Consider the following 142,106-nt stretch of genomic DNA (forward strand, 5'->3'; position numbering starts at 1 on the left):
GTGTCAGTGCGCGGAGTGAATCTGATGTTATCCGAAACAGAACATATTTTAGAGAATGTGGTATTGTTTTCTTTATTAATGATGTGTTATTTGATGTAATGTTAATTTTAAGACCTGACTGGTCCGATCCAACGATGAATCACATATCTGCAGATACACGTAACTGCAGTCACACATTACTAATCTTTAAATAGCTGCGCTGTTGACGTTAGCACAATTTTGGTTGTTTAATGGCACAGTCACTTTGTGATGCCTCAAGACATCAGTGCTCCACTAATGTGCCTGACCACACCTCACTTTAAGACCAACACACCCATGGGCGCACAAACTAAATAAGCTTCACAACAGAATTTGTTTTACAAAATTGTCTTAACTTTTCCCCCCCAAGCTGTATGAAGGCTTTAAACAACTAAAAGAAGTAAGCATTAATAATTCAGCCACGAACTTCACACTGATCTCTGTCGCCAACCTGTACTGTAAATTTGGGCTGATACCTCATGAGTGTGGCAGCAGCAGGCCAAGCAGTGGCACTTGTGTAATCACAGAAGGTCCAGCGGGCAAATCTTCGACACCCATTTGTTAGCTGACTCAGCAGCCAGTTGGACAGGAAGCTGGCAGATTGGTTGGTTGATTTGGGGGTAAGCAATGAGGCCGCTGAAGAAAGAGTAGGAAAGTGTCTCCTCTGTGATTAAAGACTGGAGCTCCTGACATGCATGATAGCCCTGTGACTCCTGTGACCCAGGCCCGGGAGAGATAAAGTGATGGCTCTCCTTCTTCTCTGCTGCAGCTGTAATTCACCAGCCTCTGGTGAAACCCTTTAACAACTTCTCTACAGCCTCTGCACCCCATCCCAACTGCATCATTCACTGGGCTGGACAGGTGTGCAGGACGCAATATGAAAGGAGAAAGAGAAACAAAAGAAGCAGAGGTTTTGTATTGATTGCAGTGGATAGACCTGCAGTGAACAGAATATAGATACAAAGTTCTACTCAGACAGCCTTGCTGATGAAATAGAAATCTTTACAGAGACAATATGATAAAAGAACAAAAGTAAATAAGCCTGCTTATAAGGCGATTACATATAATCCCCCGGACTTTACTGCAAATGGTTGGTCTGTTACACTGGAGGGTTTACTGTGCACGCAATAAAGCCTCTTGCATATCTGTCAAGGCTGGTCATTAATTCAGATGCTGTTTAGGAAATTAATTGCACTGTAAATGTTGATCAACACAAACGACCATTGTCTCAGGGAGGCCATCAGTAAGCCATTTATCATCTGTTCCTCTGCTGCCCAGTCCAGTAATCATTACTGCTCTGCAGCTGGACTGCCAAAAGGTGTTGACTCCTTTAGGTTTGCTGTATGATAAAGTAGGTATATGATGTCATGTTGTATATGATATGCAAGTACAGTGGTAGGATATAGGATGTGTAACTGTGTATGAGGTATGATATGGATGGATTGATATGATATGGATGTTTTAACATATTTTTCTTGTCGTAACTTTTATCTCTTCACACTGTCAGAATAGAATGCTTTGCAATGCCCAGGTTTCCTCGACCAAAAGTAAATGGTTGCCATTGGATTTTGGATCGTAAGTACAGAAAATGAAGTTTATGTTCAGCAAAGTAAAAAGCTAATGATAGGCTATGAACAAACTACATCACCCACTAGCTTACAACAGATTTCACTTGTACAGCTTGATGAAGTTTGTAGTCTCATTTAGCCCTTTGTTAGCAACAGTCTTTTTAAAGACACGTACAAGCTTCAAAATTCAGTATCGTATATGAAGTAAAAGTATTTATCTCACAGAACATAACATTAAAAATAATTAATTACAAGCCTTCATAATAACAGACATTATTTAGGGCCTCAAATCAAAACTCCTTTCAAAGAACCCATTGACCTTGACTTGATGGGACCGGAAGTGCAAAAATGTTAGCTCACTTCTGGGTTTTGGGACTCATTCCTGAAGCGCTCCATTTCAAATCAGCAAATTCGGATTTAGGTTAACTTTAATCTGGTGAAAAATCTGGCAGTGGCAAAACTCTGGCAGCTGCTCCTTTCAATATATAACTATTGTACTGTGAATTACTATGGTGACCAAAGTTAATGCTTTCACTTTAATTTCAGCTGGATTTTAGAGTATAACACCCCTTGGCAATGCAATGATACCTGTGTGTTGATGCAAAGTATTTGTTCATGTTTTTGACAGTTGCGCTTTAGGAAGACTGCGCACCAGAGAACACAGACATTTAAATGCATGAAAAAGAAGTTAGCTCCTGTAAAATATAGAAAAAAGGGGCAGTTGAAAGCTCACTGCAGTCGATGATTGAGCCCTGTACCTTGGTGGAATACTTATGGTAGTAATCTTGCTGCCGATCCAAGAGGAACGCAGCAATGATGGAATAATGCATTATATTTTGGAAGGGGAGAGAGGAATTGACAGGTGTGCATACCCTGACAAGTAGAATGTATCATGAGGGACATTAGGTGAGTGAGAGTGGAATGCAGAAGAAGCCAAAGCTTAAAATATCAGTTCACACTCTCCCCACGGTCTTACCAAGGCCCATAATTCCCCTGGAAATGGATCACATCACTGTTGTTTGCTCATTAGAGAGAGAGGGATTATGTACAATGTTAACAACCACATCAGCTTACTCCTGTGTGTGTTTTTTTAAAGACTTGTTCATGCAGTAGAAATTTATTTTAGGTGGTCGGGTGATGGGAGGATGATCCATCATGTGCTGCTGTTAATAAAATTACAGCTCACACAGGCTCGTACATCCCCTTGATTCATCACCTGCTGCCAGCAGCTTCCTGCCACACCCGATCAGTCTTGGCTACTGAGAACCTCCAGTCTGAGACAGACTTCAGGGAAATCAAAGGCAAAAAACTGTAATGGGATTTTGATTAGCAAACGCTTTGCAGTGGCAACGCTTCTCCCTGATGTGTGACAGTCGTAAATGAGTGGCCATCTCATGCCCGACGAAGCGGCCGGATGCAGGAGCAACTGAGGGCCGAGCTGGCTTGGCTGGTGTTCAGTGCCTACATCATGGGAGGTCAGGAGGAAGGTGGGCAAGGAGCAGAGGGAGGCAGCTGTTGCAGCCTAGAGGTGACCTACAGGACGGAATGGCACATCTGTAACAGCTGACAGGCCAATAAGGGCCCGATGTCCCATCATCATTATCAGCAGGAGGACGCATCACGGCAGGACGTCTGCACAGGATCACACTCAGGCTGCATTCAGTTTCATCTGCTGTTAGCAGCGGGGCAACTGCCGTGCAGCTGGCACTTATTCCACCTACTGATTCTCTCAAAACCTCTTTTTACTGCACTAATAAATATACCATGAACATTATCATATCTGGGCAATTTTGTTAGTGAAATCAGGAGCAAAGAGCAGCAGTTAGCAACAAAATACAGCAGCATAAAATTGCTATTAGTTTCTCCCTCAACGGCGATGTGTCATGAAGAGTTCAGTAATTATGGGCAGGGATGAGGGATGTTAAAAGTACTATAAAGGCAACAGCCTGTTGTTGCCTTTATAGTACCCCAAGCCTACCCTAACCCTTACCCTGCGCAGCATTTGTTATGGGCAATAATGGCAGCAATTGTCTCGTACGAAAATGAGACAACAAAATGATGGAGAGAAGGGAGATTATTCCAACCTCGTGATACCATCCTGATCTCACAAGCTCCATTGTATTTTACTCGCAGATCAGTCTGGTAACCGGAGGAAGAGAAAATCTGAAGAAGTCCGACCAAACCAATCAGCGTTGGATTTGAGGCGGTACGAAGTGTGACGCAACAAGATGCGACAATGTTGGCTTCCGCGGATGAGATGAGCACAGCTATTGAGCAAGATGCTCACTAACTCTTTTTTCTCTGGATCCTTCTGTTGAATATGGCTGGGCACCTGAAATTGGGCCTTTGATCTGTAAATTCACGTTACACAAACGGAAAATATCCTTTAAGTCCTCTCTGTTCGTACGTCATACGCTTTGTTGATATGATCGGTTGATTTGGCCTGTGGTGATAGATAGATATCGCCAACCATGATTTCACACATGGATATGCATCAATCTATCTGGCTGAGTCAGGTTAAGATTATCCATCCTGAACATAACGATCAGCACTTGAGAAGTTGATCCTGTACAATGTTTCTATGAAGAGATGTTGCTGTTGAGTCATTTAAATTACATTTTTCAGTGCTGTGGACACCACAAACATAACTCGGTGTGTATTGGTGTGGTGCAAGAAACCTTAGATACATATTAATAATGATATGCCATTTTAAGTTTAAATTTACAAGGATAGTAATCCTTAAAGCCCAGGATGGCCTCAAAAAATGGTGTTCATAGCTTGACTGTGCATTCCAGAGTTGATGTTATACATGCTGTATTAGATAATAAATCCAGGATGGAAACTCAGCAAAAAAGTAAGCAAAAAAGATTGATAGGTTTTATAGGTTGCCAACGAAATGTAGCTATCAAGTAGTTTTTGACAGCAACAGCCGACTTGAAATATATGAATAGCAAATATTGAACATGTTAGGCTAGCACTATAGGCAATACTATACGTGAAACTCCCCAGCTTGGCAACTCCGAGCTCCCTGAGAGCTGTCAATCAAAGACCAGTGGCTCCTCCCCCAACATGTCAAAATCTTTCCCCACACGCAGTAGAAAACACTGCCTCTCGTACAAGTGTTTAATGTGTATAATGTGCACCGTGAGCGCCGAAATAACACTCCAGCAACAAAGCTGCCTTTCCCAAAAACAAGAGCGGATCCTCTTGAGCTCAAGGGATTCAAATCTGCTCAAGATGGTTAATATCCATCTGTCTTCAACCACTTGTCCCTAACAGGGTCGCGGGGGCGGGAGCCGATCCCAGCTGACGTGAGGCGGGGTCCACCCTGGACAGGACGCCAGTCTATCACAGGGCACATAGAGACAAACAGAGACAGACAACCATTCACACTCACATTCACACCTACGGGTAATTTAGAGTCATCAATGAAGCCAACACCTGCATGTCTTTGGACTGTGGGAGGAAACTGGAGGACCTGGCGAAAACCCACACAGACAGTGCCGCCGATGGTTAATATATTCATGAGAAATCTCACACATCTCTTGTGAGTCATTGTTTTGTGCCCTGGATATATTAACCATTTCTGACTCCAAACACATTGGCAACAAATATGAAGCGACACACTGAATTGAAGCATCTGACCAGATTCAGACTAGCTTATATTTTTAAAATTGGTAGAAATAAACCATTTTGGGACTGTGAACTAAGTTAAAAATGTTTGGCTATGAATAAAAACTAGTTTATTTTAATGTGTGGACACAGGTCCCCAGGCAGGAAAGAAGTGGCAAGGGACATCTGGAGGGACATGAAAATAAATCTGGGTATCATGTGCATATAGATTAATATTGATATCATAAAGCTGCCATAGAAGAAGCTGTTGCAGCCTTTTGCTTTGATTAATACTACGGCTGTTATAAATAAGGAAAGATGGAATATGCAGGTAAAGGTAAACTCTTTGAAATAACCTTTGTCTTGTTCTAACAACTGCTCATTCTGACTCTTACTTTGTCCCGTTCGATTTGAGAAAAGTGGACACAGACAAAATACTGTATCATGGGAAGAAGCATGACCTTCCTTCAGCTCTTCAAAATAAACTTCATCATAACAGAAATTGGTTAAAATCGACCTTCTGGATTCACTCTTGTAGCTAACTGCATATACTCTTGGGGCAACTACTTACCTTGTAAATAGTGCCAGTTATGTAATTTAAGAAACGTGATATTATGATATAATTTCATAATTTGTTATCATGTCAGCGTTATTAAAAGCAGTTTCAATGTCTTTGAAATCAATGGCAAATTTCAGCTTATATAGCGCCTTCCTAGTCTTCTGACTACTCAAGGCGCTTTCACAGTGTTTGTCACATTCACCCGTTCACACAGACATTCACACTGATGGCAGTGGACATCTACATACCATCTAATCTAACCATTCACAGCACATTCACACACCCATGCACAGCACGGGGAGCAATTCGTGGTTCAGTGACCCCTGAGCCACAGTGATCCTAGGAATAAAAATTGGGCTACTTACTGTGTCATTTTTTTATGTCCTGTGATCTACAGAGTTATTGAGGATAACATGTCGCTGTATATATATATATATATATATATATATATATATGTAATATTGTAGACAATGTGATCACACCTGACCTACCGGTAAATACATAGGGTCAAACAGCAGTAGAGTTTTTACTGCGTCAGCCCCTGATGAAGCTTTTAATACTGTAGAGCTGGCTCATAGCAGATCATCATTCTGAGATATTAGAGAAGAACTGAGGTGAATACAGTGGGGAAGGGAAGCCAGGCAGCTCCATTTATAGTCTCATTATTGGGAGTGAGTCTCTGTTACGCTCTCAGAGATGACTGGAAACGGCTCCCAGCCTCTCTACACTCACTGTGCACTGAAGCATGGCGGAGCAGCAGGCTGCTGGCACCGGGATGTGTTGCAAAGACGAACTTTAAGAGAGGGCTTTTATAGTTGCTGTGGCACAGTGTGGGACAAGACAACTGTCAAATTGGATCTATGCTTGTACCCAGGGGCAGAGTGGGACACAAAAATCCACCGGGACAATTCTGACTGCACCAGCCCACCACCGGCCCACAATGGGCCCACAACTTGCCCAACCCATCCCCTTCACCAGGACTTAACAGAAATATGAACACTAGATGGCAAAATCACACAATCTACAATAAAGTGTAGGTCTAAAGATACCCAGGGGCAGAGTAGGGCACAAAAATCCACCGGGATAATTCTGACTCATCCAACCCATCCCCTCCACCAGGACAGGGGTGTGTGTGTGTGTGTGTGTGTGTGTGTGTGTGTGTGTGTGTGTGTGTGTGTGTGTGTGTGTGTGTGTGTGTGTGTGTGTGTGTGTGTGTGTGTGTGTGTGTGTGTGTGTGTGTGTGTGTGTGTGTGTGTGTGTGTGTGTGTGTGTGTGTGTGTGTGTGTGTGTGTGTGTGTGTGTGTGTGTGCAGACACTGCCCCCACTGAGGAGGAACTATGAAGAACTCAAATGTTTTGATAATTCTAAACAGTGTCAAAGCTTGAGCTTACCGTTTTCCTGTCCACTCACCTGCATCACTAGCTGACGCCTGGTTGTTATAAGAAATCCGGGATTTCTGACCATTGTGATGCAGTCTCCCTAGCCGCTCATTCATCCCCATTCGTTCATTGGATAAATGCAGAGCGATTATTGGAGCGATATGCAGTTCCCATTTCCCATGAGGCTTTTCTCCGACCATTCTACATTAATTTATGAACAAAAAAACAAAATAAATCGTTGGCCATTTTATATTTGTGGTCATGAAAGTTATGTAACGTCTGAATCAAAATGATTAGATCAAGATAGGAGGCTAAACAAAAATCAGTAGGCTGGATTATTAAAGAGTGAGTGTGACACTGTAGCAACCATGAGTGAGATGTAGGGACACAATAAGTGTAATAGATAATGATTGGACTCACCATGTCTATGGTTTATAGAGATTTCTAAGATTGTGCTTGATTCTGAAAAGTCTCAACTCAATGGGCCGGTCATGAACATCACTCATGAACATCGCATGGCTGTGCGGGACAGTCTGCCTGCTGGTTTACTTGAGCTTATTAGCCGCCAGCCGACGGGGAAATTTCCCGGTCTTCCCTGCTTTTACCTATTAATGACGTCAGCGACAAAAAACGATGGCTAAATTAGTTGCCAACAAATTTAAAGGTGCAGTCGGCAAGTCTGACAGATGGAGTTGACTCAGTCAAATTTGGAATGTTTTCAACTCTCATGCCCCTCCCCCTCTACCATCGAGCTCCTCAGCTCTCTCCAATCGAGTGCTCGTCAGAGCGTGTGCACCAGATTCCTGTGAATGCGCCTGTGTCTTCTCTCATCAATAAACAGCATGGAGTACACGCTACATGGTGGTAGGCTGGCTAACTTACTCATAGATAGCAACTGCTAACATCATTTAGCATATGCTGTGATATTGTAACATGCGCAAGTGGGGAGGGGAGGTTTGTGGCATGTGCACAAACTGTTTCTGACAGTAAGCGCTGACCTGAGTGGACAGGATGATACGGGCGCTGTGGATTTTTGCAATACAAACAACAGGCTCTACATGCACATAGAGGCGTGTTTTTTTTCTAAAAGCATGTGATTTATGTCGGAGCATAGTGTCGTGTGAGTATGTATGAACTTAGTTAGAAGTTATGCTGATACATGTTTTGCTGTCATTTCTGGTCACTCTGCCTCCTTCCTCTCAGTTCAGTTAAGTTCAGGAGTAATAATTAACCCCTTCAACTGAATGATTTAGGTGCGTGAGTGAATAAGGTGAGAATCTGTTCACGCTTCTTCAATTGTACAGGTTGAAGTTGAAGGAGAGCTATTTCCCCAGATTTGTTTGTATTAAGATAAATTAAATCAGTTTGTTTGTCAATGTCTTCTCATTTCCTTTCATTAAGGCAAAACAATGAACACAATGGATAGGTGTAACACTGCTATGCTAACCAGGCTTGTCATAACTCCTAAATGGCTAGCAAGCCCATAACCCAGTGCATCTCCCTATGTGTTGCATTAGACAGGAAAGATGTGACTTGGACATCTCAGGGTGACTGCAGACTTGCCTAACTGAGGGGCGTATGTGTGTGGTTGACTCACCACAGTGACTCACCCTTCTCTTGGGTCCAGTTTCATCAATCCGGTCAGCCCGCTCTTTGACGTGGATGTTCAGTTTAAAAGGTGCATATACAGTGGTAGTTGTAGTGGTGTGTGAGTAGAAGAAAAAGATCGCCAGCTCAGACTTTTGTCTTCCTGTTTGTGGTGTGTCCGGTCCGGCTCAAAAGCACCCCAACCTCTCCACAAAGGTGCCACTGATAAGAGTAAGTGAGATGTCAGTGATGACTTATCATAACAAAAGGCTTCTTTATTGTTGCCTCAACAGGCCTTCAAATGAAGCAACACAAATCTGTTTTTAATACTTGTTTTGCAGTGAAATGAAATAACTGTTTCTCAGACATTTGACAGTAATTAATTTTCCTGATAGGCCTAATGAAATAAAATTGATAAACAAACAAAAGCACACTTTGAAACCTTAACAGTTACAATCAACTGAACTCTAGGACAGCAAGCTCATTGTGTGCAGTTACAGTCTAAGGATGGATTCTAGTAATTCATTGTGTTGCCATTAAGTCAGGTGATGTTGGATCATAACCCGGAGAAAAAAGAAAAGGGTGTGTTTGTCTGCTATGATGACCAAGAAAAAGGAAAGAGAAACATCCATTTACACAGTCCATTTATATTTCATTAATTGTAATTGCGTTATTTAATTTGAAAAAGTTATTTGTTACATTCCTAGTTGCCGCCACAAGTAATGAAATTACAGCACACTGCTGATCAGTAAGAGTATTCTGCTGCTGGGAGAGAAGAAGAGTAATGGGGGAGACAGCCGCTACAAATCAATATGAGAAAGCAGATGAATAGATTTCCAATTCCAACACTCGGCAGTAGCTCTGCTAATGACCCTGAGGACTGTAATCCAAGGTGTTGGACATGGGAATGCACTCACAGGGCTAGGTGCCATGATCAAATCATCGCCCACATGTCCTCCTCTCTTACTCCGCTCACATTCCTCAGAAACATTTCAAACAGCCATTAATCTCCATCTCCTCAGCTGACATGCCATTTTTTTCTTCTCTCTCACTAAGGGAGGTGATACTTACATAGTAACTGCCTTTGTTTTATATGGACAACAATATGATTTCATTCTTTGCATCAGATTACATCCATTAAAAGAAAACCAACTAACCATCAGCCTTGCTGTGGAAGAGGAGAGGCACACTTCCTGTCAACAAAACTGTCCACATAGTAACCCTGGATTTGCAAGACTTGCTTCCCAACTATCTTTACTAACCTTAACAATTTTAATCCAATGCTTAACCTTAACCATTCAAGGTCTAACTTTAACCATCTAACCTTAACCATTCAAGATCAATGTCTAACTTTAACCATCTAACCTTAACCATTCAAGACCAATGTCTAACTTTAACCATCTAACCTTAACCATTCAAGATCCATGCCTAACTTTAACCATCTAACCTTAACCATTCAAGATCCATGCCTAACTTTAACCATCTAACCTTAACCATTCAAGGTCTAACTTTAACCATCTAACCTTAACCATTCAAGATCCATGCCTAACTTTAACCATCTAACCTTAACCATTCAAGGTCTAACTTTAACCATCTAACCTTAACCATTCAAGATCCATGTCTAACTTTAACCATCTAACCTTAACCATTCAAGATCAATGTCTAACTTTAACCATCTAACCTTAACCATTCAAGATCAATGCCTAACTTTAACCATCTAACCTTAACCATTCAAGATCAATGTCTAACTTTAACCATCTAACCTCAACCATTCAAGATCAATGTCTAACTTTAACCATCTGACCTTAACCATTCAAGATCAATGCCTAACTTTAACCATCTAACCTTAACCATTCAAGATCAATGTCTAACTTTAACCATCTAACCTTAACCATTCAAGATCAATGCCTAACTTTAACCATCTAACCTTAACCATTCAAGGTCTAACTTTAACCATCTAACCTCAACCATTCAAGATCAATGCCTAACTTTAACCATCTAACCTTAACCATTCAAGATCAATGTCTAACTTTAACCATCTAACCTTAACCATTCAAGATCAATGTCTAACTTTAACCATCTAACCTTAACCATTCAAGATCCATGCCTAACTTTAACCATCCAACCTTAACAATTCAAGGTCTAAATTTAACCATCTAACCGTAACCATTCAAGATCAATGTCTAACTTAAACCATCTAACCTTAACCATTCAAGATCAATGTCTAACTTTAACCATCTAACCTTAACCATTCAAGATCAATGCCTAACTTTAACCATCTAACCTTAACCATTCAAGATCCATGCCTAACTTTAACCATCTAACCTTAACCATTCAAGATCAATGTCTAACTTTAACCATCTAACCTTAACCATTCAAGATCCATGCCTAACTTTAACCATCTAACCTTAACCATTCAAGGTCTAACTTTAACCATCTAACCTTAACCATTCAAGATCAATGTCTAACTTTAACCATCTAACCTTAACCATTCAAGATCAATGTCTAACTTTAACCATCTAACCTCAACCATTCAAGATCAATGCCTAACTTTAACCATCTAACTTTAACCATTCAAGATCAATGCCTAACTTTAACCATCTAACCTTAACCATTCAAGATCAATGCCTAACTTTAACCATCTAACCTTAACCATTCAAGATCCATGCCTTACTTTAACCATCTAACCTTAACCATTCAAGGTCTAACTTTAACCATCTAACCGTAACCATTCAAGATCAATGCCTAACTTTAACCATCTAACCTTAACCATTCAAGATCAATGCCTAACTTTAACCATGAAACCTGATTGATGGGTCACCGATTAGATCTCCTCCTGAAATTGCTCCCCTGGTTGTCCAGCTCTGGGCTTTCAAGTGTAATCCCATCCGCTGTGACATTAGACACTCGGGATTAAGGGTGCCAAACACCGGACTCTCACCCAGGAGAATTACCAACACTAACCACGTGTTCCCCGCGTTTAAAACAAGCGAGTGTGTGTTTGACAAGCCAGTGCATTATTAAGTGATGCCAAAGGGTGCTGACAAAGCTGTCAATGTGATGAGGTGGGATGAGGACAGGTTGGATACATAGATAAATAAATAAATATAAGAGGAAAAAGAAAGCATAATAAGAAAACTGAACTTGACAGGAGACTGAGCATGAGCAAGACACAGGGCCATGGGTAAAGTAAAGATCAAAAACTGCAGTGTCATCAAGATGGAGAAAAGGGAGGAAAAAGGAGGAACTTATTTTTCATTTCAACCCAACAACTTTGTGTCTTCATGTCGATTTTGAGAATCATTAAGAGTGATTTCAATTATTGAATTCTTTTTCCATACTTTTGGCCATCGTTGGTAACAATAACATTGCACTCACCAAGTTAATTGCTGATGTGGCAACACTGAAACAGACAGGTTGTAAACGAACTCAGGTTAGCTGAGGCAGAAATGAGTCTGAGGTAAACATCCGTTACACTTAACAGACCACCTTCCTGCTTCATGTTTGACCTTTTGCATTTCATGTACTTTTGTTTGCATTCAATTCAATTTCCTTTGAGGATAAAGTGGTTTAGATGGTCGATATAAATTGTTGGTTTGTTTACCACCTTACCATCAGACTGCTTGGCTTTCTGCCCCATCACAATTTTAGCAATGTCAGTATGTACCAAGATCTTAGCCATTACAACATTGAGTACAGTGTTATATGACAAACTATGAACATGAGACAAAATTTATAATAAACCATAATGATCTTTTACAAGGTATCTTTCGAAAGTCTATATACACTGTGGTAAGTATTATCAAGATTACCTGATACAGATTCTCCATGTTTGTAACTGCTTTTTGCTTTGGTTGGAACCTGGTTTCTTTCCTACATGAAACACCCAGTGTTGGTAATTCCACTGTGGTTGCAGACTTTCATAAATTGAGAATGAACGCAGCTTGATTTTCACATTGCTAAGCTTCCTATTCTACCCCTGAGAATGAGAAGAAAGGTACAGCAGCCAGATTCTCGTCTCTCCAGTGAGTCCCCGAAATTCCTCTTCCCTTTTTCATCGCCCTTTTTCTTCCCCCTTCCTTCCCTCAAATCACCCCCTCCTGACTTTTTGCCATCTGTCTGCTTTGCTCCTGGACAGCCTTCTCCACAGGAGACTTCAAACTGCTTATCAGCCCTCTGCTCTCCAGACCATGGGATTGTGCACAACAAGCAGAGAGCAGGGAGCTCAAGATATGTGTGAATCATCCAGAGTCTCTGCACACATCAAATAGATTATTAATGAAGAGGAAGTATGAAAGCTCAAAAGATTAATAAGAAAGTTTTTTTCCAGAATGAGCTTTGCTTGTAAGATCTTGTTGCTATATGGTTCTGGACTTTTATATAATTCCTACTTCTGGGCAGTTTTTCCACAATGTTTATATACATCTGGATTTGAATAGTATGATTCGTAAAATATGTTATATTCTTAGTGTCTACATATACTCATCCTCATCCAAAGAGGCAGACTTCTTTGGATCAATTCTAAAATTAGAAATTGCAAGAAGAATTGTAATAAACACTGTTGAAATCTGATGTGTATTTGATTCATTGTGCTATACACTGTGCATATAATTATACATCTACTGTAAATGGTTAAACTCATCATCCCAGGGCCTTTTTGGCAAATACACTCATCAAATAAGCCGGAGATTTCGCGGAGGGTCGCTAACAGTAATTAATGTAATGTAATGTGGCTACCACGGATTAGCTTGGGGCAGTACGGTAAGGGCATTTAAACCTACAAAAGCATCAACAACGTAGTTAGTGAACCTAGAGTTTATTAAAAGAGTGTTTTAAAGACTTACCTACTGGCCGCTGTACCAGCTCCTCTCATAGTAAAGTCCATTCAAGTGGATTACCAAAGTCAATCCAAAATGAAGGAGCCCATTGGTGCTTTGTTTTCTGTGTAAGGACTCTTCTCATGCTGCTGCAGAGGTTTGCTGTTATTTTCAACAGTATTAGTGCCCCGAGCTAATCAGTGTTAGCTGCATTCGGCTGTTTGCGACTCTCCCGGATTTCACCGTTAATAGTTGTTACACGAAAAAAATGGTCTTGATAGCTTATTTGATCAGTCTATTTGCCGAAAAAGACCCTGATGATTTTACGCCGGAATTTCACTTCGAATGATAATGCCAATGAACAAATAACTCAGTCAAATAAATTATTATTAAGAATGCTGGCAGGGACAGAGGGGGAAGTTGAAACAAATTGGGGAGAGGGTTGTCATGTGAATATGCCTGTGTTACTAGTGACATTTTATTAACTAATAAATTAAGTAACTTTTCCACAGTGCTGGGCTTCTGGTGGTTTAAAAGAAGAAAAAAAAAAGCCAATTTATACAAATTGTGATATACATTGCGTTTCGTTACCCCTTATACTTTCGAATCGCACGCCAAACCTGCGAACCATTCTTGAACTATTTCCCGAATTAGTCACGTGGTACGGCCGAACCTCACGACAAACGTCAAAGACTGAAGACTGATCATCTCAAAAATCAAAATCTTCCTTGATTTCTCGACACAGAAGGACACACCATAGTAATCAGACCTTGTTCCTAGTGTTTAGGACCCTGCTCTATCCATGTGCTGACTTTTTGAACTGATTTCTGTGTACACAACCTGATTCCAAGCATTACATTTATTCTGTCATTTAATTATGCTGTTACGTGTACGGTAATTATATTCCCCTACACTGTGTTCATGTAATCTATTCTTCTTATGTTACCAGACAGGTGTTCATCTTTACGGAGGGATAAAGAACCCTGGCTAGATATTTACTATCGTGCTTCAGTGTGTGTGTGTGTGTGTGTGTGTGTGTGTGTGCCTGTGCCTGTGCGTGTGTGTGTGTGTGTGTGTGTGTGTGTGTGTTTCTGCATCAAAGTTTGTTTAAAGACTTGAATTATCTTTGTAGTAAATGTGGCATCGTTGTAGATGTAGAACTACACAGTAGAATGTACTGTTATGTCCTTAAAGTGAAATTCCGCCATAAAATCATCCCAGGGTCTTTCTCGGCAAATACACTCTTCAAATAAGCCATCGAGACCATTTTTTTCATGTAACAACTATTAATGGAGAAATCCAGGAGAGTAGCTAACAGTCGCTAACAGCCGAATACGGCTAACACTGATTAGCTCGGGGCAGTACGGTGAACGTCTTTTTTAACCACTAATACTGCTCATGATAACACCAAAACTCTGCAGTAGCATGAGAAGAGTCGTTACACATTAACCCAAGCACCAACAACATAGTTAGTGAACCCAGAGTTTATTAAAAGAGTGTTCCAAAGACTTACCTACTGGCCCCTGTACCAGCTCCTCTCATAGTAAAGTCCATTCAAGTGGATTACCAAAGTCAATCCCAAAGGAAGGAGCCCATTGGTGCTTTGTTTTCTGTGTAGGGACTCTTCTCATGCTACAGCAGAGGTTTTGGCTAATCAGTGCTAGTCGCCTTTGGCTCTCTGACTATTATTGACTCTCCAGGATTTCTCCATTAATAGTTTTTACACGACAAAAATGGTCTTGATGGCTTATTTGATGAGTGTATTTGCTGAAAAAGACCCTGGGATGATTTTACGGCTGAATTTAATTTAAGATCAAATGTGGTCATTACTTCTAGCAGTAACTACTATAATGCATTATTCTTTTTTAAGTGGCGACTTGGCAGTGACAAGGGATGAGTAATTAGTTGACAAAAGTGTTTCAGCTGCTGGCTGACACCACTGAAGGTTTCAAACAACCACCAGAACCATGACAACTCCTATACAGCCATAAATGTGCACAAGAAGGATTAAGATGATGCATGCAAGATTAACTGCAGACAGATAGACAGACAGACAGGCTACACACACACACACACACATGAAGAGAGTCTTAGTTATTACTTAAAAGTGACCATGTAGTTTGCATAGGCTTATTTTGTATATGAAATATTGTTTGGACCTATTTTTATTTGATCATGTAAATTCATTTTGTATCCGGGCGACACGGTGGGGTAGTGAGAAGGTTCCTGGTTCGTGCCCCGGCTGGGGCCTTTCTGCGTGGAGTTTGCATGATCTCCCTGTGTCTGCATGGGTTTTCTCCGGGTTCTCCGGTTTCCTCCCACAATCCAAAAGACATGCACGTGTTAATTGATGACTCTAATTGCCCGTAGGTGTGAATGATTGTCTGTCTCTGTGCGTCTCTATGTGCCCTGTGTTAGACTGACTTCCTGTCCAGGGTGGACCCCGCCTCACACCTGATGTCAGCTGGGATCGGCTCCAGCCCCCCGCGACCCCAACAGGGACAAGCGGTTGAAGATGAATGAATGATATTTGTATTGTGATATCTAGGTCAATAAGCTAAGAAGTCAAGTAATAAGTAACACTTAAATCTTCTATCCTGACATAGGTCATGTCATATCCTGATAACAATACATATCACAATGTAGCATGTTTTCTGGTAATTCAATAGTCTATATGAAACAACCACATATATCTACTGAGTATGTTTCTCATTATATTAAGAACTTTAGCGTAAGATCACATTACATGCAAGGATCAGGACGTTAAGCATCATCAGGATGACGTAAATTTCATTGTAACGCAGTTCGGATGCTGTCTGTATGACATTGCAACAATAGCAACGATACAGAACATTGTATACCATAAACATTTGAATTTCATTTTGTTGATATATAAAATCATGGGTTATGTAATGCAGTTTATGTTATCACATTGAACTGTGGGGTAATGTGCAACTGCAATCTTCAAACGATACTCCCTCAGGTATTTCCGAAAACATTTTCTAAGTTTGAGTGGCTGTTATTGTCAATTTAGACAACGAAATTTTGTATCACAAAGTCTCCCATAACAGTGTCTCTGTCATGATAAATGACCATATCTGGCAGTTGAAATAAAAATTAAGGATAATAATTAATGATAAACTTTTCCACTCAAAATGAGGAGTTGTGTGTAATCTATCCTTGACATTATCCAGAAATACCTACCACACAACTCACACTAATCATCTTCAACACTTTGAATTTTGATGGGTTAGTGTGTCATATTCCTGGCACTTTTGATTTAGCACACCTGTACACAGTGTGACATTCACTATTTATACAAAACAAAATCATTGCTTGCCAAGATGCAATCTCTTGAATGTAATTAAATAGCTAAGTCCTGAGAAGCATGGCATATTTATTCTCTCATATGTTGTGAAGGCTGCCACAGGTATGGTTCATTAGGTTATGATTTACTTCTTTCCACTGACGGCACTGACTGTGGAAAAGCACAGGGAAACAAAGCATCAAAAACAGGTGACCGCTCTGCTACATTTTAGTGAGGATGAGCACGGGCGCTAAAGAAACCTTGACCTTTCTGTTGACACCCTCTCTAATGTGGCCTGAAAGCTAATTAGGGGAATGATGGATGTCTTGCTCTTTTATTATGTTGATTCATCCACCAGATCTCAAACTGTATGTCAAGGTTTCTTTTTAGAATGCTCCATCATGGCCACTTTGAGTATAATGATCTTTTATTGTGTCTTTAACCGATGCCTGCAGGAAATTAGCTTTTTTTCCCACTCTAGTAGATCTAACATTGAGTTTTCAACACTGATCAACAGAGAAATATTGTTTATTGGCAAAGTAAAAGCAGATCTCTACAAAGTGATCTAAAATCAATACAAATATGAAATAATTTATTAGGCCGTAATGAGATATTTTACATTGGACAAAGTATGTCTTCTGCGATCCCAGTGTGAATGGGGGTCGGCAGGGGCGCCGCCAGTGATTTTGGGCCCCATGAAAAAACGTCACACTGGGCCCCCCAACTAGGCACCAGCCACGCCAACCAAGTGCCATTTTTGTAATGGGACGTCCAGAACATCCAGAGATGGATCTGGAGAAGGCTGGACCGGGTCCCTCCGGAGATACTGTGGGAGGTGAGGGGGTCACTTCTGTGGGCCATCCAATCTCTACACCCAAAGCGAGAGCTGTGTCCGGATCCTCGGCAGTAAGTTGGATTCGTTCCCGGGGGGGTTGGCCTCCGCTCATCTCATCAGCTTTTTGCAGATGATGTGTTCCTGATGGCATCGTCGGTCAGTGACCTTCAGCACTCACTGGATCGGTTTGCAGCCGAGTGTGAAACGGCTCGGATGAGGATCAGAACCTCTAAATCTGAGGCCATGGCTCTCAGCAGGAAACCGGTGGATTGCTTACTCCAGGTAGGAAATGAGTCCTTACCCCAAGTGAAGGAGTTCAAGTACCTCGGGATCATGTTCACGAGTGAGGGGACGATGGAGCGTGAGTTTAGCCGGAAAATCGGAGCAGCGGGGGCGGTGTTGCAGTCGCTCTTCTGCACCCAGCTGAGCCGGAAGGCAAAGCTCTGGATCTACCGGTCAATCTTCGTTCCTCACCTATGGTCATGAAAACTGGGTCATGACCGAAAAAACGAGGTCGCAGGTACAAGTTGCCGAAATGGGTTTTCTCAGGAGGGTGGCTGGAGTCTCCCTTAGAGAGAGGGTGAGAAGTTCAGCCATCCGTGAGGAACTCAGTGTAGAGCCGCTGCTCCTTTGCGTTGAAAGGAGCCAGTTGAGGTGGTTCGGGCATCTAGTAAGTAGTAATAAGGATGAACCCTGGGCGCCTCCCTAGGGAGGTGTTTCAGGCATGTCCAGCTGGGAGGAGGCCTCAGGGAAGACCCAGGACTAGGTGGAGAGATTATATCTCCACACTGGCCTGGGAACGCCTCGGGATCCCCCAGTTAGAGCTGGTTAATGTGGCCCGGGAAAGGGAAGTTTGGGGTACCCTGCTAAAGCTGTTGCCCCCGCGACCCGACCCCGGATAAGCGGTTGAAGATGAGATGAGATGAGATGAGATGTTTGCTAAATGACTTCAGGGTTCAAGAGTTAAAATATTGCCCAAGAAAAGGAGTTTCAAGAAAACCTTTACTACAGGAAACTGTTATAACATAAGACATTTTCTGTTTCACAATATAGCTTTATTTTTGAGATATCACAACAATTATACAATGCTATGTACAGGATATTGAAATTATGTCAAAAAATCAGCAGCTCTGACAAAAAAAACTTAAACATCATAAATTCAGGATAAAGTCATAATATTCAGGGATCCCCCCAGAAAAGTTGTTTAGCAGGGTGGCAGGTGACCAACAGACATGTGTATTATATTTTCTTAATGAAAATAGACCTATTTGTTAAAAATGAATCAATTATTAATCAAAACGAGTGCCCAATTCTATGTTTTGATTAAGATGTTGAATAGTATTAAGATGTTGAATAGTAAGGTAATAGTATGGTTTTAATAAATAATATATTAGAGTTGGAGTGCAACTGTATTGTATAATTACACAAAATCCCAACTAATGACACCTTATAATTTAGTGTAAATAAAGAAAGTTTACCTGAACTAATTACAGACTCACCTGAAGGTCCTCCAGGTCCTGCTCTCATTGGAGGATTTGAAACATTTGATAATAACCTGGAGGCAGACACATCTGGATCTAGATATTCTGACTGATATATTCAGGATTAGGCTCGATTTAAATTTGCTGTTTTCACCTGTTTTCACCTGTTTTTTTTATTGTATTCATGTATTTTGGCAGCTCATTCTGTTTGTCACAAACGTTGTCAGTCGTGCTGCTTTCTGTCTCTGGACACTCTGAATAAAGAGATGTTTAATGTCAGCAGCTCTTCCTGTTAAATAAAGGTTAAATAAATAAAAATTCCTTCAGCCTCTCAAATTCTTTGTAACGGTAAGGCAGTAACATTAACGTTAAGTGGTCAACAATAAGCCTGTAACGTAAACTTGCCTTTAGCTGACATTAATAATTAACGAGTATTTCTCCCGGTTTAACGGCGTTAGAAGCAGATGGAGGCAGCACCGGCAAAAAAACATTTTTCAAAAATATGGAATTTAATGAACGGCATTCTGTGATTCATTTGTTTCGGCTTTGAGTGACGTTATTAAAGCCAAACAATATGACAAACAGTAATGTAACTGCAGCAGCAGACCGGGCAGAAGTTAGTTTGAAGTTGTATATTCAGATAGGATGGGACCAGAGTGAATATCCATCTAATATCCAACTTAAAACTAACTTCGGCCCGGTCAGCAGCAGCAGCAGGTGATGTTCTCTCCTGTCATCTGTGGAGTGTGGCCACTCACACATCTCTGTGGGAGAGAGGACTTCCTGCTCCTGATGTTAATGCTCCAAAAAAGACATACATAAAAAGATTGTGCACAAGTCTCAAATCTCGAGGCCGACTCGAGTCTAAAGTCCCATTTGTGTGCAATGTAAGCGTGACTCAGAGACTCAAACTCGAGCCCTAATCTCTGGTTCAAGGGAGTGGAAACTTCTGCAAACAAGTATTTTATTTTTCTGTAATTCGATCTTGGAAGAGATCTGTTTTCACTTTGACATTAAAGGGTTATTCTCTGCTCAGTGTTTTAAGGCAATGTAACATGAACATTTCCATGGGGGTGGAAATAGTCTTACAGGGACTGCAGACCTCGGCTTTAAGCCTCTTTCCAATAAAACAACATATGGAATAAAAATGGATGAATTATTGCTTTCATTTGCTAACAGCCAGTCTTCAGGTGTGACTCAATGGCCCATCACAGACCACTGTAATCCTGCTCATAACAGAAAGCCCTGCATTGAATTTCCCATTCAGAGATAAGGCTCTGCAGCCCAGAAACTCAATAACAGATGACAGTGTCCAGTTTCCAGTAGTGTGGAAAATGAAAGCTGCCTGTGGAAGTGAGAAAAATCCGCTTCCTGTCCCCTGAGCCGGATGGGGGTGGGGGGTGGGGGGGAGTGTCACTGTGGCGCCTGAGAGCCACTGGTGCATTAGCATAGCGACAGGTTCCTCTGCGGGTCTGCCTCTCTGTCTGTCTCCTCTGTGTTTGTCAGTCTGTGTTGGCCCTCTGAGACGGCAGGTCAAGGCTTCCCCCAAGGTTGGACATGAGAAGATGGAGCTGACAGACATGACCCTGCTGCTCCGGGAGGGGCACAACTTTTTTGGCAGATTTTTGAAATGTCACAGTGATGCATGGTCCTGCCAGCTGCTATGATTGAAGAGTAAAACCCACCTCCGCCTTTCTGTGTCAATGAGTTACATTTATTTTTTTCCCAGACTTCTGTGTCATTTCAAAGATGCACGGGCAAGTGACCCCCTGCATAAACTCTCTAAAGAGGAGGGAGGGCAATTTCTCTGAAGGGTAGACAACAGCACAGTCAAGGTCAAACGTTCTCCTCCATCTTGTTTGCCAGAGTTCATACGTCTGGAATGGCTTGAGTGTCTTTTCTACTTGACTCTCTCATATGAGCAATGGGGGCTGTTTAGAGAAGTACGGTGACACTACTTGCTGTAAGCTTCTCCTTCCCTAAAATTAAGCTCATCAGGACATTCAGACCAAATGGAGCTGGTAGATAGAAGAGATTAATCATGGATGGATTATTGAATGGGCTTTCTGGGCACAGCCCCAAGAGCACAAGGGGTCAGGGGGCTCCTGCACCAGAGCCCCTGTTTGACGTGACTAAATATTTCTTGTTGGAAAATCATATAGCTCAGTTAAAGCAAGGATGTCTTAATCAACATGTAGTTAACAAAGACATGCACAATTAATATAACAACCACAAAGACTACAGAGAGATACTACAACCGCAAAGAGAAATAATACTAAGAGCGTGATCACACTGTCCTTTTGGCCGCGGCCAAAACCGTTTTTTCAGCTAAAGTCTAGTACCTTTAAGTAGTGTGAGCGCACCCGCTCCGCGCTCAACTGGGGCCAGCTGGCCCTCCACGGCCCGCTTGAAATAGGTGGGCTTTAGCGGAGCCGTTTGCACATGTACGAGCACGAGCGTGCGCACGTGTACGAGCACGAGCCCTACGGCAGTAGCGTTATGTCCGCCTGTTCGGACATGTAAATAGAAGGACGGACCATGCGCGGATATTTAACAACAACAACAATGGTGGTGAAAGGTTCACGTTGTGTTTACTGCAGATTTGGTCGGATGAAAATATTCAAAAACAGTCGACAAGACGCACAAAAACTCCGAGGTCTATGGAAAGATTTGTAAACAAAGCCACACACACGCGATCAATGCGTGTGACGTGTTACGGCGTGATGGCGTATGGACAGCAAGAAGCATTGGCCGAGGCCCTGGCATTGTGAGTACAAACGGGGCTGGGGCGCGGGGGGGAGAGGGAGGGGGGACAAGTACCCTAAAGTCCGGGTCGTGGTCCGGGAGGACAGTGTGATCACGCTCTAAGAGACTCAAAGAAATAATATGTGACAAAACAAACACAAAGAGTCTCAAAAGTAGCAAGCCGTTAGGCAGGAGCAGAGCTTAGTGAACAGGCTGGGGTGTAAGCTTTGACCCCATCCTGGATGTAGGAAGGGCCCGAGCCATTTACAACATGGCAGGCAAGTACCAGTGCCTTGAATCAAGCCGCCAATGTAGGGTGCGGAGGAGCAGTGTAGTGTGGGATAACTTAGGTATGTTGAAGACCAGCCGGGCTGCTGCATTCTGATGAGCTGCAGAGGTGGGATGGTACATGCAGGCAGACCAAGCCCCCACCACAGCAACTTCCTGGTTGATCCAATAAGGAAGTGACAAAAACTGCAGTTCTGTCAACTGATCAGCTAGGAGACGGAACATGTTCAGGTAGTTAGGCTAACGTTACTTAGTTACTTACATGTTTAAGGTGGTAGATCATGTTCATCTAACACAGGGGTCTGTAACCCACGGCTCTTGGGCCGCATGCGGCTGTTCAGCCCCTTTTTCAGTGGCTCCCTGTAGCTTTACCAAAAAATTATATAAAAAATGTGTAAACAACGTGTTTTTTTGCACAGTGGACAAGGGAAAACATTTTATCTTGGAGTTCAAGGTGATATTGAAAAATTATTACGTGAAATTAAAATGTGTGTCACATAGGTTAATTGATGAGTCTGAAATTGCCCGTAGGTGTGAATGGTTGTCTGTCTCTGTTCGTCTCTATGTGCCCTGTGATAGACTGGCGTCCTGTCCAGGGTGTACCCCGCCTTACGCCCGATGTCAGCTGGGATCGGCTCCAGCACCCCCGCGACCCCGACCCCGGGATAAGCGGTTGAAGATGAATGAATGAATGAATCCTTGGTCTACGGCCCAGCGCCTTTTCCTGCAGGTGGCTAATCTTGAGTTGGTGATCCGCACTGTTGGTGGATTAATCCCCCCAAAAAACTTAGCGAAGGAAAATAGTGTTGCATGGACATATTAATTTGATTTCCCATGATGATGGCTTACCTGTACGCTTGATATGTGGCGAGAAATTAGCGAACAACCACAATTTTAGGACAGGTAATAATAGGAATAAAATGTCAACAGTAACTATATATAAAACTTTATAAGCTGTGACATCAAATATGTTTTGCGGCTCCGGACAAATTTTATCTGGTGGAAGAGGGGGCAAAATGTCTCTTTTGTTAGTAAAGGTTGTAGACCCCTGGTCTAACATTACCTACATATTTTAAGGTGGTAGTTCATGTTCGTCTAACGTTACTTACATGTTTTAAGGTGGTAGGTCATGTTCGTCTAACGTTACTTACATGTTTAAGGTGGTAGGTCATGTTCGTCTAACGTTACTTACATGTTTTAAGGTGGTAGGTCATGTTCGTCTAACGTAACTTACATGTTTTAAGGCTGTAGGTAATGTATGTCTAACATTACTTACATGTTTTAAGGTGGTAGGTCATGTTCGTCTAACATTACTTACATGTTTAAGGTGGAAGGTCATGTTCCTCTAACGTTACTTACATGTTTTAAGGTGGTAGGTCATGTTCGTCTAACATTACCTACATGTTTTAAGGTGGTAGGTCATGTTCGTCTAACATTACTTACATGTTTAAGGTGGTAGATCATTTCCTCTGACTTACTTACATGTTTTAAGGTGGTAGGTCATGTTCGTCTAACATTACCTACATGTTTTAAGGTGGTAGGTCATGTTCGTCTAACGTTACTTACATGTTTTAAGGTGGTAGGTCATGTTCGTCTAACATTACCTACATGTTTTAAGGTGGTAGGTCATGTTCGTCTAACGTTACTTACATGTTTTAAGGTGGTAGGTCATGTTCGTCTAACATTACCTACATGTTTTAAGGTGGTAGGTCATGTTCGTCTAACATTACCTACATGTTTAAGGTGGTAGGTCATGTTCGTCTAACATTACTTACATGTTTAAGGTGGTAGGTCATGTTCCTCTAACTTACTTACATGTTTTAAGGTGGTAGGTCATGTTCGTCTAACATTACCTACATGTTTTAAGGTGGTAGGTCATGTTCGTCTAACGTTACTTACATGTTTTAAGGTGGTAGGTCATGTTCGTCGTGGACGAGTGATAGGCAAAGTTTTTCTCTCAAAGTTTGCATGTGACCTTTTTGGGGTCATCCTTGGTCTTTTTAAAGTGATCCCATAATTTAGACGTCTTTCCCGACATGATTGGCTATTAATTATTAACTGTCTAAACACGATGTAAGATCAAAGGACTGAGTCAGTGAGTGTCACAACTTCCTGTATTTGACCCTTCGAATTAAAAGCCCTCCAGCCGCCAGTCACTTTCACTTATTTTTCACTTTTCTTTTTTTTTCCTGCGATCATTGGTCTAATGGGCTAATGGAATTTTGGTCGGCCAATGATTTTTTCTTTCGACCAGTGCTCGGTCGACTATTTGGGGGCAGCACTAGTCACATCTGGACTCTTTGATAATCAGGCGACAACGAACCAGACTGGAACACACCAGCATACATACCCTCCACCCATCTGCCACTTCCAGTCCAGTCGGGCAGTACCTCCCCACTGGTTTCCATGTGTCAGTCAAACACAAGTATGAAGGCAGAGAACCTTGCTTTCAGTATACCTACAAACCAGCCCTGCCCCCCAGGTGCCTAATTATAGGGGTTCCCGATTAACATATGGCTCCGTCAGGATGGATTTCTTTTGGATTTGTTTTTATGCCAGATCCCAAACCCACATTGCATCTTTATGCAGCTTGAAACAATACCTTTGCCAACACTGAACTGAACACCTCTACCTTGTATCGGTTTCATAGAGAGTCTCTCTCAGCCATGTCTCAGCACTGTAAGGAGAAAGCAAGGTCAGGTGGTTAAGGTGTTGCTGACACATAACAGATGTAGCTAATTTGTTACATGCACTCTGACCCTCCTTTGCACTACCAGACATATCGTAGGAAAGGTAATGTGAGCATGATTTCAGACAGCCTAAAATTCGAATATATATTAGCAGCTCTGTGGGGCTGTATTAAGGTCGTACACGAAGTCTGACGCTGAGCTGACAGAGAGTAGGAAGTGCCTGTTGTCTCAATGCTGATAAGTTGGTGTAACACACCTCTCTGGTATTTTTCTTTTGTTTAGTTTTCTATGTTAATATTCCATTGTTTATTATTTATTATCAATACTTTTTTAGGCATGTATTTTAAATTTGTCTTAGGTTATGTTTTAGGCTCTGAAGGCCTTTCTTGCCTATATGGTTTTTGTATTTTAATTGAATTGAATTGTCTTTATTGTCATTGTACCAGTACAATGAAATTTACAGTACAATCCCTTAAAGTGCAGAAATAATTTAACATTAAACATTCAAATTAAAACATTTAATGGTGTTTGTACTTTAAATGTCTTGGTATGATACATTTTGGTGTATTTATTTATATATGTATATAAATTCATATCATTATTTTCATGTTGGCACTTTAAGATGGTTGACCACATGAACTTTCATGGATATTCATAAGGAGGGAGGTGTCTCCCCACTTTTTTCATGTCTGATAAAGGGCTGGGGCCCCAAACGTTACATGGTGTGATATAGCATTAAACGCTATTAGGAGCAGACTCTGGTGTGCGGACTCACTGTTGCTTAAAATGCTTATCATTTTGAATGTGCTTGCTATTTTTACATCAATGCTAATAAGTTTAACAGCACAGTATATCATGCTTCATGCTAACAGTGTGCATTCTACGTGTCCACGTAGGCCTGTGGCAACTCTGATGAACTAGCAAGCAGTGTGTGGGAAAGGGCTGGTTTCAGTCTCCTTAGAGCAGCTCGCCATCTTACAAAGTAACCAGGAGAGCTGCAGATAAATAGGGTGTGTCCAACAATGAAGTCAACTGTCACCAGGTTGAGATTAACACCAATAACTGGGAGGGATCCGAAAGTGTTCTCTCATTTGAATCACTGCTTTTTTTCACAAAATAAATGTTTTTGTTGAAGTGCATTGATTATTTAAAAAACATGCTAGTACAGCAGTGGTATAGACACAGAGGATATTCCATCAAATTAAGGACAACAAAAAAGAAACAGTATTTCAGAATAAATCTGAAGTATTTATTTGTTGTTCTCTAATTCTGATCTCCACTGTTTGTCAGTTATCTTTCAGTTACATATCTATTTAAGTTTTTTTGGTCCTCTTTTCTGTTGATTTTTAACTTGTCTCTTCCCACAGATCAGCATCCCCCCAAATGCATGCTGGGATAGACAGAGACAGAGTGGATGGATACATCTCTGTCCTTTGGAATATCTGCTGATTCACAGAAACACTCCTATGTTCCCCGGTCTGATATTTTTTCCACAATCAGTTCCGAATTCCCCGCAAATAGGCTTATGAGGCTTATGTACCCCTAACCCTGCCCCTCACCCTCACCCTAACCCTTACCGTAACATCTAGCCCTAACAAAATGCTGAATTAAATAAGCGAAGGTAGAAGCTGATACGGGGAACATAGGGATGACCCCTTAGCATTTTGACATTAGCATTTTGTCATGAGGACTTTCTAGTTGGTTGCTTGTTTTGCCTGGCTCTCTGTCCCTGGCTCCAGCCCCGCTCACTCCTATCTAATAAAAGGCTTGAAAACTGCCAAAAAAAATATTATAATAATGTTTATTATTCTCTAATTTTGCTCACTGTCTTTTTCACAAAATAGAGTTTTTTGTTGAAGTGCCTTGGTTATTTTAAAAAAACATGCTAGTACAGCAGTCGTACAGCCACAGCGGATATTCTAACAAATTATGGACAATAAAAAATAACAGTATTTAAGAAAAAATCAAGTGTTTATCAGTTGTTCTCTCATTTTGATCTCCACTGTATTGACTGAACTCAATTCAGACAGATATGAGTCGCACAAGGTCATACTGTTTTGACATACACAATCAACTGTCTGGTCATTTGAGTCATTATTGAATATTGGCAGGGCTATTCGATAACAAATGGCATTGGTGGTGTTGGAAACATACTCGGATACATCTCAGGCATCTGATTTCAAACCTACATATCTAGATTGCCTAGAGATCTCTCATTGAAGGATAGAACCACTTCCTTTTGATTAATACCTTTATCTGATTGGACACAGACTTCTGAGTCCTTGCAGACTTTGGAAAGCATTCGTAAGATTCTTGATGCAGCAGACAAAATTGAATAAAGGAATATCACTTTGATCTATCGTGTGATAGTGCCTTTGATAAGACCTTTTTCTCCTGCCATGAGTACTGACCACCGCACACCACAAAAAAAAACAGAGAGTACGTGAAAGGCAGAATTAAGTTGAGAACAAAAAATAGGCCTAAATAAGTATACAAACAAATCAAAATCCAGGAGTTTACATATGATTAATTTTACACATCCTGTGTCTTTCCACACTGTCAATTTAGCCTTATAACATCTAAGACCATGAATTATCACCTTTGCATGCAATAACTATGCCTGCAAATTTTCAGCATATAAAATATTTCTCTGGCATTTACATCAGAATATGAAGAGATGAAGTCAGCAGGCCTCATCAACTCCTTAGTCCGGTGCCAAATGGACTGTCGTACTGGCAGCAGCCCAGGGCTCTCGGACACTCCAGCCTGTTCTCTGTCCGCACACACACTTCCTGCTGATGATATTGCACACCTCAGCTGGCTGACTAATGAGAGAGCACTTTGAGTGGCTTGGCCAGCAGAGATGTGCAGAGAGTGAGATGGGAGTCAGTGGGCTTGAGCACCTCTAAAAAGAGTGTAAAATCACCTAAGTTTCAGACAATGTTTGTCGATCCCGTGTACAAATGCCTTTATAACAATAAAAATGTTATTGTATGACGCTAGTATCTCGCCATTGTAATCCTGGCGCTGGAAATCTACACAAAGTAAATCCAGGTTATGCCCGGACCTCTTGTTTCTCTGGAGGATGCATTACAGCCAGGCTTATTCATTCTATTCTCCCTCAAGTGTTGTATTGGTATGAATATTGCACAAACACTTGTAAAGCACTGCAATCTTCACATTTGGATCAATTTCCCTCTTCTACTCCTTGGACACAGTGTCAGTGTCTGAGATACCCCCCCCCCCCCCCACCCCCACCCCCCTTCCTCCCCTGCACCATTGGCATAAACTGCAGGATGTCCGCTGCAGCTTTGGGCCATCTCATTCCTCAGACAATCAACACTTGACCAGATGGACATGAGGAGTGGCCACTCTGCTCCATTGCAGATTGGATACATAATGGCCCATTGCAAAGGGTTGAATTAAGGAGGGAATTTTCCCCTTATGTAAGGTGGTATTTGTATTCAGACCCAGCAGCTGCTTTTTTTCTATGTATACATTTCTGTGATTTCGCTTTCTGTAATAAATACAGCTCTGTGACATCTTGTGCAGCTTGTGGTCATTAGTCTTACTGATGTTTAAAAAAAATACAAAGGTGGAAAAAATCCAGCTTGTTGGCACTTTCATTGCAATTCACCGTATTGAAGTAAATAGAAGTACCTTGAAGGCAATCTGCATTCCACTCCTCCAGTAATGAATCATACCCTGAAAGAATCTTTTTCATTGTCAGTAGCTGTGAGATATGACTATGGGGTGTAAGAATGTTATTTATTCCTGTGCCTTTGTCAGGGACTCTCCCCTTTGCCGATCTCTGGCTGAGAAAGATTTTCTCACAAGCCCCATTCAGGCAGAACAAAGCGGGGCACTAATCATTCAGAAATGGCTTGCACGGTCCTCGGGGATCCGACAGGGCTAAACGCAAAATTTGTTAAAAAGAAATAGTTTTGGAGTCTCCCTCAAAGGTCAAGCAGATGGATTAAGTGATAAAAGTCTGATGAGATAGGAGTCAACTAAGCAAAAGCAATATACCTGGGATGGAGGCCTTGTCTCTTCACGACCTTTTCGAAATCCCTCAGGAGGACAGACAGGCTACCAAATGAGCGCTATCCAGTGTGACCTTAACCAAAGTATTCTGCTACTCCCAGTTTATCAGTGGCAAACTAGATTATCTTATGGGTCAGCTGATAAGACTCTTAATTCTGCAAGGGGGTTGAGAATAACAATCTCCTTCATGGTCCTCTCCATTCCACCTCGGATGGCATGAAGCCAGTAAGGAGCAAGAACACTGTTCTTTGAAGATTTCACCTCTTACCACTAAGATAAAGAGCTCTCTAACAGCCCATCCACACAAAGTAGCGTTTTCCTGTAACCGCACAACTTTAGTATCGTTTTGTCCGACCATCCACACAGAGCCGGCGTTATCGGAGCCTGAAAACAGGATCTTTTGAAACCAGGTCCCAGAGTGGAAAGATTTGAAAACGCCCCCCATGTTGTTGTGTTCTGGATGGTGAAAGCTCATACTTTGTTAAAGGATGGCATCATGGCCCCACCTCCGACCTCTAACCCCGCGGCGTCCCATTACAACAACAGTGCTGCTGCGTGGGAGGAGAGAGACGGACCCAGAGACTGTTTACTGAACTGGACTCTGAGCCACATGCATCGGGAATGAAGCACAGATTTTTCCCTTTTCCCTGATGCTCTGAATAAGGAGGTTAATTGGTTGCTTGTTGCTTTTTATAAATAAAGTTTCTAAGAAGGTGTGAAAAGTCTCTGAATGTAGTGAGAAATTGCCCGTCTGTGAGTGCTCTGGGACCGTGAAGGGGCTCCCAGCAGCACCCTCTGCTCAGTAAGGACACTAACTACAGAGTGATTGATGCAATAAAAACAAAACAGCACAAAAGTCTCCACTAACACCAGAAACAGGGACACATTTCTCTCTAGGATGGAGGAGGATTTGGGAAGTCTCCAGATTTGAGAGAAACTCTCCAGTGTTTGTATTCTCCACAGCGTCTCCCCGTCTCTTCTTCTCTGTTGTTGGTGTATTTCCGTGGCAGTTACAGCTCCACATCCAGGCCTGGCATGTGAACTACAGCCTTTTGAGTTAGTTTCAATGGTTTTGTATGGACGCAGATATCTCTTAAGCCGAGGCCGTGTGGATGGATAACCTTTTAAGAACAACAAAGAAAGAAAAATAGTTTTCGAAATTGTGGACGTACCCTCAAAGCTCCTACTATCAAGAGATCCTTAAAAGAATGTAAAGTTGCCAATTAAAGCAGACTCTTCATGTTGAGACCATTGTTTGTTTTGGTGAAAGTGGTGTTGCTGCTGCTAATTGTGGCACAAACTGTTTGGCACATTGTAGGGTCATGGAACCTTTACCAATATGATAGCAGATTTCTATGCAACAGAAAACGAAACTGACCCTTTTAACACCATGCTGTCATGGTGCTTTGTACAGAAAACAATCCTGCTTCTATGTTACAAGGGAAAACTGGTACTGATCAGTGACGTGCAGTGAGGGTTGGGGTTGGGGAGGCACTGACTCACAAGTCAGATTTACAAACATACAGTAGGATGCCAATAGGATAGGATGAGAGAATAGAAGCGAATAGGATGCTGAAAACCATTTTAAAACACCAGAGCCACTGTATATTGCAGTATATCTTACCTTAACTTGTACATGACTTCTTGCTTTGACTGAAAGTCCAGCTTTGAAAAATGTCTTAGTTTAGAAATCAAATCCTCCATTTTCAGGGCGAGAAATGACAGCTTGTCGCTAAGCTCTACAGCGTCGCACAGCACACTTGTGTTTACTTTTTGCACACAGGTCAGAGTTCACCGTGACCTGGCTGGTGGCAGCTATAAGGCTGCTCACTATCGCTGCCTTCCTTGAGGCAGAGGTACTGCCTGCCTCAAGGCCGCATTTTCCCTGTGGATTTATGTCTTATCAATAAGATGTAAATATTACACACATACGTAAAATACATTACTGAACACCATGGAAAAGAAGATGTAAACTTTTATTACATAAAAGTGTCCTCAACCATCATATTGGAAACATACACAGAAATGGGAACAAGCACGCGCCATTTGCATGCGCTCAATCCAGTTTGTTAGTGATTGCGCAATCTGGAGGGAGGCACGGCTGTCCATGCCTCACCTCTCCTCCCAGAAGGAGACTCCGTTTATTTAAGCAGGAAATACAGAATTTTCTGCGATTTTTACTATAAAGATGGTCTAAATACATTAAGAACCACACCAAAATCATAGTCGAGAGGACAAATATTAATACTTGTGTTATTTTATTATTTTGTTTCTTTTTCCTCTCATGATGACAGGGGAGGCACAGCCTCACCTGCCTCCCCTCACTGGTACTGATCCTTGTAGAGAAATTGTTCTCTTTTTGCTTTGCAACAAACAGCTTACCAACACCAATGTTTAAATATGGGTCTATCGGATGAATGTGGAGATTTCTAACCTCTAATTGTGCAGTAAGCCGATCAAACTAGACTGAAATATCCGTTGTAGAGCAGGGCAGAAAGGGCCATCCTTCACCAACACTATACTTTAATGATGCTTATTTTAGTGGCACACATTCCTACATTATCAGTAATAGTACTTTGGGGATCTGACAGCACAGCAACATCACTAACGTGAAGTCAGACAAGGAAAGACCCATGAGCATTCAATTGATCAGGCAGGTTTTAAACATAGATTGTATGAAAAATGAGCGTAGCCTCTCCGTCGGGACCCGTTCTCTCAATTCAATCCAATCATATTCGCCTCTGGGAGTCGCCATCTTGTCAGACTTTGACTTCTCCTCATTTCCTCTTACCAAAAAAGAGAATGTATGTGACGTTGGGGGGACTGAATTGGCAACATTAGCCCCACCTGCTGGGAGCTAGGCTAACAGAGCACGTTACTAGATAATCGGGATTAGGAGTCAATGTTGAGATTATTTTCCGAGGCTGGGAGACATTTTTTTTTATGATTGAAATTGATGATTTAAACAACACAGTACCATGCCCACAGACTGTAAAACACCGACCCTGACAGCCCGAATCTTCCCTCTGCTCCAGATTAGCCTCTATTGTATGTGTCATAGATACTAGGCTGTATTCAAGTCATGGTGTAAGTGCGGCTACTTAATTAGCATAACAGAGCTAACACGTTGTGTTCCTAAGTTCCAGTTGATCGAAGGCCAAATCAACTTGTAACTTATGGTAACACCACCACACAAATGACCGTAGTCCAGGTCGAGACGATGGAGTTAGCATGCTAATCCTGACAACTAGCCTCCGAGGAGAGTTGAGGGCCAGAGGCTAGCTGTCACTCAAGAGACCACGCCCCTAATTATTCATTAACTTTAAACTCCAATAAAATAAAAACTAGCCTGGTACAAAAAAATTCATCCCCCTCAGTGTTGTCAGGGAGATATGACCTGAAGATACAGACTAAAATGTTCTTTTGTACCAGGCCTTAAACAGGTTTAATGATGCTGTGAACAGCCTGTTTAACATGGGGGTCAATGAGAAACTGCTCTGTTATGAAACAAGCCTGTGCATGTTCTTATTTGTCCACGTCATCGTTATCCTCAAAGCAGTTTCAGTCAAAAGCAACTGGACTTGGTTATTTGTCTATGAAGACGTTTCCCCTCTCATCCAAGAGGCTTCATCAGTTCATGTACGCATCTGACCAGGCTGGGACTGGACCAACTATCTGGTGTGGTGAACCAGGTATTTAAGAGTGACAGTCGCTGGTGGGAAATAGGTTTGGACTTCGTTAGTGCTCTATAGAGTCTTAACAACAGTCGTTGGAGTCACAGGAAGACATTTGTGAACAGTTGTTCTTTGAGGTTAGATTGTTGAATCTCCTGGGAAGGGATGAAAGGGCAGCATTGTAAATTGGAGATAAGTGGTGTCTCAGACCTCCTCCTCTGTTTAGTGATGGTTTCTCTACTTTTACATATATGGCTTCTTTTACTTATCTTTCAAACCATCTGTCCTCTCTGTCCAGGATGTGGACATTGTTGTCATCAAAGGAGTGGGCTTTTTCCTTGAGGTGAAAGTGAGGTGTGAGTCAGATGTCCAGGCCTGAGGAGTTAGCTCTCCTGTGTTGGGCCATGCGTTTATGCAGTGGTTGTTTTGTTTCTCCAATGTAAAGATCATTGCATTCCTCGTTGCATTGGACAGCATAAACCAGATTACTTTTGTGGGTGTGTGGTGTTCTGTGCTTGGGATGTACTAGTCTCTGTCTGAGTGTGTTACTAGGATTGAAATACACAGCGATGCAGTGTTTGTTGAAGATCCTCCTGAGTTCCTCTGATACCCCAGCCACATACGGGATGACTATGTTGTTGACTATGTTGTTTCCCTTGTTTTCTTTTTCTTTCTCAACCACTTTGGTTTTCTTTGTGGAATCAGCTGCCGTTTTCACAAAGGTTTCAGCTGGGGACCTCTCAGGTGCTTGCATTCTTCCCCTTGGGATATATGTATATTATTATATATATATATATATATATATAAGATGGCGTGAAGGGTCTAGAGCAGCGGTCCTCAATAGGCGGCCCCCGGGCCGCATCCGGCCCGCCTGCCGCCTATTTCTGGCCCCCGAACAATTATTCCTTCACCATGTGTTTTGGTTTGGGTCAGCACGTGTGCACCGGGACTTGTCTTCATGCCAACGATACACAGACAGCTGGGTCAATCACTGCTGCGAGCGCAATTTTTAAGTTTCACTTTCGCTTTTGGAGAAGCTCGCATGATGATGTTTTGCCGGCTGCAGGAGACTCGATTGGACGAAAATGGCGTGTTCCAAGTTCAGTGCTAAAAGGAAAGTTGACAGTGAAAATCGACAGTTCAAAGAAGAATGTACTGAAAAAATTTCATTCATTCTACCTTCAAACAGCACAAGACCGATGTGCTTAATATGCCAGGAGACGATAGCTGTGACGAAGATTTCCAATTTAAAACGTCATTATGAGACGAAACATAGGCATTTTGAGGAGACATTTCCTCAAAATTCTGAGGTTAGAACAACGAAAATAAATGGACCTCAATAAATGGACCTTTGAGTCATTAAAAAAATTCTTTGTGGCCCTTTAAGATTTGTATTTGAGTACCCCTGGTCTGGTTCAAGTACTTTGAAATTTTTAATAATGTACTTAATTATTTTGCAAATGAGTAGTTAGAAAAGATAATGTAGTTACTTTATTACTACAGCTGACAGTTGTTATCATTACTGTTGGATGTTGGTTTGAACAAAAAACAAATCTGTTTTAATGATAATGGAGGATGTAACGTAAAAGACACGACCACAGTCACACTAACCAGTGTTATACACAGGAACACAACTGAGTAACACGGACATGCCAGTTAACCTCCAATTACAGCGTCTGCAATAGCTCAATAAAAACAGTGAACACAATGACTGTATTTACAATAATGACTGCAACAGCTAGGAAAATAAGACCCAAGTTGGGCTCAAAACGGATCCGTCTTTACGGGATCATTATTCGATGGAGCAAGAATACATGTTGAGCAGGTGATACAACACTCTTGTTCTACTGCCACTGGCACTATAGAATACTACAGGAATGAGTCCTAAAACCCAAAAGTCCGTTAACATTTTAGCACTTCAGGTTCCCACAGGTCAAAGTCAGTTCCAACTGCTTCACTCTTGGCCTGGCCTCCCTGCTGTTTTTAATAGCTCCAGCAAGCAACGCCATTTAATAGTGTTTATTATTTTCCAGTGTTCATTATTTTCAGTTATATTATTTGGTCTCTTTCTTTCCAGATTAACTGGGTCTTTTCTGTTGAATTCCCTTGAACTTTATCAGTTATAATATTTTGTTGTTATTAGGGATGCTCGATATTGGCTTTTCTGCCGATATCCGATATTCCGATATTGTCCAACCCTTAATTTCCGATACCGATATCAGCCGATACCGATATATGCAGCCTTTTTACACCAAAATTCATCACATATCACCTATTATGGAATTAACACATTATGCCTAATTTTATTGTGATGCCCCACTGGATGCATACATAAATGCAACACGGCTTTTCAAATGTAAACACAGTCTGTACAAAATAAGTTATTGAAAAAAGTGCCATTCATTTATTTGTTTGTGTTTTTAGAGAGAATATTTTGCCTCAAACAACACTACAGACAACATCACAACAAGGAAGATGCATAGCTTCAGTCCAGAGTAGTAAACAAACATAGTCCTCTTTTTCCAGACTGAGTAACGACTGAGCCGTAACTTGGCAAATAATACAATCAATAAATTAGCAGTCAAGCTCAACATGCTAACCTGTATTGGATCTAACGGATACAGCACCAGAAATTAGCTTCTCGACGTGACTGTAAACAATGCTGTGCAATTCGGGTAAACACTGGTCTGAGAAATACCTGTGACTGGGCGTTATACAGACATAACGGGGCTCGAGGAACTCCACACGTTTGGTGAATCCGGCATCCTGAACGATAGAAAAAGTTTGTTTCTCGGTGTCGGCTGTTGCTTCTTTTCATCACTTTGCTGCACAGATGTAGCGTTTAACTCCGCATGATTCTTCTTGAGGTGGATGATCAAATGTGATGTATTAAAGGAAGACTCCTTGTTTCCTCCTCTCATAACTAACGCCTTGCAGTCATTGCAAAGCGCACATTTACTGTTAGTAGATGACACTTGGAAATACTTCCAAACCACGGACATCTCATGCACCGGGAGAGCTGAAGCTTGTTAGCCACGGTTAGCAACCTACGAGTGAAGCGTGTTGTTGTTGTTATACGTCATCAAGCACGCGCCTGTAAACGGCCCGTGTTGCATTCAGGTACACTCGGAAATGCTGAAGCCTACAGAACTAACATCGGTTGTAAAAACCTGATACCGATAATTCCCGATATTACATTTTTAACTCAATATCGGCCGATAATATCGGTAGGCCGATATTATCGGTAGGCCGATATTATCGGACATCCCTAGTTGTTATAGATTTCCGTAGATGTGAATTTCGATATGTTATATTTGTCGTGCTGTGATTAAAGCGAAATTGTAAAATCATTCCGGGGTCTTTTTCAGCGAATACACGCATCAAATAAGCCATCAAGACAATTCTTTTCGCGTAAAAACTATTAACGGAGAAATCGCGGACAGACGCTAACAGTAATTAATGTAATGTAATGCGGCTAACACTGATTAGCTCAGGGCAGCACAGTGAACGCATTAAAATGTCTTTTTTAACCACTAACACTGCTCAAAATAACACCAAACCTCTGCAGTAGCATGAGAAGAGTCCCTACACATTAATGGACTGTTAGCGACTGTTAGCGACTCTCCCAGATTTCTCCGTTAATAGTTGTTACACAAAGAAATTGTCTCGATGGCTTATTTGATGAGTGTGTTTGCCGAAAAAGACCCTGGGATGATTTTCGTCTGGAATTTCACTTTAATGCTGCTCAAATCAGTAGTTTTATTTTAACAATAGATTAAATGACTAGGTGCAATGTGAAAGAGGTTTCACAAGGTGGTGGAGCTGAATGCTGAGCCAATTTTGTTAAACTGGTGCTGTGATAAGTAATAATGATGTTACACTGGAATTTCACTTTAAATGTATTTGGGTCTTACTTTTGGCCCACTATTATAATTGAGTAATTTGGGGTTTTTCCTGTTGTTTTTTTTTTTTTTTTAAGATATATTTTTTAGCAGTTTTTTAAGCCTCAGACATGCAGCAAAGGGCCCATTATTCGTGTTGTTTGTTGGACAGGTGCTGAGGGCCGGCAACCTGGCCGTGGTGTCTTCTCACGGTTTCCCCTGCTTGGTGTGCTGTGTTCACGGGTGGTGTTTTGTTTGGATTCTATACCCTTTAGATTTTTATGCCGCCGTGGTAAGCCCCAGTCCTGTCCTCATTATTTTTTACTGCTTGCGCTGTTGGAAGCCTTTAATTGTGTGAGCATTTTAACATTATATTTAATTCAATTAATTAAAACTATATTTTGAAGCTTAGAACCCACTCTCTGCCCTGTGTGTCGAAGAACGTGTGTTGCCCTTTTCTATTCATTTCTATTTTGTATTATTATCTTATTTCCCGGGATGATATTCCCCCAGGTGGCGTTGTCACTGGTCTCCTCCCCTGGATCTGGCCACACTAAGATAGCCTCCACAAAGATTCAACAAAATGTTTATACACTGAAGTTATATATTATACACTAAAATGTCTCCTTCACAGAATTATGAAAACAGCAACACTCAACCCTGTAAATTTTATCTCTGCTCCCTGTCTCCGTTTCTGACTATAACAGCAGAACACTGATTGGATTCTGCATGCTCACACCCAGCCTCATTTTTGTGTGAGTGTTTGCATGTGCATGTGCATGAGAGTGTGTGGGTGTGGACACAGGCCCCGGTGTCTCCTGTTTCCCACTCTTGTCTGCTAATGAATACTGGTGGAAAGAGGAGCTCTAATGGAATTACACTTTGATGATGTTTGCTGTTTTTACGATGGTAATTAATTAGATCAGTGTAATCTCCTTCTCCCAAAAATCTTCCCACATGAAAACCATAAGCACCGCACAGTGCCGCCCCCGGCCCCTTGCACATCATGAAAAGCAGTAATGGCGTACTCCCTGGACAAAGCGCTCTCCCTAAATGAAGTGGTAACGGAGGATTCTCAACTGCTGGGAATGTTCACAGACCAATTACCTGATGTCTCCATATACATTTTAATTTCTCTACTCCAGACTCAGCCTGCTTAGTGCATCCCAAAGCACCTCTTGAGTTTGAGTACTGCACACAAATCCACATTCAAATGAGGTCTCACCAAGCTTTAATTGTAGCTTGGTGTTTTTTATTGTTAGTTGCCAAAAAAAAGTTGAGGTTGAGGTGGTTCAGGATCATCTAGTAAGGATGCCCCCTGGGCGCCTCCTTAGGGAGGTGTTTCAGGGACGTGCAGGTGTGTGTGTGTGTGTGAGTGTGTGTGTCGGACGTTAGAGGAACAAGAGGAGTAAAAAGTTATATGATGCCACTGACGGGCGAAGAAAGAACATGCTCCAGATTTTTCTAGGTCCGCATGTGGTTGAAAACATTCTGGATAATGTAAGTACACAATGAAGGAAAATATACAACATAGTAGTTTTTAGACATTTAAATACAAAATGTTACATATTATATCTTTAAGTTTGGCAAGCCCTGATCTATAACATGAGAAATCTTTATTGTCATTGTTTTTAAGGACAACAAATCGCAGTTTAGCAAGGATTGGCAATATAAATGTTAAAAATACTAAAAATACTAAAGTTAGAATCAATATAAATATATACACATATACACAATGTGGTACCACTATTTACAAAAGGTGCAAAAGTAAGTGAAGGGTGAGGGGTCAACTGTTTTTTAAATCAGTTGGTTCTGGATTGGATTGTTTCATGTTAATAAACCCATAGTGAGCTACTTATATAGCAAAAGCAGTAGTATTGTAAGGATACAGATGACAGTGGCTTCACAGGGAAAAGTAAGCCTTCTGCTAAGATGTCTTATTTTTATCTGCTTGCATTATTTGTTCTTTGTTTCAAACACTTCCCAGATAAATCGGGCTTGCTCTCAACGGTTGTCTCTTCAGATAACACAGGATAAATGTGATAAAAGGATTGACATAGTAGCTTTCTTGGCACTGAAACAGATAGCGACTGCAGCCATCCATACGGTGTGAATATATACATATATGCATAGTGATTCATGGTCTCCTGTTTTCAATTTGCATTTACAATGTAGCCGTCAAATAGATGGTCACCGGTGAAAGTGAAATATCTGCCCCTGGTTCATGTAGTCGACATTGTGAACACTGCGCCAAGGCAGGTGGAAACAAACACTGCAAATGAGTCACATGGTAAGAACGACCTTGCTTTATGACTTAAGTGCTTTCCGCCTTCTCCTGTCGGATCTAACACTTCCATCTATCAATCTAATGATGTGGCAAAGGGCCAGGTTAATCAAGCTCAATTACTTTTGCTCTCATTTGAAACTGACAGTGATGCAACATTGCCCCAGCTGCAGCAGGTTTAGGGGTGGACATGCTTGAGGTCAGGATATTGGACAACTGTACCCAAGTAAGACACACTATTGTCAGTATTTTTCAGAATGTATCGTATCCAGAGGTAACTTTTGTTTCTGCCTAAGAAAACAAATGACTAATGTACCTTCAGATGTTTGAAAGGATCATTGAAGTATCCCTCCTGAATTACTTTTAGGAAAAAATAACCTGAAATCCATTTACATTGACATTAAACCGATAAGAGTGAAGTAAATCTTAACAGTAAATCCTCACATTTAAAGTTGTACTCCATAAGATTTGAGGGTCGTTGTTTCTAGCAGCCTCTGTGGCAGTAAGATGTAACTGCAGGTGAGCCTGTTCCTTGTCACGGTCACTGTGTGTGGGTTAACTACTTTATAAATTTAAAATGTTTTACTATTATGTAAACTTTATTGAAACACATTCACCTCTCTACCTCCAGACTGTTACCTATATGTTCCCCAATGTTTCCAATTACAAGTGAACGCAGCATAACGTTGGTAACGATTTATCTCATGTTGCGTCCTGTGCGTCAGTATTACGGGCCGGGTGGGAACTCGTGCAATGAGAAGCGCTCCACGCTTAGTGAAAAAAGAAATTGCAATTAATTGCGTTATTTTTTTTGTCACGTTATTTTTTTGTCGCGTTATTTTTTTGTCGCATTTTGATTAATTAATTAATTAATCATAATTAACCCATTAAAGTCCCAGCCCTACTTAAAAGACAATTAAATAGATCTTACGGAGAACAACTTTAACACATTGAAGCAGGACAGTTTGGCATTTCCCCCTTATTACGAACTTTAAAGGAGTGACTTGAAGAAGCCATCAGAGCAAGCAGCAGAGACTGCAATATGCTGACTTTGAGTCATGCTAAGAGTCAAACTCCTACATTTCCAATAATGCGACTGGCTTGCATCTCTCTTAGGGCCCTCCATCCCTGCATGTATTCAGATGAATTTAGATGTCTATCTAAAGTCTGACTAGCAGTTAGATCTAAGCCAAAGTCAAAGTCTAGCTTTGTGAAACCAGCCCCAAGCATTTTTCACTCACACGTCGCATACATCAGATACACTACACACTGTCTGCCCCAGCTCCATCAGGCTGAAGGCTCAGCTGCATGTTGTGGGCGTAAACCTGACCTAAAGTGTTTACTCACGTTTTAACAATACACCCGATAATGCAAGGCTGATGCCCAATAAAAAAAAAAAAAAGACTGCAAAGATAAGTTAATTCATATTTTGAAACCTGGTTAGTGCTACAGACTCTCCCCTCACTCTCACCCAGCAGCTGGGAGGGAAGACATGGTAACACTGAGGAGCTGCAGTATTTATTCATGGGCAAACCTAAACCTAAACCCCTGGTTCTCAAACTGTGGTACCAGTGGTACGGTGGTACTCAAGCTCTCTCTGGTGGTACTTGAAGGAATCTCCAAAATAAAAAAAAGGAAACATTGATGACTAAATTATTATAATACTAAGAAAACCCCTCTTTTCTTTAAATGTAATTTAAAATAAGTTTGTCATTTCCTGTCATATTTTTGTTTCTGGAGATTTACAAGAAATTTACCAAAAATGTAGCCCCCCTTTGCAACCCTAGCTGTGAAAGGTTACCTACAGTGTCTCAACCACATTTTAAGAATGCAAGGAAACTGGAAGGAAGGAAATCAATGACACATCTTGGTATGTTCGATCAAATAGTTCACTTATGTAATTAGAGCCAAATTACGAGCTAAACTGTGACGGCAGATAGTGAGCAGAGGTCAAATGATTGGTTTGAAAACTCTGACATGTCAGTTCTGATGCTGCCCTTTCATACAGCGTGGATGTGGCTGGAGACAGTCAAGCTGAATAGTATATTTGAACATTGGTGTCAGTGGTGGGACTGGAGAGAGCCGGATATTTTCTGAGGTGGTGCGTCATGTACAGTGTGAGAACCACTGACCTAAACTGTACATTTACTGACAATCTTCTGTCTGTCATTGTCTGCTCTGCTGCTGGACACTTTGAAATGTATGGACCAGTCGGAACTACATAGATGGTCTCTTCAGTGACAGATAAACACTGTCGGACCGCAAGCACGATGCTCATGTGATGTCTGCGGGCAAGACAAGGGGGCTTTTACATCATGGACCTGGGCCTGGATCTGAGTATGCTTGAGCGCAAAGTCCAGTTTGTTTTATCAGTGTGAACACTGTGCATCATACCCACGTTTCTCACGTAGGCATGGAACGTTGATCCGTGAAAAGGAGGTCTTGAGCACAATGTGTACGCTTTGCATCAGATATGAAAACCAACTGCACCAAAACGCAGCGGACAGCTATTTAATGTACTTACAAGGAGTTTTTAACCAGTCATCAAGCAGTCTCAGTTATTTGGAGATGGTACTAACCGAAGGCTAACACTCAGCAGCCAGGGCAGAGGGAACTAGCTGTAGCACTGGCTAACTAGCATTGGATGAGTCAAATACCCATACAGCTAACTAATTGAAGCCAACATGTTGTGTTGTGTTGTGTTGTGTTGTGTTGTGTTGTGTTGTGTTGTGTTGTGTTGTGTTGTGTTGTGTTACAAATTTAATGGTGGGGTGGACTAGCACTGTTCTTCTTCGTGGACAAAACAATCATCCTGAAAATACATTTATAAGTGAACTGTTACATTTCGGTACGGTTCACATCAGATATGAAAACCAGCTGCACCAAAACATGGAAGTAGATTGCTATTTAACACAGCTGCAAGGAGTTTTTAATAGAGATGCACCAATCCGGTACCTGGATCTGATATGGGCTCTGATATTGACTAATTATTCAGATGAATGAGGCTGATCCAGAATTTTGATCCAGTCATTTCTTTTTGATTAATCTCATACACAGAAATACAGTTAAAGCAATCTAATCACTTCAATTCTAAACACCATAGGGTTTTAAATTACACAATATCTTACAAATATCTGTTTGCACTTTACATGGAAGTGCTATTTATTTATTTTTGCTGCTAATGTTCACTTTGTTATTTGAAAATAAATAATATTAAGTACATCTATATCTGTGTTCATTAGTTACCTTTTGCTTAACAAGGCTAATTGCTTGTGTGAAGCCTGATGCCTTCACTCACATGGACAGGTGTACGCTTCATTCATTCAACAGTAGGATCAGATCGGTATCAGGTATCGGCCGATACACTCAGCCCAGGTATCACTATCTGACTGGATCAGAAAAAATGGATCAATGCATCTCTAGTTTTTAACAGGTTATGAAGCAGTCTTAGTTTAATACTGATGCCCATATATCAGATGGCAGCGCATCCCACCATATCGAGACCCAGATCAAGTACGCTGCCAACGTTGGAGCTCTGGCAGGAGGTGGAGAAGAGCAACACACCCAATAGCAGCTGCTTCTCCTCTGTCCAGGAGTAGAGCTTCAGGATCCGTCTGCCGTGCACTTTTCCACTACATAAACAAATGTCATGTAGATGATGGCGCAAGTTGAAGAATATTTAGTCTATATTTTTAATACCATTCCCAAGTTTGTGTGTGTGTGTGGGGGGGGGGGGTGGGGGGGGTTGGGGGGTGGTAATGTTACTCAGGCATCAGGCCAGTCAATTGTACCTGAAGTGCAAATGGCCTAAAATCAATTAATAAATCAATAAATGCTTATTCTTAAAATACCTTTTGAGAGTCCTAACCAGCCAACTTTGCTGTGTCATGATTCTCTCACCATCAGATCATTTTGCCATATGTGAACAGCTGCCAGCTTTGGCTAAAGCACCTAACAGAAAGACACTTTGCTGGTAGGGATTCAGTGGTCTGACTCCATGTTTATGTCTTTATGCACTCTCATTTTTCACAATGAAAATCATTTTACAGCTTTTGGTTTCAGCTGAACTTTTATTACACAAAGACCAATGTGATTGATTGGTTACCTTGGTTATCTATTCTTCTAACTCTTTTTGAATCACCCAAAGCCTCATTTTCCCTATTTCTTCATGCACAGTCTTTCTTTTGTTCTCCTTCTGTTGTCCCTGGACAATATGGCTTCATTACTTAACTAGTGACCCTTCCGATTTGCCTTTTGCTGCTACGGTCTGCAAGTAGAGAGCATCCTGAGGCTCCGATCAGCTGGTGAGATCATTAGTGAAAGGGCTCCTGCCTTCCTGCCTGTGCACATCAAAACAGCTCCGCCTCTGTCCTTGAGGAAGGCACGACAAGCAGAGCATATGGGTCAATAAATATTGCATTGCACTGCAGGCATACCTTAAAACATAAACACATTGAGTTGTAAGCACCGGTACCAGTCAACAGATGTTAGTACATCTTCTAAGCTATGCTTGTCATTGGAAACAAGACATGTCAACAATGCAGTCAGAAGTGTTATGAATTTGTTATTTGTATTGCTGTAGTTTGAGTTTTTGTAGGTGTAGCCACAGGAATGGTCATGTCGATCACTGTTTTTGTGGCTAAAACACAGAATGTATCACTTCTACTTTTATTTGAAGAGAGGGCAAAGCAGATAGGTCTTTCATACTACACTTTTTTCATACAGGCTTATCAAGTTTGCATGCAGAAAGTAGTATCTTAGAGCATCTTTGGAAAAAGACGGAAAACAGGGAAACAGCCAAGGGCCAGTTGCCAGGCAACCAGTGGAGACTCAAGGAACTTACTAGATCCTGGCCAGAGTCTGAAATATCAGTTTCTAACTGATTTTTTACAGATTATACAAATAAGATGCAACCTATTAACTAGGGGGCTTTAGAGATGTTGTTAGGTATTTTGTTTCCTTTGGACAGAGCCAGGCTACCTCTTTCCTGTCTTTGTGCTACGCTATGCTAACTACAGTAGCTGTTGGCTCCAGCTATATATTGCTATTGATCTATTGATTGATCTATACAAAAAAGCATACTTTCCAAAATGTATAGGCTACTATTCCTTTAAAATCACAACCAACACCTGCCATAAACAATATGAAATGTGACCAAATAAATATATATCATTTATAGATAATTTAAAGAAAAAAACAGGCTGTAGCATATAGAGGCAAATAAGCATAAAATCTAAATTTAGGTAATTCGGTAGGGCAGGTAATTAGTCATTTAAAGAGTGTCGGCGAGGTCTCAAAGTGCAGGAGAACCAAATGAATCAAGGAGCAGAGGTTAGACAATTGTTGCTTCCAAACCATAAGCATCACCTTAGGTAATCACTGTTCCTCCCACTCTACTTGCTACATATTTCCAATACTTAGTATTAATGAAGTGACCCATAGTCCTACCACCTGCAACACTAGAAACATAACACCATCTGATACAACAGGGGGCGGAGACTGAGAGTGGATGGATGGCACCAAACAAACATTCCGATTGGTTGTTAGCCGTGGTATAATTCCTGTGGTGGCCCTTAAGTGCACATCACAACTGCAAATAGAAAAACGCAACAGCAAATAAGAAAACAAAAGGGCAAATAAGAAAACAAAAGGGAACATTGGAAAATCTAATCAGAGGATGGAGCCTCCTGATTGGACAGACAGACTGTCTGTCTTTTAACAGGAAGGAGAGGTTTTTGCAATTATTAAGAATTATTTTGATGTAGGGCATCCCTGCGATGTGATGGTTGATATGTTGTCAACCAACCAAAACATCAGAATGAGTATATCGGACTGTGTGGAAAGTATTTTAGCGAGAACACTAGCTATGTGTTAAACGCAACCTTTGCTGAAGTACCTGCCACAGCAGGTAGCAGAATATCACCTATAATGAAAATGTAATGTGCTCTATATGCCTATACACTGACAGACAAGTAAGAACCTCTGTGTGTGTTTTACCATTAAATCCATCAAATGCTCTGGTTTTTAAGATATTAAATACTGCTTTATGAAAGAAAATACATATATAATATGTAAATAAATCCACCACTGACTCTTCTGTTGTCAGAGCTATCAAACTCATACATACTGTATATTGACACCAAATATATGCTGGTAAAGGTACCTAATGCTGGGCTAAAACCGACCCTGGCTACACATGCTAGTCCCATCTACTGTGAAAAGTATTTGATGCTGCTGGGATCAACAGAAAAAAATGACTTTGCACGGCAGGGCTGCTTTTTTATTTTTTTATTTATTACACTGGGGGGAAAAAAATGCCTCCTATTGGGCTCTTAGAAGCATTTTTTCAAAATAAGGCACTGATTGGATAGATAAGGGATTAATTTACCCAGTCAGCTGCGATCATGTGGCCGGGTTCATAAGGTCAGTTTGGTTGTCAAATGATGTGTAACCAAGGGCGCACTCACCCTGTCCGTCCGTATCGTGCCCCGGGCTTTAGGGTACTTGTCCCCCCCTCCCTCTTTCCCCACGACCCAGGCCCGTTTGTATTCAAACCTCGGCCTCAGCGAATGCTTCTTGCTGCCTATCGCTGATTGACGTCATCGCGATGCGTCTCTTTGTTTACAAATCTTTCCATAGACCTCGGAGTTTTTGTGCGTCTTGTCGACTGTTTTTGAATATTTTCATCAACCAAATCTGCAGTAAACACTCCACCTCCGCATCACACCAACGTGAACCTTTCGCCGCCATTGTTTTAAATGTCCGCGCATGGTCCGTCCTTCTTTTTTCTATGTCCCAACAGGCGCACAGAAAATGACGTCAGAACCGCCGTAGGCCTTGTGCTCGTGCTCGTGCTTGTACACGTGCTCACGCTCATGCTCGTTTATGTGCAAACGTGCTTTACAAAAGCCCACCTCTCTGAAACGGGCCGCGGACGGCAAGCAGACCGCAGCTAGGCGCTGTACGGTTGCATTCACACTGGTCAAAGGAACTAGAACTTAGCTGTGAAACCTGTTTGGGCACGGTATGGATGGACAGTGTGAGTGCGACCTCACTCATTGCGTTTCCATGCCCATCAGTGACCCGAAAATGGCCTTACCCTGGTTAAGGGAATAATTGGATTATTGAAGTTCCTTATGTATACATGAGAGGGGGTTGAATGGGAAATTGACGGAGTTATTCTTCCTCCGGTACACTAGGCCTTTACATGATGTTTGAGAAACCAGAGTATTCCCTTAACCTAAATATAATTGGGTTTTTAAACTGTATGTAAACACACTGACTGTTACAGTACAAAACAGAATATTGAATATTACAGAATAATACAGCTGAAAAATGTCAGAAGGAAATGTGATAACAGAGCACGAAAGCCCAACGGCTGAAAGAACAGCGAGACCAAGATCTACATAAGAAAATTTCTAAATTGACAGGATTTTTCAAGGTTGCGGACTCTTCTTCTGTACTTTTTTCGGATGAAGCATGAAACATAATTAATAATGTGGGGGCCCCAAAGAAACAGTAGCAGAGGGGCCCATGACCGCCTTCACACTACCCTTGACAAGCATCCCCTGCTAACCTTTACTAGGAAGGTGCCATATGCATGAAACTGTCTCCACTTATCAGCGTCAGTCTTATGACTATACTCTCAAAAGTATTTGATGTTGGGAGAAACGGAAACAATTCTCCCGCTGGGATAGTTTAATTTATACCTAGTGGTTACACATATTTACCCTAACTCGTCTTTTGGGAAATGGGTACATAAAATCATTGGGAGCATTTACAGAATTTACTGTAATAAAAAACACACTTTGAACACTGAACAACATCACAAAAAACACAACTTTTAAATGTCGTTCTAGAAAAAAAATCTATTATATAATTAATCAAACAATAAAAAAAAAATATATATATATAATGAGTAAATACTTAATTAAATAATGTGGAAACTAAAAAGGCACTCGGTAGTGTGCAGACATTTGCCATTTCAACATGTTAGAGAAAAAGGGAAAAAAAGCCCTGGATCCTACTGAAGTACTCCTCGTCCACTCGAGGCCTGTGGACACAGTCCTGACGACACCTCTGACACACATCACAGCAAATCTGGTACAACAGGGATGTGCATTTGTATGCAAGTTGTACATCGTAAAGTATCTTTAAATATAGGATAACTCTAAATTAATTTGCTGCTAATATATTTAATATTCCTTCTATTTTTTTGACGTTCTAAAGAACATAAATGTGTTCTGGCTAAAAAAGTATTTTCTACAGCACAATGGAAAGTAAGGAATCCTACATGTCAGCAAAAAACAAGCACAACATTAATGATGCCTGTTTTAGTCGATTCCGATGATGTAGAAGATCGTTGTAATTGCCATAACAACCATGGGTGCAGATGCTTTCAGTTTCTGAAAAAACATGAATTACCCGTTCTGCTATATCCTGGTCCTCCATCCCACGACAGAAGCACAGGCTGCTCAGGTCATGGGTAAAATAAACATTATGGAACAAAAACGTTCAGATTAACACAGTTTGCATTGCACAGTTAATTCACTGGCTTAAATTTGCATATTTATGAGATAACAGGCAACAACAACATGAAGTGATTGACAATGTTGAGCAAAAAGGAGACACCAGATTTTCTAAGGAGGGACGTGGCTAAGTCCAGTCTGAAGCTGCCGAGGTCCTTCTGTGATGGGTCCAGATTTATTGCCTGCCCTTTTAAAATGTTCTCTGCAAACTGAAGAGAACTTTGATCAGTAGAATGGAAAGAGCAATACATGGACTACGACTCTCCCCCCACCCCCATTGATTACATACAAATCAAACTATAAAAAATATATCAAATTATAAGTATTATATATAGTGTGCGTACCGCATTTAATAAAACCTACATCCAGATGTCTGAAAGCAGGTCAAGATCGTCACTGTAATTTCTACTAAATATGAGTTTGTTGTTTGTTTGAGTTGTAATGTTTACTTCAGGCCAGGACACCACAGGATGAGCCATCTTGTTGAAAGCTATGAGGGAGAGTGCTGCATGTCCGCCTTGAAACACTGCAGCCTTTTTTCCTCATGAAGGCTGAAAAGTACATAAATAGTACATTTGTGAAAACTGTTGCATTCCATTTAGAAACTCAGAGGATACAAGAACGACTACATTTTAGAGTCAAATTTACCTTGATTACGTCTTTATCTTAGCTTTGGATTGCCCGAGTGGATCCAAGAAAAGGTTCTTTTGTCATGCGGGCACATAACCTTTTATTATTCACATGGAAACACAACATCAATTAGGAAAAACCCAGGTATTAGTGATGATAGTGAAATGATATAATGTAGGGTATTGTGTAGACATTTTAATAACAGAGCATGTATGCATAGCCAAATTTATCTTCTAAATGGCTTATTATGGAGAGTGTACACATCACTATAGATAGAGCTTGAGGCTGGGGCTGCAGGTGCTGGAGAGGCTGGGACTGTTGTGGAGGGTGGGGTTGCGGGTGCTGGAGAGGCTGGGGCTGTTGTGGAGGCTGGGGCTGCAGGTGTTGGAGAGGCTGGGGCTGCTGTGGAGGCTGGGGCTGCAGGTGTTGGAGAGGCTGGGGCTGCTGTGGAGGCTGGGGCTGCAGGTGCTGTGGAGGCTGGGGCTGCTGTGGAGGGTGGGGCTGCAGGTGCTTGAGAGGCTGGGGCTGCTGTGGAGGCTGGGGCTGCTGTGGAGGCTGGGGAGGCTGGGGCTGCTGTGGAGGGTGGGGCTGCAGGTGTTGGAGAGGCTGGGGCTGCTGTGGAGGCTGGGGCTGCAGGTGCTGTGGAGGCTGGGGCTGCTGTGGATGGTGGGGCTGCTGTGGAGGGTGGGGCTTCTGTGGAGGCTGGGGCTGCTGTGGTGGCTGGGGTTACTGTGGAGGGTGGGGCTGCTGTGGAGGGTGGGGCTGCAGGTGCTGTGGAGGCTGGGGCTGCTGTGGAGGCTGGGGCTGCTGTGGTGGCTGGGGTTACTGTGGAGGGTGGGGCTGCTGTGGAGGCTGGGGCTGCTGTGGAGGGTGGGGCTGCAGGTGCTGGAGAGGCTGGGGCTGCTGGGGAGGCTGGGGCTGTTGTGGAGGCTGGGGCTGCAGGTGTTGGAGAGGCTGGGGCTGCTGTGGAGGCTGGGGCTGCAGGTGCTGTGGAGGCTGGGGCTGCTGTGGAGGGTGGGGCTGCTGTGGAGGGTGGGGCTTCTGTGGAGGCTGGGGCTGCTGTGGCGGCTGGGGTTACTGTGGAGGGTGAGGCCGCTGTGGAGGGTGGGGCTGCAGGTGCTGGAGAGGCTGGGGCTGCTGTGGAGGCTGGGGAGGCTGGGGCTGCTGTGGAGGGTGGGGCTGCAGGTGTTGGAGAGGCTGGGGCTGCTGTGGAGGCTGGGGCTGCAGGTGCTGTGGAGGCTGGGGCTGCTGTGGAGGGTGGGGCTGCTGTGGAGGGTGGGGCTTCTGTGGAGGCTGGGGCTGCTGTGGTGGCTGGGGTTACTGTGGATTTACTGATTTTGTGGTGAATTCGGGGCAGCGCCTCTTTTGCAATATTTAGCTGGTCAACATGAACTTTATTAAAGACAGCCCCATCTTCTACAAGCAGATCAGCACTTTCCCCTGTAGTGCCACCACAGTGAAAGGGCCAAGGAAGTTTGCCTCCCCTTCTCTGCTGACTCCGTGCATTCTGTCTGCACACCTTGTCCCCTATTTTTAAGGCAGGTTTAGGAGCACCCTGCTTCAAACGTTTCCTTGCCTTCTCCTGCTGCTTGCTCATTTTGTCCTGAACAATATTTTACACTTCGCCAGGGCGCTTTATGTCCTCTGACCCAGCTTCCTCAGCTGGGAGGCAGAGACAAACAAAGACAGACAGCCATTCACACTCACACCTACGGGCAATTTAGAGTCATCAATGAACCTAACACCTGCATGTCTTTGGACTGTGGGTGGAAGCTGGAGAACCCGGAGGAAACCCATGCAGACACGGGAAGAAAATGCAAACTCCACACAGAAGGGCCCCATCCGGGATTTGAATCAGGAGGTAACTGTGCGAACCACCACATCACCAGGCCATCCTCCACTGACAACATGCCCCACATATTCTCCAATGCATTCATACACCACTGAGTACACCTACACAACTCATTGTTTTCCTTGTTTGCACAATTTTTTCATAAATGTAACTTTTGTCCATATCACGTTGGTGTACATCTCCCTTTTCTGTTCAGTCTTTGAGCCAGTCCTAACACTGACTTACCCATTTATCTACGTTAGCTGCCATCCCAGGCCACAAAAACCTTTTCAAAAGTGCATCTCAGGTTGTTTTTTTTGCCCGGTGTGTGCACCTGAGGAGCTGTCATGAAAATCCCTAAAAATGTTGTTGGCTTTGATGACCTCCCCAGGATCTTTCAAATAGAGAGCGTAGTAGAGAAGAGTGCTCCATCTAGGAAATAAATTGTAGCATAGGCCTACATTAACATCAACAAGTGCGTGATGTCTATATTTCACATACACATCCATAACTCACCTTCAAGGATAAACTTTGAAGCCCTTCATCAAACTTTTTTTTTCTTTCTTTGTAACATATAGATTTATATTTTTTAAAGATTTGTTTTGGCAGTTTTCAAGTCTTTATTATACAGGACAGACAGGGGGACACATGCAGCAAAGGGCCTTGTGCCTCGAGGACCTTCAGCCTCTCTACATGGGGAGGTTGTGACTCAGTGCCAGAGTGAGTTGTCCTCCATTCCAGAGTTCAGCGGTTCAATCCCCTGCTCCGCATGTCGAAGTGTCCTTGGGCAAAACACTGAACCCCGAATGTCTCCCTTTGCTGCATATGTGGTGTGAATGATTAGATTAGATTAGATGGTATGTAGATGTCCACTTCCTTCTGTGTGAATGTACTAGTCCATACACTGTGCCACCGGCTGCCTCCTTTCTTGGAAATATTAGGCAAATATTTGAACCTTCAGTTTTGTAATCAATAGTTTTATACAACACTGGATCCATATTGTTGTCAGTATTGATTTCCAGGGGCTTGAAGGTGTTCCCAAAAGTGTCGTCACTTTGGAGTAGTGTCATTAGAGAAATGGGCTAATTTAGGCTATAATGAATATATTTAGCATCACATACTGTTTAAATGTATAGAAATTGTAATAAAATGACTTAACTAAATATGGCTACATTACCTTATCTTGATTGATCATAGTATTATGTAATTATGTAAAATAACATAGTAACAGTAAATAAAGCAAATGCAGTTAATATGTAGGATACTTATGTTGCCTACATTTCAGTTTATTTCATATGCAAAGATGCAAGTCAAATTCAGTGTAAAATGAAAAAATCCAAAACCCTGCATAAACTGATTAATTTTCATGAAAGAGGTGTGTTTGTCCCAACATCAAACACTTTTCACAGTATACAGAGATGGGACAAGTGTAAGCAGAGTCAGTTCCATGCATATGGCACCTTCCTAGTGAAACTTAACCCTTCAACATCACTCAGGCAAAAATAGCCATTTTTCATTTTTATTTATTTTTTTAAATTTTGTGATCCTTTTGGCTGTGCTATAGTATGTAGCATAAATCTTGGTAAGAACTATTGTTTCTAGCCAAAGTTTTGAAATCCCACGTTTTTTACTCTGACATGTCTTTTATAGTCATGTGATGCATTTTGCTCCCTTTGGTTCCCCTCGTGGCTGAAGACGTCCAGCACAAGACACTGCTAAAATAATCATCATATATTATTTGATTTTTTTTACTTAAATCCCTTAATCCACTGGGTTTCAAACTGTGGTACCTGTACCACTGGTGGTACTTGAAGAAACTTCCAAAATAAAAAAATGACTTGATGACTAAATTAATCTAATACTAAGAAAACACTTAATTTACACTTAATTGAGCATTTCCTGTCATATTCTGGTTTCAGTATCAGCCTGCTGTGTAGTCCTGTTCATGAGTTAGGAGCTAAACTGCGATGGCAGATAGTGAGCAGAGGTCAAATGAAAACTCTGACATGTCAGTTCTGATGCTGCCCTTTCATACAGCGTGGATGTGGCTGGAGACAGTCAACAATAACTGATCCTCTGATGAGGAAGAAACCTTCCTGTCTGGAGCTGAATAGTGTATTGGAACATTGGTCTCTATAGGTACGCTCCCACCCTGAGCTGCAACGGCCTTGCAGATCTTGATGGGATGTTGCATGTTGTATTCCATCACTCTACTGTCAGCTTAAAAAAGGCAAAACATTCCCAAAAAGAAAAAGAACTAAAGAAATAATATAAAAAGTTGCCACGACCTATTTAGGACGTAGCCATCGTCCATCAAAGTCTCCAGCAACATGCAGAGAGATTCAAGCCAGTAGCAGTTTGACACCATGGAACAGCAGTGTAACCCTCAGCAGACCTTTTCACAGAGGAAAAGTGACACAAGCCTCCTTAAAAACTGAGAAAACCTACATGGAACGCAGCCATTGTTAATCAGTAGTTCCAGATGCAGTGTTCCTGCCATGAAGTGTTCCTTTGGTTAGTTTACATCCACCCTATCAGGACCCTTTGAGCTCATCATGACGCTGACTGTTAAAAGCTCCACTTCAGAGGAGCATCCTGACTGAAACTTCTGCTGGTCTCTTCTGCCATCTAGTGGAAAAAAAGCATCACTATCACAAAGACAACCCAAACCAATCAGAATAGATTTTTTTTAATTATTTTTACAAATAACTTATCTGTTACAAAGACAGTTTTCCCAGCTAAAATCAAAAAACACTTTAGATATCCAAATTATTATTATTTTTTCATTTAATAAAACATGAATAAACTGCCTCTTCACACCAAGGTGCAGATAAAGCTGAAAACTGATTTCTTTGGATTGGAGAAAAAAGAGAAAGTATGGTGTAAGTGCTTCAGAGACAAAAATTCATCTACTTTTAAATGGGTTTAAACGATACTAAAAATTTTGGCTTTGAAAACTCAGACGTGAGAATAGGTTACAAATTCAATAGTTCTAAAGGCACTGATGCAAGGCAACATTTCACAAGTGTGGAAAAAAAAACTACAAAAGTAACTACTCCACAGTTAAGGTACGTTAATGACAAAAAGTAAACTTTAGAAACACCCTCATCAATAAAAGCTTAGGAGGATGAAATGAGCCAAATAAAAACAAGAGTATACAAAGTAGACAGTCATGTTGTGGCCAGGTGTATAGAAGGCATGGGACCCTTGTGAAGAATTCCACATCGCAGGAAGACTTTAAACAGAAACATATTCACTTTGATTTAGGTTACCTCAGACAGCAACATGGAAACTTTGAAGCCAATCAGCTGTGGATCTGCAGTAACATCCTGATTGTACTGGAAAATGAGTGTCTCTTTTCACTGAGGTGTAGTTGTCCCCAAAACATTAAACCTACATTCCAGTTGTCAGATAAGATGGCAGTTTGTAATTTTGCTTTTTGACCCCTTCCCTCCCCGACAGTCCTGACGTACTTGGTGTCCTAAAAAAAAAAAAAAAAGGACTTCTCCATCGCCTTCCTCTTTGCTGCGTCTGCAGATCGTAAATCAGCAACTACGCAAGCGATGAACAGAGTGGGCAGACGTAGCTTCATGATGACTGCAAGGGTTTTTACTGCTCTGCTCCTCTCCTTCTGCAAGGCTTCAACTCTCACAGAAATCAAGTCAAAAGCTTAAAAAGGGAGCATGGTGCTTATTTGTTTGAAAGAGGGAAACAAAACAAGACAAAAAAAAGTTAATAAAGTCTATAAAGCTATACTTACAGGAAATACAAGTGATTCATAGTGTGAGGAAGAAGGCTTTCAAGGCACATTCTAAAATTATGTACAGTAAAAAGCTCAAGGGGAGTTTCTGCCTCCGTGTACTGTACACAAAGCATGCAACTTATTAACTCATGACTGAAGAGACAGAAAAGGGATACTGAAGGGGGAGGACAAGGGGCACAACGCTGCCGGTCCCCCCTTTGACGTCCTCAAGAAACAGCAAACAAGTCCACAATTAGTCTGTTAGTTTCCCTTCAGATGGAGAGCAGTGGCTGAACACAGTTCCCAATCCCGCGGCCATGCCACCACCCAGGAAGAAAATCAAAAAAATGTCATCAGCAAAAGGCACATTGGCACCTGTGTTGTTTGCATGTGTTGCGTGTGTTGTGTGTGTGTGTGCGTGTAGGTGTGTGTATGTGTGCCATCACACTGCAGGGCCACACTCATAATACTGTAAGTGGGAGCAGCGAGGTATCCCCAGGGGTAAAGAGTCACCCGACGAGCCCGCACCATCCGAGTCTCTAAGGTGAGGTATCATCCGACTCTGCCAGCCTTCAGGAAAAACACAAGCTGTAAACACTATCCAGTCGAGCCTTCAGTGGACAGCGTTCTACAAACCTTAGAGGGGAGGGAAGAAAAGAGATCAAGGAAAACAGGACGTGTGATGCACGGTGGCCACGCCCCGCCCCTGTTTTCATACAACTAGTGAAAAGAAGAAAAAGAGAGGGGCCCCTTTCTATTCTGGTCTGGTAGAAGACAGGCGGGCAGAGCAGGGGGGGGGGGGGGGCGGCGCGTCACAGCCTCGTTGGCTCAGAAGTGCCGCGGGAACTCGCACTGTTCACAGCGGTTGAGGGCGGGATGGTTGAGGAAGGTGCAGGCGGTGCAGCTCCACTGCGTCCCCTCGTCCTCCTCCTGGTCAGCGATGGGCTTCACAATCTTACTGCCCGGGTCTGTGAGGAGGAGGAGAAGAAGGAGGTCAGGACAAAGAAGAAGAAGAAGTGATAAGAAAACATGGACATCCACCCTATGATGCTATCTTTAGAACTTAAATGGTCTAAGTAACACTCACATTAACAAATGAATGACACTAATACAGATCATAAAAGGACTTTAAGGCTGTTGTGACCTTTAAACGCTTATTACAAGGGCCTTAATATAAATAGTTACCAAATACGTTCATGCTTTCATCCATTTATAAATCTGAAATACTGAAAAAAAGAGAGGACTGGGTCAGCCTCCAAACAGGAGAGCGAAAGAGGAGAAGAAGGACAGAGATACCAACCAAGTAGGAGTGGAGGGGAAGGGCCAGAGGAGGGCTCCATCATGAGCTCAGAGATCACAATCTATCTACACTCTCTCCTGTCTGACCCAGTTATGATGGAGCCAAGCAGAGAGCAGGGGATGGATGAATGGATTGGGGGAAATATTATGGCGCAGGTAAGAATGAAAGAAGAAAAGTGCCGAAATGAAGAACTCAGTTATAGTCATAAACAGGGTAAACCAGTATCTTAGGCTGATAATGTAAAGATGGACTACGTTTGGATAAAAAACATTTAAAAAAAACAATAATAGATTTGGTCTTTTTATTCAACAGACATTAGAAATCACCTCATTTTGCAGATAATGTGTGTTGTGTGGGAGTGATTCATGTTGGTTTGAATGGAAATCTTTTATTGTCTTATGACAGTCTGTGTCATCTCATCCCCCTGATAGAAGGGAAAGTTTTAGTGGGAAACAGTGAGTACGGAAATGTCAGCATGTCGTCTTTTTTTTCAAACCTGCTCGTATTAGCCTTCAAATTTTCAATGACGACTGTCCCTAATGGGACGGGTGATGGATCAAAGAAATGACCAAAAAAACAATAAATTGATATGCACACCAAATAGCTGATGATTTCAAAATTGGCCTACGTATTGGTATAGCTCTGATGAAAACCTGAACATGAAGATGGTACTAGTAACCCTTTCAGTACCTTTAAGGTGGTTTTACCTATGCTGGCCTGTTATCCAGTGTATTTTAGTAAATAAATGTACACAGTATAACACCTATACAGTACCTTTCATATAATAAAATGCAGCTTAAAGTGCTTTACAAAAGAAACAAATCAACACCACAGGTATTAAAAACAATACAATGAAATCCCTAAAAAAAGAAAGATAATGCCAGTAATAAAAACTATTTGTTGGTAGTGAAACAAACATTTAAGAAATATAAGAAGCCATGTATCAGATGGTGATAACAGTGATGTTAGTGGGATGAATTTAAAGTGAAAACAGAAAAGTAGGTTTTGAGCGGTCTCACAACTATCAGCAGAAGTAAACTACTACGTCTGCCATCCCTCCATCCCACACACTATGGATCAGGAGCACTTTATTTGATATGAAATTGGCAAAAATGAAACATACACTTAGAGGTTCATCTGGCAAATTTTACGAGATCTGGCAACCTTCTTTTGAGATACGTGAAAGAGAAATCAGAGCTGCATTTAGGTATGTACTGTACTTTTCTAATGCTTTTTAAAATTGGTTTGTCAGCTTGCTTGTTCGTTTATGTATTTGTTGTTGTTGTTTTCTTGTAAGACTTTCTCTGTCCTCATGTGTATATACGTCCTCTCTTACAACCCATTCGGCATGCGTTGACTTAGATTTATTCATTCTTTTTATTCTTTTCTTTTTTTATTATTATTATTGTTATTATTATTTAAGTATCTGTTCTGAGTGTTTCTGTATGTCTTTGTTTATTGCGCTTTTTTCACAACAGAACAAAGTTAAAACAAAACAAAACAGAAGTTTTCGTGGTGGCACAAAAAGCACAAAGCTGCTTCACCATACGTTGTAGAATCATGTTGGTACATATCCGTCAAGAAAAAAGCTAAATATCCTTCAAAAAGAGGTTAAAGATGCACTTTCCCAGTGGTTGGCTCAGGGTTTATGATTCAAGCTGTATTGTTTTTATATATTTCTCTAATATTTTAAATGGACTAGGTGCTGCACTTATGTAAGGTACAGTGTTTCCCCTACCTTATATTAGGTAATTACCTAATTATTACCTTTTGTGTTTAATACTGATGTAGAGAAGATGCAGACTTAAGTTGCAGTCCTTAAAAGCTTAGATAATGCTGGATTAAGAAATAATTCATATTCTCATGCATTTGTTTATTTGTGTTTTATTTCAGAAACTGTACATGCACTGACAAGCTTATTCTCTGTACTGCTTGTATTTACTATTACTGGGAGTTAAAGACTTAAATCAACTAATGACTAAGTGACTGGGACCCTCTGACTGGAGCCCTGCAGGGGCCACAATCAAATCTCACTCAGCAGTTTCAGGGGCCCAACAGCACCAGATCACAACAGAAGTCATTTAAGGATACAGGATATCTATAAAGGATACTTTCCTATAGAACAGCTCTATATCTTGTCCTTAAACAAACTAAATAGCCGTCTTTATGTTATTTATCTTATTTACATGACGGCATGTGCTTTGTGTCTCTATATGGTTTCACGTTTACAATTCCCCTCTGCTCTCTGTTTCATGCACGGAGGAGTTCCGCCCGATGTGGACAAAAATATCTGCATTTTGAAAGAAATAACCATGCAACCATGATATTAAACTTACCAATAGATAAAGTACCTTTGGGTTTGGGTGGGACAGGACCAAGGAATCCAATGTTGTCATAAAAATTATGGATTGCACTGGGATTAAAGTGTGGTCCTGTAAACACATGGAAACAAGTGGATTAACACTTAACACAGCGCAGTGAAATCAACAGCTGCAGTAAACACATATATACACAACAGATACATTACAAGCACCACAGTGATGCAAATGTGTGACCATGTTCAGAAAAGCTATCATCAAGACTCTTTAATGCCTGAATTGATTGAATTGCTTCACATGAGTATGAGTAACGTGACATCACATCCACTTCTACCAAAACAAGCTTAAGCGAGAAAGCAGAAAATAGCGAACGCCAGACGGCCCACAATCCGCTCCTGGTTGTATACATCCATATGATGCACTGGGATACAACCTGCACCCCCATTTTAAATCCATCGTGTGGTAAACACTACACAGACAGTAACATGTACATGCACTTTGGGTTTCATACATTCACATGAAAAGCAGCGTTACACTAACCAAGTCCCCACCACAGCCACTTCCTGGTTGATCCAATCAGGAAGCTCCAAATCTGCAGTTCTCTGAGTGTCCACTAGGGGAGGGTTTCATAACAGAGCAGTTTCTCATTGACCCCCATGTTAAACAGGCCGTTTTCACAGCATCATTAAACCTGTTTAAGGCTTGGAACAAAAAACGTTCTAGTCTGTATGTTTAGGTCATATCTCCATGACAACACTGAGGGGGTGACGTTTTTTGCGCCAGGCTAGTTTTTATTTTATTGGAGGTTAAAGTTTATGACAGCTAGCCTCTGGCCCTCACTTCTCCTCAGAGGTAAACGTCAGCCAGATGGACGTATCTCCCTCCCCCCAACGTCACATACATGCACTTTTTTGGTCAGAGGAAATGAGGCGGAGTCAAAGTCTGACAAGATGGTGACTCCTGTAGGCGAGGACGATTGGATCAAGTTGAGAGAACGGACCCCAACGGGTATGCTACCACATGTCCATTTTTTATACAGTCTATGACACCAACGCTGCATACAAAGGTGGACAGGGTTCATATTGTGGTGACGGTGGTGACACAGCGCTGTGGAGACCACTGAAACAGTAATACAGCTGACATGAATGCCCATCTTGCTCGACTGCGGTTAAACCAGTAACCCTAACCATCACTCAAATCTCCAAAAACAGAAAATCAGTAGACACTGTCACATCCATACACTTCTATTAAAGTCATTCATGTGGTGCAGATTGAGCTGACGGAGAGCAGTAACAGACTCACTGAAGTTTAAGAAAATACATGTGACAATGTCTGGTTTTCAAAATAAGTGTTATAGGGTTAAATCAATAGAAATTAAATGATTTATATTTCTACCTGTGTCTCTTATAAAGTAAAAAGAAATAGCACTAACTTGTGAGGGAAATGTCTTTATTCCTTAATTTTTTGGTTGCTGGAAAAACTGTGTGTTACTGTATCCATTTGGAGATATTCCAGAGTAAAGGTCTATATCTGTAGCTAAAAACAGCTCACTTCATGAACACAGGACGTCTCTGACTACATACATGCTAAAAATCAAAAATGTTTACTGAGAGATTTTCCTAAATAAATGTCTCTGTGTGTGAAAAGGTGTATAGTTCAACTTTTCCCCATAGTCTAGTGTTGAAAAGTGAACAAAAATTGCAATGAATTGTACTATCAAATCGCAAACCTTGTAGAATCGCAATACATATCAAATGGGCAATTAGATGGGCAATGGACAATTGGAATTGGGAGAAAAGCATGTCGTCCCACCCCTAGTTGTGTTCATCATTCCCAGAAATTAATACTGCTACTACTGTTAAACATCGGACCTCCCACAGACATGTCTTTACTCTTGTACAGGAGCCAGGAGCTAGTGATGGTCAACCAGAATCATTTTAAGGATTCGGGTTATTCTGAGTCACTCACTAATTTGAGCCGGGTTGTGTGAGTCACTTGACTCACTCAAGTTAAATCCACCCCATCGCGAGTGAAACTTGTTCCTCGTCCACTGTTTCCAACTACTGACATTAATAATATATGGACTATTATCTTCAAGATTCAAGATTCAAGATTCAAGAAGCTTTATTTATCCCGAGGGAAATTATTGTGCAACAGTTTCGATACAAAGGCGGAAAAGGATCAGAGTAACAATAAGCATAAACATAAATCAAATCAAATCAAAATAAAGCTAACGTCAGATAAATCAAACAATGAACCAAGTGTGACAGAGTGCAACAGACGTCGTGGTTAAGCGTAGGTATATACAATATACAACAATACGCAGCGTGCAGTTTAGCAGCAGATTGAAATAAAATAAGTACAAACTAAATAAGTGAGAAGGAGCGATAAGTTATAAGTGTTAAAAATGTTAAAAATGTAGCAGCATGTCCTACAGAACTAAGTGACAGTATGGCACAGTGGAGTGTAGCAGCATTTCGTACTTAAGTCAGTTACAGTAAACCACAGTGAAATGTAGCTGCATGTCCTAAAGCACAGTAAGTGTATCAGCAGATAGTTACAGTAAAACAATAATTAATAAATAAAGTGATGTAGTGGTGATATAAAGTGACAGTGTCGTATAGCAGCATTACTTACTGAAGTAAGTGACAGTACAACTGAATAAAGTACAACTGAATAAAGTGATGCAGTGATGGTATATAGTGACAAAGTGACATTTTCAGGATACAGTGTCTCCACTGTTCCTTACCTGACTGGGGGGAGATGAATTATAAAGTTTGATGGCCGCCGGAAGAAAAGACTTCCTCCGGCGTTCAGTATTACACCGGGGGAGAATGAGTCTATGGCTGAATGTGCTTCTGCTGGAGGTCAGCAGCTGGTGGAGAGGGTGGGAGTTATTGTCCAGGATGCTGTGCAGTTTAGACAGCATCCTCCTCTCAGACACCGCCACCAAAGAGTCCAGTGTGACCCCCAGGACGGAGCCAGCCTTCCTGATGATCTTACTGATCCTCTTTGCGTCTGCTGCCCCAGCACACAACAGCCGTGCACAAACAGAGTTTGTGATTCAGTGAGTCTCACTGATCCACTCACAGTGACAGGACCGTGCTGGAGCCGGGTCCGGCCGAGTAATAGGCTACATTGACGTTAATTTGAGGTTTAAAGAAGTGGATTTTAAACATTTTAATATCCTTCTACCCAAAGCACAGTCAAATATTGCTTTAGATCAGATCCATGAGTGGTGGACTAATAACTTGAGGAGGTGTGGCTCTCCGGGTGCAGCAGGCTCTTGTGATCCGCGACTCAGACTGACCGTCAATCAGCTGATTCAGCGTCTTTCGGATGATTTGTCATGTACCTGGATGTATCCTGCTCCGCGAGCCATGACTCAGACTCTGAGTTACAGGACCAAGCAGGAGCAGACTCAGCCACCCAGTGAGTCTCTGACTCTCTCCAGCGGGCGGCACTCGCCACTCGAGTAATAGGCCACAATAATGTTGATTTGATGATTCAAATTTGGACTTTAAACATTTGTAGTAGCCTTCTACCCAAAGCACAGTCAAATATTGCTATAAATCAGTTCCATGAGAGGTGGGCTAATAACTTGAGGAAGTGTGGCTCATTTCTCCCGGTGCTGCAGGCTTTTGTGATCCGTGACTATGACTGACTGTCAATCAGCTGATTCACCGTCTCATTGGCAGATGTACCCGGATGTTTCTTGATCCGCAACTCAGACTGAGTGTTGCTCACTCTAGTTGACCCCTAGTCAACTTGTTTCTGCAGGTTACACAACATTTGGCAGCACATGTAAACATTTCAAGATGTTTGTGTTTGATGCAATTTCTCATTCCAACAGCAGAAAATTTGTGAGGACACAACTGACTTGAGGGAGCCGGTTGACGAGTTAACTGCTCATTACTACCAGGCGCTTTTTTGACTTAGAAGGACACTGTGACTCTTTCCTCGCAGACCCAGATACCACTTCAGCTTTCTTTTCCCTAACATCTGCTGACGACAAACTCAGCATTAATAATTAGAAAACTGACTGGGACTTTAAATCCCAGGTGGTACGAGGTCTGTGACAGCTCCTATTCATTCATGCCTCCCTTCACCTGTGTGTAGCAGTTGGTCAGTGGCTCAGTTTCTGTCAGCAGTGGAGTGCTGCCGGGGGGCCATAAATCCCTTGTTACCAACCAGCAACAGGATGCAATTCAGGAAGAGCGAGTGGTTAACAGCACAATGGCAGCACCATGAGTGTGTGTGCAGAGAGGATGTGAGCAGCTGCACACCTTCCTCACTCAATTACTTACTTTTAACTTTATTTTACAACACAGACATGTACATGAGCTACATGCAGGCTCAAAGCATTGAAGAGTATAGTGTATATCAGAAAGAAAAGGAGAGATGCACAGAATCATACCTCTTGTTTGAAGGAGATCAATTTCTTTGGTGAGGCAGTCGATGTCGATCTGCAGTAACCTGTTTTTGCACCGCAACTGCTTCATTTCCTCAATCTGAAAAAGAATGAGACGGGAAAGGATCAGCCTGTTGGCTGTCACACACAGGCAGCTCTACTCAGCCGGGCAGATCCGAGAGTGTGTGGGGAGGAGAGCTGTGTGCTGTCTGCAGTGCTCCACTCTCTAGGGCTGGCTCCTCTCTCTAAACAACACTGAACCGAGCAGCTACTGAGCTCAGCAACACCAACTAATTAACCTTCCGCAGCCGCGTTCCCCCTCTGTTGGATAACTGGAATAGCCGGCAAAAACAGCTGACTCAACGAACAGAGGTAAACTTCACATAAACATGAAGTTGTGCCAAAGATAAATAAGGAAAGTTCACTTTATGTCTTCTTCTGGACTCTCCAGAACAGCTCCAGAATGATCTGTGAAGAGAATCTGACACAAACTGTGTGCTCTGTCTGAAAATATGGAAGTGTATGAGCCAAATCATAAACAGACCCTGTAATCAACATAGTTTCTTAGTGTAGGAGCATTGATGTGCCCTGAGCGGGAACCAAGGATGTTTTGTCTGTTCAGCCTTTTTCTGGCAGTAAAAACGAACAACAGTTATAAAGAACATCACTGATCTGCTAATAAAGTCACAAGTTTTAAACTGAACTAAATCCGGCAATGCAATATGTTGCTTTCCCTTTTATACATCACACCTATACCTTGGTTATGTCATACTAAAGCTGATGGTTACTTTTGTCTAGGGCTGGACCTGAATATTCAACTATTCTATTTCTTCATTGGGTAGGTATTAGGTTTTTAACTTTGTATTCAGATATTCAGTTTTTTTCAGAACAATTCTTAAAAAAAATGTCTTTTATTAAACTGAAAGATGCGTGTAGAAGCACAGTGTTTCCATCTTCGGCAGCTATTTCACATTTAGTCTTAAGTGCTCCTAGCCAAAATGCTCATTAGTTTTAGGCACATTTGGGCCCTTTTTTATTCCTCGTAGATTTGGTTGATGAAAAGTCAGTACATTTTAGACAATTAAGCGATGTTTTCGCTTTGTATTTTGTTGTCCTTAATGCCATTAAAACCTCTGACGCCCACACGTAAAGGCATGCACAGAACTGACTGGATTCTTCATGGTTCATGCTGCTGCTCCCCCATCTAACCCCCAAATTAGAGTAGGCTGCAGGGTATGTGGAGATACTAGTTAAAGTGAAATTACGGTGTAAAATCATCCCAGGGTCGTTTTCATAGAGTAAGTAAGCAACCAAGACAATTTTTTTGTTGTAACAACTGTTAACGGAGAAATCGCTAACAGTCGCTAACAGCCGAATGCAGCTAACACTGATTAGCTTGGGGCAGTACATCAAAGGCATTAAAACGTCTTTTTTAACCACTAACACTGCTGAAAATAACAGCAAACCTCTGCAGCAGCATGAGAAGAGTCTCTACACAGAAAACAAAGCACCAATGTGCTCATTCCTTTTGGATTGACTTTGGTAATCCACTTGAACGGACTTAACTATGAGAGGAGCTGGTACAGGGGCCAGTAGGTAAGTCTTTAAAACACTCTTTTGAAAAACTCTGGGTTCACTAACTACGTTGTGCTTTGTTTTCATCATGCTACTGCAGAGGTTTGGGTTATTTTGAGCAGGATTAGTGGTTAAAAGAGTTTTAATGCCTTCACCGTGCTGCCCCGAGCTAATCAGTGACTTAGTGACTCTCAGGGATTTCTGAAAAAAATGTCTTGATGGCTTATTTGATGAGGCTATTCGTCTAAAAAGACCCTGGGATGATTTTTTTGATGCATTTCCTGTCTGTATTTCAACTATCACTATCAAATTAAAGCAAAAAATAATCTAAAAAGCTCCCAATGAAACAATATTGTTAAAATCACTGAATTAAGCTTACAGAAGGAATTTGGGAGGCCGAGTTGGATCTCTCCAGCCGTCTCCTGGTCAGGTCGTTCTCCATCTCATTGACCTCCTCTTTTAGCTTCTCCAGCTTCTTCTTCTTCAGCTCCAGCTCGTGCCACAGCCTCTCCATGCGGGCCTTCTGATGGACTAACAGCGCTGGAGAACACACACACACACACACACACACACACACACACACACACACACACACACACACACACACACACACACACACACACACACACACACACACACACACACACACACACACACACACACACACACACACACACACACACACACACACACACACACACACACACACACACACACACACACACACACACACACACACACACAAATTTGTTTTACTTTTTCTAAAACGTTTCAATACATTTAAATTGGTTTCTCCTGTATTCATTCTGCAGTGGTGGTGCTGATGAACACCGTTATATCTCTAATAATTTAATATGATTAATATCCTCTGCTCATGTTTTACCGAGTAGCGAAGCCCATGGGCACGGACTCTGGCACAGACGTCTCCTTGCATGCCCATTATAGAGCAGCAGAGCGCTTCCATTAGAATCAACAGCTGCTGTAGCGTAGCGGGACAGGAAGCGACTTTGAGAGTAACGTCTTTTCTTTGTAAATGAAGGGTTCATGTGGCTTTTGAAACGCAACAGAAAAATAACTTAAATATTTGAATTGTTTAGATTAATCGATAAAATGCGCCGTTATTTTGAAATTCCCACATTATATTTATTCTTCTTTATAATAAATAGTATAGTTTGTTTTTCATTTAAATGTCTGAAAGAGCTAATTCTTACAATTGTTAGATCCTTTCTTAGTTGTTTATTTTGAGTTGATCTTAATATCACTAATAGATCACTACTTGCTAAATATCAATACTATTGTTTTACATGCTTACCTCCTGCAAACAAACAGTAGTATGTATCTTTTCGGATGCACTGAGCTGTAATTACCAGGTCACTTCCTGAGAGCCTCCTTTTATTGATATTTTTATTGTTTTAATTATGCATTATTTTTTTCTCCTCCTTTTTTCCAAGAAGCAGGTCTGTTTCACTGGTTGGCCTTGAGTTGTGATGCAAGTTACGTATATTTTTTGTTTCTGTTTTTATTTGTAAAGTTAAAAAAAAAACAGATTTTGAACAGATTTTGAATCACTTAAAATATTAATTGAAGCATTACTGAGCATTACAGAGCACATTACAGAACAGCCTTGGTCACTACTACCCTACAGCATTGTGGGGTAGAGTCCAGTCAGTATTTGGATACTCTAATATTTTACCAGAAATAGCATGACTTTCATGTACTATAAGCTTCATACTATGATTTTGGACAGTTTTTACTAAATAAACATCTTGCATACTGTTTTAGCCTTCTAAACAGCACGTTAGTGTGGAATTTTGGCCAACCTTGTTTGATCATGAAGCCTAGTGTAACTCTGTTTATTAGTTTATGCTTTATTAGTGACGTGAATGAACTACGCTGCAGACTAAATTCTACCAACAGTGAAAGAGTGACGGTTTACTCATGTCAACGGGTCTAGCGTGGTCAAATGTGCAGGACGGCATTATATACATGTGCTGTATGAAATGTCTTTATCCTATAGTAACTGCGCTGCACTTTTATAAACAATAATAATCTGGTCAGAGTCGCATCACTCGCCTGCGTCCAGGCATCATTTCACTCCTTCTTCCTCTCCTTGAAGTTCTCACAGAATCGACTACTTTTTCTCTTTTGTGATTTATTCGTTTTCGCTGCGGCGGCCCGCCATGGCCTTACGCAGCAGAAACACTGAGCTGTACATCAGATGAGTGCCAGCTCTCTTCTTTACTCAGACATCAACACGACCCTGATTTCCACCTGATTAGACAAACTCGTCCATCGCCTAATTTTTCCTAAACTAATCCACCAAATTGAGCTGACAAATAGGTCATGCAGTTAGAGAATAACAATTCACTTTATATCTGCAACGCCTGCTTTTAATTGTTGTTCAGGAATTTGGGGAGGCAACAAGTCACATAATTGTCCCTATGTTCACTGAATGATTGAGTACACATCTGACTAAATTCATTCTTTTTCGAAAACTTGCATCTCTTAACCTAAATTTAGCTCACACAATGTAGTCTAGCTGTGTGAGGGTACCAAGCCACTAAACCCACAATAACAAACATATAAAAATTGAAAAAAACCCCAGTGTTCAGCAGGAATACATGCAGAATCAAAAGGGTAATGCCTTGTATTTGACTTAACTGACTTAAGTCTGACTGCATTTGAAACGGGCCTACACTTGACAAGAGTGAACTCCAGTTTCTAAAGGCATTCTCTAGGTATGTTACCTGGGGTTTGAGAACTCTGATTTTACCCGGGGTACGATGTTTACATGGTGTTTGAGAAACCTGGGTATGCCCTCAAGACGATTATAATCAGGAGTGTAGGACTGGATGCATAGTGTCTAGTGGATGACTCAATCACATGGTACATGACTTAGTCATCGTATCGCCCTCTAGTGTTGGGCTACAGCAATTTCTGAAAATCTGTTCCTCTTACAGTATGCAGTTTGATATTATGTTTAATTCAGTGAAACGTGTGATTATGATTGTAAAAACAAAGGAAAATAGGAACTCACAATTTCCCTTCTTTTTTTAGCTGGTCAAGCACTTAGTGTTGTGAAAAAAGTTGAATATCTGGGCCACATAATCAGAGAAGACCTATGTGATGATGATGATGATGATAACGTTCAACGTCAGTGTTGTAAACTCTATGCACAGGCCAATATGCTTGCAAGGAAAGTCTACAAAGGATGTAAAGATAGCCTTGTTCAGATCATCTTGTACTACTCTGTACACGGCACACTTGTGGTGTAAGTACAGTGCTGCAAAAATGAGAAAACTGTTGGTAGCTTACAACGATACGTTTGGAATATTACTCAGGCGCCCAAGATGGACAGGCACGAGTCATATGTTTGTATCTTGTAATGTGTCCACTCTTCTTTCTCTTTTAAGAAACTACATGTATAAATTCAAGTGTCGACTTAACCAGGAAAGCAATGGCATCATAGCGGCACTAGCTACACACAGTGATACCAAATACTTGTCAGGTCTTTGGAGACACTGGAATAGGTGTCTGTACGTGTTTTAAAATTAAGATGGTGTTTTTTATCTTGTATTGTATGTGTTCTTTCTTCTTGTATTTATAATAGACCCAAGTCCGTAATAAAGACTTTCTATCTAAAGTAGGGGCGCAGCAGCAGAGGCAGCATGCTCGGTGTGAAACCCCTCTGAGTGGTAGTCACGGCAGTGCAGGAGCTACAGTCGGTGACTCACACATAATACAGTCAAAAGCCCAAAAAAGGAAACAGCAGTGTGCTCTGACACGATTGACTCACACTACAGAATCAGGGGTCGTCGGAGCGACTGCAGCATTTAGTGCGGAGGACTCACACCACTGTCATCACACCGGCCCTCACTGAGCCAGGCACCTTTGCTTTTATACATTCATAGAGACGGACATGCACTGTTCCACTGAACATTAGTGACAGCAAGTATACACAGTTTGGCTGAAGAAATACATTACAGTCAATGTTATGGAAAGAGACTTTTAAAATCACACAGTATACGTTATAGTAAAATGTCTTTCTTGGCAGGAAGCAATGGAAAAAGCATTTAGACCCACTGCTGGTAGCAAAAACCTGCAGACAATATCTCTCAGTTCAAATGGGTCTAAAAACTGCTTTTTTGCCCCATCACTGTGCACTCTTTAGCCCCTTGACATTTGCTGAACAACTGAAGCAAACAGCTCTAACAAAACAACAGAGACAGTCTTCATTTTTGTCTGTTAGTTTCAAAGCCTTCTGTGCTAACTCCATACCTAATGTATCTGCAAACTTGAGTGCATGAGAGCTGATCAGCTTCAAGAAACTGGCCAACTCCACTTCACAATGCCAGCTATAATGTTGAGTATTGTAAAGAATAAATAATCCAGAAAGGAATTAAGTATTAACTTATGAATACTTCCAATTTTTCTAGGAGATTTATTTATTTATGTTTACCCTTGCTGTCAAATTTCTTTTGCTGGTTTTTCTATGAGGGCATAAATACATGATGTGTGATTCTGGTCAAATGAATGAATCTCAGCATTGCTCACCTTGTGTGTACGCTGCATCATCAGAGCCCATGCTGAGTCTGCGAGGCTCACTCGGTCGCTCCCTGTGTGGCGACAGCGGGTCTGAGAGATGGAGGGGGTCTGGCTCCACAAAGTGGTGGTCTGAGGGTAGGCTGAGGAGGTTGTTGGGATCAAAGGTAGGGGACACGACTCCGGGGGACACAGCTGGGGGCTTATTGGGGGATACTGTGATTTTAAAAGTATATTTGGTGTTGGGCTGAGTCACCACCACACGAGGAGAAGAAGCTGTGCCTCCCCCTCCTAAAGAGGCACGGGACTTTGGTGGATGGTGGTGGATGTAGGCGGGGCCCATGCTCACTTGGCCACCCATGTTCCTGGCCCCTGAGGGCCCCTGTAAGGGAGGATTGGCTGAGATGTAGACTGTGGGAGGGTTCCTACCCCCACTGTCGTCACTGGAGGCATTGGCAGAAATGTAAAACTTAGGTTGGGAGCGAGAGCCGGCTGACGCCACGACGGCCTCCTCAGAGGGAGTGGTAGCAGCAGTAGGCGGGCTGGCAGAGATGTAAACAGTGGGCTGGCTGCGGCTCAGACCTGGGCCTCCGATGGAGAGAGGGGTGCTGGGGACAGTAGCCACCCCGGTTGAAGAGGAGGAGGAGGAGGAAGGGCAGGAGGATGAGGTGGAGGAGGACCGGGGCCCACTGCTTGTCCGCAGCACGGCAGTTGTGGTTGCGGAGTTGCTCCTCTGGGGAGATTCAAGTTTGATCTCTATCTGATTCTTCCGGGGGCCGGTGGAGATGTTCTGGATGTTGTACTGGCTGATGGTAGACAGGGAGGTGGGCATGACAGAGGAAGAGGAAGAGGAAGAAGAGCATGAGGAGACACCAGAGGAAGAGGCCTGGCTTCCAGTGGGAAGAATGGAGGGCGCCTGGGGATTTGTGGGGGAGCTGATTGGCATGTAGACATGAGAGGTCTGGTGGCCCTGGGTCTGGTGCTGTGAGGTATGTGAAGAGGCGTGCTGAGGGCCGGACCAGGAGCTGGACAGGGAGGAGGGGTGTGAGATCTGGTAGATCTGCTGTTGGGGCTGGGAGGTGGGGCTGTACTGGGCCCTGCCTCCCTGCTGCTGGTTCTGCCGGGTCGTACCAGACTGGCTAACATAGGGCCTGATGTAGATAGAGTTACCCTGTGGACTGCTGAGGCCCGACTGTGGACCGCCGTGTATGTGCAAAGAAGTGGGGGTGCTGCGGCCTGTCTGGATCTTGGGGGCTAGCGTCACCGTAATGGGGTTGAAGCGTGGTGTCTGCTGGACACCCATAGTCGTTCCTTTGACACCCAGAGGGTAGAGTCCAAGGTGCTGTGGAGGCTGCTGTTTGCGTGTGGGCTCCATCACACCAAATACATTGATGCTGGAGGGAACCTGCACCGGGGCTGACTGGGGCTCCTGCTGAAAGAAGTCACTGTTTGGGGGCTGGCCTGTCTGGAGGGGCCCGTCACTCAGGCTGTGGGCCAGAGTCCGACTGCCATTCATTCTCAGGCCGTCTCGAACCGGGGCCACGTGCACATTCTGAGACTGCGGGCCCAGGTTCAGCTGGGTCATGTGATTACGAAGCCTGATGAAGCTGGGGTCGTCAGAAAAGCTGAGGTGTCCTTCTTCACTGTACAGGTAGCCCGGACTCACCTGGGACAAGAATTCACAGCAGGCGTCTAAATTGTTGTTGTTCTGAAGGAAAGAGAAAGAGAGGAAATTAACTTATTATTATGCAATATTATTGTGTCAGATGAGAATCTTGAAAGAGGAAAAGACGATAACATTCATTCTAGTTTTTAAACAAAGCACAAACTAACATCTGTAACTGGCTTTTCATATTGGCAGTGTGCAACTCCTAAAAATGATACATACACTTTTGTATAAATGATATATACAAAGGTTTAAGGCTGTGACACACCAGGGGGGTTATGAATAAACAACACAAAAGTGTGAAATACACGCTTATGAATATTTCTCATCTAAACTAATCATGCCAGCACTCATGCAAATTTGCTAAAGTTGTTCAATCAAAGGTTCAAAATTTCAAACCAGCTCAGCATCGAGGGGGGGGTGACAGTAAATGTGATGTAAGTGGAGGAGAGAGAGCAATCAGAGCAGAGATCAAGTTTATGTGTGAAGACATCAAGTGAATGTAAAGTACAGTTTGCCGTTTGAGCATAAATAAATGCTGCAGCTCCCCCAGACCAGTGGAGTAGTTTCCCCAGCTGGTAGAGATACACTGATCCAGGTATTGTATCGGTGTATCTCTACCCCCCTGTGCTTTCCGTCCACAGTCGGGAAGCCAGACCAGGAAAAGCCAAACAAACTGAAACAAACAGCTGAACAGTTTTGAAGAAATAACAAAATAGATTTCTTTAAACATCGCCCCATCCTGCTTTGTGAACAACTGAGTCTTTCAGGGATGCTCCTTTTATACCCAATCATGACACTCACTTGTTTCCAGTTATCCTGCTAACCCGTGGAATGTTCCACACAAGTGTTTTTTTGAGCATTCCTCAACTTTCACAGTCATTTGTTGCCCCTGTCCCAGCTTTACTGGAACATGTTGCAGGTATCAAATTCATAAACGGTGCATTTATCGAATATTCTGCACTTTTAGATGTTTTCAGAGGTTGCTTTTGTTACCCCCTTCACACAGCAAAACATTTTGTTGCACTTATTTCAACAAGCATTACTATTTGCATAAATTTAGGTGAAATAAAGCCGCTGGGTTCTCTCCCCCATCTTCTCTAGTGACAGACAGTAAGTGAGTCTGCTGCACCCGCCCCCTGCACAGGAGCACAGGCTTTGACTGAGTCCGGAGGAATGCGAGGATAAATAGCGAAGATACATCAAAATACCGTTAAGCAGAGCCGATACCGTCAGAGCCTATCGATACTGCAATCTTTCAAAATCTTTGAGCAAATTTGATTTTCCTCTGGTAAACAGTTAGCTATGTAGTATGTGTCTAGGGCTTTTAATGTGAAAGGTAAATATGCAACAAGTGTATCTGTATGCGCTGCCTTTGTCAAGGTTGAAGGAGTAAAGATTGCTGTCTGGTACATGGACGTGTAAAGAAGTCTGGTAGCAGACTACGGAGAGTCTGTATTGTTGTTTTATAATCCTCATTAGTAAACAACATAATGTGGTTGATGTCTTTATTCACGGTGCAAAAGCTCAGAAAAATTGACCTTGATAAAATCGCTTTTCCCCCACGTTAATATTCACATTCTGTGAAACACAGACAATAAAAAATCATGAAAAAAAACAACAGTTCAAAAAACATATTGACGTTAGGGGTGTGCAATAATCTACGATAGTGCCTTAATTGTTGTTTTAACGATGTGTGAAATCATGATATGGAATATGTCCCTCATTTTGCAAAAAACAATCAGAACATGCCTTTTTGAGAGGCCACACATTCACTGCATGATCAAGCCTAGTAGGACAGAATACTGCTGGTGTTGCCAGACTTTCAGCCAAAATGTTTGGGTGGCTCTGTCAGGGTTTTGTGTGTGCCTGGCTTGGAAATGTGATGTCAATTTGGCAGCCATGACTGCGGTGTGTGCGCATTGAGCACACATGCTGTGCTTACGCTTCACAACAACAACAAACCATGCTAACGTAACTGCATGTATGGCTGAGTGAACAAACAGCGCAAAGAGACAAAATGCAAACTCTACTAGCCTCGGAATCAACATTGTTTCATTTATTAGCTAAACCTGGATCATCCTCACTCGCATGGATGTAGTTTGGCTTCAAAAACACAGATGTTGCTCAAAAGACGCAACATCTGACGCGGCCCGACAACTAACTTGTTTCACCATCTGCAAATGAACCACGCACAAAATAGTCAGCGGTCTACCATGACCGTCCAGCTAAGGTCCCGACAAGAAAACACACTCAGCAAACTTTGGCAGCGTCGCTCAGCAAGGGAGTGGTTTATGACAAGAAGGGCAACAGATGGTGAAAAATTAAAAAAAGCTGTCACTAATCTTTGTGCAATATTTGACACTTGAAGCCTGGATTTGGAGAGTTAGTTTTGTTCTTGCTTGTGCGGTATGCTGCGCAATTCACCTTGAAGCACAGCAGTTAAATGTGTATCCACGTTCCAATGTCCATGCCTTGGTTTACGTATACTTGTACTGCTTGATCTCAATACTTGCACTGGTGATTTCAGTGTTTTTGTATTGTACTTCCTTGAACGACTCAGTTTTAAGTCAATAAATAAGAACAGTTTTTTTGTCAATATTAGCATTAACATCTAAATATACAATTAAGAACAAGCTAGTACAATAGGCCTTTGATGCTTCTACAAACACAATTTTGAGGGATGCAAAATGTTGTCAATTATCGTTATCGGCAAAATCCCCCAAAAATACCAGGATATTGATTTTTGTCAATAATGCACATGCCTAACTGACATGCAAATGAATTGCATGGAATAAAGGCCCATGGTGTGTAAAGGCCTTTAGAAAAACAAGGCACACTAGCTAAATGTATGGCCTGGTTCATTTGTTGCACGAGCCAGGAAGACACGGATCTACAGCCAGTAAAATAAAAGAGGAGCTGACAGGAAACACTTAACTAATGTAGAGGTACCTTTAATTCATCATTTGCCCTCAGATCTTTCCTGGCACTTCTCTCTCATGATTGTATATTTGTTGTCTGTGTATTCATTTCAATCTTCCAGGTAGTAAAATTTGTGGACTCATTGAGTCCCCTGTTAAAACAATTCTTAACAGTAGAGTCCAGCTGATACCGATAATGTGCTGCTACCAAAATTTGTTAATGGAATATCGGCTGGTTGAGGTCAAGCATTACTTTGCAATAATCATTCTCGTCATCCTCTTTTCTGGTGTCAGATGTTTCAACTTGCCCACCTGCAGAACACACTGGGAGACAACACCCTCTGGGACTTCAGGGAACTTCTGGCGCAGGTCATGCAAAACCTGAGTGTCAATCTGGTGGCTTCCCTGGGCCATTCGTATGTTGCCAGGTCAGGACTGCTTGTTCTGTTCAGCGCACTAGGGCTTCAGTCGTGGCAGCAGATCGCCTTCATCTTAAACATCTTCTAAATTCAAACAAAGACAAAAAGGAAAACATCTGATGAGAAAGTTATCTTCACATGACCTCTGTGAATACAACATACACATAGAATCCAACACTTCTCTAAACTACTCTTCAGATAGTCATATGAACTGGAGACATCTGTGTTTTGTTATCATTCAGTGAAAAAGTAAGCATGTCCAAATGGCAGGGAAGAAGCCAATGTGGTCCACTTGGAAAGACTTCCGTCAGACATTTGAGGCTGTCGATTTCTTTATGCCTCGCACAGTCAAAAAATTTATTTCACAGATCTTCAATGAAAATGAGATGCTTTTCATTTCAGAAGCCCTCCTCCACATAGCTTCTTAATAAAAGAGTATCAGGAGGAGGAAATCACCTCTGAAAACAGATCTTAACATCAACATTCACTTATTAAGGACAGAAGGGGGGCAAGCAGTGGTCTGCTCTGGAGGAAATGCTCCACTGTTAAATAAGGATTATGTTCCGATATTGACAAATTTGCTGGATCGGGTATCAGATTATTTGCCAGATCCATGGACCGATCCATAGTTTGCCATGAGTGCCACGTAATGCACCGCGCCTGTGCAGCATGCTGGTGGACTAACAGCCAACACCAGCAACAACATAGAGCAAGCAAAGACTCAGCTGTACGAAGGTATTTCACCTACTTCAGTGAACAGATATGCAGAAATAAAGATACAAATGTACAAATTATAGTGTACTCACAACACTAACAATAGCCTGTGCTGCGATTTTATTTTATCAATAGTAACGAAAAATGAAAATTATCAAGAATGCTAACTTACACTAAAAATGCCATAGGCATGCGTGCCATAGACATGGGTGCCATACACAACACAACAACCACGGCAAGTCTGAGTGGACAAACAGCGCTGCACCTTCAAAACTCTGCACATTGTTATTTAAGTTACTTTATTCTCAGCTTAAGCCGTTACATTTTATTTTAGTTTTAGAAGTTTAAGGTGCACAATTGTTTATTTTAATAACATATTAATAAATAAATAACAATTGGGTACATCAGTATCTGTGTTCATTTGTAACATGAAAAAGTTGGATCGGTGCATCCCTACTCTTAAGCTCTAATGTAAGGCAGCTCTGCAGGAAAGTTGATTCCCAGAAAGGATTTCTGACACTGCAGCACAGAGAGAGCTGCAGGCCTATGACCTTTGTTCGCCCCTCACTGTCTCACACAGTGCTAATAGATTTGGAGTTCATGTTTTAAAGCAAGACAACATTGGGGCCCTGAGGCATTGTATACAACATTTTCCTTAGTGCTCTTGAGCTCCATTTTGACCAGCGAAGACACTGGTGATGGCTTATGTTGTTCCTGAAATTGCTTTGAGGATAATGATGACCTGGACAAATGAAAACATGCACAGGCTTCACCTACAGACCACCTTAGATAGACTTTGATGTGCTGTCACTGTCTGCTCCAACATGTGAAATCAACATGGCTGAAGTGTGTTTGATAATCCTATGCTCTATGGCTGAGAGGTGGTGAGAAAAATGAGGAGCAGGTAGGTGTTTCACCGACAGCTGTGCTTAACTGCTTCCTCTCCACATTCTATGCATAAGCTATACTCATACCTGGGAGCTGGCCAGGCAGGCTTGCCTTGCAGTTGTGCCTCACTTGTTGGTTTTAAAAAGCTAGTTCAGAGATTGAATCTGGCACACCCTCAGGTACAAGCTCACTTCTCCAACCATGACCCTACTACGTTAAGGGACTAGAAATGCAGACAAAAGTGACGTGGAACAGAACAGCCATGAGATGTTGAAAGTGTAAGTGCATGACAGCCATGTCTTGTGTTATCCCACACTTTTCTAACAGCACTCTTTTGAAACTTCTTCCTGTGGGAGGTTCACATGTACCACTGAAAACGTTGTCACACAAGCAGCACACCCTAGGTCTGGTGGGGGTGATCAATGCATTCGGATGAAGAGAGAAGGAACAAGTCAGAAACTTCTTGATTTGGGAGGCACCGATCCAACTTTTTCAGTCTCGATACGATACTAATAATAATAGATCAAGTTTTTATAGTGCTTTTCTTAGTATTCAAAGATGCTTTACAGGTAATGCACATAAAAAAATAGACAATCAAACAGCATGCAAGTTAAACACTAGAGCAAAAGAACATCACTGATACCGATACCTTGGCTTTGCATATCGATCGATATGATCCGATAGAACTCACTGTGGATTTTTTTTAATAAAACGCCTATAATTTTACATTGTATTAAATATGAATCAAAATGCTTGTTTCAAATGACTAAGTTCACTTCAGGTGCATTCTACAGGACCGCAGGTATCTTTTCACAAACTTACAGAACTTTCACTGTGGAATATCAGAATAAAATGGCCTTGGATATTTCCTGCACAGTAAAAACAGGCGGTTTAATTAAAATTACAAATCAAAAATCAGTGAAACTGAATTTGAAAAAGCACATTGCAATTTTTGCATTTATTATCAAAGTATTTCTTAGTAATACAGTGAAAATTTGTAGAAATGTGAACATTTGGTTAGCATGTTGATTTAAGGTTTGTGCCCCTGAAATTTCTGGTTGCATACCTAAACTTTTCAGTTGGGCACCACAGGGCTCCTAGTGAAAAAAGTTAGTCTGGAGCCCTGCAGGATATCAAAAGTTTTGCAATGAAGCCACCAGGCTGGACACAGTGCGGAGAGCCTGGAAATGCAAACCAGAGAACAGTTTATCATATCAGATTACATGTTGAGAGCAAAACTTACTGCCTCCAGTAAGGTATTTTCCATCTCCTCTAGCAGATTAAGTCTAGAGTGAATGAAGCCTTTCCAAGTATTCAGCTTCACATGACACTTTTGGAGCCTAATTTGTTATAAGTTCACATCTACCTGTTTAAATTACAGGCAGAGATGAGACATCACCATTCAGGCTCTGCTCAGGAGGCTGGGCAGCTCAACCATTGTGGGAAAGGAAACTCACTGCTTGGCGGCTGACCCAGCTACAGGTCAACAGTGTGGTTAGATTGTTTCCTGGCTTCAAAAACAAAAAGGTCCACACCACTTCACTGTACATAATTATAGGCCTGCAGTCGGCCCATGCGTGGGGATGGCTCTGAGGGGGGCAGATTAGTCCTTGCTGTCCCTGGAGGAGGTGGTGGAACAGGGCCTGAGGCAGCGCCACACTGCCAGCAGAGATAGAGACAAAGATTCTATTGCTGAGGCTGTTGTTCGCCATGCCAAAGCATTGACCCACAGTCCCACTCGCACTCCTGGAAGTAGCAGGCCTGCCATGCTTCATCAATGGGCTCATTCACTCTGCCGGAGTGAATGCACCTAAAAACGTCCAAATCAATTAAAGCCTAAATAAAATGAGCAAATAATCAACAGGAGCCGTTGGCAGAAATATCAGCCCAGCACCGGGCGCTGTGGCCACTGCGATAGCCCACACAAAACTAGCTGGTGTAAACAAAGGGGCTACACATAACTGGGAACATAACACACACAACAAAATGCCACACTAGTCTCTCTTCAGCGTGCAAAGACTGGATGCTCTGATCAGGATTGTTTGGAACATTGCTGATCTTGTCAAACCAACTCTTCCAACGAATTTGCGATTAATGGAAGCTCAAATATGATAATCATTGAATACAGTGGAAACGGTAAGGATCCCCTCTGAACTTTAATCACAAACATCATCTGCAGCTTTAAGGAGCCGCTCAGTGGCATTGCATGGAATGTCTAACTGCTGTGTCTTGGTCCAGCAAAATTTAAACAAATAAAGGGACTAATTGGCAGTGGACGCTGCTGAGGGCTGCTGGCAGGCCTCCAAAGAGGCAACAGACGTGCTTGTGTGTGCGCGCGCGCTTGTGTTTAGAGCACACACTCACGTGCATGCATGCATTCATAAGAATGCAGAGCAGCATGCAACTGCTTAAAGTGCTCAAAATAGGGTTCATATACCTTTTCCAGGGTCAAATTCAAGCAGTTTTCAAGGTCCATTTTCAAGCCTTTCCAGCACCTTACATCTCTCATCTCATCTCATCTTCATCCGCTTATCCGGGGTCGGGTCGCGGGGGCAGCAGCTTTAGCAGGGGACCCCAAACTTCCCTTTCCCGGGCCACATTAACCAGCTCTAACTGGGGGATCCCGAGGCGTTCCCAGGCCAGTGTGGAGATATAATCTCTCCACCTAGTCCTGGGTCTTCCCCGAGGCCTCCTCCCAGCTGGACGTGCCTGGAACACCTCCCTAGGGAGGCGCCCAGGGGGCATCCTTACTAGATGCCCGAACCACCTCAACTGGCTCCTTTCAACGCTAAGGAGCAGCGGCTCTACTCCGAGTTCCTCACGGATGGCTGAACTTCTCACCCTATCTCTAAAGGGAGACTCCAGCCACCCTCCTGAGAAAACCCATTTCGGCCGCTTGTACTCGCGACCTCGTTCTTTCGGTCATGACCCAACTTTCATGACCATAGGTGAGGGTAGGAACGAAGATTGACCGGTAGATCGAGAGCTTTGCCTTCCGGCTCAGCTCTCTTTTCGTCACAACGGTGCGGTAGAGCGACTGCAACACCGCCCCCGCTGCTCCGATTCTCCGGCCAAACTCACGCTCCATCGTCCCCTCACTCGTGAACATGATCCCGAGGTACTTGAACTCCTTCACTTGGGGTAAGGACTCATTCCCTACCTGGAGTAAGCAATCCACCGGTTTCCTGCTAAGAGCCATGGCCTCAGATTTAGAGATGCTGATCTTCATCCCAGCCGTTTCACACTCGGCTGCGAACCGATCCAGTGAGTGCTGAAGGTCACTGACCGACGATGCCATCAGGACCACATCATCTGCGAAAAGCAGAGACGAGATCCTCAGCCCACCGAACTGCAACCCCTCCCCACCACGACTACGCCTTGAAATCCTGTCCATGAAAATCATGAACAGGATTGGTGACAAAGCGCACCCCTGGCCGAGGCCAACCCCCACCGGAAACGAATCCGACTTACTCCCGAGGATCCGGACACAGCTCTCACTTTGGGTGTACAGAGATTGGATGGCCCACAGAAGTGACCCCCTCACCCCATACTCCCGCAGCACCTCCCACAGTATCTCCCTAGGAACCCGGTCATATGCCTTCTCCAGATCCACCTTACAGCTGTGGTAAATTATAGATTTCTACAAATACATACATATTTAAAATTATTACTCTTTTACCATGTTAAAAGAGATGGTATTAGGCTATAAACAACTAAAATTGTGTTTTGTAATAACAGAATTAATAGCTATTTGATGTGAAAGAAATGTAGATAGATTTTCAAGCATTTTCAATCACTTTATCCAAAATTCAAGCGCTTTTCAAACCTTGAAAATACAACATTAAAATCCAAGCATTTTCAAGGATTTCAACCACCTGCACGAACCCTGTCAAATGACCGACATCAAATCACTTGCACCAGTCATAATCTTTATTTCACAAAAAAAGCTAATATCTCTACTTAAGTGAGAGTAATGTTTTGCAAAACAGAGCTTTTAAGAAGTCAACCTGAAATGTCAAATGGTTATTTAAGCCTGGGGGAAAAAAAGAAACAAAATCAATCCAAGCTGATTACAGATTGATCGATCAGATTTATTGGACTACATAATGTTAGGAGATGAAGGATTTTGCGAGTCTGTGACGTAGACCAGTTTCAGCTGTGCAGCTTACAGCGTGGTACACCTCAGATTGCAGCCCTGATGGAAACAACCTAACAACAGTCCCGCAGAGGGTCTGCTACACTTACTCATGCCATTCCTTCTTCATTTTTCTGTGAACGACTCATATACGCTCGTAGTTCATAAAGAATGCAACTTGATTCAGACATGTTTTTACATTTCATTCTGATTGAATGACTCTGAAGAACCACAGGTCATACCTTGCCTCCCACGGAACGCACAGGCTTGCATGGAAACTTTAGTGAGGCGGCCCAGTCTTAATAGAAGAGCTTTTCAAGTCATTACAAAAGCTGTGATCCACTGAATCAAACTGATTTCCCACCATATTAATGTCACAAGTCCAACTAAAACCAAAATAAACTTTATGATAAACTGCAAGTGTGTCATCAATGGAAACTTGAAACGGTTGTGCATCTTCAACAAGATTGTCTTAACACATCTTGAAACTTCATCCTGAAAGGTCAGGCTCAGCTGAGAGCGTAAATCTTAGAGCTTATTACCAGTTTATGTGCTCAGAATGAAAAAATCTAATGTGATACATTCTATATTACTGAGATATGTACATTTTAGACTAACATTTTCCTTAAACTATTGAAATTCATCATAATAATGACAACCCTTGTAGACAACACATTTATTGTAAGTATGTCAGGCTTGCACATGAGCCCCACACATGAAGCAGTTCTTTTGTTCCAGGCAATGTCTCCAGAACAGAAACAAACCGCACTTTATGTGCAGAACCCAAATTGCACTCAACTGTGCCATAGAGCCTGGGCCTCACAGTGCACACAGAGCCTCGATCAGCTCTGCAACACAGCCTGCTCGACTTTTAGTTGCCCACTTTTGAAAACAGGGCTTTCAGAGTGTTTGTGTGCAAGCGTGTGTGTGTGTGTGTGTGTGTGTGTGTGTGTGTGTGTGTGTGTGTGTGTGTGTGTGTGTGTGTGTGTGTGTGTGTGTGTGTGGTGGGGGAGTGTTTGTGCAGGAAATCAAAAATTCTTCAGCACCGCAGCCTGCAGCTGGTGGTTTATTGGAAGCAGGCAAGGGCACCAGCTCCCCAGGTCGACCAACCCCTCCCAAAGGCACTGTGGGAAACTAGGAGGTCTTAGAAACATGGAGGAGCGCCTCTCTCTGTGCATTCAGTGGACTACCAGTCCAACTTTTTGTTTTTCCATGTAAACACTGTAAATATCAGTTAAAGCTGCCTGGTCGGTTGTGTCTGTCTTGGCCGTATAGGGAAAGAAGACCAGGAAAGGGGGGAGTTAGGCGCGGTAAGTAGGTGAAGCTGTTGGGCGCTTAGTGCAGCTTGCTTTTCCATGTGTGAATGTGCGCTATGGCTCAGACACTAGTTGACTCCGACCTCCCTCCTACTTTTTCATCCTTCCCTGTTCCTCCCACCTTTTCAACACAAGATATCTGTGGGCCATAAAATGCTGAGCTCATCCAGCAGCTTTTTAAATACAAATGTGTGTGTTCCATCATTGGGCCTGACAGCTGCTTTCACCTGCAGTTACCTTGGCCACAAGCAAACTGCTCTCAGGACATTCATTAATTAGCAGGACTCGTCACCGGTAAAGGCAAAGCTAATGGTGAGGACAGCGGTTCCCACAGAACTAACAATAAAGGAATTAAGAAAGAAAAAAACAGACATATTCCTGACTTAAGCCTGGGAATGTTCTCATTTGTCCAGGTCATCGTTATCCTCAAAGCAATTTCAGTCAAAATCAACTGGACTTGGTTATTTGTCTAGGAAGACGTTTCACCTCTCATCCAAGAGGCTTCGTCAGTTCATGTACGCATCTGACCAGGCTGGGTCTGGTCCAACTAACTGGTGTGAGATCCAGGTATGGAATGGTAACCAACTTCCCACTAACAACTGCCACTCTAACGACGGTCGTTGGCACTTGGAGCACAAAGGGTTCCAGTGACATCATCGGCCTTGTGAGAGGTTAAATACCTGGATCTCACACCAGTTAGTTGGTCCAGTCCCAGCCTGGTCAGATGCGTACATGATCTGATGAAGCCTCTTGGATGAGAGGTGAAACGTCTTCCTAGACAAATAACCAAGTCCAGTTGCTTTTGACTGAAATTGCTTTGGGGATATTCCTGACTTCTCTAATATTTGGCTTTTTATTGTGAATACTAGATTTTAAGTTTCTTAAGGCTTCTACTAAAATGAAAGTCTGAGAAGGGAACATCGCTCATCGGTCAAAGTGTTCACAACTCAGACTGGGGGGCCATGTGTAGACATTGGCTTAATTTTTAAAGGTTTCCCAGCCAAAAAGGGCGAGAACCACTGGCCTAATTATCATGGCTCTTCAAAATAATTGCATGATTTTCCCACTTTATTTATGGTCTGGCACCACATGTTTTACTTGTGTATCCATTCTGTCCGTGGCACCATCTGCAACATTTGTCAATACAATCAAACATTCATTGAAAACTTGCTCCCTTGCCTTTACAAAGACTAATTATTTTCATTGTGGTCTGCATTTCTTCTTTCTGGTCTCCACGTGGGAATAGCGGTTGTTTCAAATGAATGACAGGCCAGTTAAATATACCCTGTGGAGTTCTCGTAATCAAAAATACTTTGGTTTCTCACCAACACACAATGTGCATGTATCATTAAATATGCTCTATTGTTCTAATTTTCAGGGTCGTATTTGTTAATAGGTGTACCTGCTTTGATCTTTAAAAAACACATTATATTTCTCATGTCCATTGCTTCAGCCCCCATGCAGCCCCTCTGTGTGGCAGGCTCTGTCTGAGCTTCTGCCCCCCCTCCCAAAAAGCCCATTGTGTAGTAGTGATTGGTCAACTGTTTATGCTGCGTACTGGGAAATAGTATGCCCCTTACTAGGGATGTAACGATGCATCGTGACCAAGCCCCCATCATAGCGACTTCCTGGTTGATCCAAAACGGAAGTGTGTCCAGTATGAGTAGTTTGCACAATAGAGCAGTTTCACATTGACCCCCATGTTAAACAGGCTGATTTCACAGCATCATTAAACCTGTTTAAAAACATTCTAGTCTGTATGTTTAGCTCATATCTCCATGACAACACTTTGGAGGGTGAATATTTTTATAACAGGCTAGTTTTTATTTCATTATTTCATTGGAGGTTAAAGTTTATGAACAATTAGGGGCGGCCTCTTGAGTAACAGTTAGCCTCTGGCCCCAACTGATTAGGGTCGGTGTTTTACAGTCTATGAGCATGGTACCGTGTTGAAGATCAGTTTAAATCAGAGATCAGAAACGCTGCCTGCACTTGACTCGCAGAGCTGGTGTTTTTTGTTTTTTTCTTCCAAAACTCATAGCTGGTGAAATCTCCGCTAGAGACACGGGACTCCCGCTCCTCTTTATCTAGTAACGTGTTCTGTTCTAGCTACAGGGCGGTGGAGCTAATGTGAGCTAATATGGCAAATTCTGCAAACGTATCCCAGACAGACTTATCTCCCTCCCCCTAACGCCACATCAGTGCCCTTTTTTGGTCAGAGGAAATGAGGAGAAGAGAGGTTACTTTTTCTTTATGCAGTCAATGAATGTGACACGAATAAAAATCGGTACAAATGCGCGGCGATTTGCATTGGTTGACAGAAAAAATGTATCGCGAATGGAAGAGAAGAAGGATTTTCTTTTCTTTTCCTTTTTTAGAAGTAGGTTACGTTATCTTGAAAACAAAATCACAACTTTGAAATAGAGGATGCATTTAGCGATTTGAAATCACCTGTGTGGCGCTGTATGGATTCCCCATATACACAAATACAACCGGCGAGGAATGGACAGACAAAACCAAAATAGCATGGAAATATTGCAAGAGACTGCTCACATATACCATCATCAGGAGCAACATGCAGCATATTAGCCTCCACCATAGTGAGAAGCAAAGTAACGTTACACCACCTCCTGAGTGAAAATGGGGCAACCAATGGGGCAAAGCATCCCGACAAGAGGCTTTGCATATCCTCTCCCCCATAACAACGCAAGAGCGTAAGAAATGACCAGGGCCACTCAAATGGTGGAAGGAGAACAGTAAGTTTTACCCACTGCTTTCACCTCTAGCAAAACCGTATTGTGACCAAAAAATCGTGAACCGTATCGAATTGTGAGTTGAGTGTATTGTTACATCCCTACCCCTTACCATATACGGAATCAGTAACCTCAGCAGCTGAAAAGACTGTCTATATGGAAGCTAGCCACGTTAGCTTTAACAGGTTAACTTCCAAAATAACCACCAAAACAGCATAAAAGTGGCTGAACTTACAGCTTACACTTTGAGCCTGTGTGTAGCAGCATGACCTGGACATGGAAGCCATGATTCTATTACGGAGACAAAGTCTGAAAATTCAAAGAAATCTCTAATAGTGACTGACACCCTAGCGTTCAGAGCTGAGCACAGCACAACCAAACGGTCCACAGGTCTCACGTCCAAATGCAGGTTCTTCATTATTTGACACTGTGGTATTATTACACATTAAGAATTATAACTACATCTTAAATCAGAAAAGAAAGAAAAGCATAATTGGTCATCTTTAAGGTCAAAGGAAAGATGGTGAATACATTCCATACATCACGCTTTGAAACCTACATTATTTAGCATTTCTATTTTGAACTATTGCTGTACATTACTGAACAGTAGTCATCTCATCTTAAACACCATCTTCTCCAACATCCAAACGTTTGACAGCTGAAATCAGATTCACACCAATTATTTAAGTGTGAATATCACAGCCTTTGGAGATGTGTATTTGCTGACCTGCTACCTCTGGAGAGAGCACAAGAAAATGCTTCCAGACAACACATAACAAAATGGGTAAGTATAGCCATCCCCAGAGATGACTTTTATCTTCCTTCTTATTATGGATTCATGACATACTACTATGAACCATCTTCCAGTCCCATGTCCACATGTGGAAACAGATGACCAGGGGGTCAACTATCCATAACCACATAAACAAGCTTAACTTCACAGAGCCATGTCTTCTTTGTGGTATGAAAGAGATGCAGAGTTTACAATTTAAAGAAACATACTGCTATAAAAATACTAATGCACAGTCAACAATTCTTATGGTCTAAATTAGTGGAGTCACTGACTGAAAATAAAACATTACTCCTTGCTTAAGGCAAAGAGACAGGACTGCATGTCAATGCGCTCGACATTGCTTCAGGATTGAAAAGGTAAAGGTCTGAAAAGCATTAAGGGCAAAAGGAAGACTGCTCCATATTTGATCATTGGTGGCTCATGTTCTGATGCTAGTAAAGTGACACAGCAAACATTTTTAATAAACACAAATGCCCTATTGAGAAAGATCAGGTAGTAAATGTATAGCAGCAAACTGTTTATGCCAGGATAAATCTGCATATTTATGCATGGCCTTTTTATTTTGGATTTTTTTTTCTCAACAAGGCTTTACAAATCGGAAATATGTGTATTTCTATTCATTCACGTTAGAGAAAATAAGAGTTGAGTCTAGGGCTGAGCAATTTTATCAATTCTGTGATATAAATTGATATTTTGTATACCAATAAAGTATCGATTTTTAAGCCACTAGTATCGATATCCCTTTCATATCCCTGTGTTTACCCCCGTTCGAATTGCAGGAAGAGCAATTCTGTGCGCCAGCCCCTAGTGTCGCTGTAGAGCGAATGACCCGGCTAGATCCTCTCTTTGCACAGGCATCTACCTCTTCCTGTTTGCGGAGTCAGAGCGAGTAGATTCAAGAAAATGGCGGCGAATATAAATCCAGCACCTTCGTGCTTAAAAGCAGACGTGTGGTAGCACTTTGGGTTTAAGAGGAAGAAGGAAAGTGGCGACAAGCTGTGTCCCACAAACATTGTGAAATACCACCCACCTACGAGCCCACCTAAAACGTCACCAGAGGACAGGGAGGACCCCATGAAGCTGCGGCGTGACCCAAAACAAACCATGCTGGACATGGATGGCGGTTGTTCACACAAATTTACCTCTGCTTCACCAAGGTGGCAGAAAATTCAAGTCCATTGCCTACCTTATTTTGTCAGGATTTGAGACCGTATTATATATTCAAAGACTTGTAAGCTGGTTTGTACCGTTTCAATAAATGGAACTAATTTTCTCAACACATCTTTGATTCATTTTGTCCAGCATTTGCAAGCTGTAGACTCTCTGTCCAGTCAGACACATATTGTGTAATTGATGTTTTTAGTTTTCAGTTCAATTAATTCAATCCAAGTAAATGGAACACTCACAAGATGTCATTAAAATCACACTATACTAGGGATGCTCGATATTGGCTTTTCTGCCGATATCCGATATTCCGATATTGTCCAATCCTTAATTTCCGATACCGATATCACCCGATACCGATATCACCTGATACCGATATCACCTGATACCGATATATGCAGCCTTTTTACACCAAAATTCATCACATATCACCTATTATGGAATTAACACATTATGCCTAATTTTATTGTGATGCCCCACTGGATGCATACATAGATGCAACACGGCTTTTCAAATGTAAACACAGTCTGTACAAAATAAGTTATTGAAAAAAGTGCCATTCATTTAATTGTTTGTGTTTTTAGAGAGAATATTTTGCCTCAAACAACACTACAGACAACATCACAACAAGGAAGATGCATAGCTTCAGTCCAGAGTAGTAAACAAACTTAGTTTTCTTTTCCCAGACTGAGTAACTTGACAAATAATACAATCAATAAATCAGCAGTCAAGCTCAACATGCTAACCTGTATTGGATCTAATGGATACAGCACCAGAAATTACCTTCTCGACGTGACGGTAAACAACGCTGTACAGTTCGGGTAAGCACTGGTCTGAGAAATACTTGTGACTGGGCGTTATACAGACATAACGGGCTCGAGAAACTACACAAGTTTGGTGAATCCGGCATCTTGAACGATAGAAAAAGTTTGTTTCTCGGTGTCGGCTGTTGCTTCTTTCCATCACTTTGCTGCACAGATGTAGCGTTTAACTCCGCATGATTCTTCTTGCGGTGGGTTTAAATGTGATGTATTAAAGGAAGACGCCTTGTTTCCTCCTCTCATAACTAACGCCTTGCAGTCATTGCAAGGCGCACATTCACTGTTAGTAGGTGACACTTGGAAATACTTCCAAACCACGGACATCTCATGCACCGGGAGAGCTGAAGCTTGTTAGCCACGGTTAGCAACCTACGAGTGAGCGTGTTGTTGTTGTTATACGTCATCAAGCACGCGCCTGTAAACGGCCCGTGTTGCATTCAGGTACACTCGGAAATGCTGAAGCCTACGGCCCGTGTTGCATTCAGGTACACTCGGAAATGCTGAAGCCTACAGAACTAACATCGGTTGTAAAAACCCGATACCGATAATTCCCGATATTACATTTTTAACTCAATATCGGCCGATAATATCGGTGGGCCGATATTATCGGACATCCCTACACTATACCTTTTAAATCTTTCAGAAAATGAGGAACGTATCGAATCACATCGTTGACTGAATATCGTGATATATATCGTATCGTGAGATTGGTGTACTGTTACAGCCCTAGTTGAGGGTCAGACGGCTAGGGAAAGGCTATCTAAAGCCGTTTTCACATATAAACTCTGGATAATGTCGGTCCGGAGTTTCTCTTTCACACAAGCAGCACACCACAGGAAATGATTTGTCTCAGGTGCATTCTCACTTGGGTAGAACGTGCAGGGGCCCTGCGAAAAACAGACGCTCAAACCCCTGAGAGAAGCCCGGTTGCTGATTGGATGTAGCTCTCAGCAGGATGGACGTGTGTTCGTACAGACGCAACAAAAACACAGTGAAGTAGAGTAGACACTTTTATCCAGTGGTGAAGAAGAACACAGCACAGAAAATGATCTGTGCACACGCATCTTTGCACGGGCTTGTAAAATGAGTGCTGCAGCGGCCGATGGAGGGTTTTCTTTCATGTTATTTGTACATAAGTTGATGTTGTGAATCATTCAGGCCACCTTAAATCAAACAACTATTAATAAAACTATTCTGTATTTGTCACTTTGAGAAAGAGGTAAGCGCTGCTGTATCAAAGATCACCGACAATCTAAACCCATTCAGAGTGATATTTCACCTCCAGAGTCACCTAAATCCCTCTGGGGCCTTTTTTTGTCATGGAAACATGGCGAGTGAACGGTCATTTGAGAGGGCGTGGTCTGAAACTTTCCGAGCAGGAACATTTTACCCTGATATAAACACACCTATACAGACCCGCCTGGTAATGTTTAGATACAGGTTGCAGGTTTGCAGTGCATGTGTGAAAAGGGCTTAACACGCCCTGCTGGGAGGTCTGAGTACTCCAACACTACCTGTAATCAGATACTAATGGTGGATGGCTGTCCTAGATTAAAGAAAGTTTTAGTAGACTATCATATGATTTTGTCGAGTAATCGATTAGTTGATTTGTAAAATTGACTGACCATAAAAGATTACTAGATATCTTAGTCGACATACACCAACACGACCGATTAGTCAACTTATTGACTAAGGGGGGGCAGCCTTATATTGATGACGGCGAGATCACAAATTCTTTGGTGAAATAGTGTGGGACAGTAGGTACAATCTACAATCTATGTGGCTCAGAGGGGGAGAGCGGGTTGTCCTTTATCTACAAGATTGTCAGTTGAATCCCTGGCTCCTCCTGCCCACATATTGGAGTATGCTTGAGCAAGACACTGACCCCCAAGTGGCTCTGAGGGTGCTATGTGGCTGCCCACTACATCCTCCATTCTTGATCACAACATTTTAAATAGTAAGAATTTAACCAAAAGGTGCATATGTTTAGAGCGGCTGTGCAACAATCTTCCACCTCTGCACAGCAGTTGTTGTTTCTGAGGCTCCTGCTCCCTGCTTTACTTTCCTTTGGCTTTATGTGTCAGGACCACATCCCGAGCTTATAATAGAAACCTCAGCAACATGAAAAGCCTTATCCTAAACCACTAATCCATGATTTCTTCCAAGAAAATCTGAATTAAAAAAAGGAGGTGTGACCGATCTGCAAAGCAAACATTAATATGTGAAAAGAAAGACTGAGCGTGTAACAATGACAGCCTCACCAGGGCACTGTGCAGTGTTTTTCTTTACATTGCGGAAACATTAATTGCCAGCTGACAAGCCTGGACACAGACTCTCATTGAGCAGGTATAGCATCATCTATAAGCTAAAAGGAAAGATGGGTTACATGATAGAGGGTATTTTTCCAGCCATAAAACAGTCAGCAAAGCAGCGGTATCCAAACCATGTGACCGTGTACATTACTGTCACACCTTATTGGGATAGCGTGCTTCGAAGGAAGGCAGCCACTTTACAAACTGTAGCTATTCATTGCAAGAAGTGCAGTATTCCTCTAAATACTGCCACAGGCCAAGAGGAGGGAGGAGATTTTACCCAACCAATCTAAGCAGAGACAATGGGAGAAAAAAAGGGTAATGCAAACCTTTAAACTGGGTATATAAAGCACTTGGATGGATGCCTGAGCACTTTATGTCACAGGATAGCATAAAGTCAGCACAGTGCAGCAGCAGGCAATGGCCTGGCCAAACACTAAATATCTTTTGGCTTTCTGCTCCTATGTTATTTATTACACCCATCTCTGCATGTCTTGGTGGATCCTGTTGTGTAAAGAAAACTCTTCAGATCTTCTTCCAAAAGTGTGCTCCAACAACAAGGTGTGGAGCAGCGAAGAACGGGAAATGCTAAATGCAGGATGCAGATGAGACATGTTGTTGGTGTGCACCAGGAAGGGGTGACCAGACAGATAAAGGCATTTTCCTGTCTTCTGAGAAAGCAGCGCCGAGTCACAAAAAGCCCTTGCTCTTCCTTTAACCGAAATAGTCAACCTACCCGTCCACTGATCTGACAACTGTCAACTCTTACATCTTTTCAGCATTAGAACAGATATACCTTATTTTTAATTGTCAATAAGTCATGGTTTGTTCTTTTGTGCATTTACAAAAAGGCTATTGTTTCCTAAAAAACAAACGCGACAGGAGGATAATATATTAAAGGGTTAACAGGCTGCAACTAACCATCGTTTTCATTGTTGATTACTCTGAAAATTCTTTTCATCATTAACTGATAATCATTTGGTCTATTTACAGTCTGAAAATAGGGGAAAATGTCTATTAGTTTCCTAGGGCCCTTCAAGTCAGTCTTGTTTTGTCTCCAAAACCATGAGATATCAAATTTTGATTATACGAAACAGGGAAAAGATGATTAATTAAAGAGTTAAAACATGAATCGATATGCCTGTCACTAGATACATTACTGATCATTTAAAAACTGAGTATGATGATTGCAAAACGTAGAAAGCTATAACAAAGCATATTGCCATCATTATCATTTCATAAGAAGAATGTATGTGAAAGCAAATGGGGCTTGTATGCAGTTTTAGAAATATTTTTTCCCTCCGAGTCTGACTCAAGTCTGGAAGTGAGAAAAGCAAACTGTTGGTAAGTTTTGGTTATGGCAGGTCTGTTTGTTGACTTTGCCAGAGGTTTTGGCCGACAGCCGTCAATCACTAGAAGGACTAACGCTGCCTTCATGTGTTTGTCCAAGCCTCCCATATAGCAGCCGTCAAGTAGTAATTATGAAGCCACTGTGTTCAGCGTCTGAGTCACAAACAGAGGAAGTCAAGAGAAAACAGGATCGCTGGAATGGAAGCAGGGCCTTTACTTACTGCAAACTTTTCAGTCAGGTAAAAGGATCCTTCGGTCGATATAAAGGATGCACTAAAGAAATTCTTACGTCAACTAACATTCATATGATTTTGTTGACTAGTTGATCAGTTGACGTAATGTACTCTACTAGTGTTGTCACAATACCAAAATTATGACTGCGGTACGATACCTGCCTAAAATATCTTGATACTGATAGTGAAATGACACCACGGTGTAAAACTAAAACATCATCAAAAGTAATGGAATGAAATATTAGATGAGCATGTGAAACTTACATTTTTTATTTCTTATATTAATTAAAACACTTAAACCTAAAAAGTCAAAATGAATATATACAGTATATATATATTTGTTGAAGCTGTCAAGCTTTATAGTTTCTTAACATGTTTTAACAACAATGAAATGATTATGCAGCTGTTTCAAAAATAAAAAAAGATTTGTCACAGAACATGGACATATGAAAAGAAGAACGTGTTCGTTATTATCTGGACAATTTAAGGTTCTTGGCATTTTTGTGTTGTTGACAGATCTGCAAAACTGAGTTTCTCCACAAAGAGTGTGTATAGTGGACACACTCTGTTGTGGGCACGCCATGTATTTTCCCCAGAGGACCAAAATGACCAATTAGTCGTTTAATCCACTGAGAGGAGGATGCTCTAGTATATAGAAGTTTAAAGGTCAGTATAACATGTTTCAGAAACTTCTGCATCACAATGACTTGAAATTGCCCACTTATGGTACATTCAGATCAACTTCTGCATTGTCAACTTGTCTTTCTGGTATTTCTAATCCAGTGTAAAGCAGGGTAATTATGTCCAAATGTTTAACAGCTAAAGTGGTTAGTGTGCTAGATTATGGTCATAATCAGGATCATTTTTGTCAATATAGACGAATCTGGCGAGTCGTTTGTGTGTTTCGCCATCTCACGGTGCCGTCCAGCAGAACCTGTGCAATTCTCTGCTGCTCCAACAGCAGTGGGAAACTTCAACTTCGGAGAAAAAAATGAATGTGAACTACACAAACCTTTACCTCATGAAGACATGGGCACTCTTCATGAGGTAAAGGTTTGAATCCACGTAGACCGTACGGCCTCAGATAGGGGCACTCTTCATGAGGTAAAGGTTTGAATCCATGTAGACCATACAGCCTCAGACAGGGGCTCTCTTCATGAGGTAAAGGTTTTAATCCATGTGGACCGTACGGCCTCAGACATGGGCACTCTTCATGAGGTAAAGGTTTGAATCCATGTAGACCGTACGGCCTCAGACAGGGGCTCTCTTCATGAGGTAAAGGTTTGAATCCATGACGACCGTACGGCCTCAGGCAGGGGCGCTCTTCATGAGGTAAAGGTTTGAATCCATGGAGACCGTACGGCCTCAGACAGGGGCTCTCTTCATGAGGTAAAGGTTTGAATCCATGACGACCGTACGGCCTCAGGCAGGGGCGCTCTTCATGAGGTAAAGGTTTGAATCCATGTAGACCGTACGGCCTCAGACAGGGGCTCTCTTCATGAGGTAAAGGTTTGAATCCATGACGACCGTACGGCCTCAGGCAGGGGCGCTCTTCATGAGGTAAAGGTTTGAATCCATGGAGACCGTACGGCCTCAGACAGGGGCTCTCTTCATGAGGTAAAGGTTTGAATCCATGACGACCGTACGGCCTCAGGCAGGGGCGCTCTTCATGAGGTAAAGGTTTGAATCCATGTAGACCGTACGGCCTCAGACAGGGGCGTTCTTCATGAGGTAAAGGTTGGAATCCATGTAGACCGTACGGCCTCAGACAGGGGCGCTCTTCATGAGGTAAAGGTTGGAATCCATGTAGACTGTATGGCCTCAGACAGGGGCACTCTTCATGAGGTAAAGGTTTGAATCCATGTAGACCGTACGGCCTCAGACAGGGGCGCTCTTCATGAGGTAAAGGTTTGTGAAGGTTGTAGAAAAGGTTAAATTCTATGACAGCTCCCATTCAATCACATCAGACTGGAGGGAGACGCCACCGCAGTAATGGAGGCTAGTTCACTTCAGGTACTTCGTCGGATTCATCTTTTGAGATCACAATTATTTAACACGATTACTCTACGCTTCAGAAACAAACATTATTGAACCTTTTGAAAATACTTATTTACTTATTACTCGTCTTCTTATCAGTGAATTTTCTCAACCAAAAACAAAAAAGAAAAAAAAGGAAATAAATAAAATAATCTAGTATTATATAATAGTTCAGTTGGAAACTACATCCTTATTACAACATATGATATGAAAGTGCTAATGGGAATGTGTGTTTCTAGGCTTCAGTATTATCCAAGCACATAATATTGAGATGTTGTGGATTCGCTACATGTCTTTTCTGGCTGCCAAATGGATTCAGACATACTTTGAACACTTCGGTAAACTGTATTCAACAGTCAAAGTGCACCCCTGTAAAGGAAACACAAGACAAAACAAGAGAATCATTGTGAAAGAGAACGCGGCCCAATAATGATTGTATCTCCATTATATTGTTTTCCTAATCAATGGAAGCCAAAATTGTAATTGAAAATCAAAAGCAGCAACATTGCATGTGTGGAGCAACTTCTGAGTCTATCCACAACAACCAGTCATACAGTGACTCATGGACATGTTGCAGAGTGAACCTGCTGGCTTCTACTAATAACTACTAAATACCAGCTAAATTGTTAAAAGAGAGAGCTGTGCAAGCAGCCCGTAAACTACATTTAACAGGTACAAACAGTCAGGGAGCAAATGGCCACTGCCCTGCTCAGAACAACACAACTGCCCGTTTTTGTTATATCACAGACAGACATTGATGAACAGAAGAAAACCAAAGTTATGGGAAAACTTATATCATACCACTGAGGGTTGAGAGGACATGGACTGCAGCAGGGTGGCGGGCTAAAAAAAAGGTTCAGAAACAGTTGGTTCTGTTCGGCTTTACTGGCCAGCTGCACGACTGCAGATTCCTCGGCTCCATGATTCACAATTACAGATTATTTGTCAGTTTCAGAGCCACGGTTAAAACCTCTCAGACTATTTCGGCTGCCTCATTAAGGGCTGCTGGAGCTTGGTAAATTCATTGGGCTATCTTTAGCTTAGCATCAAACCCCCATAAATCAGGATCTGATAGAAGTTTTCAGTTGAAGGCTTAGCAAGGTAGTTAAGTATTCAGACATCTACCTCAGTAATTATGTACAAATAAAACTGGAGAAATTGTGCAGATGTCTTAATAAGTCGGCTTTGTTAGGGTTATAACTAATTTAATAATGAACAAATTCATAAAAAACAAATTTATGTTGTTAATTTATCAGATGCAAGGATATGTTTCCGTCAGATTCAGGGGAATAGCCTTCCCCTACTAAGGGGAGTGTGAAGATGAAGAAGAAGAAGAAGAAGAAGAATTACTTTATTTTTATCCCACACGGGGAAATTCAATTTTCACTCTTATTATTATACATGTTACACACACAGGCCCGAAATACACACACGCACAACCAGGACCTATACATGCAATTAAGGAGAGATGTTAGAGCGAGGGGGCTGCCAGTGACCAGCGCCCCGAGCAGTTGGGGGTTCGGTGCCTCGGCAGTGCCCAGGAGATGAACTGGCACCTCTCCAGCCACCAGTCCACGCTCCATACATGGTCCACACAGGGACTTGAACCAGCGACCCTACGGTTCCCAGCCAAGTCACCTATGTACTGAGCTACTGCCGCCCCAAGTGAGCCGAAGTCATTATTAGCGCACAGACTCTGCTTCTCTCTTCATTAAACCGCTGTAACACGCACACAGACCGGTCTACACACACCAGACACGTCAGTGCAACAGAACAGCAAAAGATAGAATGTGCCCTATAGACGATACTACGATGTCTCTGCTTTGCTTCACCATCTTATCGCCCACCCCTAATATACCGTCAGTAAGAAAGCTACAAACGTAACACATTTATGTTATAACAACAATACTTTAAATAAGATGCCCCTGTCAGATACCACTCAATAACCGGCACTGGACTCACATCCACAACAGCAGTCCTGTGACAGGCGCTCACAGCTCACCGTCCTGGAGAGCCACTGTCCTGCATGTTTTAGGTTTCTCCCTGCTCTAACACACCTGAGTCTAACAATAATCAAACTGTGACGGGCATCAGCTGCTTGATAACGAGCAAATCATTAGAATCAGGTGTGTTAGAGAAACCTAAAACAGCAGGACAGTGGCCCTCCAGGACCGGAATTGCCCACCCCTGGCTTATTATGTTCACGCTGCAATTAAAAAGAATAAATAGTTTAAGAATGTACTGGGAAAACATATTTTGCAGTTCCCCGTTATTGATAGCCTACATTAAGCAAAAGAAATATATAGATATATTTGCTTCTCTTTTGGTTCTCTATTTGTGATCTCCTCTGTATATTGTTATGTTGTTATTGATATGAAATGACCTATATCGTGATATGACGTTTTGTTCATATGGCCGGCCTCAGCGTAGCAACTGATGAGAGACTTTTAAAGACTATGAGAACTTAAAATCATGAGTAAGATCTTCATAACAGTCTGGAGGTTGACTAATACCTGATTTATAGTCTGGCACTTTAACAGCCTTCTATGCCTTGTCCTTTAGATAACAAAGCTGCATAGAAACAGCCATAAATACCACACATAACTTCCATGTCAATCCCATTCCACAGCCCCGCCTCCAGGAGGAACACACACACACACACACACACACACACACACACACACACACACACACACACACACACACACACACACACACACACACACACACACACACACACACACACACACACACACACACACACACACACACACACACACACACACACACACACACACACACACACACACACACACACACACACACACACACACACACACACACACACACACACACACACACACACACACACACACACACACACACACACACACACACACACACACACACACACACACACACACACACACACACACACACACACACACCTAAATCAACATTAGCGTTATAACAACCATGAGCTGGTAAACTGCCTATTCACAAACCTGCTTTGATGCTTATAAGCCTTCATCATTACGTTTTCTTCACAGATCGTGAAACGACTATAATGTAACGTTAAATAGTTTGGGATACTCGGATACACAAATAATACGTTTTTCCTTCATCTTTCTAATCGGCTTGATGTCGCTCTCTGGTTGCCTTGGAAACGTAGATGTCACAATCAAAGCTTCTATCTCATTGGTTGAGCTTTTGAAAAGGTCAGCGGCAACAAGATCAAAGTTCACCTGATTTGAACTTTGAGTGCAGGGGCAGAGGGGCAAATCTGAGCGGTGCACGCCGCTGCCGTTCTAATACCTCTTGTACCTCGAGAGGCAGTAGTGAGTCACTGTAGTGTCCAGTCTGCCAACATGAGAGGACAAAGAAGTAGAGCTGCACCGGCTCTCAGCTTTAGCAGTACAACAGCTTTTGAGAGATTTACACCTAAAACATCACACACCTGAACCTGAAGATGCTGTGTGTTAAGAGTCTAATGCAACAGGACGGGTCCAGTTAAATCATGATGTGGACTCTGTGGGGGATGAACACTTAAAGCTTTCTCCGAGTATCTCCCAGAGCCTTGCTCAAAGGTACCTCCACTTCAGCTACTGAGGAAGGCAAAATCATTTCTTATCCACTTCCACCTTATAGACTCATCTGGTCCAGGATTCAAACTAGCGCCCTTCCGGCCCACTGTAGCTGGAGCTGTTGTGTGGCAGCGCTGTCTCTCAACACTCACTGTGAGGCAATTGAACACAATGAGACTGCTTGCACTCAGGCGCTTAGCGATGACATGCCAAGTATGCACCAGCCAAATCTTCACCCTTTATTGCCTTACGAAATGCACTTACTGCATGTCATCATGCTCTTTGAAGCAGACAGACGGCAGGACATTAACAGCACTTCTGTCTTTTGCCAGCTCATTCCATCAGTTCACTCCACCGCTCGTGGTGTTATCGGGTCCCAACACACAGGAAAAAGGCCTCTATTGACCCCAACTCCAACAGGCCCTTACTACATATGCTGGATGAGTTAATGGTTAAGGTTAAAACAGGGCAATAATCTAAGGCAAAAATCTGACAAAACAAATCTATAAAACATCAGGTAAACAGACTGTTCTAATCCATCTGAAGGACTTTCCTTGAAAACATGATGCTCTCGGTTTTCTCCAGAGGAAAAATGTGAATGAGTCGTCCCTAGCATGATAAGGTTCAGTGAAAGAAAGGTCTTCTAAGCCCAACAAGTTCACAAATTCAAAATCTTGTGATGAGAATATGTACTGGTGGTGGAGAAAGGTAGTTATCGATGCATCCCTGCTTTGGTTCATTGCTGGATGTCCGTGTGCTTGGCTGAGGAGAAAACCCTACGCCGGAAATGCTTCCTGCAGCTGTTAGGAGTATCATTCTCCACCTTGAGGCCAACCAAAAGACAAATAGCAGCCAGGTCACGTGAGTCCTCTGCTGCTGAGATGCCATTCGCTCTTATTCCAGCCCTCTCAAAACATTCAAGTCATACTTGTCTCCCTCAGTGAGCAGACCCTTTTCACCTACATCAGGGTAATTGACTTGATATTACACAGGGTTGTATAACCAACACAAAACAACTAAGTTGCCTAAGCCTTCTGTTATTGGCAATAAGAATGTATGTCCTATTTTAATTGGATCCGAAAGTATTTCTCTCTACATCTCCTGTACATTGTTTTAATCACATAATAGATCGAATATTTCCCAAGAAAAGCTGATGAACAGAAACATGGGCAGAATCACAAATTTGAGAATTTGAAAAAAGCTATCATAGGGCCCTGTATTGAGCCAATGCTAAAAGCTGACTGGAGATTTGGTCCAGTGGGTCACTGGGCTAACATTACATTGGGGGAAGCCCTGCCTGGACAGAGAATGGCTTTTATTTAAAAAAAAAAAATTAAAAAAAGGACAATCCTACGTTTTGGGAAAGACACTGGTGGGAGGCAAGGGAAACCTGCTAGCCTGACTCCATCAAAAGTGAGGAAACAAATCCAACAGCAAAGCTCTAGTATTAACATGCTGTAACTTGTTTAATGTGTAGACATATAAATGACTAGAGACCAGAGACTAGAGTCCTGTAATGTCTCATGACTTTATCTTGCACTGTTGTGAAGTCATCTGCAGACAGACAGAAATAGAACACCTGTCAAAATACTCAAAACCACCTCTGTGATAGCTCTTGCTACAGTAGGTGTCTCCAGGACTACATTAAGACATTAGGGTTTTAGGAGCAGTTGTGGTTGGTCAAGCTAGTCAATAACCGCTGGATATAGTGACTGCATCATTTCAAAATCCCTGTCCTTGTGTAATATGCCACATTGGGGGAAAAAACTACACAAAACTAAGACAGGTGACTCTTGGAAGTATCCCTGATAACTTGCAAGGTATCGAGATACAGCATGCAAAGTGATTGTTTAAAGACGGTGAAATTGTTGGAAGTAGATGTTTTCACCGCTGACTGATCAACAATATAATATAATACATACATTTATTCATTTATTTATTTGGGCGCATTGTTTATTTGCATTTGCGATAATATTGCAATATGATAAATGCAATTTTCTAACTGCATAGGGCGCAATTACACAATAGACACTTGCAGCACTCTGTGAAAATCCACCCACGTGAAGAAAACACTGACATTTTAAAATAATGTTAAAATCTCTTTGCATCTCGTTCTCGTGGACTCAATATAGTGTATCGTCTCGTCACACCCCTTATCCTGAATGTATGGTATATATGTTTAATATTGTACTGTCATGACAGCAATGGTGCTGTCAGTTTACCTTCTATGTTGCACCAAAAAGCACAAAAAAAATGTGACACTGAATTTGAAACAGCACATTGTAATTTCTGCATCTATTATTGATTTACCATGTGTGCCCCTGAAATTTCTGGTTGCGCCCCTAAATAAAACCCCAAAGCCTGGTACGACAGTTGTATGGCTAACATGCCGAGCATCAGCACACCAGGAAAGCCAAATCCACCCAGACAGGGATTATTGATGGAAATGTTTCAAAGTGCCACTTCATGTGTGTGTGTGTGTGTGTGTGTGTGTGTGTGTGCGTGTCCGTGTGTGAGAGAGAGCGAGAGGGAGAGAGAGAGAGCTAGATAGAGAGAGAGACGTGTATGTGTATAAGTAAGATTGACTTTTTCTGCAGTGTTTGAAAAGTGCATGCCATAAGTTTATACTTCACATTTTTCTGACAATGGCCTTGTTTAAAATAAGTACATGTTTGAGAAAAACAACTGTAATGAGCAGTTATATAAAAAATGTAATTTCAAATCATCCATCCATCCATCTTCAACTGCTTGTCCCTATCGGGGTTGCGGGGGAGACAAACAGAGACAGACAACCATTCACACTCACACTCACACCTACGGGCAATTTAGGGCGCATTCACACTGTTCGTCTGTACCGAGCCCCGTGCTTAAGGGTACTTGTCCCCCCCTCCCTCTCCCTCCGCGGGCCAGGCCCATTTGTATTCACACTACCTGGGCCTCTGCGAATGCTTCTTGCTGCCTATACGATGCGTCGCTTTGTTTACAAATCTTTCCATAGACCTCAGAGTTTTTGTGCGTCTTGTCCGACTGTTTTTGAATATTTTCATCCGACCAAATCTGCAGTAAACACTCCACCTCTGCATCACACCAACGTGAAGCTTTCGCCGCCATTGTTTTAAATGTCCACGCATGGTCCCTCTTTCTTTTTTCTATGTCCCAACAGGCGCACATAAAATGACGGTCATAGGCCTCGTGCTCGTACACGTGCGCACGCACGTACATGTGCAAACATGCTTTACAAAAACCCACCTCTCCCAAACGGTCCGTGGCCGGCAAGCGTGCCGCTCCTAGACGCGGTACGGTTGCACTCACACTGGTCAAACAAACTAGACTTTAGCCGCGAAACGTGCTTTGGCACGGTACGGATGGACAGTGTGAGTGCGACCTTAGAGTCATCAATGAACTGAACACCTGCATGTCTTTGGACTGTGGGAGGAAGCTGGAGGACCCAGAGAAAACCCATGCAGATACGGGGAGAACATGCAACCACCACACCACCGTGCCCTATTTCAAATTATCCATCTCTCAAATAGGCACAGCTTATGGGAAATAACATTTAATTTAAATATTTGTGGTCATTAAATCCAATAATTCCTTATTTTTGAGAAGAAAAAAAAAAAACAGGATAAAATATATATATACAGTGGGTACGGAAAGTATTCAGACCCCCTTAAATTTTTTACTCTTTGTTAAATTGCAGCCATGTGCTAAAATCATTTAAGTTCATTTTTTTTCCTTTTAATGTACACACAGCACCCCATATTGACAGAAAAACACAGAATTGTAGACATTTTTACAGATTTATTAAAAAAGAAAAACTGACATATCACATGGACATAAGTATTCAGACCCTTTGCTGTGACACTTGTATATTTACCTCAGGTACTGTCCATTTCTTCTGATCATCCATGAGATGGTTCTTCACCTTCATTGGAGTCCAGCTGTGTTTAATTCTAATGATTGGACTTGATTAAGGAAGCCACACACCTGTCTATATAAGACCTTACAGCTCACAGTGCATGTCAGAGCAGATGAGAATCATGAGGTCGAAGGAACTGCCTGAAGAGCTCAGAGACAGAATTGTGGCAAGGCACAGATCTGGCCATGGATACAAAAAAATTTCTGCTGCACTTAAAGTTCCCAAGAGCACAGTGGCCTCCATAATCCTTAAATGGAAGACGTATGGGATGACAAGAACTCTTCCAAGAGCTGGCCGTCCAACCAAACTGAGCAATCGGGGGAGAAGAGCCTTGGTGAGAGAGGTAAAGAAGAACCCAAAGATCACAGTGGCTGAACTCCAGAGATGCAGTGAGGAGATGGGAGAAAGTTCAAGAAAGTCAACCATCACTGCAGCCCTCCACCAGTCAGGGCTTTATGGCAGAGTGGCCCGACGGAAGCCTCTCCTCAGAGTAAGACACATGAAAGCCCGCATAGAATTTGCCAAAAAACACATGAAGGACTCCCAGACTATGATAAATAAGATTCTCTGGTCTGATGAGACAAAGATAGAACTTTTTGGCCTTAATTCTAAGCGGTATGTGTGGAGAAAACCAGGCACCGCTCATCACCTGCCCAACACCATCCCTACAGTCAAGTGTGGTGGTGGGAGCATCATGCTGTGGGGGTGTTTTGCAGCTGCAGGGACAGGACGACTGGTTGCAATTGAAGGAAAGATGAATGCGGCCAAGTACAGAGATATCCTGGACGAAAACCTTTTCCAGAGTGCTATGGACCTCAGACTGGGCCGACGGTTCACCTTCCAACAAGACAATGACCCTAAGCACACAGCTAAAATGACGAAGGAGTGGCTTCGGAACAACTCTGTGACTGTTCTTGAATGGCCCAGCCAGAGCCCTGACTTGAACCCAATTGAGCATCTCTGGAGAGACCTCAAAATGGCTGTCCACCAACGTTCACCATCCAACCTGACAGAACTGGAGAGGATCTGCAAGGAGGAATGGCAGAGGATCCCCAAATCCAGGTGTGAAAAACTAGTTGCATCATTCCCAAGAAGACTCACGGCTGTATTAGCTCAAAAGGGTGCTTCCACTCAATACTGAGCAAAGGGTCTGAATACTTATGTCCATGTGATATTTCAGTTTTTCTTTTTTAATAAATCTGTAAAAATGTCTACAATTCTGTGTTTTTCTGTCAATATGGGGTGCTGTGTGTACATTAATGAGGAAAAAAATGAACTTAAATGATTTTAGCACATGGCTGCAATTTAACAAAGAGTAAAAAATTTAAGGGGGTCTGAATACTTTCCGTACCCACTGTATATATATATATATAATTTTTTTTTAAATCACACATATACACATACAAACAGAGACACACACACACACACACACACACACACACACACACACACACACACACACACACACACACTATTTAAAGACACTGAGATCTATCTTTCATGCTTTATACTGCAGGATAGGCAGGTCTGTGCATGGCTCACTTTTCCCACACACCATTGGCCAATGAGTGCCGGCAGTGATCGGCTGGGACGGGGGGACAACAGAGCGCTGGTTCTACGTCGACTGGCACCAACAGGTGTGCCTTGGAGGATGCCAGCACCGGACTGGCCTGACAGACGGCAGCCAAACCACACACCAGAACCAAGGGCAGCACATTCCTCTGAGGAATACCGCAGCAGAGTGGCTCTGTTATGACATCTCCAACCAGGAGCGGAGGCAGGCCAGTAGGGTTGGGAGGCCAAAGGGCGCCATGGGGGGGGGGGGGGGGGGGGGGGAGAATAAACACAGGAGTCTCTCTCTGTGCATTAACATTGAAAGAATAGAATCAATATTGTAGCATTATTTAATATTATTCATAACATAGTAGTAGTGAGAGAGAGCGAGATGGACTTGGCTAACGCAGGGATATCTCTGTACTGAGCCCTCCACTTCCCTCTTTATATTGAAGAAGTTTCCATGGTTCAGTAAACTGAGATCAGGGAAACTTATCAGAAACATTTCAAACAAAGGGAGACTCCAACTACGTCTAAGACCAAAACAACCCATTAGTCGACTAATCCACTTAGACGGGTCAGTATGCAAGGGTGAAGGCTCCACAAGCTTTACTTGTGTGTATGTTTGCAGTGCTGTTGTGCACTCTCCAGTGGAGGGAAAAAAAGATTCCCTTTTAAGTGTTATGGGAAATAAGGTTTGTTTTCTTCCCCCGGAGCTCAGGTGGTTAAATCTGATGTGAAAGGTTGCAAAACATCGGCAAATGCAGAGTCTAATTTAATAGACCACTACTGCTCCGAGAATTTCATAGAGACCCACGCAGGCAGTTGCTATTGGCACAGCTACACTAAACTACAACAAACAAAGGCTTTTCAGCTGGGTGGACTCTGTTGTCCACCACGCCCTGACAATATGTTTTCAGAGTGAGACAGCAAGGGAGCAAGGGAGTATGAGAGCCTGAGGCCCACACCGTTACTGATAGGACACTACATCAAAGCCCTTTTCCATCATTTGTGAGTACAGAAAACCTGAGAGAGATGAAAGACCATCAGCACACTGTGGGAGAAATGATGAAGGACAGAGCAGTGCCTGTATGGCATTTACACACAGCACAGAATAAGACAAAACTTCTGTGCTGTGTCTGGAGGGAGTCTGAGAGGATGTGGGGCCAGAACCTGCTCACAGGATAAGCAGGGGAGTGATAAGACAGCAGCCTGCAATATCCATCGTACAGAAAACAAGCAGCCGGGAGGTCAAATCTCATGGATGCACTGCATAACTACTGACTCCTCTTTCCCACTTCAATTCACATTCATTTAGATTAGTTCACTTTGGCTGCTGCATCTTTTACCGTGTACCATTACATCATGTAAAGCTATTTTTGAACAGGTGCTCATGTTGATTAAGGCTGCAGAAAGCCATAACTGCTTCACAGGAACCCCTTCAAGTAAATGGATTTGCCGTGATAGGAAGTTTTTGTTTTTGTGTTTCAAAGACAAACCGCACATAAACCGGGACACTAACCTCCCCTCAACCAATATGCAGGTTCAAGATATCATGTAAGGTCTGGAAACGCTCTGGTAGAGATCAGCGCACTGTGTAGTCTAGTATTTATTTCAGAGTAGAGAAAAGACAGAAAGAGACTGTAATAAAGGGAGACACAATACATACACAACTACAAACCGGGCCAAGACCCCTGCAATGACAGGTACATAGTACAATTGTTCACAATTGTGATTCAAACAACTGTCGTTAAGTCTCAATAGAGCACTGACGAAGTCCAAACCTACTTCCCACCAACGACTGCCACTCTAACGACGGTCGTTGGCACTTTGGATTCTGTGTGAAATGATCCTCTTCCTTTTCCGGATGTAGTGGTGTGCTTCCGCATAAACAGTACATGTGGACCAATGATCCCTGCGCTGAGCAGGCCGCATAACGCCCGAGATAGGAATTAAACGAATCATCGATGCAGAGACTTAGCATTCATGCATTTTTGTATGAGTAACTCAAGTTACTCCATTAATTGTTTCAGCCCTAAATCATTTAAACATTACTACTGCTCAAAGGTAAGATAATATATTTCAAGGAAGCTTGTAAACTGTGAAGTGAGCTGCAATAACTTCTTGTATACCTTTTATAATACTGTGATTGGCCTCTGCATCCCCAAACATGTAAAATGAAGCAGTGGAGGCAAAATGTGCAAATGCAAAAGTGAGGTATGTCTCAGAGCAATGCACTGTGAGAGGAAGTGTTTGTGTCACACACACATATCCTGCTGCAGAGGCTACGGTCTGCACAACTCTGAGGAGCACACAGGCCAAAGATAACCACTGAACCATCTTCCTGTGCGGAGCTGTCACTCAAAGGTTACATTCAAGAAGCCGCCTGTGTTGGAACAGCATTAATGAGGACGTGCAGTGACGCCTAACACCAGAAAGGCCAGTAGATTTATGGATGGAAGCGAAAGCCAACAAGCAACTAAAGGGGATGCCGTTTGTGAACGGCACACGGCGCTGGTGTGCACTGTTAGTGTGTCTAGGAAAAGTCCCAGATGGCCAATTTGACATCTGAGACATGTTTTCTGCTCAAAAATTCCAAACAGCCATTTACTGATGTGGAAGAATGTGACACTGCTGGCAGCTTGACTGTTTAGCATTAACTTTCAGTAATCGTTTGTCAATTAGATATTAGCACTATTAGGATGAAAAGCACTCTATAAATAAAACGGATTAGTATTATTAGAAAAAGTGACATATTTTACACAAGGATTGCCAACACACACTTCAAATGTAGATGTAAATGTACTTTCCTGAAGTTTTGAGGGGACTTAAAATGCATTTTATAGATATCGAAAAATCAACAGTAAAAATAAAATGCTATTGTAAACCAAAAAATGGCAACAAGAAAATGAAAAACATTTCCCTCTGACTGACTTTCATCCAACATCTTACTGGTTTCATTTTGTCAAAATGAATCCTAAAACCTGTTGGTTCTGGCACCTGGTTTTATGTGAAAGGAAAGCACACTGAAAACATAGGTCCGATGACAGGAAGTAAACAAGTTTGCTGCGGGCACAGCTGATTGCATGTCAACATGATGGTGTTGCGACAGCACATTTTCTTTTTAGTCACAAAGAAGGGCGATGTAATCCTACTCGTCTGCTGCTACTATTTACCAATAAATAAATAAAAATGAAGGGGAAATGAACACTTAAAGCACAACAGTGATCCCACTAACAATGCCCAAGTGTCTCAAGAGCTGCACTGCTGTCTCTCCAAACATGTTTGTTTAACACACCAGCTGTTCTGTTTCCAATTACTTTATATGCTACATCCAAAGGAAGCCGGCAGAGGAGCTCTACTACAGTCCTTTAATTGATGGTTGCACTACCATCGTATTTCATAGAGTTTTGCAAAGGAAACTTGAAAAACACTTAATTAGCATGAAAAGCTGCTCTGTAATTATTCCACTGTCTTCAAGCTGATTTACAAGTGCCCTTACACAAGATGTCTCTTTTGAGTTAATTTATTTAGCTGAACAATTCCCCAGTCTGTAGACTTATGTGATACTAAAATTCATGTTGTCTCTAAAGGACAGCTGATGAATAATGACAATAGCAGTCAGTAATTCTTCATTGGTACAAACCACTGACATGGGAAAGTTTCTGAATTTGTTGATCTGTCTTTATTGTATTCATCACTGAAACTATAAACTCAACAAGCTTCCATCAAGTTAATGATTAACAGTAGGGGTGGGCAAAAAAATTGTGATTCCTATCGTCGAAGATTCATAATCCATTCATAACTTCCAAAAATTGATTTTTAAAAACTCTTTTTCTGTCTCACGGTGCGCACTCCGCGGCTTCCATAGAACAGTGTTGCAGGAAGCTAAGGGCTAGTACTGACACACCAGGCTGCCCGTGTTTGGGAGCACTTTGGGTTTGACAACCTCCAGGGAAGAAGAAGCTGGACACGACTCATTTAATATGCAAGGTTTGCAAAACGAAAGGCAATTACTTCCTGCCATAATGAGGACTGGAGTAGATCCTGAAGCCTGTACTAATTAAAAATTGATTTTGAGTTGAGAATAGTTTTTGAATCGAATCGTGGCACCAAGAATCGAACGGCACCCACAGACTCCCACCCCTAATTAACAGCAACCTCAAAAACATCTTACTATAATAACAAATGCTGAGAGTTGCATTTTAACGGCTGTCCAGATAGCTCTCCCACTTAATGTATGAATATTCACTGTACTCTTCTAATGCAGATGCATTACACCGTAATGTTCATGTTGCATGCTACAAGGGATGACTGTGAAAGAGCACAGTCGACAAATGAACCTGTTATGAACATTCTGGTTCTGACAGCTCTGTGTCCACTCACACCGCTCTCTGCATACAGAACAAAAACTGTGGCTTTGCAGGGCCGCTCCTAAGAGTGCATGTGTGGCTGTGCAAATGTGAGTGCTGATGCAGAGTCATTACACACGGACTCACACACATGGAGTCACACACAGAGTCATTACACACGGACTCACACACATGGAGTCATTACACACGGACTCACACACATGGAGTCATTACACACGGACTCAAACACAAAGTCACACACTGAGTCATTACACACAGAGTCACACACAAAGTCATTACAAACCGAGTCATTACACACAGAGGCATTACACACGGAGTCATTACACACAGAGTCACACAAAGTCATTACACACAGAGTCATTACACACGGAATCACACACAGTCAAACACGGAGTCGCACACGGAGTCGCACACAGAGTCGCACACGGAGTCGCACACGGAGTCGCACACGGAGTCGCACACGGAGTCGCACACGGAGTCACACACGGAGTCACACACGGAGTCACACACGGAGTCACACACAGAGTCACACACAGAGTCACTCACAGAGTCACTCACAGAGTCACTCACAGAGTCACTCACAGAGTCACTCACAGAGTCACTCACAGAGTCACTCACAGTCACACATGGAGTCGTTACACGGAGTCACACAGAGTCGTTACACGGAGTCACACACGGAGTCACACACGGAGTCACACACGGAGTCACACACAAAGTCACACACAGAGTCACTCACAGTCACACACGGAGTCGTTACACGGAGTCACACACGGTCACACACAGAGTCACACACAGAGTCACACACGGAGTCGTAACACGGAGTCACTCACAGTCACACACAGTCACACACGGAGTCGTTACATGGAGTCACACACGGAGTCACACACGGAGTCACACACAGAGTCACACACAGAGTCACACACAGTCACACAGAGTCGTTACACGGAGTCACACACAGTCACACATAGAGTCGTTACACGGAGTCACACACAGAGTCACTCACAGTCACACACGGAGTCGTTACACGGAGTCACACACGGAGTCACACACGGAGTCACTCACAGTCACACACGGAGTCGTTACACGGAGTCACACACGGAGTCACACACGGAGTCACTCACAGTCACACACGGAGTCGTTACACGGAGTCACACACGGAGTCACACACAGTCACACACGGAGTCGTTACATGGAGTCACACACGGAGTCACACTATAGTCGAACGTGTGTTGTGTGTGTCGGTTGTGTATAGACTTGTCTGTGTGTGTGTTAGTTGTTTTCTGGTGCTTTAATGAATAGAGAAACAGTCTATGGCCCCGCTAAGAGCACACAGAGTGACTCCTTTCTGATCCAGGCTTCGGCACACTTCATCTTCACGCACCTCTCAGCCTGTAAAGTGCATGATTTATGACACTGCAAGATAAACAATAGATAGATTAATAGCAAAATATGAAACCATAGACGCTTTCTATCGTCATCCAATACATATCGTCATGTCGCATAGCCCTACTTTGAAAGAACAACAGTAATGGTGGACAAAGAGTGTATGGGGGTAACAGCAGGGAGAAACAAAGATTGGAAGTCGTTGCAAATCAAATACAGCAACATATTAGAGCAGTACCCTGAGCATTATCCATTACCAGAGGAAGCCATGGAAAAAAGAAAGGAGCACCCACACAATAAGGATGAAATCACAAAAGGTCTGTCAGAGTACTTGATTGATAAGACTGACTGACGTGAGTGTCTGCATCATCGTTTCTAAACATCACAGTTTTCATTCTAAAACAGGCTCAGCAGCATTTCCAAACGACTCTGTTTTATCTATTGCTGTTCTATGCTATGCACAGACGCATCAGGCAAATCCCACTATTGGCTAGTCCGCCTCATGCGCCGCCCTTAAGACACCGCAGATCAACCAATCATAACGAACTACAGGCAGTGACGTGGCTTTCTCACCCATGGCGGTAAGTGATGGCTGAAAATGTAAACAGAACGGAGGAGTTACACCGTGTCCTAACAGCCAACTTATTCATCAAATGTGTGGAACAAGCTGTAAAAGATGCACCTAAAAAAAGATAACTGTCCCATGCAGCCGCAAACTCATAATGTGTTTAATAGGGGTGCCAATTATCGAGTAATTCATTAATCGATAGTTGTTTCATCTTATCGAACGATGATCGATGAATTGATAAGCGTCAATTCTTGTGAGAAGCTGATTTTCCCACTGAATAGGTTAACTGTATAGACCTTTTTAATGGAATTCCATTGTTAGGCAACAGCCTTGGTCCTTGTTAACTTCCTGTCAGCTGATGTCGTTCACATTCACTGCAACAGGAATCAAACTTGGGACACATTTAGAATGTTTATGTTTACAACTTTGAAAAGGTCTAAACATAACTTAAAATGCTATCTTCCTTATGATATAAAGAAAAAATGACAATCATATTCCTTGATCACTCACTTGAGGGCAGGGAATAACATTTTGGAAACATATCAAACATATTCTGAATAGAAAATATCAAAATATTACACAGGCTAATGAACATGAATATAAATTGGGCATTCTGTCATCTGAGACATTGGAAACATTAACAGCAGCAGCATAAAAAAATCATTCCTGAAAAGAAGAACACAATACTATGCCAGTGTATGCCTCAGTGACATTCAATTCAATTAAAAAAACTTTATTTGTCCCCGGGGGGCAATTCAGGGACATGCTCTCTGTGAGTAGGAATGCTGACATTACCTGCCACTCCGGTTCAATGTAGTGGCATGGAACTGTGATGGTGCTTTCTGTAGTCAAGGAAGTCCAACACTGTTGAGCAACTTGCAAAATAATTTAAAATCAATGTAAAAAAACATGATAAAATAATGATTTTACTGTAAAAAAAAAAAAAATGGTGATATGATATTTATGCCATGTGGATGAAGTCTCAGTGTAGGATGTGTCTCACTCTTCTCCTTTTTACTGATGCGTGTAACAAGAGAGACAATAAGCAGGTATGTTATAATAATACCTTTGAATGCAGAGTGTGAGCCATGATGACAGAAGGCCAACAAAGTAGAACTGAATCCCATGTGCACAGCGTTGCAACAACCAACGGTGGGTAAAACTGCCTGAGGCAGCTTTCGCCTAGATTGTGTAGTGTGGCAAAGTTCATTCTAACATTTTACAAGAAGTTTTAAGGCTAAACCAAAATGTGAGTTGTTATACACTGAAGCTAAAGGTACTACCACGGATCTACACAGGCCTGACCAATCAGACAACAGCAGCAAGATTACACACAACTTAAAACCCAAGCATCTTTCACACAAGCTGAGAAAATGGAGCTTAGTCCTGGGCAGCACCACAGCCCTTCAACATCACTGGGATAGCTTTGTGTCATGCAAACTGTCATGAAAATGATCACCTCAGTCTCATTTACCTAAACCTTCCAACTGTTCACGTGAGTGTCTGAACATCTCAAACAGTCAATCATATGAAGAGCCACCTACAACATGTAAATAAACAGAGAGAGCTCAGGATAAGGTGGCCAGATTTCTGAGACAAAATCTGGAGACATTTTTGGTTCAGAGGCGTAAAAACTTCCAAAACATGTCGTGTTTTTGTCTTTGAAAAACTAAAACGGGGGCACTGCCCTAACCATTCATTAACAGTTCCTCTCACCATATTTCTCCGTAATTCCTAAAGAATTGACTAACAAAGAGTTTGTATCCGTCTGATCAGCTGAGATCAAGAGCAGCCATAAAATCAGCTGTGATAAACCGATATCACCCAAACTAAAGCCTCCTCCTTACACCAGGGGATTTTCACAAGATTTGGGGAAGAGTTTGAAATGGAAACTGTCACAGTTGACAACCTGGGATAAATGGTTTGAGAAAAGATCTGGTTTTAAGAAGAATTCCTTTATTTGTCCCGCAATGGGGAAATTCAATTTTCACTCTATTATAATTTTTTTCATTTTACACACACACACACACACACACACACACACACACACACACACACACACACACACACAGACAGACAGAACCTATATACATGCAATTAATGGAGAGATGTTAGAGCGAGGGGGCTGCCAGTGACCAGCGCAGTGGGCAGTTGGGGATTCGGTGCCTTGCTCAACAGCACCTCGGCAGTGCCCAGGAGATAAACTGGCACCTCTCCAGCCACCAGTCCACGCTCCATTAATTCCACACAGGGGACTCGAACCAGCGACCCTCCGGTTCCCAGCAAAGTCACCTATGGACTGAGCTACCGCCGCCCAGTTTAGGGTGGTTGAATCAGTTTTCTATTAATGTGGGTGGACAATATCAAGCAGCTACAACCTGGCATGATATACACTGGAGATCAAAATTTGAAAAAAATATTAATAATTGATTTATTCTGAAATATTGTTCTTTTTTATTGTTCAGAAGTTGATAGAATATCTGCTGTGACTAAACCACTGCTGTACTAGCATGTTTTTTTTAATAACCAAGGCACCTCAACAAAAACCTTTATTTTGTGAATTAGAGAACATTTTCAGATACCTCGTAATTATTGTGAAAATTGACTTAATTGTTGGACACAGGTCACCAGGACAGGCGCTCTCGTCGTATGCCACCATGGGCTAATGTTGTCACGATACCAAAATTCTGACTTTGGTACGATACCTGCCTATAATATCTCAATACGATACTGAAAAGACACCACGGTGTAAAACTAAAACATCATCAAAAGTAATGCAATGAAATATTAGATGACAGATCTTTGGACTTAAAATTATTTATTTTTTGTTTTTAATGTTAAACACCTAAACCTAAAAAGTCAATATACACTTAAACCTAAAAAATCAATACATAGAGTATGTGTGTGTGTGTGTGTGTGTGTGTGTGTGTGTGTGTGTGTGTGTGTGTGTGTGTGTGTGTGTGTGTGTGTGTGTGTGTGTGTGTGTGTGTGTGTGTGTGTGTGAATGCTGCTGAGCTTTGTAGTTTCTGAACATGTTATAACAACAATGAAATGATTATGCAGCTGTTTCAAAAATAAAAAAAGATTTGTCACAGAACATTGACATATGAAAACAGGAACATGTTTGTTATTGTCTGGACAATTTAAGGTTCTTAGTGTTGTTGTGTTGTTGATCAGCATACCTCCTCATTGTCACACTTATTCGTAGAACGTGTGGAACAAGCTGTAAAATCTGCCCCTAATAAAAAGGTTAATGTCCTGTGCAATAGCAGATTGCTAATGTGTTTAACAAGGAGCAAGGGTTGCATTTCGAAGCGGGTGCGTTCAGCATCATGTAAACAAATGGAGCGGTGAACCTGTTTTTTTATGGTGTTAAAGTGTGGTTGTATGAAAAATGGTTGTGTGTCCCCATTGTGAGCTCTAATAGGTAGTTCATTTATTACACTGTATAAGCTTGTGAGGAACTAGTCAGCTCGTAAGTAACGGTTGTTCGTAACTGCAGTTAGCTCTCAAATACCTGGCTACCGCACTTCTTCTGCTTCTTCTTCTTCTCCTCCAGTAAAACACAACCGCATTGCATTCTGGTATACGGAAGTACAATGTAGTGAACATCATATGTACTAGGGATCGACCGATATGGATTTTTAAAGGCCAATGCCACTACCGATTTTTTTTTTCACCAGCCTTAGCCGATGACCTTTTACGGACTGCTGATTTTCTTGAGCCGATATTTGGAGCTGATACTACTTTTGCTCCTTCAATTTACATCCTAAAAATTACACAATGATGATAAAAAATGTTGTGAGTCTCAATTTTTATGAAAAAAAAAGGACCGTTTATTGAACTTCGTCTGCAGCAACACAGAGCTGCCCGTTTCTAAATAATACTGAAAAACGCAGCAGCCTGCATCGGCCGATACCGATACACCTAAAATGCGCAAATATCGGCCGGTCGATGTATTGGTCTATCACTAGTATGTACACTCATATTACTTGTCTACAGCCTGCATGAGAATCAGTATAAATGGGCTATCTGTGAAAGAGTTTAATTACATTCCCCCCCCACGCCTTATTTTGCCAGCTAAATAGAGAAGGGGATTCACCGAAACACATCTCAACATTTCTACTGGATGGTACTAACTGTATTCCTATATGACCATTTCTAAATTACAAGAGTCGGTTTATCTGCGATGTGGGATGAATCGACGTTTACACCAAGGCAGCATGTTATGGGCAGGCTTTAGTAAAATATTGCAGCGCTATTGGCCCAATAGTGAAAAGTTTTTTGTTCTCCTGCTTGCGACCCAGGGCATTTAACACCGGCTGGCTGGAGTGGCATGGTAGCTTTTTAGCCTAGTGTTTCAGTTTCACTGCCCACAAATGTACTGTAAGGGTCAGTTTCACTGCTCACCTCAACCCTGTTTCCAGCAGCAAGCAGATGCTGTCAGCAAATAAGCTATAATAAACCAACCGTAGGCTACCTGCACAGAACCAACTAGCATGGACAGACTGAGGTTAGTGACCAGCTGGTGAAGAGAGTCAAGCATGTAAACTAAAACCCAGTCGTTACTCACAGGGGTTGATCTAGACCATGGGTGTCAAACTGATCCAGTAAAGGGCCGTGTGGCTGCAGGTTTTCATTCCAACCAATCAAAAACACACCTGGTCCAACAGATCAACTGTGTGAAGACTGTTCAGGTGATTGAGTAAGTCGAGTCAGGTGTGTTCTCGCTTGGTTGGAATGAAAACCTGCAGCCACACGGCCCTTTACTGGATCAGTTTGACACCCATGATCTAGACCAACCCAGAGCTTAAAGGAGAGGTGGGCCAATACTGGACTTACATAGATCAGGTGGCCAGAAAAACAAGTCCAATTAGGGGTGGGCGATATGGCAAAAGTATCATATCACAATTTTTTTTACAGTAAAATCGCAATTACCATTTTATCACGGTTTTTCTACATAGATTTTTAATTATTATGCAAGTTACTGAACAGTGCAACCAAAGTATTTCCCTACATAAAAATATAGCCCTAAAAGAGAGAAAATATAACAGAGTATTTAGGGAAAAGAACCTTTCTGAACATTTGGATTTGGATCAGTTTGTGCAATTTTACAAACTTGTGCCAGGTACAATGAACATTTAACAAACAGGTACCTAAAGCTGCCTGTTGCCTCTGCTGGTTGTGGTGTGGCTGGACTCCCCGCTGTTTCTCAGCAGACTGTTTAGGATGCTGTTTCTTTAAGTGGTTGAAAAGGTTTGTTGTGCTACCATCCGATATGCGCACCGTGGATGTGTGCGTGTGGCAGCTTTGGGCAGAAGAGGGCCTCTGTGAAGAAACGAGGGCGCTCGCTCCTTGTTAAACACATAAGGAGTCTGCGGTTGCTCGGGACATATACAGTTTTTAGGCGCATATTTTACAGCTTTTATCACAAATTCTGTGAATAAGTGTAGACAGACAGCGTCGATGCAACACAATAGTCTGACGCTCACGTGCTGTTAGGAAACGGTAGTTTCATTCTCATTTTTTCAGCCATCACTTCCCTTCGCACTACTCTCTGAATCAAATATGATCGGGATGAGAAATCCTCGTCACTGTCTGTAGTTCGCTGTGATTGGTTGATCGTGCCTTAAGGGCATGAGACGGACTGGCCACTAGTGTGGCACATAGAACAGCAGTGGATAGAATGTTTCCTACAGACGATACTATGATCTTTGTGCTTTGGCAGATCGTCAGCACGTTCTAATCCTTCACAACCTAATATCGTTGTATCGCCCACCCTTAAGTCCAATGCAGCTTCGGCTTGATGTGTAGTCACAAAATAACTATTGTAATGTCAGAATTTGTCAATACTGTAGGTTTGTCGGCTTACTGAGGAGCTCTTCTGCCTTCAAGTGACCAAAAATAAAAACATCAATTAATGCAGTATCGTGTCAAATGAAAGCCTGATCATGCACAACTACAAAGTGCTACAATTCAGCAACCTTCAAATGATCTTATGCGACTGTGATCATGATTGTGAACCATTTGCAAAGCAGCTGCAAAAGTGCTGAGCGGGCGACAACCAGAGGTGTAGTGGACTGTGCAGTGTCAGCCCTGATGCATGCAATTTAACCCTTGAACTGGAGAAGACCATGAGCGGCATGAGTAACGCAGGACTCCATTTAAAGTGGAGAAGTCAGGAGAGCTCAACAGGGGGAGGGGGCTTCAATAAGAGCCTCTCTTCCTGACAGCCACACACTGGAGTGGGGGAGGGTTAAAAACACCAAGCCCTCTTCCTGAGTCTGCAGCAATGGGCATGATGTGATGGATCCTTCCCATACACTAACTTGAATCCTATTTGGCCGTATAAGTCTCACCCTGATACTTTTACTCTGAAGAAAACACACTGGATAATAACTTATGTAGGCAGGTCACTAAGCATGTATCAAACTATATGTACACTGATTAAGAGTCTGCCGCCTCTTATAGAGAATCTCTTGTGAACCACAGAGAAAGAGAAAGGTAAGCCAGTATCGTTTCCTGGGTTAAACTTACGCTGCACTGTTGATCCAAACAACAAACATTTGTACTCCATCCAGACACACTCATAAGTAGTAACAACCCCCACCCTTTGCTCTGATTGGTGATAAGTTGTTGAGCAAACTGCAAATGATAATCAGGAAACAGGTTTCTCAGGAAAGAAGATTTAGGTATTGGCACAGATCTCATGACAACATGCCACAACATTGGCTTGTTGTAAAAGTCCTTAAACACAAGTGTTAGGTATTTAGTGTACGAATGCAAACACATCAAGTGAGCCTAATTCTTCAACTCTGGCCGCAAGCATCAATTTAGTTCCGATCTAGAATCTGTGCCCTCAATTAGTAGCGCTGCTTTAGCCGGTTAGCATATGCCAAATGACATCCAAACAACGCAATTAGCAGCCTGCTGTTCCGTACAAGTGCAGGATCCTCACCAAAACCCTGTTTTAGCACTTATCATACAGGCTCTGAGCATTTGGTGCAGAGTCTCCAAAGAGTGGCAAATCAGCAAGGCCTCTAAGCAACATATTTGCCCTGCTACAGGCACACATGGTTTCAGTTAAGGGTCTGCACCTATAAACAGTTGGCCATGGCAGCTTATTGGTCAGGAATTGCAATGGTGACTGCGAGTCAAGACAGGCACAAGCTTCTAATGAATGATATACACTCTTACAGTCTAACTATGACAATAGAGTTTCGATTGGAGGGGTTTAGATGCAGACAGGGAAATTAGTCTGAGCCCTTTGGAGTCGTGAATGAACTCAAAGCAGAGAGGCAGAGAAACCATTCAACGTCTGTTGAAGATGGACGGTACAATAAGATGCCTGCAGTATAGGTACCTGGACTCTGAATGTGTGAATGTGCGTTTGTAACTACACCAGAGTGAAAATCTACCTTTTATGTCACAAATTCATTTCAGGATTTCCAAGAGCAACTCACATTTCTTGGCTGCCAGGTTTAGAATAAAAACTATATGAAATATCCCCATGCAGAAGACTATTTTTGTATAGTCCTGTGTGAATTAGTTACGGAAATACTGATTATTTCTTATTTTATTAAGAATTTTAGTGCAAAATATGAACTAAAAATATTTTGCATTCAATTTTCTGAAATGTTTTAGTTAGCACGTGTTTTTTTTTTTATAAATTTAGATGACGTGATTGTGTATGATGATATCTCGATACGATTTCATCATGACACGGTTTCATAGAAAGACAGTAACCGATCATTGACATTATCGCACAGCCCCAATCAGACTGGTGGCTGGTTTTAATATGAAGACCAGCCCAGTGATACAACAGGCCAAAACACACTGTCAACACACCTAGAGGTTTTTACTGTGCCAAGTACACCGCCACAAACTTTACCATGAATTAACAAGGCTTTATAACCACAATTACAAAGAAATGACACACCTGTCATCAAATAGAAATATCTCTGTTCATTTTGGTTGCAATCAGCATGATTAAATACAATTGAGACTGCATGGAAATAACCAAAATAAGATGCAAAGCCAGGAAAATGTCTCAAAGATCATAGTAGAACCTAGGTTATCTCAGGATAAGCATCTGTTATTTTAATCATACCCAGAATACAAACAACAACAACTACTGAGCTCTGGCTTTCAAAGGCTCAGACCCACCCCCATTATAAGTTTCCATCACACCTACCAAAAACCGATCCGAAGTTATCAAACAGGTGAAGTAACTCATACATCAGCTCATTTTGTAAAAACAACCAGTAGACAGCCTGCAGTTGTGAGCCATATGGAAATGACAGGATCGTGTCAGTGGGATTCATTCACTGACACACAGCTGGACGGAACTGATTTAAATGCTGATTTATTAAAAGAAAGTTTCCATGTTACACACGAATAGTTTCGGTGTTATAGCAAAGGGATAAACAATTAATGGAGGTGTTACTGACTCGTTTTGAAACTTGTTTGAGATCAGATGATCCATGTATGAGGTTAAGTGAAGCTACTGTGTTTCCATCCACACCAGTCTTACGGCGTTTCGAAGGAGAGCTCAGTGGAAAAAGCAGCCTAACATGGGCTACAAAACATGTAGCGTCAGCCAGCGTTGTGCTCAAATAAAGAGAGCCATGCTGTCCCTTTGCAGATATTTACATTAAAGCGGACGTAGGGGGCAGGTTAACGGGTGTGTTGTAAACTTTAGACAGTGATTTGCCAACTCGGCCGAGACGACAACAGCCTCCAAACACTTCCACTCAGCTAACTTAGCACACTAAGCTAGCTGCCTGATATAGACAAAACGCGTTTTCCATATCTCAGAAGTGTTTTCTCTCCGTCTTCTTTCAAACAGAATAGGACGCTATACAAAAGCGCTTATGGCACAAGCCGCTGCAGTGCTTTTTCCTTTCACATTCATGTTATTGTGTTAAGTGCTTTCTTCTGGCTGCTGCTAACTGGCCAAAGCCTGTGGGAGTTAACTTAATGTAACTTACCTTTCCGACTCCGCTGCCGCCGCCGCCGCTCCCCGGGCCGCCTTCAACACCCGAGACCGCCGCCGGACCTCCAGAGGGCCGCGGAGCTGTGAGAGAAGAAGCCGAGAGGAGTCCAGCTACTAACAGGGAGCCGAAGAGCCAACCGCACCGAGGCCCCGGGCCTTGTGTGTCCTCGAAATAGCGTTAGGGGAGGGATACCAAGCCTCGGCTCTCCGCCGTTTGACAGAGGCTCGGGAATGACTTTTTGACAGCTCCTCTTCTTCAGCCCCCCCCTCCCCTCGACAGCCCTTCACTTTTCTCTTTTTCCTCACTTGCAGCAGATACGAATCAAAATACTGTCACAGAATATGGCGGCTGCATAAGCAAGCTACTATCGCGAGAGGGAGCGCTGTTTTCCTTTTTTTTTAGTTCCCCAAAGTTGTGCTGAGGGAGGAGAGAGTTGAGTTGACAGAACGAGCCTGAGCTGCCGCTGCTGCTGCTGCAGAAGGTGAAGGCAGAGCAAACTCAGAGCATGTTTAAAAACAAACATCACACGTGAAAAGGGAAACGTTTTTAACTGATAGATGTCACCATCAAACTACCTAAACACATACGTTTTCTGGATCTTTGTACCACTCCATAAATCACTGGCAACAGCCTTTAAACGTTTTCAGGATTCAAATGTTGTATCAATCAGGCAATGACTTATATATGAATGAACCCCTTTGAAAAAAAACCTTTAGAATATGGATAGGAATAAAACTGGTAAGTTTGGTGTATGGAAGTGCTGCTAGGGCTGGGGGATAATCATGGCTGGATTATGAACAGGGCCCTTGGGCCTCAGATTGCCAGGGGGGCCCCCAAACCTGAGGCCGTGCAAGTTCAATTCAATTTGATTTTATTTACAGTGCCAAATCATAACAAACGTTATCTCAGGACAAGTTACAGAGTAGGTAAAGACCACACTCTATGACCTATTTATGATTTACATAGACCCAACAATTCCCCCGTAGAGTACGGTGGCAAGTTGAATGCCAATGATCTGAAGTATATACAGAATAAAACCCTCTGTGGTAGGGCATACTCTGCAATGGTCTGAAAGAATGTATATACCCTGATAACTTTTATTGGGACAGAAGAAAAGTGTCCATATTCAGCAAAGGTATTAGTCATGATCTGCAGTACGGAATAAAACAAGTTGGAGGGCAGAGAGTGTGCATCATAGAGAGAGGAGACATTTTTTTGGCAGACTAAAAACGCAGTTTAAAAAAAAATGTTTCCCCTCATAACTTTTGATAGAAAAAAAATTCTCCATATTCCCCAAGGTTATGAGTTATGATCTACAATATAAATAACATACAAAACGTGATATTGGCATAGAGATTGTGCAATGGGGGGGGGGGGGGGGGTAATGTATTCCGCCTTCTAATAGCAACCCTGACATACAAACATTAGTTATCTTTACTAGGTTATCAACAAGATGCACTTATGACTGGTATTTATGAAGTAACAGTTACTTGCATGGTGATAAACGCAAAATACTTTTAGTTTAGAGTGAACATTACTTTATTTAGAGTTAGGCTCACTCACAACAATAAGTAGTAAACAGTCTCAATCCCACTGCACAGCAGAAGAAGTGAGCATGCGCAGTAGCAGCACTCAGTATCTCCCGCTCAGTAACCGTCAGCAACGCACCAGTCTCACACAGGCCGGGGCACTGAGGACATCCTGCTGAGTCGACTTTTGCGCCGTCCTTTTATTCTTCTGAAGAATAATAAGGTAAGTTATCGAGCAAGTTTGTCTGTTAATATGTTCTTAATTACTGCTAGACACTTAGCGTTTGTTAGCTAACGTTAGCTGTGAAGTTGTGTCATTTTTCGTGTTGCATCATGTAACGTTAAACGTTAGCCAGCAGTATATTGTTTAACGTTGATACAGTGCGGGTGAAGGAAAAAGACGTCACGCGAGTGAAAGCAACAGTTGAGGCGTGTACATTAAACCTAAGCCTCTACACATGATACGCGGTAAAAACGTTCCGCCGTTCCATTCATTTCCTATGGAAGAGGCGGCAGCGCCCAATGTAGCGCTGCGCACCGCTCAGATTTGACTCTCTGCCGCTGCCTTGTTGCCGCTGACCTTTCGAAAGTCAACCAATGAGATTGAAGCGTTTAGTCTGACGTTTACGTTTTCCTAGGCAACCAGCAGCGCCATCAAGTCGGTTAAAAAGATGGAGGACAAACGTATTGTGTATTGGAGTTTCCCGGGCTTTTTATGTTACATTAAAGTCATATCACGATCTGGGAAGGAGATGTAATGCTTGGAGGTTCATAAGCATCACACCAGGTTTGTGAATACTCTTTTCGAGCTAATGGTTGTAATACTAACATTGATTTAGACGGGTACTGGGTCTCTGCGCCCAACATCGCGGTGAGCACAGCGCAGAAAGCTGATCATGTTAAGGCCCCTACGGCTGCAGTAACAGACATTTCCACTTGGAATAGTTCCCCCCAAAAAGAAAATACAGTCAGCATTTACTCCATCCCTTGCTGATAAGAAGTCAGGTGTAGTTTTCTAGTCCTGAGTCAGCTCTTTTTACAGAGAGACAAGTAAGTACTTGAATTATAATAAAAATCATAAGAAAATAACAATACAATAAAATTGTTTATCCTTTGTGAGCCTTTTTTTTTTTTGCAGTACTCCACCCCGTCTGTTCTGTCTGAAAGAATAGTAAGGAAAAAAGATTGAATGGGTGAATTATTTTCTATTTTTTCCCAAGCCAGAATTCTGACTTTAATCTCAGAATTCTAATTTCAAGAATTCAATTTCTGAGATTATAATCAGAGAAATTTAGTCTTTTTTCCTCAGAATTCATATTTTTCTCTGATACAGGTACATTTTTTTTTACCCCTGTATTATTGTTCTTTTTTTTCAGTGGCCCTAATACTCTTCTCATCTTCCATAGATCTGTCATTCTGCCTGGTGACTAAACTCTAAATGTCAGTCTGCCAATCACTGTTATAATAAATGTAAAATATTAACATTGAATGTATTTTTCCATACTGGCCCAACCCCATTTAATCACCGTGCTTTTTGCTGTGTGTTGCAGGTGTTTGCAGAGTTCAATAGGGTAGCCACCAAGAACCTACAGGTGGACTTCTTTGAGGCCCTGGACCCCTACACACAATGCTTTGTCGAGATTTTCAAGACAAAGAAAGGAAGTGTGGGACACCTGACAGAGTTGCTGCAACAAATCGATGCAGGGGTAAGTCAATGAAAGGCTTCTTCTGTCTTTATTTCTCATGGTAAATTGACTTAAAATAGTGAGTGTTGCTTTTGCAACAACCATGATTAGGGGGTAGAAGATGGGAGGATATGGCTAGAAAAACACCAGTAGTATTTTTTATTTTTAGTTGCCAGGAGCATAGTGGGGGTGCATTCTGATGGTATGAAGCTAGTTCTTGACCTGGAAGAACTTGTCTTCCTGATGGAAGTAAGGAGAAACTGATATATGCTGTCTCATGATGATGATCCCAGCACTCTCCTCCACTGATGAACTCAGGTGGATTCTCCCAAGAAATATGCACTAGAGCTTAATATGTTCATCATCCACTTCTAGAAACCAGATGTGACGGCTATGCGCACTATTGTACTCCGAGGCCTCCCTGTTCTACTTGGTGATAACCCCTTGGTTATGGGGACATTTTATTTGTATTTACCATTGTATAAATGAGAGTGGGTAAGGACACAGCCTCAGTATGTGATACATGCAGGTGCATTTTGGTCTGTCTGGTAGTTCACCTGGTAGAGATGTACCACATATCAAGGCTGAGTCCAGACCGCAGCATCTGGGGTTTGCTTTTTTCTGTCACTCTACTGTCACTATCAAATAAAGCAGAGATGCCTAAAAAATAATGTTTTCTAGATTGATATAGTCCATTGGCTGGCTTCCAGGTATTAGCATCATAACTCAGTGCAAATCATGGCAGTGATTATTTTGTTCACTTTTTACAGAGTATGCCACTGACACCATCCACTGCATTGTTTGCGCTGAGCTAAGAGCTGAAAGCCAGCTACTGGACGTAAAGACACAAAAGAAGATTTTGATCATGTTGTCTCACTATGAAAATGATAGAGAAGGGGTTAACTCCAACATTTACATTTCCACTTTGTTTGGTTTCATCACAGGATTGTGACAGTGATCAGACCTGGGCACAAGTATCTGTCGGGGTGCTGACTGTTGTCTGTGAAGATGTGCAACTCATCCCAAATCAGCTCCACCTGAACCCAGTGTCTACTGCCATCATTGTTGAGGAAGGTATTGTAATGTATGATCTCCATCCATGGCTACCCTAAAGCCATGGAAAACACCTTTGGCTCTATTCAAAGAGTGATGCTTGGCTTCGGAGAGACCAAACTCCCACCAAAACGGCAAAGTCTTAAAAATCTCTTGTTGAGTTAGAATGCAAATGTACGAGTGGTAACATTTGGCAAATCTCACTTGTTCATGAGTGGGTTCAGTTTATTTTATTGTTCACTAAATTAAGACACTCAGATTGTCAGCCCATGGGTTCATCAGCAAGTTATTCGAGGCTGTAGATGTATTTATATTCATTCACACATATGTGAGATCAATTGCAAGTCATTACCCTCTCAGGCTGTTACGCTTACTGAAGCCATATTAAACTTAGACTACAGGCATGCAGTGCAGTACACTTAAGAAAGGTGAAATGAAGAAAAAAAATGTAAAAAAAAATTGATGTAGCGTTTTTCTCAGGGTTTGTTCCATAATTTAACTGAGACACACAATTGACTGATTTAGAACACTACATTTATATATATATATATATATATATATATATATGTGTATATATATATATGTATATATATATATATATATATATGTGTATATATGTATATATATATATATATATATATATGCTGTATATATGTACACATTTTATTTAGTTTTTGAGTTACATTAATTAGTCGGGGATAAAAAAGTGCACTTTTCAGCATGTTGGTTCTTTAGCCAGGGTGGTTAACTGTTAGTTATTCCCGTTTTTAAGATGTGTTTAGTGTAATATTCATATAACAGCTGTGTTTTGATGGCAATCTTTAAAAAAAAAAGTTGAAAAAGAATAAAAAACAATTGATATGATTGAACGTTCAACTGTTGTCATGAACGGTACAGAGATAACACACAAAAACACGTGTCCGTGTCTGGACCCAATGCAGACACGGACACGAAGTAAAAGTACAAACAAAAGTTTAATAATACTAACAAACAAACGCAAAACCCTACAGGGAAAACAGGCAATACAAACAACGAGACGGTCGAGGGAAAACAGGAACGAGGAGATGACGGACGAATCAGGGAGACGCACGAGGAAACAGGAACACGGGAAACTACGGAGAGAAGGAAAACAAACACGATTAGATATACTTAGCGACGGGAAGCGTGATAACCACAACGAGAAAGGGAATGCCGGTCCGGGGGGAATAGTTTACCAAGGAAGGAATACAACGGTACGGGCACTGCATGCCTGTCCGCTCAGCTTGGGGGGAACGCCTACCGGACCTAGACGAGAGACACAAGAGGAACACACACATGCAGGGAAACACAGACAGAGGGAGACAAACTCACACAAAAGGAAGAGAGGAGGATACTGACAGAACAAGTCTTGACAGTACCCCCCTCCCCCCCCAATGAGCGCCTCCAGGCGCTCCACCGGGCCTCCCTGGGTGGGCCCGGTAGAAATCCCGATCAGAGACTGATCCAGGATATGGGATCTGGAGACCCAACACCTCTCCTCTGGACTGTAGCCCTCCCAGTCCACCAGGTATTGGAATCCACGTCCGCGGCGCACGTCAAGAATGGATCCATCTCAACGCCGGATGGCCGTCAACGGTACGGGGGGGTGGAGGGGCGACGGCAGGCGGACACAACGTGCTGGTGGTAACTGGCTTAACTTGGGACACATGAAAGATTGGGTGGATCCTGAGGGATGCAGGGAGCGTCAGGCGGACGGCACTGGGGTTTATGATGGCTTCTCGAAGGGACCAATGAATCGAGGAGCTAGTTTTTTGGATACGACATTCAGGGGAATGTCATGGGAATTTAGCCAAACCTTTTGTCCAGGTCTGTACCTCTGCGCAGGAATGCGAGGGTCGATCCGCCATCCTACGATTCTGCTCCGCCGTTCGAAGCAAGGCTCCTCAGGTCTCCCTCCAAATCCGACGTACTCTCCGGAGATGGTGTTGGACGGACGGAACAGCGATTTCAGCTTCCTGGGCTGGAAACAAAGGGGGTAAGTAGCCCAACGAAGCCTCGATGGGGGACATACCTGTAGCGGTGCAGGTCAGGGAGTTGTGGGAATACTCCACCCAGGAGAGTTGCGATGACCACGACGATGGATTGCGGGTACAGATGCAACATTGAGCAGTCTCAAGGTCCTGGTTAGCCCTCTCCGTTTGTCCATTAGACTGGGGATGGAACCCCAACGATAAGCTAACCTTAGCTCCCAAAGCCTGGCAGAAGGCTTTCCAGACCCGAGTGGTGAATTTGGGCCCACGGTCAGATACAATGTCTGCTGGTATCCCGTGGATTCGAAAGACGTGGTCCACCAGGATCTGTGACGTTTCCATGGCGGACGGCAGCTTGGGTAGCAGGACAAAATGCACCATTTTCGAAAAAACGGTCAACAATAGTGACAATAGTGTCGTTACCTTGCGATACAGGAAGTCCATTAACAAAATCCAAGGCGATATGGGACCATGGTCGACCGGGTACCGGGAGAGGATGGAGAAGACCTGCTAAAGGGCGATGAGAAGTCTTTCCCTAGGCGCAGACGGTGCAGGCCAGAACAAACTCCCGAGTACCCATGGTTTTCCACCAGAAGTGGCGACGAAGAAGGGATAGGGTTCTGGTGATTCCGGGATGACAGGAGAGACGCGAAGAGTGTCCCCACTGGAGTACCTGGGAGCGAACGCCGGCAGGAACAAACAGACGCCCTGGTGGACCACCACCAGGTGGTGCTGCCATCACACGAGATGAGGGGACGATGTTATCCACACCGGGCTCTTCCTCCTCGGCTGGTCCAAACTGCCGAGAAAGTGCATCTGGCTTGATGTTCTTGCTGCCCGGAATATAAGTCAAAGTAAAATTAAATCGTCCAAAAAACAAAGCCCCCCGGGCTTGACAGGAATCAAGTCTCTTGGCTGTCTGAATATAGGCCAAGTTTTTGTGGTCAGTCCAGACCATGAATGGAACTTCTGCCCCCTCTAACCAATGTCGCCATTCCTCTAACGCTAGCTTCACCGTTAGTAGTTCCCGGTTCCCAACGTTGTAGTTCCTTTCAGCGGGCGACAGTTTCTTAGAAAAGAATGCACATGAGTGCACCTTATTATCGGATACTGCCTGCTGGGACAGAACCGCCCCTACTCCCAAATCCGAGGCATCTACCTCGACAATGAACTGAAGGGCAGTATCAGTTTGGACTAGCACGGGAGCAGATGAGAAGCGCTTCTTTAGAGTCAGGTAGACGTTGTTGGCGGCAGGAGACCAGTCAAAAGGAGTTGAAAGGGACGTCAACCTGGTCATAGGAGAAACTACCTGGCTGTTACTACGGATGAACCGACGGTAGAAGTTAGCGAAACCCAAAAATCGCTGTAGTTGCTTCCTGGAAGTGGGCGTTGGCCATTCGGTCACTGCGGTGACCTTCGTAGGGTCAGCCCTAACCTGTCCACTCTCCACAATATACCCCAATAATGTCACGGAGGAGACGTGGAACTCACACTTTTCGGCTTTAACAAAAAGACAATTCTCCTGGAGACGCTGGAGAACCTGACGAACGTGCACCACATGTTCGTTCAAGTCCTTGGAAAAGATCAGGATGTCGTCTAGGTACACAAAGACGGAGCGATAAAGCATATCACAAAGTACATCGTTCACTAGTGCCTGAAAAACGTCTGGCGCGTTCGTTAACCCGAACGGCATGACCAAATACTCCAAGTGTCCGAGTGGAGTGTTGAAGGCTGTCTTCCACTCGTCCCCCTCCCTCACCCTCAAAAGATGATATGCATTGCAGAGGTCTAGCTCGGAGAAGACAGTTGCTCCATGCAACGGCTCGAACGCGGAATTGATCAACGGGAGGGGGTATTTGTTTTTAACTGTGATATTGTTGAGACCACGGTAGTCAATACAGGGGCATAGTGGTTACCAGCCAGAGGCATGGTTAAAGGCAAAGTCTCTGCGGAAATCTGAGCGAGTTTGCTCCCACTAAGAATATTAACATTTAAGGGAGTCTCTAGCTGGTTCACAGGGATTGCCTTAGCCATAACAAACTCAAGATCTGATATTTGTCTCAGCTCCAGAATCAATTAATGCTTGCAGGGAAAATTCCCTGCCCTCACAGCTCAATTTAACATACAGGTTAATGCGCTGACGGGGACTATTTGGGACAACTGAACGACTCACCAGGACCCCGCCTGTGACTGGTGAGTCTGACAGTTTAACCGTCTGCGACAATTTGCTATCTGATGATTGGGAGCTCCACAATAAATTCATAACCGGTCTCGAAAGCGCCGCTCACTTTCAGCAGGAGTCAAGTGGCTACGACCTAGCTGCATGGGTTCCTCCTGGTCTGGAGCGGAGGACAGAGGAACCCGGTTGCTCACGGGTACACAGGGGATCTGCTCGGGGAAACTGGTAGGGGGACCAGGAGTCACGGGAAAAACTGACCGTCTCTCACGGCGTCTCTCACATAGACGGTTGTCAATCTTTATAGCGAGGCTAATGAGCTCCTGGAGGTTAGCAGGCTCAGACCTACCCACTAAACTGTCCTGCACCTCCTCATTAAGCCCCTAAAGAAAATACTCTGAAGAGCCTGATCATCCCATCCTAATTATGCTGCTAACGTGCGAAACTCAACGGAGTAATCCGCAGCACAAGCGGTACCCTGGCGTATATCCAGCAACCGATTGCTGGAATCGCTATTAGAGACGGGATGATCGAACACCGACATAATCTCACTGGAGAACTGTTGGAACGTAGCCTGCCGAGTCAGGGGGTTATTCCAAAGCGCAGCTCCCCAGACTTGAGCCCTACGGACAACAAACCTAGCACATAGGCTATTTTGGTGTTATCGTTCGCGTATGTGAGTGGCTGCTGACCGAAAACTAGAGAGCATTAGCAAAGAAAAATTCTGCATTCACCCGATGTCCCGAAATAGCGCTCTGGTGCCGGAACGTCTGTGAATGTTTGCCGAGTAGTACTCCCTGGGAAGTAACCGCGTGACAAACGGAGAAACCCGAGGGATCAATTTCCATGTCCATGTTATGGCTGGAACGTTCTGTCATGAATGGTACAGAGATAACACACAAAAACGGGTGGACCCAATGCAGACACGGACATGAAGTAAAAGTACAAACTAAAGTTTAATAATACTAACAAACAAACGCAAAACACTACAGAGAAAACAGGCAATACAAACAACGAGACGGAGAGAACGAGGAGATGAGGGAAGTATCAGGGAGACGGTCGAGGAAACAGGAACGCGGGAAACTACGGTGAAAAAGAAAACAAACACGATTAGACATACTTAGCGACGGGAAGTGTGATAACCACAACGAGAAAGGGAATGCCGGTCCAGGGGGAATAGTTTACCAACGAAGGAATACAAAGGTCCGGCGCTGCATGCCTGTCCGCTCAGGGTATAAGTAGTGATCCAGGTGATCAGCGTAACAGGCTGCAGCTTGGGGGGAACGCCTACCGGACCTAGACGAGAGACACAAGAGGAACACAAATGCAGGGAAACACAGACAGAGGGAGACAAACTCACACAAAAGGAAGAGAGGAGGATACTGACAGAACAAGTCTTGACAACTGTGTCATGAACTTGATTTATTAGGTTTAATACTTATTCAGATTAGGAGATTGGAACCTGTTTTTCATTCCTGTATAGATATTTGAGGCTCTTAGATTGCTGAAGTAACACTTACTTGCTCTTTTTTATTGCAATCAGTTTGCATGGTTTTAGCAAGTAAGTCACATTTCTGTTGCAGTAAATATAACTTGCTAAGTTGGTCCAACTAAACATAAACATAAACATGTCATGATTATTTCACATAGACTATTTATGTACTGAATTTACAGTAAACTTGCTATATTGTTGTCGAGATATGAAATGATCTATATTGTGATGAAGATTTTGGCCATATTGTACAGCTCTAAGTGCTACTGTAGAGGAGATTTGATAAGTGACAATAAAGGTGAATAAGTTATCAATGTCATTACGTAGTTTGTCCAGCACTTAGCATACATATGTACAGTACTGATCTTTCTTTAGTTACAATTTGATTTTTATATATTTTGAGTGTTCGTTTCTGGAATTACAGAGAGGAGATGTTGAAGGTCAGAGGCTGCAGAGCAGAAAAGAGGCTCAGAGACCAAAAACAATACCGTCTGAGTTTTGTGGTATGGCACATGCGAAATGGAACTGGAGCTGTGCTGTTGGAGGGTTACAGCAGATGGTGCTAGTAATAAAGGGATGGTTTCACCTCCGGTGCTCTTTTGTTGCACTCAGTCTGACAGAATTTTGTATATCCATTATATATATATATGTATGTATATATATATATATATATGTATATATATACAAAATCAGGGTATTGTGTCAAAGGCATCTGAGGTTGACAGTCAGTTTACTGTTCATCTTTTTCAATTTATGCAAGTGTCAACCGCTCAGTCGGGAGAGCATTACAGAAATTGGACCCAAGGAAATCAGCAGGTCCTGATAAACTTGAGCCGTTCTTCCTGAAGTTCGCTGCAGACTTTATAGCTGTGCCTCTTCCATATTTTTGAACTTGAGTCTGATCAGTAATGAAATCCCAAAGGTCTGGAAATCAAGATTTGTTCTGCCTCTGCTAAAAGGGAGTGAACCCCCACATGTAAATAATTACACACCAATATCTAAACTTTGCATTCTGGCTAAAGCATTTGAAAAATGCTTAGTGATCAACTGAAGGATTTTTTGGATGACAATGAAGTCTTATATAAGTATAAGTCAGGTTTTAGTAAAAAGCATAGCACTGGCACGGCTGCTCTTAAGGTTTTAATTCAATTGAATTCAGTTTTATTTTTAGTGCCAATAACAAAAGTTATCTCAGGTAACTTTAAAGACCACACTCAATGACTTATTTATGATATACAGAGACCCAACAATTCCCCCTTTGAGCAGAGTGGCAACGAAAACCTTCCCTTTAACAGCAGGAACGTCAGACAGACCCAGCTCTGTGGAGGACGGACATCTGTCTGCACCGGTTGGGGTGGAAGAAAAGGAGAGATAAAGAGAGAAAAGACGGACAGAGAGAGACAAAGACAGACAGATGGACAGAGAGAGACAAAGACAGACAGAGAGACACTTCCAGAGATCCAAGCAACCACAAAAGTAACAGTGACTATAATAATATCTAAAGTAATGTGAATATGACTTATATGTTATGGCAGTTAATACAGCAGAATAGTAATAACGTGTGAACATTTGTCAAATGCCATGTATCACTTTTATGCTGATGACACTCTTATCTATTGTCGCTCCGCATCTGTTACACAAGCTTTTGAGTTTCTGCAGGCAGCTTTCAATGTTGTCCAGTCTCCTTTGAGGGAACTAAGGTTGGTCATAAACACTGATAAAACAAAGCTAATGTTGTTTTCTCATTTAAATAGAAAAACAACAAATGTCACACTGATTTAGACTTCTCAAGGAAAAGTAGTTGGGATTTATTCTCGAGTGTGACTTATTTTAGCCTCTAAACTTAAGGGGAAGTTGGGATTTTACTACAAGATTAAATCCTGCACTCAGAGCAAAGAAGCTTCTTGTTTCATCAACCTTTCTTCCTCTGTTGGATTATGGAGATATGTTGTATATGGGCGCCTCTGCCAAATGTTTACAATTATTGGACACCGTGTATCACTGTGCCTTGAGATTTCTGACTGGTTGTAGATGCTTAACTCTTCATTGTGACCTTTACACTTATTCAGATTGGCCATCTTTGAAGGTGTGCAGGCACATACACTGGCGTAGGCTTATTTATAAAGCTCTTCTTGGTTGGGTGCCTTCTTACTTACGTTCTTACGTTCATATCTTCAAAGAACCAGAAACCACTATGCCTTGCGTTCCTATGATATCTCTAAATTGTCTGTGCCTCATGTCCACACTGAGCTCGGGAAAAGAGTGTTTAGTTTTGCTGCTCCCAACGCAAGGAACCTTCTCCAAAATGACTTAAAAATGGTGTATCTCATTTCGCTTGAAGCCTTTGACTCAGTGTTAAAAGACAAAATACGAGAGACAATTGGACAGTGCCTGTGTTTCTGATTTGTACTCCATAGTCTAGATTCTGCACTTTATCTGTAAATCATTTTGCACGTTGTAAATCTTTTAACTTAATGTTTGTAAAGTGTCACTTCATCATCTAATGCTGCTGTGACGTGTGCTGCTGCCTTCAGGGCCAGGTCGCCCTTGTGAAAGAGATCCTGATCTCAATGGGTTTTTATCTGGTTGTATAAAGGTAAAATACATAAATAATTGAGAGAATGTTGCTTTGTAAGGCCCATTGTCTGTATTTAACATTTTATCAAACCAATCCACTACTGCAAACAGTGGACGAGATGTGCAGACCTGAATAGCTCTAGTTTATTCAGAGCTCATTTCAAGTGATGGTTTATTGGTGCTCAGCTCTGTCAGCACTAACACTTGATTACACCTGCCTGTCCTCAGTCCGTCTGTGCTGAACCTGTAGCCATCTTCTCTTTTTACTGCGTGCTGTCTTATTGTGGTCTTGTTTTTATTGTGTTGCATGCATTCTGTATTTGTGCTTCTGCTTTGCATGCTGTGGTGTGATGTGTCTTGCGTCTTGAATGATGTTTTCTAAATGGATGTTATATACTGTATGCTATTTTGTCATGTTTGTTTACTGCTGTGCATGTTTTGCAGATTGCCCTGGCTAGTAATTTTGTAATTTGTTCTATATTCTATATTCTGTTCTGTTTTAAGGGTGACTTTATCATCTGTTTAGGGACTACAGATGAAAGATAGCCTCTTAGTTAATTCTGGCGCATTTACAGTAATGTTATTAATGTGCACTGTCCCTGTTTTTCAAATAAAATAAACTTCAATGTCTGTGGTGCACGAGGCCTGTAGCCCAAGTGCTGGAAGGCAAGCCTTAAAGGGTGAGTGGCAAAATCTGGCAAGTGAAGACCAATCACACTCAGTGTGTTTACATGCAGTTTAAAAACCCAGTTTAAAATATATTCAGGTTAAGGGCATACCCCGGTTTCTCAAACACCATGTTATCACAGTACCCTGGGTAAAATCAGAGTTCTCATACCCCGGTTAACAGACCTAGAGAACTCCTTCAGTACCCTGATTATTCATGCATTATTGACCGGTTTCTTTTCTGCACATGAGAAAAAAAAGCTGCATGTTGGCTGGGTGCCACCTACTGTACTGGAGGAAGAGTTACTCCGTCATTTTCCTATTCAACCCCCTTTCATGTATACGTAGAGAACTTCAATGATCTGATCATTCCCTTACCCGGGGTATGGCCGTTTTCGGGTCACTGATGTGCATGGAAACGCACTGGATGTGTTCCCTCACTGGAGAATTGTAAACACACTTTGTTCATCTACTACTGCAGAGGAAGGGCTGTCAGGTAGCAGCTGAAAGTGTGTTTTTACAACTCCATCATTATTTTTAGTATTACTATTCCGTGTGTATTTTTAGATCTGCTAGCAGCATGGCTCTATAGAGGAGAGCAAGGACAGTCAGTCTGAGAGAGTGTGGGATTTGTTAAACTTTGACCTGCGCTGCACTGACTTTTTTTGGGTCCAGCCAATCACTGTTGACCACAGCATGACCTGAAAGATGGATGAAAAGTCATTTTGTTTCTGTATGTATGGCCACCAAACAAAAAAGATATTCACTAGGTGAAATATCAGCACACAGGTGCACTATCAAGGTTTTGTTACAAAACACAGTCACTATTTGAGTCTCTGAAACCTGACGATCTGCTGACAGGAGTGCAGCTAAAGTGGCACTGTACAGTACAGCCAGGGGAAACAAGACTCAAAAAAAGCTTTGTCATAGAGCAGTGACACTATTGAACTCACACACAAACACACACACATTGCCATCTACATTGTTTATATTCAGGGTTTGTACGGGTGCTTGATATCCTTGAAAATGTTTTCAAGGTTTCAAAAGTGCTTGAATTTTGGATAAAGTGCTTGAAATGCTTGAAACTGTATCCACATTTCTTTGACAACAAATAGCAATTGATTTAATTTCTTATCCTGATAAAAAAAGGTGAAATAACCATTTTCAATGTATGAATTTATAGAAATATGTGAAAAACAACAGCTGTAAGTCGCTGGAAAACCTTGAAAATGGACCTTGAAAGTGCTTAAATTTGACTCGGAAAAGATGTACGAACCATGTACACGTGTGTATATATATATATATACATATGTATATATGTTTCTACCTTAACTGCTCTTTATCTTAACTTATTTTTATTAATATGCAGTTTTTCAAATGGCAGCTGGAGAACTGCAAAATTTTGTTGTCCTGTACAATGACAATAAAGAATATTCTATTCTATTCTGACAGAGTGGTAAACACTGCAAACACCAATGTTTTCCCACTGTAAAGTGAACACACTTCCACTTTGGTGATCCTTGGATTTTCCTTTAGTGCAGTCTTTCCCAAAGTTATGGTCAGGACCCTAAATGGATCAAAACTCAGATGCTCTCTGCAGGTGCTGCTTTCCTAAATAAATAACTTTATTAAAGAATAAAGCCGTTCTAAAATAGAAATTTGATTGGAATGAGACCACTTAGTTTATACCAAGCCCACACCACAACGACTTCCTGGTTGATCCAATCAGGAAGCTCCAAATCCAAATCTTCAGTTCTCTGAGTGTCCACTAGGGGCAGTTTTCACAGCATCATTAAACCTGTTTAAGGCCTGGGACAAAAAAACATTCCAGTCTGTATGTTTAGGTCATATCTCCATGACAACACTGAGGGGGTGACATTTTTTGGACCAGGCTAGGTTTTAATTTATTGGAGGTTAAAGTTTATGAATAATTAGGGGCGTGGTCTCTTGAGTGACAGCTAGCCTCTGGCTCTCACTTCTCCTCTGAGGTAAACCTCAGCCAGACGGACCTATCTCCCTCCCCCCAACGTCACATACATGCCCTTTTTTGAGGAAAAAAATGAGGCAAAGTCAAAGTCTGACAAGATGGTGACTCCCGTAGGTGAGGACGATTAGATCAAGTTGAGGGAGCGGATCGGAATATTTTTATTATTACATTTTTTATGGTTTAAACGCCATCATGACCATGTTGTTTTAAGAATAAAAGCAAAACATTTTTATACCATAAAAGAAATATTCATTCTTGATAATGAATTACTGTGCTGCTCAAGACTCCAGGGAGTTGGTTCAGGTTTTTTTTTAATGTCATCCAGGAAGACCCCTCCAGTTCCCTCTTGCCATGTTGCACGTACTTTTTAAACGAGGCACTTTTGTTTTCATTCTGCGTGGACATCATAAACAGGTGTCCCATTAAATTTTTCTTTTACAACATAATTGATGTGGACCGCAGCTCCTGCTCACTTCTTCTGGCCGTAGTGAGCCACACGGGCTGAGTGAGAAAGCAGACGCTTGTGGGAACCCTCGTGAAAAAGGACATTGCATTTGTTCTTCAGTGAACTGGGTGGAAACATATGGCGCCTCGTGTGTCGGCGTAATGCAGTGACTCACACTCACACAGTCACTCACACAAATTGTGGCCCCTGCTATCTGGCACAGGCCGTGACCCCTTGACTCTGGGTTTGAAGCCCGGGGAGCAGAAATCCCCTTCAGTGTGAGCAGCAAACTGACAGCACAGTGCAGTCTCTTATCCTCTGTCACAGAGTATTCATTACTTTACACAATGCCTTATACACTTTGTGATGTGCTTCAGGGGGCGGGGGGCAAAAACAAAGGCAGTCAACAGCAGTGGACTCAAAATTCTCAAGAATTTCCAATGACTAAACCTTGGGAATGTGGTTGCATTTTATTCTTCTCCAGTTTTGGTCTCATTTCACAAGCTGCTTAACAAGTGGAAGTGGACTGTGTTTGCATTGGAATGACAACCCCCCAGCCGCCCCTACCCACCCACACACTCTACCAGCTCCATTTCCCTGTACATGCTGTACATAGACAGATTACAAGAATGACAGCGCGGCCCATCCGAAGCAATGTGCACGCAGCAGCAGCAGCAGCAGCAGCATAGAAACCTGCGGCTGCACTCTAGTGCTGCAACTGGCCACACTCCTCAGATAGACTTTTTGGAGCAACAAGGCTGGCCACCCACATTCTTGGCATGGAAAGAGGCCTGTTTCTCACGGTCTGAGGACAGCTTGTCATGGGTCAGCAGTTTAGATTTAGTCTCCACTCAACAAACTTCTGTGCTTGTCCACTGGCAACTTGGAGCCGGTTGTGCTTCCGCTCCAGTCCAGGACCAGTGATCGATCCTTAACCATGGGCGCACGGAGGTGGTATTACATCAAAAAGACCAATTTTTTTTTTTTTTTTAATGTGTGTGGTTCATAGTCAGTGTGCAGCCATCTAAGCTGTGTCCCAGCTGACTCAGATCAGAGGGAGGAGTGCCCTGTGCCAATATTTAAATCACATCATAATTTGTATGGTTTCAAATTAACTCTTCTCCACAATCTTCAGGTGTACCCTGTGGTAACTGCAGAAGTGCCTCATGCAGTACATGTGGCCCTGGTTGGGAGTAACTGGCCCTTATTGACAAGAGATAATCGATGTGTACATTTGTCTGACAAGAAGAATATATTTTTACATGAATAAAAAATTGCTTTTGTTTTGTTTTGCTGGTGGAATGGCAGTGTGGTACTTCAGGCAGTGAGGAAGGCTGAACAGAAGAGCTTTAGTCTTGTTATAAAGACAATTGTTTGTGTCTATAATGCATTCAGCTAGAGAATTAACAGGATAAGTATCATTCTGTGTCATCATTATAATAATGTGAAGTTCTCTGATTTTTGTGCAGGCTGAACAGTATGGACCAAGTATCGACCCCTGAGGGACTCCACATGTCAACTTTCTTATAGAGAACTAATATAATACAGAAAAATTTTCTGTTAGATAAGATGCAAACCAGGCAAGTCCTGAGCCGGGGGTATGCTATCAACAATTGTGTCTAATGCTGCACTCAAATCAAATTATACTCAAATAGAAAGAAATTTCTAAGGATATAACAAAGCAATTGTATTAATGAAGAGCTGTAGGTTGATCAAGGCTCAACCTATATTCATATATAGACATTTTGAGGGTTTCATCTAACATTAATAGTGGGTAAGCTACAGGGAGGACACGCTGCCCATTTTCAATACAAAAAGATACTAAATTGACCTTTCTGGTGGCATCTTTAAAAAGAAAGCTGTTGTAGCCTTTAAAAGAAAATGTGCAAAAAACACCATAGAACTAAAAGTGCATCAGGCTCATTAGGAGGTAACAGAAAATGAGTGGAAAGTTTATTACGAAGAGTTAATAGAAATGTCAAGGTCTGTGGAGTGTAAGCACCAAGCTGTGTTTGAAGGCTGCTCTGAGAGCAGGCTGGGAGTGAGTGGTGCGATGGCCAAGCTCCAGACACCAATCTCCTACCCTTAAGGTCAAACTGACTCTGGGCTGGGTGGATGTCCTGTGGGCGCAGATGTGCTGAAGTCATTTAAAGCTGTGGCCTCTACACTTCCTGTTCATTTTTGAATCCTAGAGAAAAAAACAATGTTGAAATCTTCTCTTCTGACACAATGAACACTGTTCTCTAATTCTGATCACTGCTTTTTTCACTAAATAAAGGTTTTTGTTGAAGTGTGGTATAGACACAGTTGATATTCTATCATATTATGAACAATAAGAAAAAAAAAATATATATATACACACAATATATATATATATGGTGATATATATTTATATATGTATGTATATATATATACAGTATATATATATATATGGTGATATATATTTATATATATACATATACTGTGTGTGTGTATATATATATATATCACCATATATATATATATGGTGATATATATTTATATATATATATTGGCCTGGCTCAGGTTAAACCCTAAAACATTAGCAAATATATCCAGAGAATGTTGGAGATTTTTCTTTGATTATCTAGTTTGACTAGATAATCTAGTTTCAGTTCTAACATATAATAACATGAATAAACTACTTTAATGTAGATTTCTTTTCGGGGCTAAATTACGTGCTATAGGATCAGTAGCCTACATAGACTCTCGTACTCGCCAATACCAATATTTTAGGCAGTATTGAAGCCTTTGCCAATACTATATCGCTATCAGAAAAACTAGTTGCATATACCTGCATGTAGGTGTGGTCCTGAATAGTGTTGTGGCCGAAAGTACCCAAACTAAATGATGCTATTAATTCAAATTGAATTAAAGCATTTCTTCCCAGCCCTAGTGGGAACCTCAGAACGTGTTTGGAGCCATTTCTCTTCTCCAGGGCTGATATGACAGGCAGAAATGGCAGTTACAGTTGGTGAAGTGCAGAGAAAGCCTGCTGTCTGTTGAATATCCAGTAGAATTGTCAGGGTGAGGGTTAAGGTCTGCGTTGGGTGCTTGTTCCTCAGTAGCTGAGGCGAGCAGCAGCACCTGGCGACAGAGGAAATGGGATCATCTGCGTTAATACATTCTGCTGAGCTCTCTCCAAGTCACAAATTTCCTTCAAGTGGTAGCAGTAACAGAGCAGTCGATCCAGTGCTTCTGCCAGAACTCACAGGGTTGATGCCAAGTCTCAGCTTGCCTGCACTGGTTTCACTTGTCAAACCATAAAGACAACTGAATGTAGCGCTTACCTGATGCGTCTTGTGGAATGTCTTGACGAAGGATAGAAGTGCTCAAATCATGTACTGAGAGTGTGTGTATCCTTGTGACACCAATAGGGTCAGTACCAGGGACACGTTCACTTTATGCAACACATGCAGTGTTTAAAGCTACAGTAGGTAAAAAGCAAAAGAAAATAAATAATCTAGAATTGAATGGGAATGAGACCTCTTGCTGCAGCTCTAAAGCCTGGGGCATGTTCAATCTGAAAACGGTGTACTCAGTTTTGCTACAGTTGAACGAAGTGTTGCCTGGAAGCGGTGTGTGACAGGCGTTGAGGTATGTTTTCTCCCGTTTGGTGGGTGTGTCAGAGGTGTTACCCAATCAGCAGCAACATGTATGTGGTATTAAAAAGGCAATGTCAGGCCGCCATTCCAGTTTAAATAAACGTTTTGCTATGTTTTGTCGGGGCTGAACACACCCTTGAAAACAGAGCCAAGAGGTGGTGCGAATGGCTAGTTTTCTAAGAACATTTGAATCACAATAGGATAGAAGATTTTTATGATTTTTTTTTTTGTGCCTACCTCAGGTTTATGTCTCCGAAAGTGTTCAGCTGTATGCTGGCTCCGCTGCATCAGTGCTAAGTGTTGTGTTTCTTTCTTTCTTTTCTTTCATTTGTGCATCTGAAGGAATATTTGGTTTTGATTTTTAACACTTTAACCATGTATCTCATATAATATCATTTATTGCTGACTTGGGCAAAAATGAAGACAACTGAATATTGGATTGCCTTTCTGTTTCATACCATGAGTGTGGAAGGCACATTTTCAGGAAAGCGTTTCACATTTTATGCATTACAAAATTACAAAAACTGACCATTTGAGGTATCAGCGAAACAGATTGAGTTGAGTTTACTTGCCCAGTTTTCTGCCAGCAACAGGTTTGAATAATGTCCTGGTGACTCTGGAGAGCTGAGATGAAGGCTCACTGTTTGATGACATCTCAATTCGACTGGCACCAATGTTTCTTCAAACCCAGGAACCTTAGAAACAACTGTATGACCTGATATATTCTTGGACTGCTTTTCTACAGACCTTAACAAATTAACATCTACTATTTCAGCATCAGAGCCTTCTACTTGTCTCCTAGACTCTATTCCAACTAGGTTACTTAAAGAAGTGTCACCTATAGTTAGCACTCCTGTATAAGATATGATTAACATGTCTTTATCAGCAGGTTATGTACCACAGTCTTTTAAAGTAGCTGTAATTAAACCTCTTCTTAAAAAGCCCAGTCTTGATCCTGAGGGACTAGCTAACTATAGACCTATATCTAACCTTCCTTTTCTCTCTAAGATCCTCGAGAAATTAGTCGCCAATCAGCTGTGCGACCTTTTACATGATAATGAGTTACTTGAGGACTTCCAATCAGGATTTAGAGCGAATCATAGCACTGAGACAGCACTGGTAAAAATGACTAACGACCTTCTAATAGCTTCAGACAAAGGACTTGTCTCTGTACTTGTTTTACTAGATCTTAGCGTGGCCTTCAACACTATTGACCATCGCATCCTGCTACAGAGACTGGAGCATCTGATCTGCATTAAAGGAACCGCACTGAGCTGGTTTAAGTCTTATTTATCAGATAGATCTCAGTTTGTACATGTTAATGACAAATCCTCCATGCACACTAAAGTCAGTCACGGAGATCCACAGGGTTCTGTCCTTGGACCGATTCTTTTCACCTTATATATGCTTCCCTTAGGTAATATTATAAGGAAGCACTCCATAAATCTTCATTGTTATGCTGATGATACACAATTATATTTGTCGATCAAACCAGAAGAAACCAATCAGTTAGATAAACTTGTGCAAATGTGCATTAAGGAAATAAAAAGTTGGATGACAACTAGATCGCTGCTCTGAGAATGCAGGGGTACTTGTCGTTCCTAGAGTCTCCAAAAGTAGAATGGGAGGCACAGCTACCAAGCTCCTCTCCTGTGGAACCGACTTCCAAGTGTTGTTCGGGAGGCAGACACTGTCCCCATATTTAAGAGTAAACTTAAAACTTTCCTCTTTGATAAAACTTAAAAACCCTTATGATGCTACTATAGGCCTAGTCTGCTGGGGATAATCCTGTTCCTGATACTCTGTGCTTATCTCCTCTCCATCTGTATCATTCATGTCTCATCAATGCATGTTACTAATTAATTTTTCTTCCTCAAAGTTGTCATGTTTTCTCATCTCACAGGTCTCTGATCGTGGTGGTGCCTGCTGGCGTGGTCATGCTTGATGCTTCCTGCTGCTATTATTATTATAATTTATAGATATTATCGTTAGTTTTATGAATTATAATATTCATAGCCATAAAAACATCAGTCTTTTTTCTTCTAGTATCGCAGCTGTTATTACTATTAATCGTATCCTTGATCATATTCAACACCATCATTTTTTTAATTCATATTTCTATCACCTTAACTGCAGTTGTATCTAATATTTATGTCACTCTGGTATCTTAACTGCCATAACGTGTTACTGTATATTCACATTAATATAGATATTATCTCACTACAAAGTGTCTTGAGAAAACCTTTTTTATGATTTGGCACTGTAAGTGAAATTGAATTGTTGCTATAGAGATTGAATTGAATTGGATTAACTAGCATTTTTACAGCCGTTTCATTTTTAAATTATTTATTTAAAATGTCACTTTCCAATCTTGTGAGAGAGACCTGGCAGTTCATATTTTCCTCTGTGGGGAACATGACACCGAGGCCTTTATTTTAAACACCATGCATGAAGTTTGTTCGAGTCCTAATGTACTGTGAAAAGGACACCTGGGCTTTCTAGTTATTCCACACACATGGGGGCGTGGCCAACAGAACATTGCAACAAACATGTTTTATGGCAGTAACAGTAATATCAAATGTTATCTAACTATAATATATTAACATTTTAGAAGTGTATGCTCATGTTAAGATGTTCAAAATACACATTTAACCCATGTCCTTTGTGAGACACAGTGGGACTTCATCTCATTTTCACCCATATTCCATATTTCAGGAAACAGCATGGAATGAGGCGGAGATGATCTGGATGAAAATTATTGAGGAAGGGTCAGACATAGATTATTTTTCTTGTGAGCACAAACGCACTACTGTGGATATAACCAGTTAAAATCCGGCACAATACCTTAAATATTACATTTCTTTTTACAAACATTACACATCTGATGTAAAAAATAAAGACTGAGGTGATACCTCAAAACCTGGACAAATAAAACCCAAACTATCTGCATGGCTAGATGCCACTCGAAGATGATGTTTGTGTGTGTGTGACAGAATAATCTCAAGTCAAAAGGAGCTGCAGAGCTACTGGACAACTGGAGTCGGATCAAAGAGGAAATTTCGCAAACATTTACAACCACTTAACCTCAGCTCCACACCAGCCTCATGTGAAGAGCCCCACTCACATGGGCCAGAAGCTCCAAAAAGCAAGTAAGAGGACCTTTAGTTGAAGATAGAGTGCTCTAAAAATATAAGATGAGATTTTGAAAGGAGTTATTGAAATCTGGAACAAGATTCAGAGTTGGGTCAGAGTGGTGAACAGTCACCCTTGGGTGACATCAAGTGGTGAACGGGAACAGCAGCAGTGTGGTGAGCTGCAGCTGCACAGAGCCTGCAACAACTGCTGCACACATGGAAGTGATCGAGACAAAAGAGATTTTTATTATAATAGAGAATATAAAATAAATATACATGACTTTTTTTCTCATTTAACAGTCATTTATACAAGATTGCTAAAAGCAGCTAAGTGTTTTTTCATTTTCCTGCACTCAGCTATTGCTGCCTTATCTATAAATGCTATGAAAAGACAATACATTGAGGCCATTTTTCAACGCACACACACATAATGACTGACGCTCTAACCTGCAAAGCATTCTGCTGATGCAGCTCACTGAGAGCTTCAGGGACTTTAAGTGAAATTCTGTTGTAAAATCATCCCAGGGTCTTTTTGGCAAATACACTCATCAAATAAGTCATCGAGACAATTTTTTTTAATGGAGATATCCCGTCGCTAACAGCTGAATGCGGCTAACACTGATTAGCTCAGGGCAACACGGTGAAGGCATTAAAACGTCTTTTTTAACCACTAATACTGCTCAAAATAACAGCAAACCTCTGCAGCAGCATGAGAAGAGTCCCTACACAGAAAACAAAGCACCAATGGGCTCCTTCCTTTTGGATTGACTTTGCTAATGCACTTGAATGGACTTTACTATGAGAGGAGCTGGTACAGGGGCCAGTAGGTAAGTCTTTAAAACACTCTTTTAATAAACTCTGGGTTCACTAACTATGTTGTTGGTGCTTTGTTTTCTGTGTAGGGACTCTTCTCATGCTACTGCAGAGGTTTGCTGTTATTTTCAGCAGTATTAGTGGTTAAAAAAGACGTTTTGATGCCTTCACCGTACTGCCCTGAGATAATCACTTAGTGTCGGCTCTTAGCAACTCTCTGGGATTTCTCTGTTAATAGTTGTTACACGAAAAAAATTGTCTCGATGGTTTATTTGATGAGTGTATTTGCCGAAAACGACCCTGGGATGATTTTACGCCGGAATTTCACTTTAATAAAAGTTTTTCTGTCAGATCACATCATTATATTTCTTCCACAATAAGGAACTGCTTACTAAAAGATGATCTGATGGGACAGAGGATTAATGGGAACACATTTTGTGACACAGGCTCACCAACACTGCTTATATGAATGGCACAACGGGCATTGAAGGCATCGCAGAAATTCTGATTTGCAGATGGAGCGTCTGTCTTTCTGTACAAACTGTGAAGAAAGGGCAACAATAGGCTTATGTTCAGGCACATGCAATACTATCAAAAAGGAAGAAATGTGAGAGCAGAGCGGCATAGAAGTGCATTAGATTTCATATAGGCGTGTACTAACGTGTTTCTGTCCACATCTACTTACGTAGAACTTTCATAGCACTGCTAGAACTTTAGTGTCTAAAGCAAGACATTAAAAACATTAAATACTTTTTATTTACCACTAAACATTTGAGCAACAGCAGTGCATTAAAAGACAATTATTGTATCAATATCTCGATGAGAAATTCTTAAATTGTTTTATGTACAGCATTTCAAATCATTCATACAACTGCACTTCAGTAATGTGAGGACAACATCTTTAAGAAGAGAAAACAAGGGCTGATCCTCTGTCAGGACTGTTCGCAGTCTGTAGAGGTGTGGCACAACGAACTGAAGTCAATTAGAGACATTTAGCTGCTAGCTTCCACATTGTGTAAATAACAATATGCTACATAGTAATGAGGAAAAAAGACACAATTGACCCAAAGAGCTGACAGAGGAGGCGTGAAAATATGACATAAAAAAACCCTCCACAAATTCCCATGACATCTGTAGAAAATGAACGACTTAAAAAAGGCACCATCCACCAAAATAAAAACGTGGATCATTGTCATTCCTGTAAAAGAACAGTGATGCTGTGGAATACGTGCGTGAGACGAGGAGCCGGCGACCTTCATTCCACTGTACATTGAGGTGGCGTTAACACATTCAGTAACTAGACATGATTTCATGTGGGCGTAAAGAGGAAATAACTCAAATAATAAGAAATGTGGTCTAGTGATGCCTGGTTCGTCTGACAGGTCCCTTTCTACAGCTACTATAGTTAAGGCAGAGGAAAGTTTAGAAAATGTGTATAATTCATAGATATATGGAAATAATACATATGATTGTATACCATCCATATATATGCATTTCTTTACAATAATTCATATAGAGTACATTTAAAAGAGCTGTGAAAAAAGGACAAAGTGAGCGCTGCCGTTATTCATTAAGAAATGTTGACATATTGATGTCTAATCTTGGTTTTTATTTGTCTCTGGAAAAGAAAGTGATCTAATTGCAGGTAAACAACAAAAAAATTATATTATTTTACTCGATAAACAAAAGACATCGACATAAATGCATATTCTAACTGAGAAAAAAGTTAGGACACCCTACCCCCTAATAGTATTGCCCCCTTTGGCTGAACTAACGCTTCTCATAACCCTATACGGGTCTGTGACAACGGTCTGAGGAAAGTGTGCCACGCTCTTCAGCGCACAATCCATTAACCTGTGAGATGTCCGAGGGGTTTCTTGCATGTACGGCCCGTTCCAAGTCACCCACAGCATCTCGGTGGGATTCAGATCTGGGCTCTGACTGGGTCATTCCAGGACTCTGCACTTCTTAGTTTTCAGCCAGTCCTTGGTGGATTTACTGGGATGTTTTGGGTCATTGTCGTGTTGCAGGGTCCAGTTCAGGGTCCTGCTTCAGCTCTTAAAGCACCCTCTGATACACTGTAGACTCCATGATAGATTCTATGATAGTGAGCTGGCAAGGTCCTGCTGCAGCAAAGCATCCCCAAACCACTTCCACCTCCATGCTTCACAGCTGGTTTGAGGTCATAATAATAAGAATAAGAATATCAATAGATCAGTTTTATATAGCATTTTTCTCAGTACTCAAAGACGCTTTCCAGAAAATACACATAAAAAATAGAGAAACAAACAGAAAGCACGCTCAACAACACTAGACCAAAGAACATCACATTAATAGAAAAACAGAGGGTGGAAGATGGCAGATTTTAGTTGTTGTAGGGGATCCTGAAAAGATGGGATTTAAGCTGACTCTTGAATGATGAGAGTGTTTCTGAGTTCTGGATGGCGAGGGGCAGGGAGTTCCAGAGGGTTGGGGCGGTGATGGCAAAGGCTCGGTCCCCCAGGGTTTGATACTTGGTTATGGTGATGCGGGTGAGGAGGTTGGCGTCAGCAGAGCGGAGTTGGCAAATGGGGGCATGCCGATGGAGGAGATCGGTCAGGTATGAGGGTGCAAGGCTGTTGAGGGCTTTGTAGGTGGTGAGGAGGATCTCGAAGTTGATGCGTTGTTGTATTGGAAGCGGGCGGCACGAAGGTGTGGTGATTAGCACTGTCGCCTCACAGCTAGAGGGCCCTTCTGTGTGGAGTTTGCATGTTCGCCCAGTGTCTGCGTGGGTTTTCTCTGGGTTCTCCAGCTTCCTCCCACAGTCCAAAGACCTGCCTCACGCCCTATGTCAGCTGGGATCGGCTCCAGCCCTCCGTGACCTCGATAGGGACAAGCGGTTGAAGATCGATGGATGGATGTGAAGCCAGTGAAGATGACGGAGGATGGGAGCTTTGCGTTCTCTAGAGGGGGAGTGAGTGAGCATCCGGGTGGTCGGGTTTTGTACATATTGGAGTTTTTGAAGTGCAGTGGAGGTGAGGCCATTAAGGATACTGTTGCAGTAGTCGAGTCTGGAGGTGATGAAGGTGTGGATGAGTGTTTCGGCGGCTGAGGGGAGAGTGGGGCGAAGGCGTGCAATGTTGCAGCGGTGGAAGAAAGAAGTTTTGGTGACATGGATGTGTGACTTGAAGGAGAGAGTGGGGTCCATGATGATGCCGAGGTTTCTGACCAGGGAGGAGGGAGTGACAGAGGGACCATCGATGCAGAGGGAGTAGTTCCGGAAGGTGGGGAGGATGTAATTTGGGCCGAAGATGATGATTTCTGTTTTTTTGCTGTACTTTTCATGGAACGCTGTATTTAGAGTGCGTCCAACATGTCCTCTGTTCTGGTGTC

The 142,106-nt window shown here is 42.2% G+C and overlaps 1 protein-coding gene across 3 annotated transcripts; it reads right to left on the minus strand.

Annotated features, from left to right (window-relative positions):
- Window positions 1-52,437: 52,437 nt before the first annotated feature.
- tab2 (TGF-beta activated kinase 1 (MAP3K7) binding protein 2) lies at window positions 52,438-115,866 on the minus strand. Of its 3 annotated transcripts, none has more exons than XM_083933904.1 (7): window positions 115,540-115,866; window positions 72,546-72,733; window positions 67,659-69,354; window positions 63,484-63,644; window positions 61,536-61,629; window positions 57,137-57,232; window positions 52,438-54,468 (listed from the first exon to the last, which is right to left on the minus strand). In XM_083933904.1, exons 2-7 carry the CDS (start codon window positions 72,645-72,647, stop codon window positions 54,329-54,331), a joined length of 2,289 nt encoding a protein of 762 aa, XP_083790030.1. In that variant the 5' UTR covers window positions 72,648-72,733; window positions 115,540-115,866; the 3' UTR covers window positions 52,438-54,328. The 3 variants fall into 3 exon arrangements, with proteins under 3 accessions (XP_083790030.1, XP_083790031.1, XP_083790029.1); XM_083933905.1 differs by having other exon boundaries at window positions 57,152-57,232; window positions 72,546-72,736; XM_083933903.1 differs by having other exon boundaries at window positions 72,546-72,736.
- Between the last annotated feature and the right edge of the window lie 26,240 nt (window positions 115,867-142,106).

Source organism: Echiichthys vipera (genome assembly GCF_963691815.1).
Source record: "Echiichthys vipera genome assembly, chromosome: 19".
Lineage (NCBI taxonomy): Eukaryota > Metazoa > Chordata > Actinopteri > Perciformes > Trachinidae > Echiichthys > Echiichthys vipera.

Excerpts from the sequence above, each read along its gene's own strand:
- tab2 (XM_083933904.1), bottom strand. The coding sequence starts at position 72,647 with ATGGCCCAGGGAAGCCACCAGATTGACACTCAGGTTTTGCATGACCTG. Across the intron at positions 63,645-67,658 it reads TGATGCAGCGTACACACAAG|CGCTGTTAGTCCATCAGAAG; the intron begins GTGAGCAATGCT and ends TGTGTTCTCCAG. Across the intron at positions 61,630-63,483 it reads CGGCCTCCCAAATTCCTTCT|ATTGAGGAAATGAAGCAGTT; the intron begins GTAAGCTTAATT and ends ATTCTTTTTCAG.